Source organism: Protopterus annectens, chromosome 4.part0 (assembly GCF_019279795.1).
Source record: "Protopterus annectens isolate FY-2018-M chromosome 4.part0, PAN1.0, whole genome shotgun sequence".
NCBI lineage: Eukaryota > Metazoa > Chordata > Ceratodontiformes > Protopteridae > Protopterus > Protopterus annectens.
This window is the reverse complement of record NC_056733.1, coordinates 1,515,253,339-1,515,397,517: the sequence shown is the minus strand read 5'-3', so window position 1 is coordinate 1,515,397,517 and position 144,179 is coordinate 1,515,253,339.

The following is a 144,179-nucleotide window of genomic DNA, read 5'->3' as shown; positions in this document are numbered from 1 at the left end:
TCCATAAATGAAGATGAGGAGCTGCTCAGTCATCTTTGCCCAAAGGTCAGATAGCAACCATAGTAAAACATAGCAGGATGGTAGTATGGAATGTTAGCTGACAAGAATGTTTGTATGGAAATTACAGAAATGTAAATATTTATTAGGGAAATTTAAATATGATGTATTTTGTTGAAATGGAAGGAGTAATTCAAGTTGCTCCCTTCTAATGTTACTTATACAAAGAGTAAAAAGGTCACACAGATAACCAACTGGTTAAAAACACAAAAAGAAAAATCTAACAAAGCTAGACTTTTAACTGTGTAATACCTTAAACCTCTTATGTCAGAGGCATCTTGGGATATATGCAAATAACCCTTTAAGGATATCAGGTGTTTCAGCTAAATGGCAATTTTGAATGTCCATGAGTTTTTCTTTTACTTTCATTTTTAAGTCTATTTATGGACAATTTCAGGCCATTAAAGCCAAACCACTCTAGCTGTTTTAATTTGTTAGTTGGAATATTTTGTAGACACCCCAATGTTTATGGATATCAATTGGGTATGACAACCCTGTGTTTCCAACTGTCAAACATTCCTCTTATGCTGTGCTGATGATGTCATAAGAAGGCAGAAACATGCATGTCCACAGCTAGAGTGGTTTGGCTTTAATGACCTGAAATTATCCATAAATACACTTAAAAATTAAAGTAAAAGAAAAACTCATGGACATTCAAAATTGCCATTTAGCTGAAACACCTGATATCCTTAAAGGGTGATTTGCATATATCCCATGAGGCCTCTGATGCAAGAGGTTTAAGATATTACACAGTTAAAAGTCTAGCTTTGCTAGATTTTTCTTTTTGTGTTTTCTCCCTTCTAATCTTCAAACAGTTAATGGAGATTGATATATAAATAAAATAAATAAACATACTTTTTAAATTATTTATTAGGGACAAGAGGTCATCTTAAATTCTTACTGTGTGTTTGTGAATTGTAATTTTTAAACACAAACAAGAAAACAGAAATAATAGGAAATTTTAGGACTGATATACAGGAAACAAATGCTAATATCAAAATAGCAGAAAAACAAGAGAGATAAGTAGGTTTCATTTCATTTGATTATCATGCAGTTCACTGGAATTATATAAGGGATTGTATCTTTTGTTCTGGTGTCTTACCTTAGAGGTATTAATGGTACTCTAGGTGCCTTTTCTCTTTTAGTCCAACCAGAAGGCGATGCCAGCCATATTACCTTCCATAGAAAGCAAAAAATTCATCCAGCCACTCATGTTTGGTCCACTTCCCTCCTCTTCAGCACTGGCTAATATCTGTTAAATTATTCAGTCCAATCTCAGGACAAATTCAGTTCCAGCTTTGTCTCTCACTGCAGCTCCAAGCAGCAGACTTGCACTGCAGGTATCTCAAGCACATTCTGTTTCTGCTGAGGATGTGGCTGATGTTCCAGAGGATGATGAGGCTGGAAGTGCATCATTAGAAGTGGGCTCTGCTTTCTGAGTGGTAGTTTACTCACCTGTGATGATGTAGTGGCCATTAAAGCAAGTTGAAGCGTCTGTTGTTTAGTGAGAAATGGGCATATATGTGACCTGCATGGAGAATGTCTTGGAGCAAACAACAGATTCATAAAACCAGCCAGCTCCTACTATCAGGGCACCAGGGAATTTTATGACACATATCATCAACCACACTGATTGATTTGTCTAGAGATTGAAATGATCTGTGGTAACAGGTTAGTTTCTTATTCTAGAACATGAGGAAATTAGCGGCATTTTAGGTAGTTTCACAAATAATGGCAGATGTTACTTGAATCAAAGACAATGGGTGACTGACCTGAAGCCATTTCAAATTTCATTTCATTAAACAATGTTAGAAAATACAACTCAACTGCCCAGATTTTCACAGGATGTCCAGATATGTACCTCATGTTTTTGGCCTGTTTCATATAAAATGTATTTTTTATGGCAAATCATTGAAGATTGAAGTCACTAAATAATGACACAAATTTCAGTTTTAGGCTTTATATATTTCAGAAAATGCATGTGAATGCAAAACCGGTTATTCCAGTAACTTTCTAAGTTTATAAGAACTATATTTGAAATTTGTCCCTAATTTTGAGAATCATCTCCACCCCCCCCTCCCAATTATTTTTGCCTTTGTCCAGATTTCTTGTGCTTTGTGGTTAAAAGGTATTTAGCATGGTGACCAGATGCTTAACTTAAATTTTTTTTATAATTATTGAAGTCTTCCAAGAAAAGGAGGCTAAAGGTTAATGAACATGGTTAGTGGATACAGTTATAGATTAGAGAAGGAATGGGCAGTTATCTGTTGCTACAGTAAATAATCAAAATGGTGGGTGGTAGGATAAGAACAGTCCTAGACCTTTAAATATGTGTGAGATTCTATTCAACACAGTGCAGTACTTGTATGTTTATCAAACTACAGATGATTTAGAATGTTCAGTGAAAGTACCTTTGTGTGACTAGCTATTTCAGTGAAGGAACAATGGGGAGATAGGATGAAAATGCTACTGCTTTACACATATCAGGATTGCTATTACTTTATTTTTGAGGTGGGAGATGATTGTAGGAATAAAGCATGGGTTTAATTTGTTAGTTTTAAGATATAGCACAAGAGAACTTACCCAATATAGTTTCAAGATGACCATGCCCTACAGTTTAGAATTGAAGAAAGACACAACATTACCTTCGAGAAAGACTGCAGAATCATGCAGTAACCAAAGCAGTTTGTTATTATTTTCACAATGCTCTGTTATCCCATTAATGAACAGAGTAAGGAGTAAGTGGACAAGAACTGAGCCACACAGAATACATAGAAACACTAATTAAGATAAGAGAATTGCACCGTTACATGATCAATTCATCCCTGTCTTCATTTTGACTAATAACTCATCTACACACAGTAAGGAAGTATCTCTATGATGCTAGAAATTCTTAAATATATTAGAGGATATTCAATTAAAATGCTTTGCAGAGGTGCAAGAGGAATGATTTATATCCAGGCAGGCTAGATGCAGGCAGATTTATTAAATTGCATCAAGTGCAACTTCCTGAGTTCCAGAACAGAGAGAGAGAGAGATAAATACCTGACTACATCATAGATGACCATGTTTTAATACTACCCTGCAGATGAAGGAGCAGCTAGAGTGATTGCAGTGAAATTTCCAATGCCTATTCACTTCTTCAAGTGTGTGTGGGGGGGGGGGGGTTACAGCACAGCACAATAAAGAATCCAACCTGTCTGCTCAGGGTGAAGACCCTTGTGGAAAGCCTAGACATGCAGTCTTGCCAAGCAAAACATAACATTGTAGACAGAACAGCGTATGCATGGAAGCTTGCATGCATCAAAGGACCAGCACAGTAAGGCAAATATTAGGTGCCATGGGGACTGAAGGATGCAGGGTTTTAGTAGGAAAAATGGCTGCCCGAATTTCAGTCTCTTACAACTGGCTGTTGCCCTTGAGGAATGGGTGATCAATTCATACAGGAAGGCTGATGTTTGTCTGGCAGGGAAGAACAAAAAAAAGCTAGCTGTTTCTGCAATAACCAGATCTAAGGCCATATGGTGAACTAAGTATCAGATTCTTTAGTAGAGCAGTAGAGGAGCTGAGCCTTTATGTACTTCTCTAGAATATTTGAAAGGGAAGCAGCGCAGAAAGGTGAGGACTTTGCAGAAGAGTCGATGCCCCTTCATTATAAACAAGTACCACAGAGATCTGTTTCTGGCTCACAGGCAGTCTTCATTTTTGATACATCATTTTATTTCCATTACTACAGGGCTTAATAGGGTTCAACTGCAGCCTTCAGGAATTTGAGGAGCAACTTCTCAACAAATCTGATCCAAATTTGAATTTATAAAAGACAACTTTTATTCCTAGTAACCATCAAGGATTTGATAAGAATAATGAGGGAAGACCAGAGCTAACTAGTCTGTGGTCAACTCTTCACTATGACATGACAGCAACATAGTTACAGGACTTTAGTTTTAATAGAATGTAATAAAGCATTTCATTCAGTTGAATCAAGTTACATCTTTGAGAGAAGATGGGAGAGCTTGGATTTTATAAAAATGCAAGCTGATGTATGCTAACCCAGTGACACAAACTGACACTAAGTGACTGTTACCTAAGCAGCAGTCATCTGTCAATAAAGAAATTTCCACTGACAACGAGAACCGAGTATGTGCCATTTATTAATACAGGTCTGGAAGACTGAAGCAAGGAATTGGACATCAGCACCCCTAACTGAGTTGGAAAGAGAGAGCCACAGGACAACAGAAAAAAAGAAGCACCATCAAAAACAGGAATCCCCCCCCCCCACCATGAGTAACTCCCCACTGCAAAGATCTCTCCAAAGGACATCTGGACCACAAGGCAAGTTATTACTACTTTTTATGGTAATATTCTTACTAAGACCTTTACCACATGTGGTTCTGTCACAGATTGTATATACAATACAAAATAAATAAATAAATATATAAAGGAGATTATACATTTTAAGAACAAAAACCTAGGATAGCATAAGAAATATTACCCGACCTGCATATCATTCTGGAATTAGACTACCAAATGTAGTGAATTACGGGGCAGCAGCTATCAGTAAGCAGCCCATAAAGGCTAGGATCAAAGAGATAACTTGATGGTTTGAAATGGAAGTGCAGTTGATGAGTCACACAAGGAATCAGTAAGGACATAGCCTAAACACTATGATATGGGACCTGGGATGGTTGGAATTATGGAATGAGAATAAGTGTTTAATGTCCCAGTGAGAGGTGAACATATTACAATATGGTTAGGCTTGAGACTATGGGCTACCCCCAGATAACAATAAATGGAGAAAGTATTATATGACCAAACTGGATTAACCAGGGGATACATTGTGTCTCAGATATCTGAGGATCTGAAACCCAGTTTCTCTACAAATTACAGAGGGTACAGCTTAAATAAGCTACTATGATGGAAATAGTTTCTACTACTCTTCTGTATGAGTAATAAATCAAGGATGATTACTAATGATTGGACAAATTCTCTCACATATATTATACAAGGCAGATATGAATACTCCAAAGATCAGAATGATTTAGCAATCACAGCTTAATCTAGATAGGGAGGTAATACTACAGGTCACACTTAAGTGGCAAAACATGCTGCAATGTAGGCTTACTGATGCAGGCATATGGGGACACTAGAACCCCAATTTACTGCACAACATTCATTTATGAAATTATTTCATGTGTGACACCTCGTCCAGGATAGATACAGTTCAAGAAATAAATTAATTCCAGGCCAGCAGATTAAGACTTTCATGATAGGGTTGCTCATCTTTGGCTTATTAATTTATAAACTCCTGGATATATTATTCAGAGCACCAAGATGCTGAATAAGGAAAATGACTTGTATTACTTTGGCAAAAAGCTTTAAGTTCTGGAGGAACATAGAACTGGGTGGGACGAGTGCTTCACTGATTTATTAAACAACATTGATAAGTGGTCTTCTGCCAGCAGTGTTGTGGAGCTCAGCTTACTAGCAACTTTTGGGGGTTAGTTAGTGGAGAACAGGTCTCTGCAGCAAGTATGATGTTTCTTGCTTCTAGCTCACACTGCCATCACCCCAGATGGGCAAAAAGGCCACTGAAAATGTACCTATTTGGAAAAATTGAAGGAGTAGAGTTGACAGGCAGGTAAGGCTAGAGGTTCAGTGGGTGATCTGGGATAAAGGAAATTACATACAAATGAACATCATTTTATTATATCATGCCTCTTCACCCAAATGCATAATCTTCACCTATGAGTAATCAAGATAAGAGCATCTGCCTGACACTGAGCAATGAGAGACCAATACAGCAAAAATCCATGTGCAGTTATTGAACTGAGGATTTCTCCATGGAATTCAAGCTCTTCCTGTACTGTCTTGTTTATTTCACGTGCCCATGCACCTTAATATATGCATACTTACTCTCATGTCATGTAACAGCTGGGAAAGTAGAAACTCTATAAAACATCTCATAGCCATCTTGCACACAAAGAACAGTAGTTCCTAATTGTTTACAATGTGACCCATAATCAAAACTGAACTGTATCAGTTGTACTCATGCAGATAGAATTCAATCAACTCATTGTCAGTCATAAGCAGGGATGTTAATAGAAACGTCACTAGAGATAAGTGTCTTTGGATGTAATCTTAAGGACACCAGAGCACTTATTAGAGATCTTCTAAAGGGATTAAAGTTATCCTCATAATTTTTGAAAAGTTCTGCTTACAGCTTGAAGTTGGAAATACTATCAATTTTACACAGAAAGCTTGAAAGACAAACTCTAAAGTAACTTAATGACATTGCAAAGCCAGCCAGAGTGGCCATCTAATCCAGGTAGCAAAAAACAACTGAGAAAAGCAAGTACATTTTTCAGTTTTGCATATGGACTACCTAAATGGTCATTGGTCAAAACTGGAACCTTACATATTAAGGACTGATCCATTGTAAAAAAACATCTGGCTGAAAACTGACCTGCATGTGCAGTTTGATTCCAGTAAAGATGTATGTATCCTGAAGATGTGCTCCTCACTATGTTTATCTATATTTATTTTCTTGTATATATGATGATCAAATATGTTCTACTCTTCAGTATCCATTTTCAAAGCAAGTTTAATGAAAAATACATAGAGTCTAATACAAAAAGATCAGTCACAAGTAATCCCAATTTATTTGTGCCAGTACATGCTTTAAAACTACACTTGCAAAACTGGCCTTAAAAGCATACCATAAATGCACACTCCTGCCTCACCTAATTGTTAGCATCTGTCACAAGCAAATTTGCTTTACAGTGACAAGTCACAGAGCAGAGTTGCAGTCACTCACCTCACTGCCTTCTCACTGCTTTCCAGGGCTAGCGCTACCAACAATAATAGACCACACACACACACACACACACACACATTTACCAAGAAAACTTAGTAATAGCACTCCAGGACCAACTTGCTTTAAACATTCACTCTTCAAAAGGCATCTTCCAACTACTGAGATGTCACTAGATCTACCTGTATACTAATACCTACATAATATGCAAACCAACCAAGCTGTGAACTTCTGAATCTGAATAATATCAACTCTACTTAAGATAAAATAAAGTAGTTGCAAACTTTGCACATTATGACCATTCATTATGGTTTTTGAAGTCCTGAAGTACTCAGCAGTGTGACTTTTTGAATTTTATTTTTGTTCGAGTTTGCTAGAGAGTTTTTGGCACTGGCACTTCGCTCCATTTGTTTCTTCTGCCAGAGTAAACCTCTGCACTTTATGAAATTAAATAAGTAAGTATCTTTACAGTTACAAATTAAAATATAAAATAAATGGGTTTTAACATAGAGATGGCTTATATAAGAGCTCCAATTAACAGTCATCTGACCTGATCCTATTACTACCAGTAGCTAAACATTTATGGAATTCTATCTACATATAACAGTACAGGCAATGAATTCTAGGCCTGAGCATCTGTCCCAGGGCTGCAGTCTACTGTGCTTTAAAAGTGATACAAAAACTAAAACTAACCATTGTGCTGCCTAAGTAAAAGGATTACAGGTGATATACTCCTGTTTTGCTTTAATTAAAAAATGTAAAGTTTCCACAACCAAAAACCTCTGGAGGGGGTTAATGCATCCTATAACCTGGAGTAACATTTTCAGAAATATATGCACATTTGTGAAGTCATTGCCTCCTTTTTTAAATGCTCTTTTTTATATTTGCACTGAAAGCAATTATGTATTATGTACAGTACATATTCTATACTATGTGCATTTACATGCCACAAGATTTACTGAAAACAATGACCATTGTTTGCTTTGTGACAGATAATTGCAAGCTTCACTCAGCCTATTATTGTGAAATTGAAGACAGGTATATAGGATGACAATGTGAAAGGAAGCATCCAATAAAATATTTTCTGTTAATTATAATGCAACATAATACAATGTTTCAACTGATTTCCATATTGTGGTGTTCTGCTTACTGGTAAGAGAACTATATTTGACAGATATGACCTCAAAGATGCTTGACTTTAAAGAATTGGATTTGCTTGATGTAGATGGCAATGCATTTGTGTTCTTTTACACTCAGAAGATGTAGTAGGAATTTATATTCTTGCAGGATTCATATGTAGCAAGGAGATTTATACCACGTGATTTGAGCTGTCGCTGTATATTAAACTATTTCAAAAAAGGCACTTAAGAGTAAAAAAAATTCAATGCAACATAGCTTGCATGCAAATTCTAGCTGTGACAATGCTGCTTTGTGATTTATATCATGAGTTTCTAGATTCAGTAAAACAGCATGCAGATACGACCTTTATGGAAGGACAGAAACACACCTACCTATTATAATATAATCCAGTAAGTATATTTAAGGTGGGGTAAAGGAAGATGGGGTAAAGGAAGCAGCCATCTTAGGAGAAATGTGCTAGTGGAGTGTGATTTTAGATTCCGATCTATCTTAAGTGCATTAGCAGATATTGCATTTGTGGGAAGAAGTGCAGCGCTTGTCTGGCATGCAGTTTCCTACATTTTAAAATGAAACAGGAGATTTTTTTTTTTTACATATAACTTTGGCACTTTTGTGTTCAGTGTGCATAAACTGTAAGCAAATACAACTTCAAAAAAACAAAAAAATAAAATACCACCATTTGCTTACTTCTTGGATCTGTGGTCTTGGTGGTATTTTATTGCATAAACTGTAAGAGCTGCTTATTACATTTCAAGAAGTACTTCTACAAATTAAAGAAAGAGAAGAGCTTTTTAGAAAGGACCAGAATAACTAGTTACTGACCCATACAAGATAGAGGGAAACAGACAGCCTTCTTAGACACACTATATCCCCACAGCATTTTTGTTTGACCACATCTTTTTTCTATCACGCAAATTAACAATTTGCAAGTTAGATTGCTTTCTTAGAGTTGGAACATCAATATAGTATAACTGTACTGTTCTGAATCAGTCTAAAGGTTAACAATAATAGCTTTCAAACCTGCATGCTTGTTAGATAGTTGGTAACTAATGTCAAAAGAAGAGTGCACTCAGGAGGCAGACGATTAATTTTGAGTTTTAGAGGAATGTATTACAAGGATGTCAGACTGTAACAGGAGTTATAGTGCAAAAGGACATGAATATACATACAAACAATCTATATTACTAAAACAAGTAACAATCTACTATGACTTGTTTCGGAGTGAAAATATCATTAGTCTATTACTCATACCAGGTATTCAAAACCATCAGTAGAAAAAAAATAATTGAATCTTTCTTGCATAAATTAAAAAAGAAGCATTTTCTTCTTAGTATTATTATTATCTACGCTGATGTAAAAGCAGGCAGAATGAACTTTGGATGTAATCTTATTGTTGATATTATTATCCCGATGAGAGCTAAATGACATTTCTGCTTATTAAATGCCAGATTCACCTCCAGGGCATGATTAGTAGAACATAAATACAGATGATGTTATTCGTTATTGCTTAAACTCTCAGTGGGCAACAAAACATACTACAGATCTCTTCCTCCCACTTAAGTAAGGCAAAAGAAGTAGCATCTGCAAAAATGCTTCAGTCTTTCTGCTCTTGCTTCAGCACTGAATAATCTGTTATGCAAATCTGTAGGAGCATAATACACAATAACATAAGGGCACTTCTCCCTGGATATAAACAAGGATATTAGCTGCAAAGCAGTTCTCACAGGTATAGGATTATATCAAAGAGTATTGATAAATGTGTTAAGTAAGCAAAGCACAAACTGCAGTTTTGTTTATTAATGAAGGAATAATGAAAACAGATGTTCATTTGTATAAACTACAAAAACTGTAACATAATTTCGTAGACAAATATTGCTGTTTACTATGCTGACCATTCATAGAAATACCAATGTAAAGACAAATGGAAGCTCTGTCAGGAGACTTGTGATCTAACAGGATAATCTGGTTGCTGTAGCTGGTCCCAATATTGTCAACTTCCAATTTAAAATGAATCCATTCCTTTTGCATGTCTTCTAAATTGCCTTGTATAAACTTGTAAGCTGACATTCTACAATATGTTATAGCAGTGTTTTTTTTTCACCAAATAAAAGTTAAGTAAATTGTTCAAGCCTTAACGTCTTTCAAGGAAGACCATCTCAGTAATTGTTAGGCCAAACACCATAGCCCCAACCCTATCATCCACAGACCTTAACTTTTACTAAACTATTAGCTCATCTGATGTATTTTGGTCATGTATTCTCTAATTGTGCCATCATTTGCATTAAATAACAAGTTCTATTCTTATTATTAAATAACTCTAAACACAAAATAAATTATGATATCTATATGTTTTTGTGCTATTATATACTTCCAAATCAAATAAAGGCTGAAGAAATTAAAGACCTTATAGACAAATATGTCAACCCCTGATTTATCTATAATACAAGGTAAAAGACCATCTGAAAAACATATGTTGTTATAGCATAACTGCTTATTATCAGATTTTTCTTTTGTAAATTTACATTGTATTGAATCTATAAAATTAAGCTGTCAATTATTGACAGTACAAAACACCATCTGTATTCCAAAATTGATCTGATATATATCTTAAATAAACTTCCTAACAGCGTAACCTCTCTTGTTTTTGAGAATTAATACCATCTGTCTCAAGGCCTTATTACAGATAGCTGCACATCACTTTCAAAACAAAAAGAGGAATCAGTCCGTATGCCAAGATCCTTATATTCATTAACTTCTAGTAAATCAAATGATGACAATGTAATAAATGTCCATACTTTTTATTTGCCAAAATACATGGTAGTACACTTTCCTCACTAAATGAAAGACAAAATACTAGCCCCCTTACTTAAGCATAGTAAATACATATTAACATTGGTGAAATCATCTTCATTATTAGCAAAAAAAAAAGTTTGCAAATGTCAGTGTACTTAACCAGTCAACAACAGTCATTGCTGGGAACAGAGGCAAAAACAATATTAAATAACAAAAGCCCAAGTACAGATCCCTGATAAACACCTGATCTCATTAGCACTGGATTTGATTTTTTTTCCATGAATCAGTACTCATTGGGATCTGGCTCTGATTCAGAGCAATCTCATGCTATCTACCATCCATTTCATGCCTATGACTCCGTTATGATCCCTACATATCCTGTTTAACTACATTATACCCACTTGCACTATGACAGGGTAATGTGTCATTTCCATATTGCATCCTGTCATAACATATTGCATTATACCACATGCTGTAAAACATATATCATATCATACATCTCTCTCTCCTTCATTCTAATGTGTACATTCCTAGTCCTCAGAGTTTTTACTCAAAATTCACCTTTCCATCTATTTCCACCATTTTGTCTGCTCTTTTTTATACATTGCTTTCTATATTTCTCTGTCTCGGTAAGGACATCAATGATTGAAGCACATTTAGAGATGATGCCTTCCCAATAACTTGAAATGTATGAAGATAATCACAACCTCTCTCATGCCAGTTGTAGATTATGTATTCCACTTGGCCTTAGCAACTGGCCTTTCACATTGCTCTGAATAAATGCATTGTTGTAGTGATTACAATCTGTAGATTCTTCTACATTTTTAACTGAATTTTATTGAATTTCAGAAAATGTATGCCACCACGACAGGAACAGTAACCACAATCACTAACAGAAATTTAGTATAACCATTGAGCAAAAATGGGAAAAGACAAGATGAAAATAGAAAAGAAGGCAGTATCTGCAACAGATAAAAACATGAAAACACTTGCCTTTGGTTCAGAAGGCTGCAGGCTCTACTCCTGTATCAGGTAGATCAATAACTTACATTGCAGTGAAGCCTATAAGGGTACTGCTGTCCTGAGTGTGTCATCCTTCAGATTACACATTAAACCAAAGCTCTATCTGCTTGAGTTGGTGGTAGTTCATGTGGATGTGAAAGATCCCATGGCACCAATAGAAACAGTAGGTATCCTTTATTTTTATAAAAATAGCTATTTACAAAATATTTAGATATTTACAAATATTTACAAATGTACAAAGATAGATATACAAGTCTGTTTACATAATCATACTAAATTTTCATCCGTATTACACCCCCTCTCCTTTCCCCATAACCACTATCTGATTTTCCTTAATATAGATGTTAAAATCCATTTGCCATTAAACATAATTTCATTTAGTCTTTCATTCCATATAATCTATATCATATAAAATAAGGTTTAATCTATTCTTCACTTCTGTTCTTACAATATCCATAATTAATTATATCCATGGTTATCCCATCTTTTATGTCTTTGAAAAAATCTTCTTTACATAGTTTTCCCAATAACTTTTTTACAATTTTACATTTCAGAAACACATTTTGTAGTTCTTCTTGACAATGTAAACATATTCTATAACTTTTCTTCTTATATGGCATATTTCCTTTTACTGGTAATTTATCTATAACTAGTCTCCACAAAAAATCTTAACATTCTACTTTCTGATTATGCCATTTGTTTCTTATTTTTATAGCATTCATTTTTTTCATCTCTTAGACTCCCCATGGTTTTAAATAGTAATATTTTATTATTACATTCTTATACCATATTTTAAGTATTTTTCTATATTATTACATTTTATTTTCCACAAAAATATTTTTTCTTGGTGACATTTTTTCCTTTATTTATACACTGCTTTTCAGTTTTACTGTTTTACCATACCACCAAATTTATCATACTTGGAATTATGCAGTTCTACAACTAATCTCTCGTCTTTTTCATTTATCCACTTTAACACTTTGCACAAATTTAATGAAGCAATATATACCATTAGGTTAATTAACCCTAAGCCACCTACTTTATTTACATACAAAACCCTTTTACTGTGTTTAATCTAGAACCCCATATATGAAAAAAATATCTGCAACAATCTGCAACAATTCCTTTTCCAATACTGTTGGCAAAATACACAAACTTGCTAAGTATGCTGTTTTCCCATCAGTACCAAATTTATCAAATAAGCATTATTTTCTGAATATTAATTTATATGTTCTCCAGAAAAGACAGACTTGTTTAATTTTTTTTGTTGTTGTTGCCGTTGAATTCTACTTACATCTTTATTCTCAAAGTGTATAACTAACAAAGTGTATAACCAACACAGAAAATTCATTCATTGCACAATATATACCCCGTCTTTACTACTTCACCTAAACATTTACTTGTCTTTTCATTTAAAGCCATTCCTATCACCAGTAGACACTCATTTGTGCAAATTATTACTTTTTTATACACATTTTATTTTTTTTACAGTTATTATAATGTCATCTGCATATGTCAACAGAACTGAAATTCTTAACCCATAAAGTTTTATATCCCTGTCTTATACCACTCCTCATATGTACCTCCTGGTTAACCAGCCATTTACAAATATTTTGCTTTATTATTACTGTGAAGATTGGGGGAAAATGGATGAAGGCTGCCAGCCTAATCAAATAGAATTTGGTACATAATTCTATCATTTGTATATATAAATGTAAAATACAGGCTTGTGTTCTTAAATGAAAGAAAACACTGTAAAATGTGAACTTTAAGATTGTTGCAACATTGTCATCTGCTGTAAGGAAAACTAAGCCAAGCATTTCAAATGTCCTTTGAAGTTAGAATTATCTAAATAGTGGTGCAAAGCAGCTGACTCAACACATTCTTTCTATTGTCTTAACTTAAGGAATAATTGCTAGAGTGTACATGTGAAATGTCTTTTATTGTAGCTTCCTGAGCAGGTGTTAGATTGCTAAATAATGCAGTTTGTTGGCCTGGGAACGCCAGACTAAGTGTCAAAATGATGTAATTTGTATACTGGGAAAACCTAAGTGTCAAAATGATGTAATTTGGGAGGGCCTAACAAAGATGTTTGTTAGTGAGTTTAAAAACTATTGTTCAGAGAGAGACTGTGAGCATTTTGATCTTGATATCTAACTTATCAGCACTCTGCCTGTTGTCTTATGTAAGTAGTGTCTTAGAAATATGTTTTCTTGTAGTAATAGCTAGGAACTTAGAAGAAAATTAGACCAGTGTTTTTCTGTTATATCTGAACTTTCCTACTGTATTGTTTTAAGTTTCTGTGTGATCTCTGAACTCTTAGATATCACTGTGGTATAGTAGTATTGTCTTGTTTTAATTATTCATTATTAAATATTTTTAAAAAACTTTACCTGTGGCAGGTTTGTGTAGAGATAAGTATGCTCTAGAGTACTTTATTTTTTTCTTATCTCACATTTCTTCTATTTCTACTAGACATAAGATTTTTTTCCAGTTGTATCAAATGCCTTATTAAAGTCTCCTACTATGATTTTTGCTTCTTCTTTTCTATTCATAGCATCATTTCTTCTTGACATTTTGCCACTATCTTCCATAATACTTTGCATTTTAGTTCCAAATCTCTTTTGCATTATTTTCACAAAGATATTATAATCATTATTATTCAATTTTCTGTTAACTCTTTTACCTTCCATGCCTTCTCACTAACTTCTTTTTCACTTTAAATATTTATTTTTTTCATATTGTACAACACTGTTCATAATCTTTTTCTTAGTTCTTTCTATTTCTCCTTTTGCATTTTTATTTCTCTTTTACTAATCTGTTTAAGTAATTTGATGCTTCTCTTTTTTCTTATAACAATAGCTTTGCTTATATAGTAATTCATGCATTTTTTCTTGATTTAATTCATATAATATTTTTTGTCAAAGTACTTTCTATCATTACATTATAATCATCCAATGCATCAATATATGTTCTTTTATATTTTTCTTTCTCAACTTTTCTCACATCATATTGCCACTGCAAAAAATATATTTTTTCTTTAACTATCATTTCCTTGTTTTCCTTTATCCTGTTTTAACTACCTCCCATTCTCCTATTCTCCCATGCTCTTATAAGGAAACCTTCTGATTCTATAAAATAAATACCCCTTTTGTTAGTCCATGAATTTTTGTACCAAAGTTTTAACTTACCACATTTTAAAAACTCAAATGCCCTTCTTTTCCACAAAAAAAACATGTTTTAGGTTGCCCTCAGTAATGTTTTCTCTTTCTAATTTTAGCACAATATTACAATCCAGACACCAGTCATAACCCCCTTTTATCATAAATGTTTGCAATGTCCAGTACTTCTTTACATAAAGTTTTCAGATGTCATTTCAACATTTATCTTTCTACCTTTTTCAAAATTGTACATACATTTTCTTTTTTGTTTCTCTGTTAAAGGCTTTTATCACATAAGGATTCCATGGGTTACAGTCTTTCTTTTTTTTTCATATTCACCAAGAAAATGTTCCCTTGCAAAAACAGTCTCAGATATAATGTTACAAAATGTCTCTTTGTTAATAAGAGTAAATGATCTTACCTCATCTGCTTTTACACTCAAAGGAACTAATAAAATGTTCCACATTTCACGGCTGTCAATTTCTTTGTCTTCTTTGCTTTGAATCCTTACCATGTACTTCTGTTTTTCAATTTCTTCTGGCTTCTTTTCTACTATTCCACTTTTGCCTTATTTTACTTTTTCTGCATATTGTTTTCTTTCCCATCTCACCACTATTCCTCAAGATTATCTCTGCATCCTCCTTTTATATTTTCTCCATAATGGCCCTTAGTAAACATCTTCATTTTCTGACTCATTCTGTATTACCATTTCTTTAAGTAAATCATTCTACAACCCTGCTGATTGCAGCATTGTAATTATACATCCATAATTTTCAAACTCATCTTCATCAAACAGATTTTTAAATAATTTTCTCAGACTTCTACACACATTCTATGGTCTCAGTATTTGCTTTCTCTTCCATTTCTTTCACCACTCCATCATCTCCTTTTCTCTCAATCTACCTCTCTGTTTCTCTTGGCTTCCTCTGTGCCTGGAATGGAAAAGAGAAGTGATCCTCCAAAATGGGCCCCACTCACAACAATGACAAGTAAGAGGTCTCCCTTGAAAACAGGAGATAGTAAGACTAACCTATTTAATAAAGTATTATTAAATAAATAAAAAAGAAAAACATCAGAACAAAACTATATACACAATTTACAGTCTCAGCATTGCACATCTGGTTCATACCAATTCACATTAAAATGGTAAAATGGTGACAGCAACTTCAAGAAAATAGACTGTATGACATTTTAAGAACACGTGGTCTGCCTATAGTAAGTCAGCAGCTTTAGCTAATGCCTAGGAACCATGTGGTTTCAACTGGGGCCTTTACAAACATACAATATTTTTACTAAGTATTCCACCAGACTTCTAACGTGTTGCACAAAATAACTTATTAGTACTAGTGAATGCCTAATATAACTCTACAATATTAGAAAAATTAGATTGCCTCTTGTGAGGAATTCCAAACATACAGAATCTCCAATCCAAATGAATAACCACCCTAAAAGTCCTATCTAGTTTATGATTCAGATATTCCTTTTATTGTCCTTTTTCTTGTTTAACCTCCAATATTTATTTGGAGTGAGATGCCATCTGTATACTGTTCTCATATGTTGGTCCTGATACATTGGGCACCATCTAAGTTTATAAAATGCCTGCCAGTCAGTACAAGAGAAATGCATTTTCTCTTGTGTTCTCCACCTAAATGATAACAAGCACTTTGATACTGAGACCTTATGCTCTCATAGGGCTTTGGATACAAAACACACTCTGCATGTAAGGATTATGTCTCACTTCTGCCTATGTAACATTTGCCAATTTTGTTTGTTCCACACCTGACCTATTAGGTAAACCACTCTTGCTCTTATATCTGACATTATTGTTGTATAGCTGAGAAGCTTTGAATTGTAGCTCACAATTGATTCATCAAGACATGAGACCTTTGTCTAATCCCCTTGATTTTCCAAAAATTTACTTTGGGTTTAGATACTAGAAGTCCCATTAAGGGTAGTTACAAGATAAGAGTTCTTGAACACTTAACCCAGGCTAGTCCCAATAATTTAAAACATTCAGTAGATAGCTGCCATATCAAATCTATAAACCAGCATGCCCAATGGTTGGCCTCTACCTCTTCTTTATCATGTGTATCTGAATTATTCATTTCCTTTCCTCTCAAAAATCACATAAGCTGGCAAATTTGAAAATCTATCACATTATTCACCAAATGGGGAAAGCCCCAGCCTCATTAATATGAAGCTGGAGATGTTCTAGATCAGGGTCAGTTGTGGGAAACAGAACATTCCTGACTACAAATAATACATGAGATAAGATTGTGACCTGTAGCACCTTTATTCCATCAAAGATAGTATTAAATATAGACACCTTGGATGAATAATCTTGCCATTGAGCTCAGTAACATTACTTATCAATTGGGTTACACAATACATGTCTCACCGTGAGTCCCAAATAACTGGAAACCTGGATATATGGAAAACCTCTACAATCCATATCATATATGATATCACCACACTGGTCATTACTGATCTGAAGAGATAACAGACCATAGCTGAAAAGTAACCAAAGAGCTGAAACATATGCAACAGTTCATCTAAAATGCTAAGTAAATCAGAACACATCAGTACACAATCATCATCAAAGAGAAGGGATTTAGCAATTGCATCCCATTGAGATACATGCTGTTTTAATATAGCCCTAACTTTGAAAGATAATTCCTTCATAGGTAAAAGAAAAAGCTCAGGTGTCAGTGGACATCCCTGTCAAATTATTCAGTATATCATCCCTGGTTCAGAAAGACCAGTATTCACATTAATTATAAATGATGGGTTAGTGTTTAGATACTGTGTCCATCTCCTAAACTGGGCTCCAAGCTTCCTTTATTAAAGAACTTTAAAAAAAAGCAACAACTAAATGAATCAAAAGTCTTTTAATATTAAAAAGGAGTATGCCAGTTTTATTCTGATATTCACCAAAGCCATGAAAGAAGAGCGCCAGCTCCCATCAGTTATATGCTATATTTCTTTCCTTTATGAATAGATTCTGTCCCACCACAATCAAGTTTCGTAATAACAGATCAAGTGTGTTTGCCAGAGTTGTCTCCAGGATCATGAGACCAAGATCGTGGAGATCATGAGTAAAAAATGGAATTGTTTGAAAATCCTCCAAAGCTGGTTTTGCATCATTAGGTTTTGCAATAAGTGCCAGGATCATTTGGTTCAACCAAGTTCCAGTGAGTAATACATATTATTAAATACCTTTGTAAGAGCCTGCCGCAATATTCTCCCTCCCGATTTGTAAAATTCTGCTAGAAACCCATCTGTTCCTGGAGCTTTATGTGGCTTAAAGTGTCTATCACTTTCTCTATTTCCCTGGCAGTAGTGGAGCTACTTATTTCTCCTATCCACATATTCTCTCTTCTTTTTACTGTAGTACTGCTCCTTCTAATGTGCATGACTTCTGCCTGTTTCTCCTACCAATATGAGTCATCTTACACAATTTTAGATTAAATATATTTTGCTTATTTCAGTAGAGATTTTATGTGATAAACAAACTACTTTATCTTTCCACTGAACCACTTGCTATATTTAATATAAATATAGTAAGAAGAAATCACTTCCAGTTATAAGTCATGTGACATTGTTCTGGCACCTATCCTTTCTTCAGAAAACTTTCTTTTAGTTATCCAGCTTTATTGCTATTCAGCTGGCTAGGTTTCTATCTGTCTCATAAATCTGAACCCCTTTTTTCCTTAACAGACTCCTGTGTGTCTAGGAGTTAGTAGCCATGACAAAACCTGGATAAATTTCACCTGCCAGAGTCTGTCAACATTTCTATGTCATTCAGTGGTAGAACTGGACAAAGGTGAACTGACAAGATGTTTGTAACATGAACTGAGGTTATTCCCCAACATAGCATTAAGATAATCTACCAGTGTACCATGACAAATGTTTGGTATTACGATTTTGGAGAAAAATAAGACAGACCTGCATTTTGCTGGATGGCTCCTTCCTAGACCTATTTTAGTGCTGCTGCCTTTTTGTTCTCTGTTTGGGTCTATATCATATCCCGAAAGTCAGTTCAGTGAATGGCATTTACATCAAAAATGCCGTTCGTCAAACTCGTTTTTGTGGGGGCAGCCCCCCACACCCCCACTAATTATATATACCAACTCTGAGATCACACAAATGTGAGGAAAGGGCAATTTTTTGATCTTCACTGTACCGCAATCTCACTATCAACAGTTCACTGAATGGCATTTTTTATGTAAATGCTGATTGCTGAACTGACTTTTCGAAGATATGATATAGACCCTTCTGTATGAAGCCATTTGTAGTTTTTCCATTATCCAGGGATGGAATGTATCACTATTCACAGAAGTCTGTAAAGCACAACTAACAACTACAAATGTTCAAAAAGGAGATTTTGTTTGTTCCTAAACCTTATTTCCTCACATTCCAAACAACGGCCTCCCCTACTTCTCTCATGGCGATGATTCCATCTGCCCATAAAGCTCCTTGACTATTCTACAATGACAGATTCACATGCTTGCATTCTGTTACTTAGTAAATGCTAAGGCAAAGACACGAGTCACTCTTTGGATTTTGAGCACAAGAACAAAGAGCTCTATACGGAATCAAAACTAAGTGAAACCCTCTTATTGATGACTGCATACATGAAAAAAAACCTGTTCATCAAGTGACCACACATTTTGAGAAAAATGTCATTTAAAAGAAATAACCAGTACACTAAATATAAAAAAAGCAAATAATATCTGTTTGAAATTAAAGACCCCCAACACTTATTATGTATTTGTCTTTGTTTACCAGGAATGTCCAAGTGGGTATTATACATTTTTAGCAGAGGCCCATGGAGAAAAGCTCCATTTGTTTGTATTGCATTATACTTAGCTCTATTTAAACATAGAGTAGTTACTTGTCTGTTTACATTTATACACATATAATAGTTACATTTATACATTCTAAGATTTTACAGAGGTAGAAGTTGCTAAAGAGAAGGCCTACACGCAGCTTTGTGGGTTGCAGCAGTTATGTATAAAAAATATTTTGTCATTTCAGTAAGAGGTTGAGAGTACTCTTTTTAAGGACAGTATTTGGAGAGTATCGTACGGTGAGCACAAAGTCTTAACCTGATAATGAGCATGTGCAGGACCAGGACTGGTTAAGATGTTGTTTAAGCAGTGGTTTAAAACTATTGAGTTTCTCAGAAAGTTTTATTTGTATGGGGTTACTATTCCAGAGTTTAGCAATGTGTTGAGAATAGAGTGAGGGTCCAGCAACATTATTTGACTTATTTCAGATTACTAAGAATTTGTTAATAGAACAAATGTTCTTTGCTGGACAATAAAGTAGAAATAAGTTTTATAGTGCAGGCATTTTACTGGATGATGAATGAGTTTGTGCGCTCTAGTTAGTTGTGAATATATTAGGTAGTTGTGCAGTTCAAGCCAGTTTAATTGCTTTAAGCTATGACAGTGGTGGGTCCCATGAGGAAGACTGGTGGCAAATTTAGCAATTTTATTGTATCAGGAGGCAAATTTCTTTCTCTGAGTATTGTTTAAGTTTGTTAGGATAGGTGCAGCATATAAGAGTGTTGGCAATAAGAACGTAGTGGCTAAAGTTTTTCTTGCCACATCTGTAAAGAATGCATTGATCCTATAAAGGGAGCCTGGTTTCTGGTGTGTAGATTTAATGGTGTACAGTATATCCTGGCCATATCTAAGATAACACTGAGAACTTTACTGTGAGTTACATTTTAAATGACAGTATTATTGGCTGTCTTTATGGTGAAAGGTTGCTTTTGATTTTGGCAACTTTTTAGGGTAAAAATGATTAACTTCGTTTCCTTTGGGAATGAGTAGGAGGTTTTATTTGTTGAACCAAGTTTCTACAAATGAGAAAGATTACTGGTGATATGATACTTCCAATATGAGGGACTATCCTTCCATAATTCTCCTACATAGCAGACTCTAAATATGCTGTTACTTATAAAATTGCTATTTTTTTATTTTGAATTTATTAGGTTTCTGTTAACTAAGCCTGATTTTGCCTGCTTGAGATTTGCATTTTTAATTTTCACTTGTATATGCTAACCCAGAAAGCAGAAAATACGAGCAAGTGGAATAGTTTGGAACTATGTCAAACTGACTTTAAACTCTGCATTCATGCAATCTGCAGGTCTTCAATAGTTTTGTTCATTTAAAAGAAATAAAAGTACTGCCCAGTTTACTGGGAGAATTGATCACAATATTATACACAAACAATTGCATCATTGATGAGTTTGATTTAGTCAGTGTGAATTCTCTGTTCAGTCATATAGCATGGTACCCCCACATCCATTGCATTTGCCTGCTTGCTAGTTCATTATACTTTCCCTCTTATGTAATACCTCAATGTGAAGCTTTACCTTTGCACATTCTGCAGTGCATGTTTCTCAGGCTGATTCTTTCTGCTTTGCAATATATGAAACTTTTTCTTAATTTTCTCATAAGTAGTTTTCCAACTTTCTACTGGTTTTCTTCCTTCTATGTTGGTCTCTTCTTTTAATTTAGAGTTGTTCAGTCCTCACTTTTTTGAGCAGGTACCTTCTTTCTTCCATTACAACAGTTTTCTTTTGTTTTACAGGACATAATGTTTTATACCCTTGTTAATGCATCCCTGCAGTTACAGCACTACTATCACTAAATGTTACATTCCATTTTGCTTTTTGCTGAGATTCTCTGCAGATTGCAGCCTGTTTCTCTTTACTTCCAAGCGATTGTTTTACTGCTTTTCCTACTCCTACTTCAGGTTTCATGAATCACATCCTAGCATGATCATTAATGACAAGCTATTCTTTACACTTTTGTAGTTAAAAAACAATTCATCAAGAGTTCTTTGTTATAGTCTTTATCTTGAGCTTTTGTTCACTTTCTCCAAGACTTTTACACTCATCCAAATCCACCGTTATGTGGCACATTGCACTTTATCTCTGGAATATTAAGGTATAATGTAGCTATAACTCACTTTCTCTTTTCCTATCTTTTATCCATTTGGGAAAGTATCTCATCATCCTTTCTCCCTTCATCTAGTACCTGCATATACTATCTATCCAAAAGAAACCTTCTTCCTCACCTTTGAGCCTTCAAGTCAATATTTTAGGTATTTAGCCCCCACCCCATTCTTATTATTCCAAAATACACTTAAACCCTTCTCAAGCATATAAGGCCACTAGTTTGCTTTACATCCCAAATTCAAGAAGGACTAGATCAGTTACTATGTAAAATAGCCCACATTTCTGTTAAATCTGCAACAGATGCTTCCATGTGTAAGAACAGTATGCACCTGTGCATAAGGTGATGAACAGAAACATCTGTGCTTATGTAAAAAAGAAAATAAATGAAACTTTTCCATGGCAGAAAAACCTTATTAGCAATGGATTTCCCTGAGGTGCATACTCAATATATTAAACATACATATTCCTGTCCACAAAAGAGTGATGTTGGTAAGCTTCTGTCATTAGGAACTCCAGATGTTCTAGGATCCTTCATTAATATAGTATGGTAATGTACCTACCTCTGCTCTAATGCTTAATGAGTGGAAAACGTTTATGAATCACTGTGTGACATGTACGGAATGGAACAGCTACATAGTAAGGCATGTCAGACAAGAGTATATATTTTTCAGTACCCGTTCTTCACAGTGTGCTGTGCAATGATATCACACTGTGATTCTTGTTTTTGACATTGCAGAACACTGAGCACAGTGATGTACTATAAGCACTGGTGTGCAGTCCAGTGACATTACAAATCTTTGTGTATGATGCTCCTTAGTAACATAATCCATATCTATGAACTAGGGTACTGACAGCTGGTGTAACACAGACAGTGTGCAGAATGCATTTATGTGGCTGCATATTATGCTTATGAATAGCCTGGTAGCCTGGTCTGACACTAGCTCTTATATACTTTTTATGTGACCTGCTTATTGCTGCATACAATCTGCCTCAGCTCTTCTCTTTCCACATGTGTTTCCCTTTTGCAACTGACATTCAACTGCCTTTAAGAACTTTTTTCCCTCTCCATCCTCTAACCTCCAATTTATTCTTCTGCTTCTTCTGCTGTCAGTCATTCCTGGTATATTAGATGTTTAACCATATCAGTGCTAGTCTTCTCCCTGTTCTTCAATCTCTGTGTCATTTTTCCTTTTGTTACCTCTCTGAGTTTACTTGTTGTTAAGGATACAGTGAATCTGTGACTTTATGCACTGCACACATTTTAAGAACATAAGTATTTCTACTCCTACCAGGTTATTCCTATTTGCAGAACAAATAACTATTAATACATGAACAAATACTTTCACACTGAAAAAGTGTATGTGAATTCATAGCAACCCATAATTATTAATGGTAACTGATATCTGTGTCTCTGGTTTAATTTTGCATTCGTTTTCAAATTTTTATCCTGTCATTCACATGAATTATTTTAGCAATAACCCATGCCTGGGTGTGGGTAATGCTGGATTTACCCACAGTTGGTGTGGTTTGGTTATGAGGGCGAAGCCCGAGTGGCCAAACAATGACAACTGTGGGTAAATCCAGCATTACCCACACCCAGAAGTGGGTTATTGCTATTATACAATGACATTATTTAAGAAAAAAAATACTTAATTTTCTTAAATAATGGCATTGTATAATGCCTCCGTGCTGCCCTTCTACAGCTATCTGGTATTCTGCGGCAGTTCTGAGGTACTGCACATGCGTATGCTTACGCAGTACATCAGAGCTGTGGGTGGAAGCAACGGAGAAAGCAAGATCTCCGTTGCTTTTTACAAAGTGTCTAGCTATGTTAAAGGAGTTTAACATAGTGAGACAGCTTTAAAAAAAGCAACAGAGAAAGGATGATCTCCGTTACTTTTTTTAAAGCTGTCTCACTATGTTAAACTCCTTTAACATAGCGTGACAGTTTCTAAAAAGCAATGGAGATCTTGCGTTCTCCATTGCTGTAAAAAAAATAAAGACATACTAATGGAAAAGTCTGATTTACAACATGCATGCTGACCAATCAGCGTGCACATTTTGGAATATTAATGGGCGGGTTGTTGTATAATAGACTTTTCATCAGTACAGCTTTCTGAGTTGCTTTATTTCTTGACTGTATTCTGCTTGCTGTTATCCCTTTGGAGCCTTTCTTTTGAGATAATCAGACCACTTTTAATAAATATACTCTGGGCATCTAGAATTTCTGAGGTAGGAAATGCAAATAGGTTTATAGGTTCACAGGTACTTACTAGATTTGTGAGGACCTAGCTTTACATTCCTATGGTAGTTTTCAGCCCTTAGGTTTTGTGCATAAATAACCCAGAAAAGAACAAGATGATGATATATTGGGACTTCTTAATTTTTTGTCCCTATCCAGAAGGGGCATAAATGCTAAGTTGGGGTGAATTTGCATTTTCCTATCCATTCATCAAAATGACATTTAAAAAGAGAAAGAGAAGCTCTTTGCTTTGAATAGAGTAGAAGACAGTTCCATAGGAAAGTTTTTTTTTTCTGTGATACATGTCTGTCCCTCCACCATATTCTATTTATGTTGCAAAAGAGAATGACATTCCTTGAGTGAGTGTTGATGTCACAATTGGATTTATGAATGAGTAATAGGTCTGATAGGATAAGGTCTGTTGAGGCTCCATATACTAGGCCCAGGTTGACCCTAAGTTGCCTGTATGACACCAAAACAAGGTTAAGGGCTTTGAGGTGGTCTGTACAGTTTGTGTTATTTAGGCCCTTGACTCTTTGGGTCTATATTAATCAGCAAATGCTTAAAAAGGCGAACGCTGATTTTTTGACCCCATGTAAGTGAAAGCTTACAATCCCGAACACTTGGAACAGCGATTTTCTTCCCGGGAAAAAAAATTGCTGTTCCACAAAAAAAAAAAAACAAATAAAAACTTAAAAACATTACACAAAGTGTGGGGCTTTGCTCCCACACACCCCGATGTGGAGGGCTGTGTCCCCCACCCTCCCTACTTAAATATACCAACTCCAATATCACACTACAGTGAGGAAAACGGCATAGTAAAGGAGGCAGCCAAGCGATTTCTTTCCCAGGAAAAGAAATTGCTTATATGCCGTTTCACTATTTTGCTGTTTCATGCTTTCAAGTTTGATCAAGACACATTTGAAGCATTGCGTCTTTGATTATATAATAAGAACTTGATTATTTTAGAGGGAAAATGCTGTTATCTCTTTGATTGTGACAAATGCTTAGACAGGTACATACCATATGAGGCATTCTATTTAATAATCGACCTGATGACAGCTAGGTATAGTGGAATGATTTCATCCCCTGGACCTGGACAACATACCTTTAGATATAAGCTATGTAATTAAAAAGGCCTTCTTTTCAATAGTGGATATGTGATGATCAAATACCTGTTCTTTATTTACATAGTTCCCAGATCCCTCAGAAATTATCAGAAAAATGGGCAGTGGTTAGTTATTTGGCAATTTGTTTTATAAACAAACTCTTCCAGAAATGTATTTTTAGAATGCTGGTTGTAATAATTATTCTTTTCCAGACTGGCATGCTGGGCATGTCATTACTTAGACTTATGTACAATATTTAGTAGAAAATAGGTTGTCCAACTTTCCCGTACAGCAATCAAATACTTGGATTGCATTGTTAAAGAAAATTAAACTCAGCAATTAAAATACGTGACATACTCACTACTCAACCTACAGCTGAAATGAGATGGTCATTTTAGAAGTGTACAGAAGTGAAAAATCCACCTTTTGTAAGCTCTCTACAGAGGTCTTTAATTACAGTCAATCTGATACCTTTTGTGTGGATGAATCTTTAATACTTCAGTAGACCTTTGTGATGCAGAGGACCACTCATTCAGAGGTTCTTCTTAAACTAAAAAATCCATAGGCATTCCAACAACTGTGGAAAAAAAAACAAGTAATCAAAAAAAAAAAAAAAGAAAAGGATTGAATCCACAGGCACTCCAACAATTGTAAAGCCAAAGACTTCTTAAACCAAATTAAAGGATAATATTACATTTCAGTATACTGTTTAATTCATAAACGCAGTGCTTCCATCAGAAAAGATCTTTCACATATTAGACTCACATGTAAAATTTCAGGAGTTGCTTAATGTCTTTCTGATGTACTGCTGATGTGATTATATTGCAGTTATATTGAAGTTATGTTTCTAAATATGGTTATATTGCAACTATGGTGAATTTATGTTTCTATATATGGTCCTCCAAGGGCAATAATAATAATACCCCCTGCACTGTTTGCTGTTTTTGCCTGTTTCCTGTTGGGGATATTAAGCAGAGGCATAAAGAGCACTACAACATGAGAGTGTGTTAATTTTCTTTAAACATTACAGACATATGCTATAATCATGGTCCTGGGCTGTGCATCAAAGTGGTTTTAAAGTCTAAATGCTATTCATACTTGCCTTTTTCTTACAATGTGCATTGTATTTTACTTTAGATGGAGAGCAGTGCCTCAAATAAATGTGTGTAATGATTTCTAAAGATATGGTATGCTGTTTCATAACCACCCTTGCCTTTTTCTATTAGTTTGCAGTCACAAAATTTGAAATCTACAATCTTGTATTTGCTCGATTAATTTACTTACCAAAAACAAAAATCCCACTGCTAACTTATGAACCAATTTTGAATAACAAAGTTAAATCATAAGTTAAAGAGCATGGCAGTATGTCTGAATGGGATTCATATGCATCAGTACCTGTTTATAACTTTGCTGAGTAAATTTAAGAATGAATTGGATTACTGTTATTATTTAATTTTTTAACTCTGTATTTTGCTAAATGTTTATCCTGTAATGTCTATGGAGAGGGATTAGCATTTTCTCGAACAGACTTGTGTGAGACAGTGTCTTATATGCTTGTATTTTTGTTTCCAGTTACTGTTGTTGTATAATTTGTATGTTATCTTCTTGTCCACATGGATATTCATTGATTGTTCCAGTTTGCTCCTACCTCTCAGGACATGCTGATATGCCTGGTAACCAGATGGGCTGTTCTTTCTCTTTTTTCTCCCTTCCTAATCGATCTATCTATATATGAATACACAGATGTATTTATAATTGCCTAAGGTCAAACATACTTTAATAATTTAATAAAAGTGTTTTTATAGTTAGAAATACATACACAGCAACCATTCTATAATGCAATGACTATATCAGTTAGAACAAAAAGAGTTTCTGACCACAGTAAGGAAGACATTTACAGCACACATTTCAATGTTCTTCAACTAGAGTAAAATTGCATTGTATCATACACGAGACCAGGGTTGGTTGACAATGGTTTCAACACAAGATTTGGATTTTAGATATAACTTTGTTGAGGTATCTCATAGTAGCCACTATCACTGTGATGAAAGTACTAATGAACACTTATTTACTTTCAGCATTTTGATATCTATGACTTACAATGCAGCCGTTTCTTCCAACTAGCACATCAGTTGCATATTCTCTTAAGATTTGTGGGCATATATAATGAATATTTTGAACTTGGTATGCAAAATCTCCTTTCCAGCATCCTGTGTATAATACTCTTGTTACTGGCTGAAACTTAGATTATGACATGAACGTATCAATAAATCCTTGTGGGACCCTACTGCTGGTCAGCATCCAGTCGAGCGATATCATCAGTGTAAGGTCACTGATATATCGTAATGGCAGTTAGAGAAGAGTGAGAAAGTGAGTGTTCACTTTCATCAATTTTTTCACCTTCTCCATGTCTGAAAGATGTCGGCATTGGTATGCATGTTATTTGAATGAACTTTTTTCCTCATTGAAGATGCAGGGTAAGCTTGCCTCCTTACAAAAAAAGAAATGTTTCTGTGTGTTGTGACCTTGGAAATGTCACTTTTTAGATGGTGTGGAGTTGGACAATCATACACAATCTTGAAAAAGTGGATATACAACATCTATTTAACCAAACACAGTTTAACTTTGCTGCCCCCATTAGCTGTAATATCTTAATAACATTTCAACTACAAAATGCTGGACTTTGAATGAGGCAAGATTTATTTAAATTTGCCATCCCTGCAGACCCCTTACCTGTCTAATGTGTTTGCAACCTTTCTGTCTATCATTTGTCAGCAGGCTTGTTAATGCTTATGTAAGGCATGTCTACAGTCCCTTTCATTAATATTGTCCTGATTACTGAGTGAAGGAAATGTATAATTTCCTTTTCTGGCATGTCATTCCAAAGATGAAACCTTTATCATTTGGGTTCAGTCTCCCTCAGTCTTCCAAATAATCCATAAATCTTTCATTCTTCAATGAATATCTGTTTTCCCTTCACATGGATCAATGGTTAACCCCTGATCTGCTTTTGGGGTAAACCTTGGGATTATTTTATGATTTGTTAAAGAAACATCTTCTTAGTGGTTTCAACCAACCCCTCATTTGATAATCCTAGTTCATATTAGTTCTTAGTGTTTTTTTTTTTTTTTTTTTACTTTCAGCTATGGCCCTGCCTTTTGTAAGATTATCCCCTTTGGATCTGCTAAACAGCAATGGTAAAGCTTTCTGCTGTTTGTTAATTTCAAAAAGTAAAAATTTAGTGGCCCTGATTCCTCAACATCTGTGATATAAATTAATTTACTTATGCAAACTATTTAATGATTATAAGCAGGACAGCACACTGACATGCTATTTAACAATGAGTTATCCCAAAAAATAATATAATGACATTACATTTAGATTCATAAATCTAAAAAATATGTCTTGAATATCTTGGGCATCTAATGCCGGATATTAGTAAAATAATAGTATTCAGAATATTGTGCAGATAGATGCTTGTGGTGACATTTCATATCTAGTTTCTTATTTCAGTAATTCTATACAATCTATTATCAGAAACAACAGTAGTCCACCACATTCTGTTCAAAATCTACATGAGGAACATTTCAGCATTCTAAATACTCTTTGTGGCCTCTAAGTGCACGTCAAGTATGCAGTTTGCAAAGGTCAGGACTGATGATCAAGCCAAGAACCAAAAATGAGCTGTATCCCACAGGCAACAGTAGTGAAGAAATTACTTTGCAAAATCCACCAGAGACAAGATTCAAATTACAAAGCTTCCCAGGATAAAATAACTTATGCACTGAAATAATATCATAATGAAGTTGATGGCTATTTTTAATTTTTCAGTAGAACTGAGTCATAAATCATTTTCCAATAGCACCATCTACTCTGTTCTAACACTTAATAGCATGTCAGGCAGAAGTCACTTCTCACTAAAAGTAATTAAACTGTAAAGCTGTACTGCAAAGTTATATCTCTATTAAATGACACACAGAGAATCAGTTTCTCGCAGATGAAAAAGAATGTGAATTTGACAGGCCTCACAAGCAAATGACATGCCATGTTATGTTGCACTTCATTCATGTCTGCAGTTTCTGCGTATTCTCCTTGCCGACTTAATGCTTCTTGTCACTATTTTATTACTACAGAATCAATCTAGAGTCTAGCAAGAGGCATGGTTATAATACATATCATGTCTTTTTCTTCTTCCTTAAATAGTTGGATTTATCTAAATTATAGATCAACATTTTGAAATATTAAAATAGTTGACTTTGTCAGTAAATCTAGACAGTGGCAACACACTCTGTTTTAACAATAACAGTAGCTAGAATACTGAAAAATTAATTTTATTTCTGCTAAACCCTCAGGCCATAAATATATATGTGTGATTATGTTACTTAGCTTTTAAACCAGTGAAAATAGACTTGTTATGGCTATTATCTGAAGATTTTCTTTGGACTCTGTTAGACAATGCTCCTTGGTGTTAAAAAGCTATTGCATAAATATGTGTCAGCTGATTGCATCACACCATATATTTATATTACAATGAACTATTTATATAAAAGCATTTATGAACATCAAAGCCACCTAACATCTTAACTAATGTGAGGCTTTTGTGTTCACCTCATGATTCTTCATAAATACTGCAATGTCTCTATGTATGCAGGTAGGTAGCTATAGTCTTTTATTTTCATAACCATAAATCATGCTTTTTAAAAGACAAGCAGTGTTTTAGTGAAAGTGGTTTAATTAAGACATAAGACATGTGATGAAGTCATATATTTCGATGTATTCAGATTAATCACTGATAGTCTTTCTGAGTGCAATGACATTTTATATTTATTTTTTCTTTTTTTTTTTTTTTTTTTGCTCTTCTCATGGATTTCCCTCCTCCTGTGCACTTCTTCTGATGTAGTTGGCATTATCCTGTTCTCTACATTTATTACCTTGTAGTCCTAAGAGGGTTAACCACCTTTAATAACTTAATAAAGCATCTTCTATTCCTTCGTCTTATTGTCACCTCTTTTACTTATCACTTTGACTACTTAAGCTGGTATTTTCTACTTGATCATTCACTTCCCCCATTAATTATTGAAAAACTGAGATTATGGCTCCTAGCTTTATGGCATACAGGGATGAAGCCCTGACTACAACCCTGGAGACCTACATTTGATTAAATGCTTGTATTTGGGAAGAGTTAGGGCAGGGAGGAAGATTATGAAAGGCTAATACCAACTCAACCCTCCTGAGTAGAGGAAGATGTTACTGGTTAACTCCTTGTGTGGCACCAAGAGGGAGTAATAGGTATTATTCAGATGGAGCATGGATTACTGAGCACACACTGCAACTGTGCAAGTTCAGTAAATAGGGAAGTCACTGCATTGAGGTATGCCTTCTGCTGCTGGAAAGCAAAACCCATTTAAGCTCTAAGAGCTATGAGAGGGAGTGAGGAGCTCCAAGTTGCAGGTTCAGCCACTCCAGCAGAAATGGAAGCTGGCCTGCTCATTACTTCCCGACTCTCACCATAGGTGGAACACATGGAATAATTGTGCATGCTGAGAAGAAGGCATGGGAAATTGGATGGTGAGTTCTTAGGAATCTTCACCTAGCCCACAACTACCTGTTGCTCACACCTTATTGAACACATTGGAGAAGGATGTTTGCTATCTGATGAGCTGATATATATTTGAAAGGTACACAGCTGTTAAACCAGGAGGTAGTGGAGGTAGAAAGTTGTAGGTTGGAAAGTTTGTTTAGGAGGATGGGATGGGAAACAGTATCAAATACTTTGGATCGGTCAAGGTATAGAGCTGATATGAGTTTATTATTATATTTGGCTTGGGCAATATTGTGTGTGAAAGATAGGAGGGCAGTGGTAGTACTGTGCGAGGGTCAGAAACCATGCAGTGTGGGTGTAATTAAGTTTGCCTGTAAGAAGTGGTTTAGTATTTGTCTATGTATACATTTTTCCAGTATCTTGAATAACTATTTGAAAGTGTGTTTGTTTGTGTGTGTGTGTGTGTGTGTATGTTCCTGCAGATGCATGCATACATGAATTCCCCCCCTAGGTTTTTGGATATTTGTTAAAACTTTATCCACCCCCTTAGAGCCCTTTTTTTAGGCAATACCATAAAGACAAACAACCAACATAGCGAAAATTTCTACAAGAAATCTTAAAGTGTTACTTCTCAGTGCTTGGAGCCTAAACAAAAAAACTCCATACCCTTCAAGCCCTCCTCACTCTAGAGAATGTAAAAATCTGTGCTGTGACTGAGTCTTGGATTAAAGCTGTAGAAAGTAGACCAGAAGTAAAAGTCAGCAGTGCCTTCTGCTCATTTCGACCAACAGAAACATAGACTGTGGCCAAAGCTGAAGGTGTTTATATCTATGTTAGCTACAAACATACCTTCAGGTTGGTTAACCAAGATGATACCATGGAACTCATCTATGTGCAAGTCACCATAGGAAAGGTCCCTTAGTCACATGACTCTTAGCTAAATCTACTAGAGGTGCTCACCATCCAACTAAACACCCTATTCAAGGGTGACTTTAACTACTCTCTATAGACTGGGAAATGTACACTGCCTGAAACTCACAGACCAAACTCTTCTTGGAATTTATTAACAGAAACACTCCGGAACACATAGTACATGCTCCAACCAGAGGATCAAACATAGTGGATATGGTACTCACCAACATGGTAGAGCATTGCAGCCCCCTCCCCCATGTCTTATCCTCATTACGGAGGTCGTATCACAAAGCTGTCTCTAGAGAAGTTAAAATCAACTTAGGAAATTCAGCTAAACCATTAACAGAAACTATTGAAAGGCAAAATATATCCTATTAAGTGACAGTTTGTTCAAATTCAAGGCTCTCCCCAACTCATTGACCACAGCTAGGTATGCAGAATTATTCATAGAATCACTATAAAAAAATGTGAATGGCTGCACAAACACTGCTGTACCTACCAGAAATAAACTCAAAACAAACACTAAAAACAAACCCCACTGGTGGAATCCTCACCTAAACAGAGTATTTAATAAAAAAGAAAACTCATAGCCAAAATCAGAAAAAGCAGTTCCCTTAAAGTTAAGTGTTCTGTTACACAACTAAAAATAAATCTAAGATGTCTAATTAAGTCCAACAAGACCAACTGTAAGATCAGGATAGTCTCACAGGCTACGGAAAATCAGAATGCCTTCTTCAGCTACATCCATAACCATAGAGATAACACACAACAGTGTGTTGAACTGGTGGTGAATGATACCACTTATGGCAATCTGAGTAACATAGCAAATCAACTGGCTAATAAATTCAGCTCACCTTTCACCTCCCACTGCCCCCCCCCCCCCCAACTCCAGCTGGTAAAATCCCCTCCCACATTCTTCCACCATCTGTCACCTGGGACCAGGTGCTGGCAGCACTCACTAAAGTCAAGAACACCACCTCCATGGATCTCAGCAATAGTTGCCTCCTGAACATTCTAAAGCATGACCTATTAAGACCACTTGAGACACTCTTCAACTATGTCCTTAAACAGGCTACATACCACGTGAAAGGAGGCGTGCAACAGTCATTGCCCTTCACAAGGGTGGAACATTAACTGATCCAGGGAACTACAGACCATCAGTCTAACAAGCCTAATATGCAAAGCCACATAATGAATTCTAATGGAAATGATAACCAAGGACATTGGCAACCTACAGACTCTGGCTCCATCACAATTTCACTTTGTTAATGGAAGGTCATGCCTACTTAACCTGGTAGACTAATTTGAGAGGATCAACAAGGCAATGGTTGAGAGTAAAACCGTGCAGACTGTTTATCTTGACCTGGCTAAGGCATTTGATACAATAGCCCACTCAGGTATTGTTGACAAGTTCTCTGAGCTAGGTGTAAACCCTTACATAACTCATTGGATGCTGGCTGGCTGCCAGACTGGACCCAAGAAGTCAGGATCATTGGACCACCAACAACAAGAGACCAGTCACAAGTGGAGTACCTCAGGGCTCCACACTAGGCATACTCCTGTTTCCCATCTACTTTTCCAAAGTCAAGCCTAATGTTAAAGGCCTCTGGCTAACTAAGTTCACATATGACTATAAATTATGAGCTATTATAGATTTCCCCAAGACACAAGCATCTTACAAGTGGGGTTAATGCAGGCAATTGATTAGTCCCAAGGCCATGGCCTAGATCTTAAGCAGTTGCTACAGTTTATACTCTGCATGGAGTACTACAGCTCTCAGGATTTGCTTTAACAAAAAAGTGTTAAACTGTAACAAACTGCTTGCTCAGGTTTGAGCACAAATCCAATATCATTTTTTAAAAGCCAGTATGCATTAAAGAACAATGAGAATCAGCCGATGGAACCTCCCCAACACTGTGCACCTGGGACACTTGACCTACTTCACCCCACTCTATCTGTGCTACTGTTTCCAAGACTGATTCCTACATGAGTCTGGTATGTCCTGTCTAGTGTACACATGGAAGCAAGCATAGATGCTTGGTTTGCTACCATATTATGTATCAGTGGGATCATCATTCCTCTCCACTTGGAAACATCAAAAATCAGGACAAAGGCCCATGAAAAGTATGTATAATTGGCCAAAAACCGGGACAGTGATTAACATAGCATTTGCATACACAACCATAAAGCCCCACCCATTTGAATGGAATTGTGGGATACCAACATCAACACTGAAGTCACTAAATATTAATAAATAGCAGACATTTGAATTTCAGACTCCATATCCCTCAGAAAATACATAATAATCCAAAACCTTTTATTCTAGCAGCTACTTGAGTTTACAGTATGTATTATTTTTTATGAAATATGCTTAACCAACTACAGACCAGGGATTCACATTAAAAATTGTTAGAGTGGAAACATTTCTTTACAGAACTCAAAGATCATCTTGAAGTGGAAAACCATTGAAATACAGCAGTTACAGTCCCTGACTAAATCCTTCAATGTATGCGTAGAGATTGCTGTTAAAATCATTAAAATAACAGATAGTAACCCAGCCTTTCCAACATATTCTGAATTACTTAACAGTGTTTACACAAACCAAATGTTCCCCCAAGATTATGCATTTTTTTCCAATGGCAATAAAAAGGGAAGAAAGGCTGCATTAGCAGCAGTCTCATCTTTTTAACTACACCATGAACTATGTAGAAAAAAGCGCTCCAGTTGATAATCCTTCCACGGACACTTGACAACCCGAACACATCAAATCCATGCAATGTCATAACCATACTAGCATCAGTCAGTTGAAAAAGTCTTCATTGAAACATTTTACTATTCACTAACACAATGCAACTTCCTGGGATGAAAATATTATGTATAATAGAAGGTCAAGTCATGAAACTAAATATAGACCAGAAGACCGGCAACTTCTACATACATAAAGTCCTTGAAAATCAGAGACAGAAAAGCCAAAAGCAAAACAAATGCTTAATTAACATAACTCTGCATATCAGGATCTTTATGGTTCCAAATCCTCCCATTACCGCTAGGTATGGATACCTCCCACTACGACTATATAGTAACAACTGCAGTGGTACTGGTGCAAGACTAAAAGATGCAACATTGCACTAATTTGAAAATCCTGTCTGACTCCTTTATCATTAAATACCTCAGAAGCTGCTCACTCCTTGTCTGGAAAGTGATCATGCAGGAGCACAAGGTGCTGATTATGGAGGTACTCCAAAACATACCTGAAGAGGAAGCCATCTTGATCAATGAAAAAGAGGCAACAGTTATCTCCGGGCAAATCCTTGAGGCTAATCCTGGAAAACATGCCGTGCGAAGTGTTGTCCTGTTCAAATGTGTAATTGTAAATGAAAAGAAAATGATGCAAGGCAAGCAGCTGAATGAAAGCCATTGCAGAAGAAAATAACTAAGTCTTAGTAATAACCTCAAGGTCAAGTCACCACCATGATGGTTTGAACTTGAATCTCCCACCCCAGTAACCAAGTCTGACAGGCAGTCAGGCACTGCCTTATGAAGCCGATGTCATCATGCATGCCCCTTGTGAGATACATTGACAATGTGTGGTGACAACAGTCATAAGTTTAAAGTTGTAACAAAAAAAAAAATCTAGAAAAAAAATGGGAATTAAAGAGATCACACAGGAATTCATGGCACCCCATTATTTTGCCCTCAAAACTGATAAATACTGAAGAATTTGGTATGGTTGAGAGGTATGGTGATCATAGGATTATTCACACCCTGTGCCATTTTCATGTAGTGCTGGTAATCTTTACAAATGCTGTGGAAGACTCTGATAATTTCCAGCTGACCCTCTGTGGCAGTGCTCTGAGCCCTAACAATATCATGGCACTTTTGCTGCTTGACATCCAATTCTTTAGGGTCTATATTACATGAACAAGTGATCAAAATGTCAATTACAACATACTCGACACACTTTGATCGCTCATGTCATTGAAACCTAAAAACCCTGAGAAATACAAAACTGAAAGATTTTGTTTGTCCCACACCTAACATTCAACACACACACATACAACCAATTCATACAAACCCCTACACACTCACATCACTCAAACACCTACACAAACACACATACTTTTAAAACAAAGTGGGGGGCTTCACCCCCACACCCTCCTAACAAATATGCCAACTCCGAGTTCGCTGTACATTGGGGAAAGGGCAATTTCCCGATAATCGCAAAGCAATTTCGTACACAAGCGATTACCGGGAAATTGCCCTTTCCCCAATGTACAGTGATCTTGGAGTTGGTATATTAAATAAAGCAGCCTCTTATAAAGCCATTCCAAACAGTGTAGCATGTTTACATCACACGCTACACTCACTAGGAAGGCCGAGCAAAGCATTTTGGAATTCCAAATTTCAACATTTGGAGTCTCCGATTACATGAACATTGGATCAAAGTATGTAGAGTATCTTGTACTCGACATTTTGATTGCTCGTTCATGTAATATAGACCCAGTTCATTACATATTTCCTGGAGTAGCTGTCAGAGATTCCTGCACCTGACTCCCCTTTGTAAAGGTATCACTATATACACTGTTATCTCTGAATGTCTGCAATCATCATGAAGTGCCTGTCTGGATTTGGAGTTACTGATGTAGAAATGCATGGATTCTCTTCCTGTACAAGTGTAAGGACAGCATGTGCTTAACTTTGTGATGAACTGTCACTTCCTGCAGAGTTACTAACAAGTTGTTGGTAGGAGATCCTGCCATTAAACTTGGGAACTGCTGCATGTCACTTTCCTGAGGCTGCCTCATAAATATAACTAAGAAAAAAACAAACTTCCATGCATGTGAATGTGCAGCCAGAAGATAAAACTTGTAAAAATCAGCAAAAACTGCTCACATAGTATTTTTCCCCAAAACTTCTCCCAGACCATGAAGAAGAAAACCTAGTAGACCAATTCAAAAACCCAAACTTTATTGTTCAAAATATTCTAATAATAGTAAAAGACATTAGTTTAGCACTTTCATCCCTTGAATTTGAAAAGGGAATTCATTAGAACTAAATTGCAATTTAATAATTAGAGTCCCAATAAGATCCCATGATACACATCCACTCATAAAAAAAATTAATAATGATGAAATAACTGAAAAACATAAGTAGGAAATGTAAAAAATAGAAAATATATAAATTATGCATATATAAATGTGTCAAATTCCAAAGGTGACTGAACACAATTATCAGAATTGATTTGATCTAAGTTTTAGAATAGTGTCATTGGATAATTGATCATGGAAGCCAAGGCCCTGGGAGGCACCTAATCAAAGTTGCCACACCAGTTCCTGGTACTCCATTGATTACCTCTCAAACATCTATATTCTCAGAATGTCCGTATTTTTGCCTCATATCTTTGGTCTATTCCTCCTAAAAGTTGTGGTTTTCTGGTAAATAACTGAGGACCGAGGTCACTAAATAATGATATTCTTTTGAGTTTCAGACTTTATTTCCATTTGAAAATGCATGCTAACCCAAATCATGTGATTCTAGCAACTGTCTCAACTTTTAAGAGCAATATTTTAACTGTGTCCCTATTTTTTGTCCTTTGTCCTCCCATTATTTTAGGCTTTGTCCATATTTCTTGCTTTAAGAAGTTGAGAGGTAAGCCCTAGTGTGATTTTTCAGGGACCATCTGTTAAGTCAGCCACGGGGGATTAATTCAAGTAGTCCAAATAAAAACCTGGATTTTCCACCTTCTAATTTGTGTTTATAAATAGCATTATTTCCATTACATTTTGAAATCTTGTATAAATGCTCATATATTCTTTTTTCAAATTGCCTTTCAATTTTCCCAACATAAAACTTTTAACAACCTTTACAAATTGCTGTGTATACCACTCCCACACTGGCACAATTTCCGGACACTAAAACAACTTTGTATGGAAACTTATCAAAAGAAAATTGCACAAGATACATGATATCCGTGACTTAGGTGGTGCCTGGGAAACCATAGTGAAGTATTCGGAACTGGTGTGGCAACTTTGCTTGGGTGCTTCCCAGGGCCTTGGCCTTGGTGATCAATTATCTGTTGTCCCTGTGTTCCTGTTCTAAAACTTAGATCAAATCAAGTCTGATAACTGTGTCAGTCATCTTTGGGATTTGAGACATATTTATATATGCATAATTTTATATATTTTCTATTTCTCACATTTCCTACTTATATTTTGCAGTTAATATTTCATCATTATTAATGTTTTTATGATTAGATAAGTGTATCATGTTATCTTACTGAGACTATATTTAAACTAATGATTTTAATTGCAATTTAGTTCTGATGAAGTCCTGTTTTAAATTCATGCGACAAATGTATTTAACTGATGTCTTTTACTATTACTTTAATATTTTGAACAATAAACGTTGTGCTTTAGAATTTGTCTACTAGATTTTCTTCTTCACAGTCTGAGAGAAATTTTTGGGAAGAATACTACATGGGCTGTTTTTCTATTTTTCGTAAATATAACTGTTATTATCATCATCACCACCATCTTCAACAGCCATTCTGCTCCTTAATATCCTCCAAATTTATTGATATAGAGGAACTGTGTCTGTGGCTGATCCTGTAAAAATCACTGGAAAACAATGTCATATGCTGAGTGAGGAGGTGTGGTGGGGTCACTTACCATGCACATTGCCTTCATTGTTATACTCTGCAAATATGGAAGATGCACCTGTTAATAGTAATTATAATGTAATCATTCTATGTCATTGTTCAATCCTCCATATAAATATATGCTATTGTTTATAAAATAACTTTCCTGAGCAGATGTATGCTGCTGCTGAAGACATTGGTAATAGCTAGTGTCCATAACACCTATGATTATTCCATTACCATCATCTTCTGTGTCATATTAATCCCCACAAAAGGAGATGAGGTATTCCTCGTGTGGTGTTAAAGGGAAAAGTATTGTAAGTATAATATTTTTTTTTAATTTTTTAATCATATTTACATTGGTTTAACAAATAAACTATAAGAAGTTTGCATAACTGAACATATTTGCTAGGGAAAAAAATTGTGTAACGGCAAATATGTGTCAATAATGTTGTTATAATAAAGCAAGGGAAAGCATGAATATCTATACACAAAACTGCATCTGTATACTAATATATGGGATGTTTATCTAATGGCAGAACTGAATAAATACAAATGCATATGTATGAGTAAAGAAATATATACAAGTATGCATATAAATGTCTGTAAATTACTGACATACACCTGCATGAGTATATGTACACATATTTTTTCGATGTATATAAATGTAGGCATTCATATACAAACAAAAGAAAATCGCATTGTAACAACTTATTTTACAGTATTACATTTTCTTAGTAGTTATCATGTATGCAGACAGTTTTCATAAAGAATGGATTTTGTTTATGTAGGTCAAAACATATTTATTAGTATAGTAACTACATAAGACAGTCATTTCTTCTACAATATTAAAAACACTTACAAGATGGCTGATTTCAGTTAGGCATCACTACCTAGTCATGCAGGATTTTGGGGAGCAGTGGAGGATGCTGTGTCAACTGAATGACCAGCATAACCTTCAGTGAGAAATAACCAGTTGCACTGATTGTGCATGCAGTTTTAGATCATCTCTTTATATGCTTACAGTTATTAGGCAGAAAAATATCAAAGCACATATTACTGGCCCAAGTATATGCATTGCATCCATCTGTAACATTATTATTCTTATTCTTATTATTTAATTAAGAATAAATTGAAATGAACTTGAAATTTCCTTGAATTGTTACATTTCTGTATGTGTGTACAGCTTCTGCTTCTGCCTGAAAAAACTTCACAGACTGTTAAATGAAAGTGCAATTTAGGTATGCATTCCATAACAGTTTAAAGCAGAACATAGTCTGAAAGTGCATAAAAAGAATAAAGACAAGACCATTTGTCTAAACAGATAAACATATAAAAGTGTAACAATTTGAAGGAAGATGCAGTCCTATTTATTCCTTGTATTGTTGGAAATATTGGCATACTATGAGAATTTAGATATTAATAAACATTTACACATGCATATACTGTACTAAGCAAGTAGTGAATGAAATGGCATCATAGTATTAGTAGTTATATCAATAAAGTTAAGGAAAACAGGGTGAAATAGAGGCAAACAACAATTGTCTTATGAGTTCTCATTCTAAAGGATGAGGACATAGAATACAATAGTCACAACAGAGTAGGAGCATCACCAGATTAGTTGAAGCAACTGGTAAGCATGAATAAAGTAGCAAATGCAGCATGCTGTCTAACTGTTGTATTAGATATATAAGTACAAGTATTTATAAAGGGTGATTTCAGTACAGTATTGCATATCAGGAACAAATATCACATGTCACTATCATTATGTTAGTATAATAGGCTTAACAATGTAAACCCCAAGACTTCACAACAATGCATTAATTCTTCCAAAGTATGCATAAGCACTTACATTTTCATTGTTCCCAAGCATGCATAAGCACTTACCATATCATTGTTCCATTGCATGCATAAGGAAGGCTTACTGGTAAGCCCACTTGTCCATGAGCTGAGCAGGTGGTGGAGTGAATGGATCCCTGTTAAATAGGTGAGCGCTGTGAGCACTGGAGGTTTTTTGGTCACTTTCCTGGTAGTGACTTGCAGGATAAGTTCAGTTTTTGTTGGGAAGATGCAGCTGTGTGTCAGCAGCCCCTGGATTCTGTGTAGCTCTCAAATGTCTAGAATTTTACCTCATATTTTAATCTGTTCCTCATAAAATTTGCATTTTTCTTGTAAGCCGCCAAGAACTGAAGCAACTAAATAATGACAAACTTTAGAGTTTGGGATTTTGTTTCCTTCCAAAAAAATGTGTGCTAACACAAATCCTGTTATTCTAGTAGCCCTCAAAGTTTATAAGAAGATTATTTAAAATCTGTCCCTATTTTGGTAATGGAGCTATAGTTTCCTTTTAGTCGGTCCCATTTTCTGCCTGAGTGCTTCAGTTGTCCCCAGTGCCATGAAGAGTGGTCTTTGATAGCTTGTCGGTTATGATGGCAGTACTAGGGTGAGTGCCTGTGAGAAGTGATTCACAGTGGTCCAAAGATATGGATAGTGGTGTCCATTTCCTGCCACTTGGCTTCAGCTGCTCATGGGTGTTTCTACCATTTAGGATGAGGGCATTTGCAGCCTTTGTGAGTTATTTGAATGTGTCAGTCCTGTTGATGCTCTGGTGCTCAGTTCAGTTGGGTTTGGCCTATGGTGGACCTCTCGGCTGTCCAAATTTCGCAAATTATAGTTTGATCTGTTTCTCAAAAAAAATAAAAAATAAAAAAATAGAAAGTAATAAGATGTTTTGTGCTTTTCTATAAATAAGAGGGGACTGAAATCACAAATTAATGTCAGCCATTTCAGTTCAGGCCTCATATCCTTTAGAGAGTGTGTGTTAATCTTAGACCATTTTTGGTAACAACTTTCTAAGTTTATAAGAACAACATTAAGTTTTCTCCCTATTTTGGTCTATGTGGTTGTGAGAAATGGCTTGCAGAGGAGACGCTGGTGGATAGTTGAGTTTCCTACCTAGGATGTTGCAGCCTTTAGATGGTAGTCATGAATTAAGTGATGATATTTTTTCTGTGGTTTGTGTAAGTCTGGAGTATCACTCATATAAGGAAATGTTGGGTTTTGTTATAGAATTCCCACCTAGTTGTTGTTGTATAGAGTTTTGGGAACCTTACTTGCGAAAGACCCCCCCCCCCAGAAATTCCTTTGGTTCAGTATATTGTGACTAATCATAATTATTGACTATTTAAAATAAACGTTAGGTATCATTACAGAAAGGGGCTTAAGATTTTGATAACTTCAGATAGTTAACTTCAGTATTTAAACACGACAATCAAATAAACCAAGAAAACAACAGTAGCACCAGGTTCAGGATAGAGCTTCAATTCAACAACCACATCCAAAAAATAATTCCACTTTTTAATAGTATTAGCACTTTCATTTTACAACCCATAAAACTTCATCAGATACATGTACTATTCCACTCCCCCTTCTTAAATAATATACACAAGTCATATGATCCTCAAACAGTTATCATGATAGTTACTTTTTTAAAATGTGCACTAGAACAAATATGTTGAATTAAAAAAGAAAAAAAAAACAATCATATGATAACTGTTTGAGGGTCATATGACTTGTGTATATTATTTAAGAAGGGGGAGTGTAATAGTATAGGTATCTGATGAAGTTTTATGGATTGTAAAACACAATTGCTAATACTATTAAAAAGTGGAATTATTTTTGGAAGTGGTTGTTGAATTGAAGCTTTCTCCTGAACCTGGTATTACAGTTGTTTTCTCACTATTCATTATGTTAACAAGTTCATTTTGTGGCACAGTTTATTCCATTCATTTACTGTCTAGAGTTGGTTTATCATAGTTTATAAATTTGTCTTTAACATTTCAATCTCTTAATTTTATTTGCAGGTCTTCTGTCTCTGAAGGTATTCAAAGACTATTTGCACTGGATAGCCCAGGAAGTGCAGTATTTTTCTATGAGGTAGAGGCAGCCCAGATGCAGGAGCAAGTGTCTGCTGGGAGAAAGTAAACATTTCCAGTGTTGGAAGATGAGGATACACAAGAGTCCAACCCCCCAGAGAAATCAATGAAAAGAGTAAGAAAGGGCATCCTAGCTAAGAGGGAGAAAGTGCCCTCATTAGGACAAGGCTACGTTATCTCTGAAGATAATGGCAGAAGAGGGGATACTGATTTGAATTTAGGTAATGGAGGCAAGATTGTTGAGGAATACCTTGATGAGTTTATTGACTCACTTCTGGAAGAAGGTAGAGTAAGAGTATTTTACATTGCTTTGGAGAGGAATGTTGATGTTACATTTGCATTGACAGTTAGTCTCCTGGGTGGGGATTCCTTTTGGCCTGACTGTCCGCCCTTATGAACCTACCAGGTAGAAGCTACCCCCCCCTAGTTCTGTAACAAATCCTGTTTTGGCTAACCCCAGCCTCAGCATTACACAGTTTTTGTCACCTATGGCTGGTAATGCAACTGGTTTCACACATTACCACCCACATCCCAGTGAACATTAAAGAGATAATTCTTAGAGGTGACTTTATTGATATATTTGACTTATTTGATGTGGAGGGTATCCATTGTATAATTTACATGGATAATCTTAGGGCAAAGAATTTAAAGGCAGCTTTAGTAGCAATTGGTAAAAAATCTTCATTCAAGGTGTTGTCCAGAAACTGGGACACATGGGCCTTAGGTTTTGTTGTACTTATGGGCATTATTGTGGAAAAGGATCCCAGGCAGGCTCTACAACTGCTTGCCTATTTTCTGGCAATCAGGGAAGTGCACCACATTAGGGGATGTACATCATGATCATCTTATGATCAGAGGTTCAGGAAGCTGAAAGCTGTGAAGAAATCTATTGAATGGGAGTAAAGACATCCTGATATTTGGCTAAGTGTCTTGTTGGATCAACCTAATACAGTAGAGAATGATGGCAGCAGTAGAAGTACAGGCAAGGTTAAATATTGTTGGGCATTTAACTGAGGCAGATGTTTAACGCCTGCTTGTAGGTTTCCCATTTATGCTTTTCCTGTGGCAAAGGCCACCCATCAATTAGACATTGATCAAAGACAGGCCATTTGATCTATAGCAACTCGTCCAGCTATCAGGAGAATAACATAGCCTTCTCACAGAATAACCCATTTAGGGAACTTGGTTATTCTGCAGTTCAAGAGCCAACATGTAAAGGGGTCAGTTATGGAGGTGATCCTTTTCACGCCCATCAAATTAGATACATTGATTCTGTTGCTGTCAGCTTACCCAAATATTAAAGCTGTGGAATTTCTTATTGAAGGTTTTAGCTATTGTTTTAGGTTTTGTTCTTTGGTTACTCTAGATTCTAGACCAGTTAAGAATCTTTTATCAATCAACGGTTATGAGGATATTGCCTTCTATTTAATTGAGAAAGAGGTGCAAGTTGGTAGGGTTTTGGGCCCCTTTTTGCAATCCGCCAGTCTTCCTTTAAAATCTCCCTTATAGGCTTAGTCCTCCAAAAAGAGGGCAAATTTAGGTTGATCCACAACCTTTTTTATTCAGAAGGTGCATCTGTCAATTAATTAATTCACTGACAAGAAACTATCTAAAGTGCACTAGTCTTCTTTGGAACGAGCAGCTAAAGCTATCCTTAGATACTTGGCTCCATGACTCTGCAAGGTAGATATTAAGTCTGCCTTTCACTTAATCCCAGTCAGTCATGAAGACTGTCCTCTGCTGGGTTTTCAGATAAATGGAAAACTGTATCTTTTCATGGCTATGCCCATAGGATGCTCAGTAGCATGCACTATGTTAAAAACATTCAGCATGGCTATACATTGGTATTGGCAACAGAGATCACCCCAGCAATCAACAATTCACTACCTAGATGATTTTATGATAACCGGGGAGAATAAGGAACGGGCTGCAGAGAGGATGTCAGTTTTTAGGGATATTTGTGATACCTTGGGGTTACCCTTGGCAGACATCAAGGGTCAACACATGAACTGACTTTTCTGGGCTTAGCAGTTCATTCAAGGTTTTGAAGCTTCCAGAAAACAAGCTGGACCATCTGAAATGCATAATCTAGAAGTTCATTGGGGCTAGTAAGACTACAGTAGGGGAGATATTGCAACTTCACAGGTTATTAAACTTTGCTTGCAGGACTATTGCTCTGTTTAAAACATTAATTTGAGCCATTTATAATTCGATAAAAAGTAGAAAAGCTAAGCATTACAAGGTAAGAATAACATGCAGAGTCAAGGAGGACCTATGGCTGTGGCATACATTTATCAACCAGTACAATGGGGTGTCTTTTTGGCAATCAGCTTAGATTTCCTCCATCCAGCTTCAGCCATTCACTGATGCTGTGGCTGTTATTGGTATTGGTATAGGTGGCTATTTTTGAGGGGTAGGTTTGCCACCAAATGGACTAAATCTTTGAGCTTAGAAAGCCAGAAGGACCTTGCCTTCCTAGAGATCTTTCCAATATGGGTAGCCACTTTCATATGGAAAGATCATATGATGAATTGAAGGATTTTCTTCTATTCAGATAATATGGCTGTGGTTAGTTCTCTGAACAAATGCTCCTCAGAATCTAAATGAGTACATTCTTTTGTTAAGTTGCTGATCTTGTTGGGTTTGCATATCACCTTCACTTTTACTAGTATGCATGTTCTGAGATGTGCGAATGGTATTGCAGACAGTTTGTCCTGCTTTCAGTTTGTCAGGTTTCACTAGATAAAAACAGCAGCAACAAACTGACTAATGATCCACAAAAAGAATAAATCCACGAACTTGCAAGCTAGTAATCAAACTTTTTATTCCATAAAGCGCTTTTCGTCTGGCTGGATAGCTAGACTTCTTCAAATGCAATTAAATATTCAAAACACAGTATATAACATGAACATCAGTCAGCTGATCTGCCCTGCTAATTAGAAAAGCTGATCAACACCAACCAATGCATATACATACCCGCACAGCCTAAGCCAAGATGCCTTAAACACACATACCATTAATTATATCTACTTCTAAATAAATTAAAACCTGCTAACATATTTATTAATTTAACTCATAATTTATATATCTATAAATATTCTAAAAACATTCTAAAAACTTATAAAATACTTAATATACTATATGAAAGTATAAAAGTCAAAAACCATACCTATAAGTGAGTTTCTCACTTTATGTACATACTCCAAAAACCATGTAATTTAAACAAACTAAAACAGTTAAACTAATGATGCAAAACTCATATATCGCTCCTACTGGGGCAACTCTATTTAGTAAAATAATATAACATAATATGCATAACATGTAAAATTGATAAAATGTTTGCTATGTAGAATAATATACATTTCTGCCTTAAAAGGTTTTTAAAAAATTGCTTTAAAAATATATAGCTGTGATTATTTTAAAAGACTTTTCAGTTTTAAAATACATTTGATAGAATATATCTCATTAAAACCTGGAAAGAGATGTGCAAACATACGTAATTGCCAAAACAATTAAATTTTTTCAAGTAACAAATGTACTGGGCCACCTCTAGCATCTGAACTTACACATTCTATAGCTCTAAACATAAAACCATGATTAGGAAAAGAGTGAGGCCGGGATTCACTAATCCTCTGTGTAAGTCTTACTCAGAAACTGCAGTCTAAAAGTATGATGTCAGCGTGTCCTGCATATTCATGAGGGCATGCTGACTCAACTCTAAGGCTAACACGAAGCATGCACGAGTGCAGGGGGCATGTCAGACTGGCGAGCAGTTCAAATATCCACACCCCTGCAAGTGCCTAAACTGAAAATGTCAAGTGAAATGAGCGAGTCCGCTCAAATGTTTACATACCCAACACTACACTCCCCCACATTCTAAATCCCTGTACAAGTTTAAAATGTAAAACTTTCCATTTTTTTTTTTATTCCCGATATAGCTGCCCGTATTTGCACGTGTATGCGCGGGTTTGCCCATTGCTTACCTACAGTTAGCAGTGTAGACATCGAAGAGGATAATAAACTACTTATATGCAAATGAAGCCAAATAGCAATAGCGTAGCAGAGCCTTGCACAAAGAGGAGGTATTCCCGGTTTGAGTCCCACCATTCCCCTTCCCATTTTGTGTAGGAAATATGTGCATAAAAATAACTCCTGACATTTACCTTTTAAATTTTAGTAAAGTGCATTTAAATGGCTTATGTAGTAGTGAATGATATTATATATATATATATATATATATATATATATATATATATATATGTGTGTATATAAGAAGGTGGAATGGTCATGCATACTGATAAATGCATAAGTAACATATCTTAAGCAATGTGAAGCACTGCTAAGCAAAGTTTACTAGTATTAAGCACAGTTAAGCATAATTGTTCATAGCTTAGCATGCTTTAACTAGCGCAATGGCTTTGCGCAGAGCTGCGCATCGCGTCAACTAGCGCAAACAAAACATGTTCGGGTGGAGCTGCGCACCGTGCTAACTAGCACAACATTGGGCAACATCAGGCAGCATAGAGCAATGTCAAGCAACGTTGGGCAAAGTTGAGCAGAGTCGGCTAAACAAAGCCACACCTCCTAGCCGGTCTGGCCAGTAGTAAAATAAAAAGCAATGACAGGCCTCAAACCCAGGATACTGTGCACCATAATCACAGTACTAAGCCATGACAGCTTTACATATGGATGCATTTCCAACACACTCATATATATCAATGGAAGTTTACCCATTGCTAAGCAGGTTTGCTTTTAGCTGAGATCTTTCTAAACCAGCCAATCACAAATAAGTGCAGGAAATGAGGCATATTTAAGCTCCATAGGTGAGAATAATTGCTATAACTGGTTGTAGCTCCCATCTGCAGACAGTATGGCTGGTGTCGGAGTGGGCTCTAATTTTTGAGCGCAATGGTGGGGCATTGAGGAGTCAAAAGTAATGGTTTGGCTCCTCGTCCATCATCATGATGCAAGACTCCTGCAGGGCCAGTTTCAGGGCACTGAGTACAAAGCGGAAGCCTGGAACTGTCTAGCACATGATCTCACCAGTGCCACAGGCATCCCTCGGACTGGTGAGCAAGTCAGACACCATTACTCTGACCTGGAGAGACACAAGGAGGACCGACTGAACCAGTGGATACAGGAGGCCCGTGAAATGGAAAATACCCCACTACTGTGTATGTAGCCATGGAATGAAGTATGCAAGAATTGCTATTGTAGTCTATATTATGGATAGGTATGTCTCAATATCCCTTCATTTACTTTACAGCTGCAGGTGTCCGTGCTGCGAATCAGCAAGCCTATGCAGATAGGCTTCTAAGGCTGCACCACCAGGCAGGTTAGTAATTATTCTGCATGTGTTGTCATATAAAAGAAGTGAGAGAGCCTGAAAAAGAGTGTTGTAACCCATTAATAAAGGTATAATAAGTATTGAATAACTTCTCTGCATGTACTGCTATATAAAATAAGTGAGACAGCGTGAAAAGGTGGTGTAACCCATTAATAAAGGTATAATATGTCTTGAATAAAAGACCTCTGCATGCACTGATATATCAAATAAATGAGAGAGCCACTAGAAAAGTGTGTAATGTAATTAATAAAGGTATAATTCCTGGAGTGCGTCTGTGTCACTTTCTTCGATATGTTGTTGTACCCTTGCATTATAGAAATAGTACTGTTGTATTAAGCGCAGTCAACCCACACATGGGTAGGCCCATATAAAGTGGATGAAGGGAGTGCCAGTAGCTGTTAAGCATATATACAGTCCTCAACTGTCAGTTCATGGCCGGCATGTACAGGTTAATCTGGCACATGAGTAGCTTGTTATTGTGTTCCCCAGAAATGTCAGTGTGCTGCTAGAAATGTAGGGGCTGTCAACATATACCTGATAATGTCACCTGAACACATCCAGATATGTAGATATATAAATATAAATGAAATATATAAATATGTAGCAGTAACATCTGCATCCAGGACAGTTTGTATCTCAGATACAGGTCAGGTATATCAAGAACTAGCAAAACCCATTTCACATTTAACGGACATTGCCTAGTGTAATAATACATGTAGGGGATATATAACTGCAGTCAATAGGAATGTAGTGTAAACTTATAAGTATAAATAAGTTGTTAATGGAGGTATCTTTTTACACCCTACTGTATGTGCATAAACAATGCAAATCCATACCTCAATGGGTATGTCTAATCTCATAACATTTGTTGGGACACATGTCCTATTGGTTTATAAATATCTGCATTTACTATGATGCATGTGCCCTGTTCACATACTGCAATCTTGGTGGCCTGTTGCCACCAATCAATCCTGCATGCTGTTGGAATGTCCACTGTTGTTCTATATATGCATGTGTTATGCTTGCTGTTCAACTGTTGGAACTCTGGTGTGTTGGGTTAATGGGAATACTACTGTATGCTGTTACAACTAAATTGGAATGATGTTGGCTATTACTAAACCATATTGTCATTAAATCCTCCTAAATATAGAACGTATGGGAAGGCTGGTCCCAGCGGATCCACCTGTCCCACCTCAGCTGTCGATGGCACCTGGCACCAGCAGGTCCGGCGTCCAGCCTGGGACCTCTTCCTCCAATGGTCCTGTGCCACCTTTGAGTGGAAGCACTGCAGGGGATGGGGCTCATCCCCTCGTGCAAGCATGGCCAGAGGCCCCCTATCACACTCCGAATGGTCCGGGCTGTGGTGTGTAGGGAGATCAAGCGTTCAGTTGCTAATCCTCTACGCCAGCTCGAGGCAAGAGTGGCGTGACTCACGGGTGAGCCTGCCCCTCCTACACTGCCCCCAGCACAGCCACCCTCCAGGCTGTGAAGGTGCAGCGGTGACTGCCTATGGGTGGGGATCTCAGTTCCACTGTTGCCATCTGTGGGCTCATGGGCTTGCGATTTCCAAACATCCTTCACCGTCAATGGTGTTCACCCACCCCATGTGTCATATTCCACCCCTGTATGCATCTTGTTTGTCTTGTCTGTTTGCCTCCCCAGCCTACCTCCCAAAATATACCTACTTCCCCTACCCCACATTCCACTCTCATCTGAAAAAAAAATGGGCAATCTGCTCCCACAAAAAAATTATGCCCCATACATAGCTGCCCATTTCGCTCACATGTCCGCTGGACACATAAACTGAAATTTAATTGGCACTACAACATACTTTGTTGTCCTCACCTCTCTCTCAGGGGTGGAAGGTTTCAAATTTCCCTCCAAATTACTAGTATATGCACAGCTGTTGCTGTTAAAGAAATGGGCAGCTATGGACCTTCCCTACATCCGTCCTGTACATCCTGAGATGTTTTCCCTACTGTCTTTCCCTCTTTGTACCCCTTTTTCACCACTTTCCTATCTCCCCATTTTCTTTCCTTTCAAAGAAATGAGCGCGGGGGTTAGCGGGAGTAAGCACTTTTAAGCAGTAGTTAGTGGGTTTGCACGAGTATGTGCTTAGCTAAGTATTGTTAAGCGTCGCACAAACCATGCAAACCTGCTTACAACTGCTTAAAAGTGCCTTAGTCACCCTGCATATTAGGGGCCTTGTTCAGCTCAGCAGCAAAATAAAACACCACTGTCAGTCTCGAACCTCGGACCTTGGACACACTAGACTGCATGAAATACCACTAAGCAACAGTATATATACAGCAGGTTGTTGCTGAAATATTTGCTGTCCACACATGCAATCATTTCTATGCAAGTACGTAGGGAGAGAGAGCGAGAGAGACAGACACGGACGCAGACAACAGCAGCAGAAAAAAAAAAAAAGATCAACAAAAAATATATTGAAAGAAAAAGTAATATATTGAAAAAAAAGAGAAAAACTAAAATAATATATTGAAAAATAAGTAATATATTGAAAAAATATATTGAAAAAAATGATATTGAAAAATAAATAATATATTGAAAAAATATTGAAAAAAAATATATTGAAAAATAAATAATATATTGAAAAGAAAAAAATAATTATATTGAAAAAATATATATATCTCAAAAAATAATAAGCTATAAAAAGAAAAGTTATTACAAAACACACAGAATCGACAAGTACGAACACATACAAAGGAAAGATATCTAACAGCTATGTATTTACTGGCATGTAGTAGATGTTTATGAAGAGTACTCTACATAGTTGGAATCATCCATATATGGCAGCAGTACGTATCTATGCACAGATGCCCTGCATAACTACAGGTATGGAGAAATCAGTGTGTAGCTGTGTGCAGTGGGATATGACTGTGACATTTGTAATTCAGCATTAAATGTCGAACATCTGATCCATGTTATCTGTGTTCTGTACAGTAGTGTGTACAATGTCTGTTTGAGGTAGTATCGCATATGGTTATATAAACATGGATGTGACAGAGTAACAAATGCATGATAGTCATTAATGTGTAGCTTAGCATTGGCAAAAGCTGTACCAGGCTAGTATGCTAATCTAGCATTTGCAGCTATATATACACCCTCTAATATTACTGTGTGCTCACATGTGACACCTGTTCATGTTGCAGCAAGGCCCAACAGGTCAGCCATGAGGTACACAAACTTACAATAGTGTGGACCTTGTGTGTGTATGGCACAAACATACAGAGAGATCTGTCTGTGTCAGATATATTAGCATCTGTACATGTGCATAGAGCAAGGGACATACTGCAACTGTTTGTGAAGGGTGGGCATATATATGTTGTTGAAGGTTGTTATGTGCATATTTCTATGTAGGTTGTAGTGTGTGGCAAACAAGACAGCATACAGTGCTGGTAAATGACATGTGGTGGTTAAACGCCATGGGTATGATTCGTCAGGTTTGCAGTGTTGCAGCCAGTAAGGCCTGCTAAAGCTACATGGGCTGAGAACACCTTCAGTGCATTCCGCACAACACTGTGCAATATTATGACATAACTGTATACCTCACAACTTTTGTATAATTGATATCCCCACCATGAAAGGTGGACTGTATATGTGCCTATATGTATATCTACATGTACACCAATGGATGTTTATATGTATGTGTGTGTGTGTGTGTGTGTGTGTGTATATATATATATATATATATATATATAGATATATATATATATATATATATATATATATGTATATATATATATATATATATATATATATATATATATATATATATATATATATATATGTATATATATATATATATATATATATATATATATATATATATATGTATATATATATATATATATATATATATATATATATATATATATATATATATATATATGTATATATATATATATATATATATATATATATATATATATATATATATATATATATGTATGTATATATATATATATATATATATATATATATATATATATATATATATATATATATATATATATATATATATATATATATATATATATATATACATAGAGTGAGAGAGAGGGTCATATTTATTGCAACAGATGCCTGGTGACAAAGCCATGGACTCAAGCTTAATGTTGACACTGCATTGACATACCTTCTTGCAAAAACTCTGTACCTATGAACTACCACATAGGTGGTAGTCTACTTAAGACCAAAGGTGTGATAAGAGAGCATGGGACACAGGTGGACAGTAGTCACCCCTTTGATAATCACAGTGCCACACTAGTCATGTAATCTGTCTACGTGGCGCATGTCATCACAAAAGGTGTGTCATCCAGGGAAATATAGGTCAGTGTTCCCCTCTACTAATCACACATAAAGCCCATTATAGAGTACAATGTCCCATGTAGTATGTACCTCACAAGACATCTACAGCAACTGGAAATGACACAGACATACCTCACAAAGAGTAATACCAGCCTCAAACAGATGCCCTATGCAGACCGTCTCACAAACCCACAGCTAGACTGTGTTGCATACCGCCTGCACAGAGATGACCTCTGCCTAACATACTAAGCTATGTCAAACTCAGAGCTGTTGGGACATGCTCCACATAAACAGATCACAATCCTTATGACCTACACGCTCTAGGGACCTAAACCTTGTGATCTCAATAAACAGCGCATGCTGGAAGGATAGATTCCTATCTTAGAGACATCCCATACTCTGGAACAAACCACCTATCAATAGCAAACAAAGCTCTTAATTAGCAATCATCATAAATAATCCTGATGATTGTATGGGAGATAGGAAATACACCCCGGGAATCACCTTTGTGGCTCTGCTTGACAGGGCCACATGAAACGTACTTACCTGTGTGTGAAAGGCCAGGGTAGCATATGGCTAGACTTCTATAGGCCCTAGAGCCAATAGCCTATCACCTACCTATGAAGCGATACATACCCACATGTACTTGTTGCAATAATTGCTATGTGAGGTTGACTGAGTGTGATTGTGAATGCATTGGTGAATGTGTCAGAGTTCTGTATATGTGTGATAGCTTAGTGGGAAACTGTTTCTGTCATTGTATTATGTGTCCTAGCTGTGATCCCAGCAAAAGATGTATATGTAATTGCTAAGCAGAAAAAACAGTATGCCATATGGTCTGACATAGTCCCTTGGTGTCGACTGGGGTGTCCCATTGTAGGTACATGTATGCTTATTGAGTGTTACTGCTGGTGAATCCAACTCCTGTATGAACTGTAGTACTACCTGAAGCTGTATGCCTAAACACCACAGTATGGTGTATGTCCACATTTCTTGAAACCACTGGTTTGTGTGTTCCCTGTAGTCCTCGCAGTTTACATATCTCAGGCATAAGGCTTTGTAACTACTGACACACAGTACTGTAAGGTACACAGGTAAAGGTCATCTGGGTTGCCATACCTTTGTGTCTGGTATGTATGTCTGATGTGTGTGTGTGGGTATGCCTGTACCATGGCCTCAGTCATATGTGTGTTACAGGATATAAGTGCGTATCTAGCAACATTTATAGTCTAGTACAGCAGTATGCCACCTATATTAATGAATGTGCACATATGTTAGGCAGGGGTTTGCTATCAATGACTAGTGTGGTATACTGGTAATACTGTAACTGGACTTTACAATCATTGCAATGGATTACATATTTTTTGATGCATTAGCTTGATATATACATCCTGTGGCTAGGTGGTGTATTGTGTCACATACAGTGTGCTATGTACTGTTGTATAGTCTTACATACTGGTGTATCTTTGTTGCTGTGCAAAACATGGTTTGATATATAGAGTGTGCCAGGCACTGTCAGGCAGTTGTGGGCTGAGCACTGATATGTGGTATTGAAAGTGTGTATCCTCTGACAGCCAATAGGTTGCTATATATGGCAGTTAATTGATATCTGTACTTTAGAATGTTAAGTGTGCCACATGACTTGCTCACACATATTGTTTCATTGTCTTCCAGGGTAATGGCTCACCATCATAACCCCAACTACAGCCCGGCAAAGGAGGAACAGATAATGACAAGCCTGGTGCAGCACTATGCCCTGCTGTTCTCCAGATCCAGCCAGGACCAGCATGAGCGGACTGCACTGTGGAAAGATCTTGTCCGTAGGGTAAATTACATAGGCATGCATAAGCAGACATATGAGCAGGTACGCCATCACTGCATTGATTTAATTAGACATGTCCAGCAGCGTGCATCAGATATCCGTAGACAACAACCTGCCACAGGTGGTGGGGTACCCATCCATCCCCCCCTGACCAGAGTGGAGGAGCTGCTCCTGAGCCAGATGGTTCCTGGCCAACAACAACAACAACAACAACAAGTAACATGTATCATCATGGAGGCCAGAGCCACCCAGCAAGTTTACAAGGAGTGAGCAGGTAACATGGCATAGCTGTAGACTACCGTTACCTCTATTGGTAGAGCATGCTCATGTGAGATGTGTACAGTGTAGTTAGAGGATGTGGTGCCTAGTGTTGTGCAATACTAATAATTAGGAATGTAATCTGTAGGCCTGTGACTGTCAACCATTGAACTACTGTAAGATTGCAAACACGCAGTAGCAATGCCACAGTTGTTGCCACTGACAAACTGTCTCATATCCTTGTAGGTCCCTCTGGTGTGACAGCAAGACAGCAGACCCATGCTGGTGAGTGTGTTCTACATTTAATATTGCTAATTAAATGTGTATGTCATATGTGAGCTGTAGGCCATGTACACGTAACACACCTACGCATAATGCATGCTGTGCATGTTTGCTGTGAAACTATGCACATCCCAGTAACGTGAGTAGCTGCCTAAAACACATACAATACACAGAGCATCCCACACAATTGTGGCAACACTGTAGTGGACATTGGATAGGCAGAGGTGATACACATGCACACAACATACACAACTTTGTCATATGCAGTACACGTTCACATGCTACACATGGCGTATTCAGACACCCGCTGTAAGGTCACACTCCAGTATCCCAAATTTCATCCGCACAGCACACATAATATACCTGAGGGAATAGATGCCTCTCATGTGGCTGTGCAACACTCTTCAACACATAACACATTCATGTTAGGCAATGCCCCCTATTGGGCACCATACAAACCCATGTAACAACTGGCTGTGAAATGGTGAATGTAGCCATGGTACAGCAGTTCTGGTACATCATGGTATGTGCCAGTCTGGAACACATTAGTAGCCTTGAGTGACCACATGATGCTGCATGATGATGGCTCATGGTACTACACCCCATCCAGTTACAGTGACCACAGTACTACACACAGCATTAACTGCTATGCACCTGAATGTTGTGTGTGTGCAAACATATGCAATGATACACAATATGCATAGCAATCACCATTTGTACAAAGTGACACATATATGTCTTGTAATACTATTGAGTGTATAGGTCACATGACACACACTGTGTATGCGTGATGTTTAATGTTGCAGCTGTGTTGTAGCATGCCATGTCATGGCTGGCACTAGCATGTCCACAATATGTCCTACACTCAACATAACCACTGTACAATGGCTATGTTGAGCAATGTTATTCCATCAGGTATACATGCACCACTCATCCTGTGTGTATACATAGCATGCATGTGCTAAACCTGTGTCCACATTTATCTGCTAAAGACACAAATGCTCTAATCACAAATGGATATCTATGTGACAAACAGATACACATCCAGCTATGGTATGTATACCTGTGAGTGATGGTGCACAGGACATTGCAGAGCTTTTAATACTTACACAGCAATATTGTGTCCATGTAAATATTGCGTTCCAGGGTGAGGCCAATCACTGAACAACAACACACATGCATCAAAGCCATGTATACTTTTATTAGCAAGGGCTGTCTACACCTGCACTGCATGCTGTTGAGCAACACACGTCCTGCATGCTGACATGTGTGATATAACTGTTTGCCTTGTGATACTGTACCTCACCATCACCCGCTATTGAGTATGCCCTGGATTGCTGGTGGTGTGTGTGTGTGTGTGTGTGTGTGTGTGTGTGTGTGTGTGTGTGTCTGTGTCTGTTTTAGTGAGGAGTGCATTCGTGTGCATGTATTCATGTGTGCATGTGTGCATGTGTTCATGTGCGCAAGTGTGGATGTGTTCATGTGTGCTGACATCATGTACAGATCGTAAAGTGTGTTTCCTGTCTTCCTCTCACAGGTGCTGACTTTGGGCTGGTTCACTGCAGCAGGGAAACTAATGTCATTGAGCAAAATAGTGATAATGATGATAGGTGTGTTGAGGCACAGGCATGTTTGCCAGGGTCTGTCGTTGGGCCACCAATCGACAGTACACAAGTGTCCACCCCATCCATGCACACAGTCATACTGCCAATACATTCATCACCAATGCCCTTAGCTGAGGGACAGCATACATTTGGCATTGGCCAGGACAGTGTGGTATCCATGGCACATGCATCCTGACACAGCAGCCATACCCAGATGTTTGGAAGGGTACCACATAGGCAGATGTCCAGGGGTTCTTGTCAGAGCACTGCTGCTCATCATGCCACTGGCAGATGTGCCACAGGTCTTACAACCTCACGCATGTTCCAGGCTGTCATGGAGGCACAGGCACATATGGAATGGTACACCAGACAGGGACTAAGGGCACAAGAGGGCACATACCTCCATAATTGACAGTATCTGTGACCTAGCTGGTGCCATCCGTAATTACTCTGAGGTCACTGATAAACGTTGGGGAGAGACATTAGATGTCCTCTGCAATGTCATGTCCATGTGTCAGGACAGTGCGGGACGGTTGTGTCATCGATCTGGACATATGCCAGCAGCATCAGCAGCTGGCATTCGCCGTGGACATCCCTCAAGCCACATCCACTCCCGTAGTGCCAGTACCAGCCCCAGCAATTTTGGGGGGTGGGCTGTCCATAGAACATCCTAGAAGACCATGTGCACATGGCTCTGGACAGTCCCAGCAGGGACCTGGGTCCAGTGTACATCCATCTACCTCTGGGGATAGTACCCAGTCTGGCTTAGTACCTGATAGTGTCAGTAGCACCCCTGCCAGGCACAGGTACTGTATCCATGGCCAGAGATGGTGATCTGTAAAGCCTCGCAGGTACAGTCTGTGGCTGTCCTACAAATACCCATATATGGCAGCCACATGGTGGAACTGTGTGGATGCAGACACACACACACACACATAATCCAGACACCTAGGACTAACACATTCCCACATACATTACATCAACATTGGCCCATAGCAGTATTCTTGCCCCTCACACACACACACACACACACACACACACACACACACACACACACACACACACACACATGTCAATTGCATGGCTCACTGTAGGCCTCTGGCAAACCAACAACACACCCTGTGCATATGATGAAATCTGTGCCACCTCCTGTCATCTGTAACATCAATGCAGGAACAGGCTACCATGGTACTGATGCACAGGATGTCTTTATAGCAGTATAGCAGTGTTAGCATGTTGTCAGCAGTAGAGTGTAATGATATGCCTGAAGGTGTAGCTGAGCAGGCATGATGCATTAAAGCTATGATTGTCAATGTAGTGTTGTTTACACCAGTGTTAGTTCCAATAGTGTATTGTCCGCCCACGTGCCACTTGGCTGATGTGTGCAGTATTGGCAGCATGTGTTAGAGAGTGGACAGTATGTGTGGGATGTGTGTAGCACAGATTTGCAGGTGTACAGTTGTGAACATGGTGGAGGTGCACTGTCTGCATGTACGTGCATAGTGGACACATGGGCAGGGTAACATGCTCTGTATTACACAGTAACACTCCATAGTTTCTATTGGTGGCCAGTATGCATTTTACTACACACATTTCGGAACGTGACTACACATGTATGTATGACATGGTTTGACACTGTGCTGTGTGTGATACTGTTACTATCTGTCATTGTTTTGCATTCTGGTAGTATACATAACTTCAACAGCCTGACCATAACCAATCGTTAGATGATGCCTTGACAACTGACACACAGATGTAGAACACACAGCAACATTTTGATCCTTCAGGTACTATACTATGCCAGTAACCAGTGGTATTCACCTGTACCCATTACTGAGACCACTCCTGTTTAGCATATAGCTCTCTTAGGTACAAGCAATCACAGTAGGGATATGTCCATCCACGTCTGGTAATGCATACTGTGGCCTATAATGCATTCTCCAGGTAACACACACATCCTCCACAAGGGTATCATACAGACAGATACCTGTTCTCAAACCCATGCTGTAAAGCTATAAGCCAAACTAAGCATAGTCATCCACCTTTACGGAACATAGTATCCCCACAGTACCACATAAGTAGTAGCCACCAACATGATGAACAGGTACCGATGTGTACATGCAACCTAGTGTCACGTCATCTCTCCTTTGATAATCAAATTTCCTAAGGTATTTTGAAATCCCTCGGTGGATCACATAAGCAATAAGGGGTCTGCATGCATATCCACAAAGGTTGTTGTACACCTCTAATGAATAGTCATCATTGACTGACTTTGCTGCATTTGAACATGTCTGACATATACCTCGGCCATAAACCCTCACTCACACAATTCAGTAAAAACCCTGATGAGTGTGTGTGTGACACGGATGACCTAGGCCAGGGATCACTGCAGTGGCTGGCCTTGTCACAAGCATACAGATGTGACCTAAGGTCTGGGAAGCAGCAGCACAGTCTGGCAAAGATGACAGCTGTGTTCTTGGAGAAAGCAGGGTTCCTACACATGCAATAATTGAGGTAACATGTACGTATATGTATTTGCCACACAGCTACCTCACATGTGCAATGCATACTGATATGTCATACAGTAGTAAAAGCAAAACCCACAACATGTTGACCAACAGTGTCACACACATAGAGCACACACACTCACCAAGTGCAGGATTCCAACCCCTACTTAACTACTTCATGATACTAGAGGAATACGAATTTACACAATGCACTATATACATTACTGAAAGGTCTCTTTTCCACAGGTATATTTGTAGGATGGAGACATCATCAGACTTGACAAAGATAAGTATACCACTTGTAAGGTGTTCTACTACTCTACAAAAAAGTTGCTCCTCTCCAAGGCAATTACACACACAGTTGGCACGTGCAGGATTCAACCCCCTACCTAACTACTTCATGATACTACAGGAGTACGCAGTAATATGACACGCTATACACATTACTGGGAGGTTCCTTTTCAACAGGTATATTTGTAGGATGGTGATATCATCAGACTTGACAAAGATAAGTATACCACTTGTAAGGTGTTCTACTACTCTACAAAAATGTTGCTCCTCTCCAGGGTAATTATACACAAACACACAGTTGTCAAGTGTAGGATTCAACCCCCTACCTAACTACTTCATGATACTAGAGGAGTACACATTAACAGGACATGCTATAAACATTACTGGGAGTTCTCTTTTCCACGGTTATATTTGTAGGATAGTGACATCATCACACTTGACATAGATATGTATGCCTCTTTTAAGGTGTTCTAGTTCTCTCTAAAAAGGTTGCTCTTCTCCAAGGTGATTACACACAAACACACACACAGTTGCCAAGTTCAGGATTCAAACCCCTACCTAACTACTTCATGATACTAGAAGAGTACACATTAACACATGCTATACACAATACTGGGAAGTCTCTTTTCCACAGGTGTAGTTGTAAGATGGTGACATCATCAGACTTGACAATGTGGGTTACATTAGGTGGGCTACATAGAAGGAATGTCTAAACACTTTGGCCATGTGACCATCAAAGGGGAGTTTACTGTCTACCTGTGTCCCCAGGGCCATAATGACTTTATCCATACATACTGGATTACCACCTATGTGGTAATTTGTATGCACATTGTTTTACCCAAAGGGGATAACTATGCATTCATTAGCATTCTGCTTGAGGGCATTGTTTTGACACCAGGTATCAGTCTCTGTAAGACACTTCTGGAGGATGTCTGTGTCAGCCGTAGAGTCGATTATGGACCACAGTTAGCAGTCATCTGCAAACCTGTTCAGCCATACAACTCCCATGCTTGCCTGTACCTCTGAGCAGTATCTATTGAACAGGTGGGGTCCCAGGACCAAGACCTGTGGGATGTCATTTGTGACTGGATTAGAGTCGGACATAGCACCCGCAACTCTGAACATGTGTGTTTGATCTGTGAGCCACCTGGCCACCCATCTTGTGACATAGCTGTTAATGTTCAAGCTGGTATGCTTGTCCATGATGACAGAGTGGGGAATGGTGTAGAAAGTCCTTGCTGAGGTCCAGGTGGGCTGTGTGGACTACTTTCACCTCCATCTATGTCCTTGGTAACTGTTTGAAATAAGTCAACTAGGTTTAGGAGCCAGGATCTGCCTTTAACAAGGTGAAGTTGTGTGGAGTCCAGTGCCTGGAGGTCTCCAATGTGTCTGTTTATGGGTTCCATGACAATTTGCTCAATAGCTTTGTAGACCAGGCTGAGTAGACATATAGGGAAATGGTTTCCAGGTTCTCTTCTGGCACCCCCTTTGTGTAGCTGGATGACTGTTAGTGTATGCCATTCTTTGGGTACATAGCCTGTGGTACGCTTGAGTCTGGACAGTGGATGTAGGTGAGGGTGTAGTTCATTTTGGGCCTAGTGTAAGACGCAGCCTGGGACACCATCCAGTCCCATTGATGCTGTGTTCTTAGTTTTGGAGAGGGTTGATTTTACCTGCATGTCCATGATGTGTGGGGCTCTGCATCCTTCTGTGATGGACACAGGGCCATTTGGGGTTGATGGGGGGAGTTTACACTGAACCTGTCCCCCTGGATGTGGGCAATGAAAGTTGGTTCCGCGTATTTCTTTCCATTTTTCAGTAGCTGACAGTATATTTGGAAGTTGACACCTACATGTCTGGTAGAGCTACCAAAGGCTTTGTGGTTGTTATTCTTACATTCCTTGGCTATTTGTCTTTAGAAACTGTCCTTGGATTATTTTATGAGCGATCATTGTTTCTTCCTAATAATGATCAGTGATGCCTTTCCTTTAGTGATGTTGGCTTTATCATGTGTTCGTTTCCTCCTTCTGTTGTCTAGCTTATTTATGGGCAATGACCACCTGATTGTTGTCTTATTTTTGAAGGAGTGCATCTTGGATTTATTTGTGATGTCTCGTTGCATGCATCCCTGTAGATGCTCATAAGATGCACTTGTAAATGAATCGGCAGATTGTATACCATTATCCTATAGCAAGAGGTCTTTGGAACATTCCACTTTGATCTTGGGAAATGTGCAGTTTGCTTTTGAATATCTCTTCACAGTGGTTTCATTGACTGGGTGGGGGGTGGGATGTGGATGTCCAGTGTGATTACTTTATGATCTGATATTACCAGCGAGGGGTTTATCTCTGTTGTGGAACACTGGTACCCCATGTTGGTGATGATCATGTCCAGTATGTTGTCACCTCTAGTGGGTGTGGTGACCAGCTGTTCCAGGGTGTTAGAGTTTTTAAACTCTAGGAAACATTGGGCAAAGGACGTTGTACATGAGTAATTCTCCCACTCAATGTTTGGGTAGTTGTAATCACCTCATATAATGGTGTTTGATAGGACCTTTGTATTTTCCACTGTTCTCAGGGATACTGAGTGAGGTTCCTGAGAAAAGGTGAGTGATCTGTAGCAGGCTACAATCTGATGAGCAGCTTTGCCCAATGTTAGTTGCACTTGCCTGATCTCCAAGGCCTCATGCAGTGCCACTAACCTGAAGGTGTGGGTATCCACAAGGTAAATGGGTACACCCCTTCCTTTTGTATTTCACTCATGGTTTTGGGTCTGAAGGTCAGAGGGATTTGAGTGTTTTACGTGGAGTATGTCCAACAGATCTGTGTTTGACATAGCTTTGTATGTTAGGCAGTGAACACCTCTGAGAAGGCAATATGCAAGGGAGTACGGATGGAGCATTTTGAGATGGTCTGTGTATGGCATGTATTTCAGGACACTAATGCTCTTTGTGAGGTATTGCTGCAGGCTTTCCAGTTGTTGTGGTTGTCTTGTGAGGTACATAGCAAAAGTGGTGTTGTACTCTGATATAGTTCTAGTGAGTGATGAGTAGAGGGGAACAATGTCCTCTTCTATTCTGCAGGAGACACATTTTCTGATGAGGCGTGCCACATAGGAGGGTTTCCTGACTACTGTGGGAATGTGATTGTCTCAGTTGTGTCCACTGTCCAACTGTGACCCAAGATCTCTTGTCACACTTTCAGTGTGAAGTATACTACCACCTATGTTGTAGTACTTGGCTACAGAGTTTTTAACAAAAGGGATGACAATACACCTTTTGGCATTGAGCTAGAGCGCATGGCTTTGACAACAGCCACCTGTCTCAGTGAGGTCTTTTTGTAGGATGTCCACATCTTTAGTGTTTACAATTATGTCTCCTAGTTTGCAGTAATCTGGAAACTTCAGTAGCCACAGACCTTCTATGTTAAAGTTTACTTCAGGGAAGTAGATACTACACAGCCTGGAAGTTATCTGGTCCCATGGCTGCTGTGATAATGGCTTTGGAGAGTGTTATTTACCTGTGCAGCCTTGATGACAGCAACTTTGCAGTCTTCCATTACAGAGATGTGCTCTTTCATGGGTGAGAGGGAGGTAAAGTTAACACTGATCCTATCTGCCAGGATGTTGGCAATATCAGTTGGGTCTGTATATTTAGTGCCATTGAGCTGTAAATCAGAACAGATCTGAGTTTAGAAATGACATGGACCTGTCAGTTGGGCAGAGATCTCCTGAGTAGACAGTATGCAACAGAGTACAGATTGGGTTACATTCAGTCTTGTTGCATGGGGCAACTATTTGAGGCCAGTAATCCTCTTGTTAAGGTACTTCAGTGGTCTTTCTGGCTGCTGAACATGCCTAGTCAGATCCATCACAAGTGTGTTGTGGTACTCTCTGATGAGTCTGATGACTGCTGAGTAGTGGGAACCAGTTTGACCTACATGCACAGACCTTGGCAGTTTATGTGAACACATAGCATGATTTTCTGACCACTTTGTGAATGTGTTTCTGGAAGTAGAGATGACTATCCACATTTGTCCATAGATCCCTTATTATCACATCCGTATTTAGCCTGTGTGTGAGCATGCCCAGTATGAACTTTCAGTATGTTGCTACCTGACATTTGCTTCGTTTATTAAAGTGTGTGGGCATGCCCAGTATGACCTTTCAGTGTGATGCTGAACGAAATCCATTACATTTGTTGGAGTGTGTGAGCACGCCCAGTATAGACCTTTATACTATATGTGTATGGCAAATCAAGTTGTATTTTTACAGCAGGGCTCACCTTTGTATCATAGATCAACAGGGATCATGCTGTGCCGCAGGGCTTCCATGAGACACTTTGCATAGACTTATCAACATATCTACGCACAGGGGAGACAGCTATTCTTTGTATATTTCTACCCGGGGCACACCTGATTGTTACTGTGGGTGTACATAGGATGAAGGTTTCACCTGACACTTATACACATTTGCTATGCCTGCACTGCTATGTATGGTACACTATTTCAGTCTGTACTGTTGCCTATTGTACTGACTTGAGGCATACTTCTGTGCTACAGATCCTAGCATCCAATGCCATGTATGTTAGATTGTGACTTCATAGCCTACACAACCCACATCACACCACCTGGCCTGATGCTCTCTGTCTGCATAGGCCTGTGGGGGAGGTTACCCATATGCCTCTTTAGGGGCATGATACAGCATTTCTTTGTGTTTGCATTAGTGTACAATTGTCCTGCTTTGTCTGTCCCACTGAAATACTATCATGGCTTAGTGGTTCAGTACTGTGACCATAGTGCACTGTATCCTGGGTTACTGCTTTTTATTTTCATGCTGGGCAGACCAGACTGTTTAAGGAACAGTAAAGCAAATATGAGCATGTTTACCTGACTTTGCTCAACTTTGCACGACTTTGCCCGACCTTGCCCAACATTGCTCAACATTGCCCAACATTGCGCTAGTTAACACAGGCAAATTTGTTTACATATACTAAATATTGGTAAATGCTGCTTAGCACTGCTTTATATTGCTTAAAACATGGCAGTCATGCCTCAGGTGGTGCTGCAGGGCTGCCTATGTCGGATGCACATACTACACTCCCTGTACATGTTTGGAAACAGGTAGTGTCAAGTTAGGCATCCCTTTTATTTTATGTGCAAGTCAGAGAGAGGTATCATTTCCAGGGTTCCTACTGAGCCAGTGTATGTGCTATGCGTTGCCTCTTTGCCAAGGCCAAGGCATACTGGGCATGCCTCCTTCTGCCTACTGGGGCAGGCTCAGGCTGTTCCTCCTCCAAGTCACGCTGTGCCTGTGCAGGCCTTGGCAATGGTGGGTGGCTGTTTGGCTCTGCCTCATGCTGTTCCTGCTGCAGCTGTTTTTACAGGATCATATTATGTAACATGGCACATACCATGACAATTTGGGTACATGTAGTTGGTGAGTACTGCAAGGCTCCACCAGATGTGTCCAGGCACAAGAACCATGACTTGAGCATCCCAAACACACACACAATTACATTTTGTGTTTGTGTGTGCCTCATTATGGAGTTCTTGTTCAGGTGTGTGTGCATTTCTGATGGGTGCCATCAGCCACACCTCCAGTGCATATCCAGCATCCCCCACTAGGTGACCGTTAAGGATGTCCCCATTGGCAAATGTCTGGTAAAGCTGCGTCAGATGCCAGATATGGGAATCGTGGTAGCTTCCAGGGCAGCCAGCACACACATTCAGTATTATGCCCTGGGCATCGCACACAACCTGGCAGTTGATGGAGTGGAAGCCCTTGCGGTTGATGTAGGCCCTACCCCACTCTCCGGCTGGTGCTTTGATGTGTATGTGCGTGCAGTCAATTGCACCCACTACCTCAGGGTATTCTGCTATTTGCTGGAAGAGACACATATTGCTGGCCAATATCTCACGGGAATTGGGAAAATATACATGATCACCAACATGTGCTGACATGGCATTCAGGAACTGGTGCAGTTCCCTGGATGCTGATGCCTGTGAAATCCCCATCATATCACCAGTTGGTCTCTGAAAGGTACCTGTTGCTAGTATTCTTAAGCCAACGCATACCTTGGTTTCCACTAGGATGGGTTCCCCTCTGTTGGTTCTGTATGTGAGGTGTGGCCTGCACAGCTCAACAATTTGCTGCAGGAGGTCTCTGTCCACTCCATAGCACTCCACTATCTCCAGCTCATGTAGCCCCTGGTAGGTTAACCTGGGTCTGTACACTCTTCTCCGTCTCCTCACTGTGGGTTGCTCAGCAGCATTTGCAATGGCACCACCATTAGCATCGTGCACATGTTGCCTTATAATAGCAATGGCAGCCCCTAACATTTTTTTGTCTCAGTTAAGCTTTTTAAGTTTTCACTTCTCTTTGTATACTGCAGTGTTGCAGTGTTTCTGAGTAAAACATGGGGGAATGTTGTTTGCAGAGTTTTAAGTGCTGGGCTGGGCTGGGCTAGTGTACTGCCTGTGTAATTGGCTGATTCTGATTGATTTCACTTGGCAGCTCTGCTAGTTCTCCTTGGTTAACTTCCTACTACTTCTTTTCCTTCCTTTTCCCTTTCTGTTTCCACAGGGAGCAGCATCGCGCAAACAAGCGCAAACACACGCACACAAGCGCACATGTGCACACACAGGCTTACACAGGCTTAGGCGGCTGCACATGTGGTCACACAGGCTTAGGCAGGTTTACAGGCGTGCACACGCATGCACACAGTGTAAGCATCTTTGCAAGAAACTTTAGTGATAGCCACTGCATACACCTTCTTTTTCTGGGTTTCAGTTCAGACAACTGTAGACACGCCTCTTCCAGTCATGAGTAACTCACAGCAAACACATGCCACTCTGCTCCAATAAGATTACAGTCTTTGATACATACCCCCTCATGATGTCACCTATCTTCTACTCTGTTACTCCCCTAATCCTACTTTTACACTCTAGGGACATGGTTCACATGGCAGGGAAAATTGGGATTCACTATCCTTATACTCATTTGCATAGGATTGCCTACAAATGCTTGGTTACATCTCTCAGACTGAGCTTCCCCCCTTAGCAACCACTACTCAGTAGCCATGTTGTCTTCAGCCTGCCATTCACCTGCATGGCAGATGAATATATTTCATAAAATGCCTATTTTTGGATTTTATTTAATTTTTTCTGGTTTTTAGAGCACCACATGTTTGCGCAGCTCTGTACTACGCATAAACATCGGAGATGGAGGGAATCTATTTTTTATTATTTTGCAACACATAACAATGCCAAAGGCCTTATATTTGGCCATTGGCATGCTTCCTCAACTGGATGCATCCTTTATTTGGAGCTGTCATAGCTCCGTTTTGCTGTTTGCAGAACGGTGCTCAGTTACCAACGGAGTACATTTCTGCAAATAACACTACTCTTACTGGGACAGGTTAGTGTTTCCTGGATCGCAAATTTACCTAATTTGCATAGCTTTCAGCAGCAAATGAGATAATTTGCATAACCTAAGACTGTCCGTGCAAGTGTCATTTTAGGAGCTCTCATGCACACCCCTGCCGGCTGTTCCTGGATTGCTCAGCAGACATATTGGCTGTCTGGAGTCTTACTCTATTCTTAGACTCCATGCAAGCCTTCGTGAATCTGGCCCTGAGTGTGTCTAGCTAAGGCATTGTCTAGTTTGTTATTTCTAATGCTATACAAATGTTCATATACTCTGTCCCTCAACCTTCTATCAGTCTTTCCGATATAGAAGGCAGGGCACCTCTTCTAAATTTAACTATCTATGCTACACCTTTGGAGAATTTTAATGATATTCACCGTGATAACATTTTAGTACAAGAACCGTTGCGACTTATGGAATCCCCACCCACTAGTTTGAACTCCTGGTTAGAATGGTTACCATCATTACAGCAAACTTCTACTAGTGTAACTTTGGGTGATTCAGCTGCAGAAAACATGCGAACAGAGAATATCACTGACAAACTAAAGCAGTTGGATCCAAAATTGCTTAAATATAAAAACCTTCAGTTAGAACTTGCATATTTTAAAGAATGTGTCAGTGAGGGTATAGTACCTAAAGGTCTTCCTGTTTGGCAATACCCCACTGGCCTTATAGGCAGTTCAGACTTTCACAAAGACTTGATTAAAATGTTTAATAACCATGGAATTGAACTTTTAGGGTTAATTAGTAAACATTACCAAATCATGGTGGATGGTTTACTACATGAAGCTTCTGTTATAGATGAAGAAATTAAGAAGGATGGTGACTTTTATAGATACAAAAATGACTATGAAAGGTCATTTACGAGTATTGACCAGCATATAGAGAAGCTAAAAAGCACAAAGCTTAAAAAATTAAACCAGGACAGAGACGCATATGCAAAAGGTTTTGCCTACCCTGCACCACCATTGTCACAATCTGGTATACAGAAAAATTTGGGCATTCAAGAAGTTACTGCAGCAGTAGGTGTGAACCAAACAGCTCTGCCTGTTCAGGGATTGGATCGGAGTGAAGAAGGTTGGACATATGTATCCACTAAAAAGAAGAGCAATGCTTCTCATAATAACACTAGCAATAATAACATGAACAACAGAGGAGCTTATAGAAGGAGGACTAACTTTGTGGGCCAACAGTATGGTCCAAACAATGGAGAAAATTTTCAGCATCCTGCCTCAGACTACAACCTGAGGCAGGGAGTCCCAAAGGTTTACTACAGTTCACATCAGAAACAATAGAACGCGAAGGACTGGAAAGTGACTTCAGATCTAAATGGATTAAAACACACAGTAGTGTGTAATACGCAAGGTGACTTTAATATTTTTAATTATTCTGAATTTAAAGTGGATTTGGTGCTGGCTGATTTGCTAGTAAAAGGACTTACATTTGTCCCCACAGTAAAAACTAACATAGCAGAATTAATTACAGATTTTAAACTGTTTACAAGAAAACTTAATTTTAAAGTTTTGTTTGGGGAGGGGCAACACACAGTAACACCATTCTATGTATCTAGCATGTTCTGCCCTCAAGTTACAACCTACTATAGCTTTGTTTGAAAAAGTGTGTATATTAGATTTTTTTTACCAAGTAACTTCAAACAAAAATAACAATAAAAAAAGTTGTACTTTGAAATTCAACATAACTAGAGAAGAAAAGGAAGCTTTATCTGTGCTTCAGCAAGCCCGAGTGAGAACAATGAAACCGGACAAAGGGGGTGGGTTAGTGATAGTAGACTTGGATGAATATATTAAGAAAATGGAAGAAATTTTAGCAAGTGAAACATACACCGAAGTATCTAAAAATGAGCTAAATATAGCTTATGCAAGAATTCATTCTATTTTTGATGAGTTGTTTATTGAAGCAAGGATAGATGTAGGAATTGCTAATTTTCTTGACACACCAGCACCAAGATACCTACTATCTTTGGAGTTCCAAAGATTCACAAGTCTATCACTAACCCCCCTATGAGACCATTAGTGGATGCTAGAGCCAGCATTACTCATGTTTGCTCAAAATTTATTGACCATATGCTTTAAAAATATGTAATCCAACAAAGTCAAATTTGTAAGGATTCCTAGACCTTTTTGGCCAACTTGAACAACTTAGAATACAGGGATGATTTTAATTTCCTTACAATTGATTTAAGGGACTTGTATTCTTCCATCCCACACAATGAAGGTATAGAATGGGTAGGCTTACTGCTACACAGGATGGAGGCCTCCCCCAAAGTGAAGTAAAACTAATAGAAGAGTTGTTGGACATTGTTTTGTCCAACAACTTTATTACTTTCAACAATAGATACTTTTTATAAAAGATAGGGGTTGCTATGGGCTCCCCCGTGGTAGCAGTTTTGCCAACCTAGTTATGGCATTTTGGGAACAGGAACACATTTTTGGAGTGACCCACATTATGGAACAGATTAGTTTTTATACTCGCTTCCTGGATGATATATTTATTTTATTTAAAGGAAATGAAAATGAAGCCTTGTCCTTGGTTAATCAGTTGAATAACACGACTGACTTTTTAAAATTTACACACTGTTTTAACGGTGATAGAATATCTTGCCTTGATATAGATTTAAGAAAGGGCAGGATAAACAAATGTTGGAAAGCAAGTATATTTAAAAAGGAAACTTATTCCAACACATTCCTTCATTATAGTAGTTGCCACCCATCATTTCAAAAGCGTTCCGTATAAAAGGAGAGTTAGTAAGGGCAGCCCGAATGGTTTCAGATGAACAGGACTTTTTGGAGCAATGTAGCAAACTAGTAGAAATGTTTAAAAAGAGGGGCTCTCTGGATGTATTATTGGATGAAATAAGTCAAGAGGTAATAAAAAAGAGAATTTTAGGTACTTATAGACCTATTTTAGTCCCTAAACCTTCTAACATAGGTTTAGATAGTGTTATTGCCCAGAGGGCACTTTATTGGATGAGCTACCTACAAAACCTGTGGACCCATGTAGTCTTACCCTCGCATTTTATATGGATAGCTACGATTTTGTAAACATAATACAAAAGAATTGGGAATTTATAAAAACAGACCTACCTACTGTTAAAGAACTACATGATTTTCCTAAGGTAGTCTCATAAACCTATTAATTTTAGTACAAAACATGGGGGCATGTATAAATGTCATATGTGCCCATATTGTAGATACATAGAGGTAGGGACAAACTTATCTATCAGAGGGGTTAGATATACTACTAAACATAGTTTTGATTGTAATACAAAAGGAGTGGTCTATCTTGGTAAGTGTCACAGCTGCCCTGCCTTCTTTATTGGAAAGACTGATAGAAGGTTGAGGGACAGAGTACATGAACATTTATTTATTTATGTATTTGTTTATTTATTTATTTATTTATTTATTTATTTATTTATTTGTATTTATTTGTATAGCATTAGAAATAACAAACTAGACAATGCCTTAGCTAGACACACTCACTCTTTTCCTAATCATGGTTTTATGTTTAGAGCTATAGAATATGTAACCTCAGATGCTAGAGGCGGCCCAGTACATTTGTTACTTGAAAAAAATTAATTGCTTTGGCAACTACGTACGTTTGCATGTCTCTATCCAGGTCTTGAGATGTATTCTATCAAATGTATTTTAAAACTGAAAAGTCTTTTAAGATAATCACAGCTATATATATTTAAAGCAGTTTTTTAAAAACCTTTTAGGCAGAAATGTATATTATTCTACATAGCAAACATTTTATGAATTTTACATGTTATGCATATTATATTATATTATTTTACTAAATAGAGTTGTCCCAGTAGGAGCGATGTATGGATTTTGCATCATTAGTTTAACTGTTTTAGTTTGTTTAAATTACATGGTTTTTGGATTATGTACATAATTAAAGTCAGAAACTCATTTATAGGTATGGTTTCTGCCTTTTATACTTTTCATATAGTACATTAAGTATTTTATAAGTTTTCAGAATGTTTTTTGAATATTTATAGATATATAAATTATGATTTAAGTTAATAAATATGTTAGTAGGTTTTAATTAATTTATTTAGAAGTAGATAGAATTCATGGTATGTGTGTTTAAGGCATTTTGGCTTAGGCTGTGAGGGTATGTATATGCATTGGTTGATGTTGATTAGATGTTCTAATTAGTAGGGCGGATCAGCACTGATGTTCATGTTATATACTGTGTTTTGAATATTTAATTGCATCTGAAGACATCTAGCTATCCAGCCAGATGAAAAGCGCTTTATGGAATAAAAAGTTTGCATTACTAGCTTGCAAGTTCATGGATTCATTCTTTTTGTGGAGGTTTCGCTAGATGGCCTGGGATGTGCAGCCATCTGGAACCTCCATTTTTCCAGAAGTCTGGTTTATTAGAGGAAAAATATTTGTATTTCTAGTGTCAAATTTCTAGCCTAAGAATGCAAAAAACGGCATATTCATTGTTCAATCATTTAATGTTTTGTATTTGTCATTATCCATAAGTCAGAGGAAGTGGGGTTTGTCCTTATTTATGCAATTTATGGAGCACAGATTTTGCAAGGGCAATTATCATAATATAATCCAGATACACTTGACAGCCTTGGGATCCTTATCACACTTGCTGGGGTTGAAGGGCTATTCAGGACATTGATTATTGTCCAAGATGCTGAAAAGCTGGGAAATTACAAATGAACCTCAAAAGACACTAGAAAACCAATAGGGGGCACCTCCTAGTCATCACTGTGAAAGGTTTATTTACCTCAGCTTTTGACTTTTACTCATTTACCATGTGGGCAACTTTGTTTTCCTGCCTTTATACTGGGGCTTTCAGTGTTAATGAAATGTTGAACTCATTATGCTGGTAGGATGTAGTGATACATGATGAATTCTTTTTGATTTGTCTGGGTAAGTCTAATACCAATCAGGCCGGTAAGGGAAACAAAGCCTGTCTGGATAAAAACAGTATCTTGGTCATTTGCCCTGTGCACTGGTTTAACTTACAGTGTAAGTTGGTCCCTAGGACAGCTAGAATTGGCCTAGATTTTACTTCAATATCTGGCAGGACTATTAAGTTAGTAGAGGCCAACTTGGCTATAGCAAAAACAGTCACTTTCCAAGGAATAGATTCACATGGATACTCATCCCATTCCTTTTGGTTTGGGTACACATCTGATTTAGCAATGGAGTGGCATTCTGCCAAAGTTTTGAAAAGAGTGGGGAATTGGTTGTCTAAGGCCTATTTGTCACACATTAGTCATTAACAGTGAGTATGTGTTACAGGAAATGAAGTTATGTGGATTTTGGGACACTTATTCATCAGAATAGCAGTTGTCTAAGCCTTGTCCCATCTGACAGGACACAGTGGGTCTCTAGAACATAAACATTGACCAGTCCAACATCTTGGTTTCTCAGGGCTTTCATGGTTTCAGTTTTAGGAGATGTGGTGCTAAATATCAACTCATAGAAGTTTAGCCCAAGTTTTGGTTAATCACTTAGGGGGAAATTACTTAGTATTGGCCTAAAAGGATCTTGCTGGCCAGAATTGTATCTTATCTTCAAAGCCTTTGTTGTTTGTGTCATCAGACGGTGTTGTTTTGCTCGTCAGTCTTACCTAGAATTCATTGGCATGGAGCTAGGTGGGAGGCAGCTACAGACAAATGCAGATGTTTTATAAACCATAGAGTGACTTTCTCAGTCAGTCAAGCCAGATTTCAAGTAATTGAACACAAGGACTTGGATAAACCAAATAAAGCCTTTTATGACCGAGATGGAGTTCATCTAAATAGCCTAGGATTTCACATATTTAATGTGGGCATTATGCCAGCAGCTGAAAATGTTTTCAGTACTTCATCTTGGCTGGTTACTGAGTTTGGCCAGTTAATTTATTTGGGCTACTGTGAGAGGAACGGCATGGTAATGCTGTCTGGTGGATGTCTTGTGTCATTTTCCCCTTTTTTCCACCGTCCAGTTGTTAATCAGTGGCCTCTGTGCCTAGAAAGTGGTTTTTTTTTTCAGATTTTAATCTTGGACAAGGCAAGCAGTATTTGGGCTGACATTCAAGCCCTTGATAACTAGGTCTAAGGCAGCTTGGGTTACACACCTGGACCCTTTACATTCATTTTTTTACAGATCCAAATTCCCAAATTCTTCAGGAGAAGCCTAACTGTGAATCTCCCAGGTTAGGGAACATTCACCCTCTGCTAATCCAGGAACATCCTTACTGGATTGAGGCAGTTGTACTGGTCCTGTACATACCCTGACATTTGGCAACCTGCCAAGCCTGACTGTACAGGGGTTTTGTAACTTGATTTATGTTGTGGAGGAACAGGTCATGGACTGATGATATCAACCTATCAAAGCAACCTGCCAAGCCTCACTGAACAGAGACTTTGTGACTTGGTTTTGGGTGTGGTGGAGCAGGTCATGGACAGATGACTTCAACTTATCAAGGTTTCTATTCAGCAGGTGGAAGACTTGCTGCCCCAGTCAGAATCAATCACCATGCCACCACAGGCTCCTGCCTCCTCAACACCATGGCCTTGTGCTGTAACACCATCTGCCAGTGGAATCATTTAAGGACTTGTGGACTGGAGAATCTTGTTGGGGAACACTCTTCATCACCCATTCCTTCCATTATCCTCTTTCCTACACCCTCTTGCCTACATCCAACCCACTACACTCTCTTATTTCTGTTGAGCCAGAAATGTGTAATGATGACCGTTAACAGTTGATGTAGCCATTGCAACAGCATTTCTCAGATGATAATAAAAACTTAGAATGAAACACTAGAAAAATACAAAAAGTCTGTGTTGACCATTTTGAGATATTACATGCTTAAAAAGAATGCAGAGTTTTACTAATGCAGCAGAAAGGAATAATAGTGTTTCATGAAGTAATGGGCAATGATTATATGAGAATTGTAAATCCCGTTGAGTTAAGTCTTTGAGAGTGGTGGGAATGGAAGCAAAATGGGAGGAGAAATGAGAGAAACATAAAAAGATAATTGTTTCTATGTAATGTAGCTGTGTAAGGTGATACAAGAAGACCCATGTCTTTGCTTATGCTGGAGTTATTATGAAGAAAAGTGTTCACAAAATCTTGAGTACTATAATAAGACAGGAAATTAATCATGGAGGTATGACCTCTGTTTGCTGAAGGACAGCTTGAAAATTCAACTACTGAAGCAAGACGTGGGCTGTCTATTATAACATTTGTGTTTGCAATAAACAGTAATTATTTTTCTTAAGCTGGTATTCAGTTTAAAAGGATAGTTAAAGTCATACCTGGACATGAAGTGGTGTCATAAATGTTGGTCATCATTGTTCTTCCTTATAGACATTGATATATAACTTGCATTAATGTTAGCTGACTGTAGGTTTTTGTTTTGTATAAGGTTTTCCACTTTATGTAAGGAATTCTATGCATTGCCTTCTTACTACTGACACTAAACTTTTACAATGTTAAACATATTAATACTGTCATTAATAATAATAATAATAATAATATACAGTAATTATTGGGGAAACCTCAGTCCTGCTTTGATCTTAATCTCAAGAGTGTTAACAGATGTTATGAATATATTTTACTATTTGCTAGGTACTGGGGTAGCCCATGAAGCAAAATAAATCCAAAATTATACAATACCTAGCCATTAATATTACAAAACGAACACATTGACTGGTCAGCCCAATGAGCGTGCCTGTTGTAAATCTGACCATATACCAATGGAAAAAGGTCCAGTCGCCCGGACTTTTCTCCAGTGGTATACACTAACTTTTAACTTTAGTTTTACAAAAATTAAACAAATAAAAACTCAAATCTGGACTCTGGACATAGAGAGACAGGACAGAGAAAATACCAGGAAAATCAGGTACATTATTCAAAATTAAAGACATGTACCAGATTCTCCTTGTATTTTCTCCATTCTCTCTATCTCCTACCCCTAAACTATCCAAAACTTTTTTTTTATTATTTAAAAAAAAAAAAGAAAAGAAAAACAGAGCAACAGAGACCTTATTTTCTCCATTGCTTCCTTTCCAAAGCACTGATGTACTGGGTATGCATGGGAATGCAAGTCCCATACGTATGCACAGTACATCACAAAAGGTAACAGGATATATACCAGCTGTGGAAGGACAGCACAATGCCATTATACAAAGGCATTATTTAAAAAAAACAAAGTATTTTTTTCTTAAATAATGTCATTATATAACAGCAATAACTGACCCCATGGTGTGGTGTATTAAGACTTACCCACGGTTGGCTTTATTTAATCACTGGGGCTTCACCCTCCTGATTAAACCACAAAAAAAAAAAAAAAAAAAAAAAAAAAAATCTCTTGTTTTCCCACCTTACTGAACTAGAGTAGTCCAGTTTCAGAGTTGCTGATCCCTGGGCTTTGTTTTTAGTTCCTGTTACTGATCCATTGCCTTATTAGGAAGGAGGGAAGTTTCTTTGCTTACCAGTGGGAGTGAGAAGCACTGAGCAGCCTTTTTGTCCGAATTGGTGAAGTTTCAGCCAGAAACTAGTAGTCCATTGGTCGTTTTGGGCCAATTCCTAGCTCCTTTCAGCCCCCTGCTATAAAACACGCTAAACACGCGTTTTCCAGCTTGTACCAACTCAGCACAGATCCTCGTGGTGGCCTGCAGAGTGATCCAAGCAGCAGAGAGCTAAAAGAGTGACTTTCTACCAGATATAAGTATTTTTTGTGGCTTTCCCACTGTTATTAAGCTAGCGACTGCATTTCGCCTGTTTTACTGCTACTTTAAGTGATTTCTGCATTTTACACTGTTTATTGCACTTTAAGTTACTAATTGTTGCAAATTATTTCTGTCGGCTACACACTAAAGTGCGCTAGCCGATTTACAGCATTTATAGCATTTACTGTCTGTTTTTTTCCTTATCTCTGTAATAAAACAAAAAATCTCTTGTTTTCCCGCCTTACTGAACTAGAGTAGTCCAGTTTCAGAGTTGCTGATCCCTGGGCTTTGTTTTTAGTTCCTGTTACTGATCCATTGCCTTATTAGGAAGGAGGGAAGTTTCTTTGCTTACCAGTGGGAGTGGGAAGCACTGAGCAGCCTTTTTGTCCGATTTGGTGAAGTTTCAGCCAGAAACTAGTAGTCCATTGGTCGTTTTGGGCCAATTCCTAGCTCCCTTCAGCCCCCTGCTATAAAACACGCTAAACGCGCGTTAGCGTGAGTTGCCACTGTTGCACACAAGAGCAGCGGTGGTTAAACTATTCGGGACATCTAAATTCCACTCTTCAAATTTTCCCTTAGAACTACCTTCCTTGAGCTGTACTGCTGATCTAACCAGCATATCTTATAACTGAAAATTTCATCTCTACTTGATTCCCAAGTAGACTATTCTCTTTCTGTAAAGCCTAGCACTTACTCCTACAGTACTTGCACCTTGATAAAGCACTCTTATTATAGATAGTACCCCACCAGCCTAAAACCCACTTCCCCCGGAGTCCTTTGAAAGTCTCTTTATCTACTACTTCTAGTATGTCGAGGGATCAGTTGCTAGTGTCCTCTCCAGCTCAACTGGTGAACCTGGGAATATTGAGGCAATGTTACAATTGCCTCATGTACACTGAACAATCCTCTCCTTCTCCCACAAAACACAAATACATGCGAGAGATGCAACTATACGGCCAAACTGGAGGCTGAGCTCTCTCAACATAGGACTGGCAAGACCAGACAGGAGGAGAAGGTAACCACACACAATACATACCCAGTCACACATGGTACCATCACAACTTCAAATCATACACATACTCACACAAAGACATACTCGGAGGCTCTGATCAAAATTTACCAAAACAGCAGAGGCCACCAAAGCAGACACCCAAACAACTACCACCTCACGACCCAACACATGCAACACATAGACCACACAGTCAGAGTGTCAAACAGTCACAGCCCTTAAGGCCAAACAAAATGCCAGACACACTTGTCATTGGTGATTCCATAGTCAGACACACTGATGTCCCGCTCACCAGACTGAGTAAGGAGAAGGTCACAGTAAGCTGCCTGTCGGGTGCTAGAATCCGCCACATAACGCAAGCACTCAGGTCTCTCAACAGCAGGTACAAGTATGACTCAGTCATTGTCCACGCTGGTGTCAACGACCTGAGATGTACCTCCTTGGACTACATGAAAAGGGACATCGAGGAGCTCTCTGATTATGTAGCCCAGGCAGGTATGACCCTGACCTTGAGCAGTATCCTACCTTCACCTAGAATGATGCCAAAATACAGTGATAAGATGATCAGCTTTAATAATTGGCTTAAATTCTGGTGTCATTCAAAGGGGATCCAATGTCTGTCTGCCTGGGATGACATGCTGGACAAGCCACGCTGCTTAAGGGACGGCTTGCACCTGTCAACCCTGGGCTTCGGATATTGGCAAAGGCTCTTGCCACCCCATAGTGCCTTTTTAGGCAAGGCTCAAATTCTAAACCTACCACCCTAGAACACCAAAAGGAAAAAAACTAAGGGTAATGCTGCTCAATGCCAGAAGTCTCAATCTCAAGATGCACGCACTCAAGGCCCTTCTCAATATGGAGAACATCGATGTCTGTGCTGTGACAGAAACCTGGTTCAAGGCTCCTGAGAGCACCCCAGCACTAACAGGTTTCACCTCATATCATGCGTTCCGGCCCCAAAATCCGGACAACACCAAGAAAGGAGGGGGGGTGTCCATATTCATAAAGGACACCCACACCTCAAGGTTGGTGGCAACGCATGATGCATCGGAGACCATCCAGGTGCAATTAACCATAGGCAAGACTGCTCTGCAATTTGTACAGGCCACCCTCTCAAACTCAGGAACCTCACATGGCCTTCCTGAAAACATTGGAGTGGATAAATGTATCTCCAAACACCATCATACTAGGTGACTTCAACTACCCTAATATAGACTGGGAACACTACTCAAGCCTGAACACTCTAACCCAAAGATTCCTGGAGTTCATAAACTCAAATGCCATGGAACAACTAGTCACCATCCCCACAAGAGGAGAAAACATACTTGATCTCATCATCACGAACATGGGATCAAAATGTTCAACACCGGAAGTATACCCCTCACTGGTGAGATCAGATCATAAACTAATCTCGCTGGAGGTCCTCATCCCGCCCCCACCTGAAACAAAAAAGACCACAGTGAAAAACTTCTCAAAAGCCGATTTCACACTTCTAAAAACTAGTGTGGTCTCCTTTAAGGCCCCTGAGCCAGTGGTAAACATTACTCAAACCGCTGAATCACTTACAAATGCCTTCTACCAGCACCTACAGGACTGCATGGATCAGGCAATCCCAAACAAAACTAAGACTCTCTGTACCAAAGGCAAGCATCCAGTCTGGTGGACCCCAGCCATAAACAAGCTCTACAACAAAAGGAGGATGCTTCTACAAGATATAGCAAAATCCTTGAAAGGTAAGACACCTTTGATCATTATAAGTAAAAAACTAAGAGCTCTCATAAAATCATCCAAGGCAAATTTTGAGAGAAAAATCGCCAAGGACTCTAAAGACAATCATAAGGCCTTCTTTAGCTATGTTAGAAACCTAGGAGGAAACTCCCAGATATGCTCAGAATTAGTTCAAAATGATGTGAAAATTACTGAACCTACACACATTGCTAACATACTGGCTGACAGGTTCAGTGCAAACTTCTCCCCCCTCCCCAAAAGGAGAGATATCTATTCCAGAGGATTGTAGCCCCCCAAACATCTCCAACGCCCAGGTGTGAACTGCCCTCACTAAGACAAAAAACACAGCATCCATGGGACCGGATGGTGTCCCCGGCTGTATGCTTCATGAACTCAATGAGGAATTAAACCCACAGTTAGGACAGCTGTTTAATCTTAGCCTCACCTCAGGATACGTACCCAAGGAGTGGCGCACAGCGACTGTGGTCCCACTTCATAAGGGCGGTGCCTCCACAGACCCTGGAAATTACCACCCCATTAGCTTGACAAGCCTTATCTGCAAAGCCATGGAGAGGATCATAATGGAACTCATAAATAAAGACATAGGGAACTTGCAGACTTTGGATCCAACCCAGTTTGGCTTTGTCAAAAGCAGATCCTGCCTCTTAAACGTGGTTGACTTTTTCGAGACAGTCACCAAGGCCATTGATGAGGGAAAGGCAGTCCATACAGCCTACCTCGACCTGGCAAAGGCCTTCACACAATACCCCACTCAGGTATCATCGAAAAACTCATCAGCTTGAATGTAAACCCATACATCACAAGATGGGTTGCAAACTGGCTAAGTGAGAGAACCCACAGGGACAGAGTTGCTGGAGCCATGTCAGACTCAAAGCCTGTCACAAGTGGTGTCCCACAGGGCTCAGTCCTGGGTCCACTCTTGTTCAGCATCTACTTTTCTGAAGTACAAGCAAACACAGGAGGGTTATGGCTGACAAAGTTTGCAGATGACTGCAAACTGGGCGCCATAGTCGAAAACACATCTGACACAGATATCCTCCAGAAGGGCCTCACAGAAACGGATAACTGGTGCCAGAGCCATGGCCTGAAGTTAAATGCCAAAAATGCATAGTCATACCCTTTGGGAAAAACAAGGTTACCCCTAGCTACCATATAGGTGGCAATCCACTGAGCACAGAAAAGTCATCAGGGATCTGGGGACCCAAGTTGACAGTAGCCTTTCATTTGACACTCATGTTGCTAAAGTAGTTAGGAAAACCTTCTATATCGCCCACCTGATCATGAAGGGATTCACATCTAGATCAAGGGAGGTCATTGTCCCCTGTACTCATCACTCATTAGACCTATGATTGAGTACAATGCCCGTTCGACTGTATCTGACCAGACACCTGCTGCAGCTTGAAAGGCCCCAAAAGTTCCTCACCAAAAGGATAAAGGGTCTCAAAAATATGTCTTTTGCTGCCCGACTGAAAGAACTCCAGCTCTATTCAGTCTCATACCGCTTGCTCAGAGGTGACCTGTGCCTGACATATAAGGCCATGTCAAACCCAGATTTGATGAATATGCTTCACCTCAAAAATCTAGATCCCTCAGAACCACAAGGGCGGGAGACTTAAACCTTGACACGGTTATAAATAGAAGGTGCTGGAGGGACAGATTCATCACCCAGAGACTCCCTATGCTGTGGAACAAAATCCCGGTACATGTGAGGCAGAGCACCTCGCTGGCCTTGTTAAAGAGGAATCTTGACCAATGGATGGGAGATCGCAGATATACCCCAGGGATTACTTCAGTGTCACTGCTTGACAGAGGCACAGAAAAATGATAGACATAGTTTTTATTCAAACTAAAGGGGTGTCGAAAGCCACATAACTATGGGCTAGGCTTATAAATGCCCTTGGGCAGATAGCCTAGTATGAACCTATGAACCTATGAACCTATAAACCATGGGTAAATCTTAATATACAAAACACAAGTCCTCGCACGTACGGCATGCACGGCCAACCAAACTTCAGAAAAAACACCAAAAGGCCAGCATGATAGTTCCACAGTTTAATGTGAGGTAAAAAATGGACAAAAATGTCCAACTCAAAGTGACTCTCAGTAACTCAAACTAGTTTCGGCACACGCCTTCTTCAGTGAGTGTAAAAATGCAGACATGTGGACCACAACCAGACATCAATATATATTACTACTAACCAATAGGAAAAGAGTCAATTTGATTCAGGCTCATAATACAAAAGTAAATCAACACAGTAGAATTAAAGAATATACATCCATGACACATGGATGTATATATATACATTTAAACAGAATAATAATTCCAATAAAATGTACAAGATGATAAAAATGGCAAAAATGTATAGAAATATATGACAATATAAATTGTATCTACATCTTACAATAATCTGGAATCAATATTCCTAATAAGATTATATATCCATAGCCACCAAAAATAAATATTAAAGGTGTATTTATAACAAGATCAATCTAAGTATGTTATACTATATGTCCAAACCATGATACAATGACTGTCATATATTGATAGATCATAAATGGTCATTCAGACCAGGTGGAAATAATGCACCAAGATGTGTAATCCAGTATTTTTCTTTGTGACTTAATATTCCTTGCCAACCTGTTTGGTTGTATCTATTTCCAGTGATTTTATCTATAATGGTAAACATAAATTTGGCACTTGGATGTTTAATGGTATGTAAATATAGAGCATTGGACAGTTTGTGATTACGAATATCACTCCAATGTTCCCCAATTCTGATTCTCAATGAACATGATGTTTTGCCAACATAGAATGATTTACATTGGCATGTTGCCAAGTAAATAACCCAACTAGTGGAACAATTACCAAAGACTCTAACATCATATACTTTGCTAGTATTAGAACTTGTAAATTGTTTTAACTGGTTAACTTGAGCACATGAAATACAGTGTCCACATCGAAATGTTCCTAATAATTCATCCCCCGTAATGGTAAGATGTTTATATTTCGCTCCACCACTTTCCCTCTGCTTATAATGGGAAAACAATGTCCCCAGTGTTTTACCTCGCCTAAATGAAAACGAGCACTGGTTGTCCAGGATACCCCTCATTGGCTAACAGGATATTCCAATTATTATTCACTGCTTGCCTAACTGTTTTATGATTTTTGCCCAAAGTGGTGATGAGTCTGATGTTTTCACAATTAGTATGTTTACTTTTCTCCCTATATTCCAACAATGTATTCCTTTTCTGCCTGTCCGACCAAATTCTGGCAGATTCAATATCAAAAATGGAGTAACCTCTATCCAAAAATCTGGATTGTAAATCAGCCTACGCATATGTGTAATCCTCATGAGAAGAATTGATTCTCCATATTCTCAAGTATTGAGATTTAGGAATGTTGCGGATTGTGTGACGTGGATGCATGCTGATTGCATGTAACAAAGTGTTGAACTGGGGATATTTCCGATGGATTTTGGTGTTAAGTGTATGGTCACTGTTGCGATATACAGTGACATCCAAAAAGTCAATTTTGTCCCTATGTGATGTAATAGAGAATTCGATCCCCCAAATATTGTTGTTAAGATATTCCAAAAATTCTTGGAGATAATCTGCATCAGCATGCCACACCATCCAGCAATCATCTAAGTATCTTCTCCATATGTCCATTTCTACCAGGTATATGTTGTGTAGGGGATTGTATATAAGGCATTCCTCTAGGTAGGCCATAAAAAGATCTGCGTAAATTGGGGCAAAAGAAGCCCTCATGGCCGTACTCTGCAGTTGCCAATAACAATCCCCTTGGAAATAGAACACATTTTTGGTAAGGACATGTTCAGTCAAGCAGATAAGTAGAGTGTTAAAGCCTGGAGGATATAATTCAGCCTTGGTGAGTCAATGTTCCAAAGCTTGAAGCCCTGCCCAATGTGGTATGCTGGTATAAAGAGATTTTACATCCAATGTACACATCAACCATTCGGGCTCAAGCTGAGTATCCTCGATGATTTTCAAGAATTGTGTTGTATCCTAGATTCTAACCCTGACTAATGGTAGTAAAGGTTTGAGGAATTGAGTTAAGAATGCAGAGAGTGGTTCAGTAAGTGAGCCATGGCCAGGAACAATTGGCCTTCCTGGGGGATGTGTAATAGATTTATGTATTTTAGGAAGCAAATATAAAATTTGTTTGTCTGGGTCTTTGACCTGAAGATGTTGTACAGTTTTTTGAGTGATGATACCCTCATCCAATGCAGTTTGTAAGAATGAATCAATCTCTTGTTTAAATTTACTAGTGGGATCAATACCCATGTACATACAACAATGACCATCCGACAGTTGTCGTAAACCCTCATTAACATAGTAGTCCATGTTCAAATTGACCACTGCTCCACCCTTGTCCGCTTGAAGAATAGCTATATTGTGATTGGCTCTAAGTTCTGATAGTGCCACCCTTTCCGCAGTGGTGATGTTATCTACACTAATTTGACCTTCAAAAAGGGGGAAGTGTAAATCTTTCAACACAGCCTGTTGAAAAATGGCTACATTTTTATTCATAGGGGGCTGAAAGGTGGATTTATGAAATGTAAAGTCAGTAGATCTTTGAGTACTAGAACTATCCTGTTCAGAAAAAAACAGTTTAAGATTAAGTCTATGACAAAAGTCAGTAACATCTAATGAGATTTGATATTCATCAGAGAAAAAATTGGGAACAAAGTTTAATCCTTTATTCAAAACTTGCTGCTGATCATCTGTAAGAACATGATCAGATAGATTCAGGACATTTTTAAGATCAGTAGTTGTTACTTCAGCAGAGCTTGTATTAATCCTGTCATGGAATCTGTGGATATATTTGTTTCTATGTTTCCTCCCCCCTCTGGGTTGCCTCCCATACCTAAAGGGTGTTGGGTATTAGTTTTCTTTTTGAGTGGTGAGTTGGCTGTTGTTCCACATTCACTGTCAGTGTAAGATGACTCCTCCCCTGAGGTACTGGTGTGAAATTGGTCTCTGTTTTTTAATATAGACCTGGGTCTTTTTCTGGTCCTACCTTTATTCACATTAGGGACATTATCTTGAAATCTCACAGTTCTCTGTGTTTGGAAAGGATGTCCCTTATCATAATCATTAATATCTCTATTGAATTTCTTAACTTTTCTATCTTTAATAGTCTTATCATACATAGTCAGTTCCTTGGACAACCTGTCCAAAGATTCCAAATACTTAGGGCTGGATTGATATTTCTTACATTCATTACCAAGATCTTTCACTTCAGATAGGCAAAGGTCTATTGTTCTTTCGTAGTAGGAGGCTAAAATTTTTACAAAAACCATTGAGCCCTCTCTGAGTGCTGCATCCCATTCATCTGTAAGCCTCTGTTCAGATCTGCCTACAAGGGGATGACGTTTTATACGTAGTCCTCTTGGTGCCATATTTTTGTAAAGGTAGGCTTTAAATAGCCTTAAATGCCAAATATTAGCCCTGAGGCCCTTCAATCCCTTCTCCAAATTTCAAAAGGAAACTTCACAGTCATCTGTTAGATTGGGGGCCAGTTGGTTAGAGTTGCTGCTTGGGGTATTGTCAATACCAAAAATGCCCAAATCTTCCCTATCAGCACACAACCCATCCAAAATTTTATCTAAATCCATAATAATGGGGATCATGTTGTCCAAGAGACTTCCTACAAAAGTGTCAAATGTATAATTCAAAAAGAGAAATGTGATAAAGGCAGGACCAGAAACTCTTAAGTGAATATTAAACCCAAAAGTCAATAAGTGGTAAAAAATCAAAATGGTATCAGGACCAGCTTCAAACCAATAGCCACACTAGTCACAATATGGAGGATCATCAGATAGCTTCACATATGATAGAAACAGCTGTCACAAGGTACCCTATGTAAAGGGTATTTTGTTCTAAAACATATATAATGAAGATGGATGTTAACCCTTTCTACATCCACAGGTGTTGTATAACATATGGTTCAATCAAGACTATCTGCTTGGAAAAATATACAATAAGTATATGTGTCTATATATAATATACCCAAAAATTCGGGTATATATGGATCAGTATCAAAAAAGACAATAGGTCATTCAAACTACAAAAGGGAAAAATAATATTGTCAATATAAGAAAAATGCCACGTCTGGATCCAAAAACAAATGAACCAACTTAGTATAGTTAAAAATGACACAAATATGGTGTCAAAAAGGCAAATATCAGTTAAAGTTAGAAAAAATTCACAAATATTGCTGAATCAGCTTACATGTATAGTCTAATCTAATATCTTTTGTATACAAACAAGTGTACATGACTCTAGGTCAGTAAACACCATATTGGGGGGGAAATCTAAATCATATGTAGTGTAATTATCCCTTTTGTAAATATGTGTCAAAACACAAAAACATGGGATAAAAAATGGTCTAACCTCAAATCTTAGTGTATATATTTTTGTCCTACTTTAGAAACAATTCCATGGGGAAATTACCCCAATCTATCCATACAAAGTGTGACCTCAAATAGTGATAACACAAGCACAATAGTCATGACACCAAACCATGTGTAGAATAGTTGTAACCAGCAATAATCATGCAAAAATGCAAAGTTCAAATACTATATGATCACAGATGGTATATATAAAAATATACACAATATAGCAAGAACTGACATGTATAACAATCTAAAAAGCTGGAAATTCAAAAAAAGACCCTTATTAAAGTGTATAACATGCCTATAGCAATTTCCCTTTACCAATGAGTCTGAGCCAAAATTCTATATATATATAGACATAATTCCAAGACCGGTGCTGAGGTATTGATTCCCAAAACACCTAAGTCAATGTATATGTCCCATATAACCAACAGGGTTTGTAGTCCAAGCTGGATAAAAATACAATGATAACATATAGTTAAAGTCCAATGCTTATAAACATGTCATGCAATATTTAGCCTCATGTAAAAATAATTACATACAAAACAAATCAACACATATAGAAATAATCCTGAGTTAAACAGAAATACTAAATTTCAATAAGGACTTGCTAGCGAGCAAAATATCACTGACCTAAAAGTCAATGTAATCTAAACGCACTTGTAAAGATACGTAAATAAGCTCAACCATATGTTATATACCCATATGTTAACAGATAAATTCCATAACTTATGTCCAAAAAATATATAGAAAAGTTATAAATTCCCCTCATAAACCAGAAGAGGGAAAATATCCTTTAAAGTTCCAGGTATGTGTCGATAATCATCCAAAGTCCAAAAACAGTTGTTCAATGACTCCGCGACCATCCAAAAGATGTAGTTTGTTCAAAAATTCGGTGCCATATAATCCACTCCTGTCTATAGTGCCAGCGTATATATCATATGTGACGAAAACCCTCGATACGCTATGTAGATAAAACAACCACTGTTGTATTGCAAATCGTAAGACCAAAAATCAAAGTCACAAATCACATAGCCCAATCTCTAAATAAGCCCCGTGAAATATGCGGCATTACTTATAGCTCCCAATTAGCAATGCTAAACCGACTAGAAAAACCGGGGCCAATGTCATAAAAATGGCAGTACCTTGTAAGCGTTATATCAAATGCATAGGCCATAAAAAAGTGATGTCCTGAATATAACACGATGCACAATGGATCTTGACTGCCAAATGGTAACTTGTCACAATAGTTTCAAATCTTCAAACAAACCGTGTTAGTATGAGCAGTCCTGAATCCAAAATGATGCTGGTAAGAGTCCAATAAACTACCTCAGGGAAGGAGCCCTCTCCTGCCAACAGTGGAATAAGAATGCCAACAGCGAAGTGGAAACAGTACAACGAAACACAAGTCCTCACACGTACGGCATGCACGGCCAACCAAACTTCAGAAAAAACACCAAAAGGCCAGCATGATAGTTCCACAGTTTAATGTGAGGTAAAAAACAGACAAAAATGTCCAACTCAAAGTGACTCTCAGTAACTCAAACTAGTTTCAGCACACGCCTTCGTCAGTGAGTGTAAAAATGCAGACATGTGGACCACAACCAGACGTCAATATATATTACTACTAACCAATAGGAAAAGAGTCAATTTGATTCAGGCTCATAATACAAAAGTAAATCAACACAGTAGAATTAAAGAATATACATCCATGACACATGGATGTATATATATACAGTTAAACAGAATAATAATTCCAATAAAATGTACAAGATGATAAAAATGGCAAAAATGTATAGAAATATATGACAATATAAATTGTATCTACATCTTACAATAATCTGGAATCAATATTCCTAATAAGATTATATATCCATAGCCACCAAAAAATAAATATTAAAGGTGTATTAATAACAAGATCAATCTAAGTATGTTATACTTTATGTCCAAACCATGATACAATGACTGTCATATATTGATAGATCATAAATGGTCATTCAGACCAGGTGGAAATAATGCACCAAGATGTGTAATCCAGTATTTTTCTTAGTGACTTAATATTTCTTGCCAACCTATTTGGTTGTGTCTATTTCCAGTGATTTTATCTATAATGGTAAACATAAATTTGGCACTTGGATGTTTAATGGTATGTAAATATAGAGCATTGGACAGTTTGTGATTATGAATATCACTCCGATGTTCCCCAATTCTGATTCTCAATGAACGTGATGTTTTGCCAACATAGAATGATTTACATTGGCATGTTGCCAAGTAAATAACCCAACTAGTGGAACAATTACCAAAGACTCTAACATCATATACTTTGCTAGTATTAGAACTTGTAAATTGTTTTAACTGGTTAACTTGAGCACATGAAATACAGTGTCCACATTGAAAAGTTCCTAATAATTCATCCCCCGTAATGGTAAGTTGTTTATATTTCGCTCCACCACTTTCCCTCTGCTTATAATGGGAAAACAATGTCCCCAGTGTTTTACCTCGCCTAAATGAAAACGAGCACTGGTTGTCCAGGATACCCCTCAAAAATTCATTGGCTAACAGGATATTCCAATTATTATTCACTGCTTGCCTAACTGTTTTATGATTTTTGCCCAAAGTGGTGATGAGTCTGATGTTTTCACAATTAGTATGTTTACTTTTCTCCCTATATTCCAACAATGTATTCCTTTCCTGCCTGTCCGACCAAATTCTGGCAGATTCAATATCAAAAATGGAGTAACCTCTATCCAAAAATCTGGATTGTAAATCAGCCTTCGCATATGTGTAATCCTCATGAGAAGAATTGATTCTCCGTATTCTCAAGTATTGAGATTTAGGAATGTTGCGGATGGTGTGACGTGGATGCATGCTGGTTGCATGTAACAAAGTGTTGAACTGGGGATATTTCCGATGGATTTTGGTGTTAAGTGTATGGTCACAGTTGCGATATACAGTGACATCCAAAAAGTCAATTTTGTCCCTATGTGATGTAATAGAGAATTCGAATGGGATGCAGCACTCAGAGAGGGCTCAATGGTTTTTGTAAAACTTTTAGCCTCCTACTATGAAAGAACAATAGACCTTTGCCTATCTGAAGTGAAAGATCTTGGTAATGAATGTAAGAAATATCAATCCAGCCCTAAGTATTTGGAATCTTTGGACAGGTTGTCCAAGGAACTGACTATGTATGATAAGACTATTAAAGATAGAAAAATTAAGAAATTCAATAGAGATATTAATGATTATGATAAGGGACATCCTTTCCAAACACAGAGAACTGTGAGATTTCAAGATAATGTCCCTAATGTGAATAAAGGTAGGACCAGAAAAAGACCCAGGTCTATATTAAAAAACAGAGACCAATTTCACACCAGTACCTCAGGGGAGGAGTCAACTTACACTGACAGTGAATGTGGAACAACAGCCAACTCACCACTCAAAAAGAAAACTAATACCCAACACCCTTTAGGTATGGGAGGCAACCCAGAGGGGGGAGGAAACATAGAAACAAATATATCCACAGATTCCATGACAGGATTAATACAAGCTCTGCTGAAGTAACAACTACTGATTTTAAAAATGTCCTGAATCTATCTGATCATGTTGTTACAGATGATCAGCAGCAAGTTTTGAATAAAGGATTAAACTTTGTTCCCAGTTTTTTCTCTGATGAATATCAAATCTCATTAGATGTTATTGACTTTTGTCGTAGACTTAATCTTAAACTGTTTTTTTCTGAACAGGATAGTTCTAGTACTCAAAGATCTACTGACTTTACATTTCATAAATCCACCTTTCAGCCCCCTATGAATAAAAATGTAGCCATTTTTCAACAGGCTGTGTTGAAAGATTTACACTTCCACCTTTTGGAAGGTCAAATTAGTGTAGATAACATCACCACTGCGGAAAGGGTGGCACTATCAGAACTTAGAGCCAATCACAATATAGCTATTCTTCAAGCAGACAAGGGTGGAGCAATGGTCATTTTGAACATGGACTACTATGTTAATGAGGGTTTACGACAACTGTCGGATGGTTATTGTTATATGTACATGGGTATTGATCCCACTAGTAAATTTAAACAAGAGATTGATTCATTCTTACAAACTGCATTGGATGAGGGTATCATTACTCAAAAAACTGTACAACATCTTCGGGTCAAAGACCCAGACAAACAAATTTTATATTTGCTTCCTAAAATACATAAATCTATTACACATCCCCCAGGAAGGCCAATTGTTTCTGGCCATGGCTCACTTACTGATCCACTCTCTGCATTCTTAACTCAATTCCACAAACCTTTACTACCATTAGTCAGGGTTAGAATCCAGGATACAACACAATTCTTGAAAATCATTGAGGATACTCAGCTTGAGCCCGAATGGTTGATGTGTACATTGGATGTAAAATCTCTTTATACCAGCATACCACATTGGGCAGGGCTTCAAGCTTTGGAACATTGGCTCACCAAGGCTGAATTATATCCTCCAGGCTTTAACACTCTGCTTATCTGCTTGACTGAACATGTCCTTACCAAAAATGTGTTCTATTTCCAAGGGGATTGTTATTGGCAACTGCAGGGTACGGCCATGGGGGCTTCTTTTGCCCCAATTTACGCAGATCTTTTTATGGCCTACCTAGAGGAATGCCTTATATACAATCCCCTACACAACATATACCTGGTAGAAATGGACATATGGAGAAGATACTTAGATGATTGCTGGATGGTGTGGCGTGCTGATGCAGATTATCTCCAAGAATTTTTGGAATATCTTAACAACAATATTTGGGGGATCGAATTCTCTATTACATCACATAGGGACAAAATTGACTTTTTGGATGTCACTGTATATCGCAACAGTGACCATACACTTAACACCAAAATCCATTGGAAATATCCCCAGTTCAACACTTTGTTACATGCAACCAGCATGCATCCACGTCACACCATCCGCAACATTCCTAAATCTCAATACTTGAGAATACGGAGAATCAATTCTTCTCATGAGTATTACACATATGTGATGGCTGATTTACAATCCAGATTTTTGGATAGAGGTTACTCCATTTTTGATATTGAATCTGCCAGAATTTGGTCGGACAGGCAGGAAAGGAATGCATTGTTGGAATATAGGGAGAAAAGTAAACATACTAATTGTGAAAACATCAGACTCATCACCACTTTGGGCAAAAATCATAAAACAGTTAGGCAAGCAGTGAATAATAATTGGAATATCCTGTTAGCCAATGAATTTTTGAGGGGTATCCTGGACAACCAGTGCTCGTTTTCATTTAGGCGAGGTAAAACACTGGGGACATTATTTTCCCATTATAAGCAGGGGGAAAGTGGTGGAGAGAAATATAAACAACTTACCATTACGGGGGATGAATTATTAGGAACATTTCGATGTGGACACTGTATTTCATGTGCTCAAGTTAACCAGTTAAAACAATTTACAAGTTCTAATACTAGCAAAGTATATGATGTTAGAGTCTTTGGTAATTGTTCCACTAGTTGGGTTATTTACTTGGCAACATGCCAATGTAAATCATTCTATGTTGGCAAAACATCACGTTCATTGAGAATCAGAATTGGGGAACATCGGAGTGATATTCGTAATCACAAACTGTCCAATGCTCTATATTTACATACCATTAAACATCCAAGTGCCAAATTTATGTTTACCATTATAGATAAAATCACTGGAAATAGACACAACCAAACAGGTTGACAAGGAATATTAAGTCACAAAGAAAAATACTGGATTACACATCTTGGTGCATTATTTCCACCTGGTCTGAATGACCATTTATGATCTATCAATATATGACAGTCATTGTATCATGGTTTGGACATATAGTATAACATACTTAGATTGATCTTGTTATAAATACACCATTAATATTTATTTTTTGGTGGCTATGGATATATAATCTTATTAGGAATATTGATTCCAGATTATTGTAAGATGTAGATACAATTTATATTGTCATATATTTCTATACATTTTTGCCATTTTTATCATCTTGTACATTTTATTGGAATTATTATTCTGTTTAAATGTATATATATACAACCATGTGTCATGGATGTATATTCTTTAATTCTACTGTGTTGATTTACTTTTGTATTATGAGCCTGAATCAAATTGATTCTTTTCCTATTGGTTAGTAGTAATATATATTGACGTCTGGTTGTGGTCCACATGTCTGCATTTTTACACTCACTGAAGAAGGCGTGTGCCGAAACTAGTTTGAGTTACTGAGAGTCACTTTGAGTTGGACATTTTTTCTGTTTTTTACCTCACATTAAACTGTGGAACTATCATGCTGGCCTTTTGGTGTTTTTTTTAAATCTTAATATACCACACCAACATAATTGGTTATTGCTTAAATATTCTCTTCATTAGTGAAGTACAGGAATAGTTAGCATAGTTAGCTAGCATAGGCTAGGGGCTGTAACATGGGACAATCCCATTAGTACTATGGAAATAGTAATGAAGAGTAGACTGGTGGAAGAATGTACAGTCCTTTTACATGTTACATTTTATTGTTTATATTTCTGTTTTATGTTCCTCTTTAAATACGCACATATCCTATGGCACAGCAGTGTTATTTCATTATATATGTCATACTTATATCAAGTTCACATGGATAGTAATGCTTAATTAGTGTGATTCAACTGTCAGTGCATTAACAGTTAACAAATTCTTAGACAAATACTGTTTTAATCAATGAGTTTTAGGTCTAAATGTTTAATAGAGCAATGGTAAGTATTACTAATACCCACCTGTTAGTTGAACACCAACTACTGAGTCAACATTATAGTAGAAAGAAGAATAAAACTGTTTATTGCATAAGCCAATAGATTTGTTTCAAAAAAGTGTGTATATGCAAGCATTACAAATAGAATGTTTGTAACCTTTGTGGAAACTGTTACAATCAATACATATGGTGAGGGCATCAGAATGGATGCATTTTATGCAATGAAAGCCATTGTGAAAGAAACTGAGGGGGTTTAGATAATGGCATATTATTAGAATGTAACTGGTCGTAGGTTATTATAATAATTAAGCAAGTTTTGGCAAGAGAAATGATGAATGGGAGATGACAGCTGGCATGACAGGGGACACAGAGTATAATCCCATCAATGATGGTAATTGAAACATTTTTACAGTTGTGCTAAATCTGGTTTAATTGTCAAGATTAATAAAGGGAAGTAAACATGGTAATTGAAAATTTGTTTTGGTCATTTGGATGTATGAAACAGGAAGAAAAGCACAGAAGGTGCATGCCTCTTGCTGCACTGATAATAACAGCGGAATGATGGACATGCAGAGTAAGCATTTTGGCATAATCTGAAAGTGAAAGATAACTTAAAACAAGTATGATATACATCTGTTACATCCTGTAGTCCTTCCTTGATGTGAGCCACCGACACTGGTCACTGTGGCAAAAGCAACCCTGCTCATGCCTGCAAAGCAGATGGATCTTGGATGAGGTGATTAAGTGTAATGGAAGGGTACAACAATAGAGAGAGAAAAGTGTTTGCAGTGCAGCATTGTCTAAGAAGGTCAGACACATAACATAGGCCAGTATGTTGAGAGAGAGCTATGAGGACATTAAAAAGAAACATATTTTTATAGATGGGCTGTATCTATAAGAGAAAAAACAAAATGATATTTAATATCATTGAAGTGACGTTACTGACTCCAATGTATGTATGATGTAATAAATGGAGACAATAAATGGCTGATACAAATAGTTATTATATCTCTTTTAAGATGCATCAAATTTATTTGTGCAGTAGCCAGAAAATTAAAGATATGAATGTTATGAGTCTATATTCTATATAAAATGCAGGTGCCCTGTTAAAGAGATATAACAAAGATGTAATGGGCTGTACTTTAATGACATTGAAATAAGGAATATGTGGTATCAGAGTGAAAGTGTATAATTAAAACTGAAATAAAATGTTTAACTGAAGAATGGAAGAACAGTTAAAGTAATCTGTAAGAGATGTGGGTTATATAAAGTCATACAAATACATTTTTTCATTATGAGCAAAAAAGAACACACAAACACATAGTATTATATATATGTATGTGTGTGTGTGTGTGTGTGTGTGTGTGTGTGTATATATATATATATTCACAACTCCTTCTTCCCCATTTTACACATGAGGCCAGGGTGTCACTTCAACACTGACAATCATCTGTGCAAAAGCAGACAGAACTAAAGGTGTTCTGATAAAATGGAAGATAAACATCACAGGCTAACATCAGATAGCATTACACTGCAGAGCAGCTTCTGTCCTGCATGCTGCCTTTAAATCTTAGAAACAATATAATGTAGAAGAGATTAAATAAAAATGGGAGAATAAAAGAAGTCAGAAAAAGCCCTAAAGGGCATCCTTTCTTAGTAGAATGCTAGAAAACAATTATAAAAGACTGAAATCAATAACACCTCTATACCCTTTTATAATTGGAGATAAATTAATCTGCTCAGTGCAAATAAAACAGCATGACTGTAATTTTCTCTGAGATCAAAAACTATGCCCATGCTGAAGCATGGCTTAAAGTATGCAAGAAGACCAACCTGACAAACTGTGGAAGACAGTTGTAAGTCATGATTCCAAAGGATACAGACACTATAGCACTGGGTATTAATTTGTTAACTTTTGCCATATTTACACCCCCTGCAGTCTTATTATTCTTAACAGCTATCTAACATATTTAATGCAGTTTAAAGTTTATCCAGTTGAAATAAAAGGAAACTAAATAATAGAAAGCAAGAAAATGTAGTCATAGGTTTGTGCTTGTTTAAAGATCAATCTGTTTAAAAGAAAGACGTACTTTAATCTTTTTTGATACAAAACATTTCTTATATCTTCATGAAGCTGGAACCATATTTTATTGTCAGTATGTTGAAATCAATTCTTTGTACCAATAATATGCAGGTGAGATTAGAGTATGTTGGCATATATTATTGCAATTAATGCAGAAAACTTCACAACATGATGTGTTTTCCTACTAGCAAGGCAAGATGACACCATCATAAATAAAGATGAGTTTCAATTTGTAGCATAGAATAACTGTGTGAATGTGATAACAATCATTATTTTAGGTAAGAAACAATATGGTTGACTTACACTTATCATTCTGTATGTAATCATTAAAATGCAGGATTGTATAATGCAACATCCTTAAGACAGTTGTAAGACAAGGTCTCTGAAGAGCTAATGGTTAACAGTCCTGTGAGGTAATTTAGTCTGGTTTGGCAGTTTAGCTCAGAGTATCGAGAATATAAACAAGCTTCAGTCTATCATCATGGATTTGATTCCTTCAGTTTCTGGGTGCAAGCTGTGTGACTGAGCAAGTCACTTAACCAGGCAGTGTTCCTCGATAACGTCTTTAAAAGAGATACTTGTGGACTTACCTGGTTAACAAAGGAATGAATTAAAAAAATAGCAAGTTGTTTGCTATGGATAAGCTCTGAAACCATATTCGCATTAGAAAAAAAAATAATAATAAATGCCACAGTATATGTATCATAGGATCCAGGCTATTTTAAGCAATAAAACAGCAGCTTTACTCCAATGTTTTAATGAATAATAAACTTTATATAAGCTTTGTATTCTAATAGAATTGAACTAGGCATTAGCAATGCACTTGAGTTGTAACTTAATGATTTAAGTTTTTTTTTTAAGTGAGCCTGAATAATAGAAACAGTTTTCTCAGAGTTCTAGTTTCAAAAACAATAACTTTTTTATGTGGCGACCACAGTCATCCAGAAACCTCATTCAAGAGAAAATGGACACGGTACATTATATAACCATCATTCTCATCTCGGCATCTTGTCAACAAGACAATTAAACAGTACTTATCAACATTAGTAAAACAATAACACATAGCTAACTAAAATGTAGGTAATAATCTTAAACAAATGCAGTTGATAAGCTCTAGGTGCCAAGTAAATACAAACAAACAAAAAAAACTAATCTAAATCTGTTTTAATTCAGCTTCAGTTATGCAAACTACTAGATAGCTAAGAGTCTTAGAATGCTCTTGGAAAGCTTAAAGCAATCACCTCTTTGATAAAAAGTGAGATATCACAGATACTGAATTTCTAAGAAGTATAGCCACAAATAAACAGACTATTTAATCCTGATATCCGTACATTCCTTAATACAGACATCAAAACTTGTTTCCTTTCACTAAAAATAGTGATTTGCAAGTGATGAATCACCAGTTATATTGCCAGCTATACTATTAAATATTAATAATCCCAAATGTCTACTGCATGATCCATTCTACTTCAATAAAATTACCATTGTATGTGTTGTACAGAACCAACAACAGGCTAGAATACAATTACTTTTGCATATAGTTCAAAATCAGGGATTCTCTTAAGTGCTATATGAGTGGATATAGCAATAACCCATGCCTGGGTGTGGGTAATGCTGGATTTACCCATGGTTGGTGTGGTTTGGTCACGAGGGCGAAGCCCAAGTGGCCAAACAAAGCCAAGCGTGGGTAAATCCAGCATTACCCACACCCAGAAGTAGGTTATTGCTATTATACAATGACATTATTTAAGAAAATAAATAATTACATTTCTTAAATAATGGCATTGTATAAGGCCTCCTTGCTGCCCTTCCGCAGCTGTCTGGTATTCTGCGACAGTTCTGATGTACTGCGCATGCGTATGCCTATGCAGTACATCAGAGCTGTGGGCAAAAGCAATGGAGAAAGCAAGATCTCCATTGCTTTTTACAAACCATTTTGCTATGTTAAATGGGTTTAACATAGCGAGACAGCTTTAAAAAAAGCAACAGAGAATCTCCATTGCTTTTTTTAAAGCTATCTCGCTATGTTAAACCCATTTAACATAACGAGACATTTTTGAAAAAAGCAACAGAGAAAGCAAGATCTCCGTTGCTTTTTATAAACTGTCTTGCTATGTTAAAGGAGTTTAACATAGCGAGACAGTGTGAAGCAATGGAGATCTTGCGTTCTCCATTGCTGTAAAAAAAGAGTTATAGTAATGCAAAAAGTCCGGGCGACCGGACCTTTTTCCATTACTATAACTCTGATTTACAACGTGCATGCTGACCAATCAGCGTGCGCGTTTTTGAATATTAATGGAGGGTCATTGTATAATATTAATTTTAGCTACATTAGAATATCAAAAAGGGAGTAATAACATCCTCACCTAGTTGCAAACTAGGATTTTCTAAGAAGATTTATATCATGTGCCTTATTTGTTTATTAGCCTCTTTGTTGCATGTATACAGTCACCCGGCTTTTCCCGGTTAGGGGTCGCCACAGCAGAACTCTGGTCCGCTTATGATTGGCAGTAGATTTTTACGTGCTGGCTTGCCGGGCCTAATGCACAACCTTCAATGAAAGAACGCCCATTCACGCATGTCGACTCACAGAAGACGCTCTAACTGAGAATCGAACGTGCAACGTCTAACTGTGAGGCGACAATGCTACCGCAGCACCACCATCACTTTATTAAACATGCCTTAAATAAAGTTGTCTTGAATGCAGTATTAAATTTAAATCTGTATCACTTATAATTACTATAAGCAGCTGTCTTTTAGGTATATATTTAGACAAGTTGTCAATGGCAGCTGTTAAAATATAAAACATTAACTTTAAGATGTCTGTCATAAATTTTGTGACCCAAAACTAAACCCTTTGTTTGAACTTTAAAATAAATACCAATTTAGATATGATAGACTTCATGTGAAATTTTAAAACAGTGCAACTCTTTTTAAGATAAATGAAGTAATAACATATATTTGGTATGCAAAATAAATCAGATATCTATGCAAACATTGTAATTAATAATCACATTTCAAAGTTGTTTACCTTTACAAATATATTGCTTCTTTTATATGCCACAAAAGTATACATATATATATATATATATATATATATATATATATATATATATATATATATATATATATATATATAAACTAGATACCATATTTGAAATCTATTGATGTGTTTTATCTGTCAGAAAATAATCCCTTCTAAATTAAACAACTTTAATTGTAAGATAATAGAATAAAAGACTCTGGGAGCTCCAATTAAAAACTTATGAACCAATACATTGTAGTGATTGCATCTCCATATTGGAAACTAGTGTAGAATAATTGACACATATAGTGGCAAAAGACACATCTCTAACAATGTTGCCTTAAAAACTTTATTAAACATGCCTTAAATAAAGTTGTCTTTCTAGTAATTACTGCTTATCAATGACAAAAGTGGCATACACTTCTATAATGTATCCATGGCATAAAGCTATTGAATGCAGTAGAGGTATATGCAGATGATTATGCATTTTATAATGTCAAACAAACTTGAACCCTTAGAAGTCTTAACCTGCAAATAGTAAAGAAAAAAATTAGAGGCAAATGTGTCAACTTTTCATCATATTCTAATATACCATTAAAAGTACTAACATTTCCAAAGTCATTAATTATATTATTAAACCAATATTGCAGGTTTACAATGATACGGTAGCACCAGAATATTAATGTTTGCATCTTTTAAATGTATGGATTTGTCTGCTTTTTCTTAAATATATCATTTTCTTTACTTATATACAAATGAACAATCAGAGGACATCTGTATAGCCCATAAAGTATCTAACAAGTCCAGAAGGGTTAGGATTTTTGTTATAAAGTGTTCATACTGGTATTTTATACCCCAAACAGAATTCATATAAATTTTCAAGTAAATAGCAAATTATAAAGATGTGCAAGAAAAGTGAGAGGTAACAGAAAACATTTTTTTGGGAGTGTAATGAGTTAGTAAATAAAACAAAATTCCTGCAGAGTATGCTGTTAGAAATGCAGAGTGAACAAATGGCTGCACTAGTAGAATGATTCTTTTAAGCTGGAAGACAAGATGTGAATTATCTATACATAGTAAGAAATTATTAAGTGCAACATACTGGCTGCCAAAAAAACAATTACTAGAAAATGGACATTAAAGTCTAAGTAAACTGTAAGTGAATTGCTAAATATTGTAAAGGAGATAAAAGAACTATAAGTGGAATCCTTAGAAAAATGAATGAGCAAATTGTACAGAAGTAACTGGAATTTTAGGGAACAATGCATGCAGAATAATATTCAGTAGGAGGAGTCATGTTTAATGGAAGGTAGGACTTATGCCATTTTTGACTGTGTTTGTGTTGTGCTATGACATGCTTATGGCCGTGGCAAAATCTGAATTCAGTATGTGCTGTGTAGAGGCACATGCCCCCGTGGACACCAGTTAAACACCATTGCATGCTAATCGGCTGCATAAGGAGCTGAATAACATGCAAATCAACCAGGGAAACAGGCTGGACAATTCAACAACAGAAAAAGCAACCATGGAGACTCCATGTTGGTGTTCCATCTGTATACACAAACTTTTCAAATACAGTCATGGAACTACTCTACATGGCATAGCTCTCACCCACTTAGAGCAAGAATTCTGGAGAAAGCCATCAATAATGTGGGGACAAAGGGCCAGAAATAGGGTCACTTTTTAAATATTGCTCTTGCAAACTTAGAAAATTGATAGAACAAGAGGTTTGCAGCAGCAGCAGTTAACAGCTTTGTGTACCGCTTGATCTCTTACACAATACCTCTCACCTCTCAGCACAAGAAATCTGGACACGTTTTAAATATTGCTCTATTAACTTAAAAGTTGCTAGAATAACAGGATTTGTGTTAGAATTAATTTTATGAAGGTTATGAAGTCTGAAACTCAAATACCATGTCATTATTTAGGGACTTTAATCCTTAGATCATCCTAGTGATCTCTCCAAAAAAAAAAACATGTTTATGAGGAATAGACCAAACATATGAGTCAAAAACTAGACATCCTGCAAAAATCTGTACAGTGCAGAGGTATGTTAGATCAATGGCTCAGAATAGAAACAAATGTAATACCCTCCATTCTGTGTTCAACATTCAGCTCCTCTTCAGTATCTGTGGCTACATGGTTGTCTTTTCATGTAGATTCAAGGCTGTCAGCATGGTGAAGATGCACATGAGGTCTGAACCCATTATAATTGCTGAATCCCAAAACGTCGGATGCATGTAGGGATGTTCACATCATGTAGGTACTCCCTCAGTGTTTGTGTTTATGGAATGGAAACTGTGATTGCTTACATCATCAGGTGGGTATGTCAGGTTACACTTGCAAAGTGTTACGTGTAGGTCAGTCAAGGTTGGAAATGCAAGTAAGCAGTCCACAATTCACAGGTTCTGTTTCATTAATATCCAACCTCATCTTCATTTGTTTGCAAAATGTGTTTTCTCTGTCATGTTTTAGTATTATTCAGTATAAAAGAAAAAAAAAGAAAAACTGGAGTAATAGTTGAAATGAGGAAAAGCAATCTATGACATACACAGAAGAAAATGTTAGTACATATATCATATGTCAACATAGGACTGGATTTCAACTCTGACTCCAATGCACCTTCAGAAAACATGGGAGCTTTATGGCTTTATCCCCCTTTGCCACACAAACAGCTTTGCAGCAAAGAACTGAAGTCATTCATTACACAACCAACTGCAACAAAATGTACACTAATATCAAACCATAAACCACCAGATGGAAGTTGGCAAAATGGTTAAAATATCTGTCTTACAGACACAAGGTGCAGCATTTAATTCTCACATGTGTTAATTGGCTAGACTTAAATCTATGAACCTATGTATTATTGTATTTGGATGTAATGCACATAGTGATCACACAACCTATTATGATTATTGCATACAAATATACAGCTCTAGCTTACCTTTCTGTGTTTCCAGGTCATTCATCAGTTATCTAACCAGTAGTCTGGGACATGCAGTTTGTAAGCCATGCTATATCATTACTCCTAAAATGTGTGAGGATATTAACTGGTAAACAACTGAATGGCAGGTTGCATGGTGAAATCAAACGTAGACTGTGCTTTTAGTGGGGGGGGGGGCAAAGGTGAGTTACTGTTATGGCACAAACATATGTTGCTGTTATTACTCTCCTTGTTTTGCATCCTGCCTATTGTTGGTATTTCACAACTCTAGCCTGTTTTATGCTTTTCCAGTGGGTAATACTGACTGGCTACCCTTTCTGTTTTATCTTGAATCAGTGATTTTGTAGTGATGTGATGCGTATGTGTATTATACTTCTATTGTCTTTTAGGACACCTACAAGTATGTCACTCAGATGTGTCAATACATGGAGACCCCCCCTTCACTAATGCAGAAAATCAAGTCATAGTTGATGGGTTTTGGCAACATGGTGCTTTTCTCCTGGAAAGGGGACAGAGAAATATGGTCCATAGGATGTGAATATGGCAGCAGATTACTCATTATGTCAATTCCATGGGTGGCCATGGCAGAGTATAAGGACATGTGGTCCACAGGCCACTGACATGATAACATCTACAAGGAGATGAGCAATTGAAGTCGTCCTTGACCAAATGGTTACCTGGAGAAATCCTGCTAGGGAACCATCACTAACCTCCAATTAAAAGTTCCTGGCCAATCTTAGAGATCCAGACATCTCCAAGGAGAGTGCAGTAAAGCATGTCCTTGCTGTCTCGCAAGGTGTTGCATCCCAAGAAGAGCTTCCAGGTAAGCTTTGACATCTCGAATATTACAACAGGTGCAGTGTGTTTTAGTCAACAAAAAAACAAAAATAGAAATAATGCAGCTAAAGGAAACAAATAGGGTCTCAACAGTTAAAACCACTCCTTCAATAAAATGAAATAAAAATACAAATTAAAAAATTGAGCTCCTTCATCTAAGATCAACTGGGGAATTCATCAGAATACAAAATGCTGGTGCCCATAAATCTGTTAAATACATACTGCCATTCATATAAGACAATTTACCTTACGAATCGAGCAATTAAACAGAAAAACATTATTAAGTAATTAAACTCAATATTACAAGAAAAATATGTTCCACATATTGAATACATTAACCCTATGCCTTCCATGAATTGCTAAATTAAATCTACTTAAACTCTCCAGCTATTAAGTATTAAAATCTTATATTTTTATGTTAAAGAAAAAAATACTTTTATTTTTTAAAAATATACAAACACATTGATAACAAAACACCTTCAAGTACTAGTGCCTATAATTTACTAGCCCTTGCTCTTAATACTGACACAATAAATATATACCCCCGGTTTCAGCAAGCTCTGTACGAAGTGGAGGAATAGTGCAAGAGCTGCTGCATGCAGTATAGCTGCTGAGCGATCCAGGAACAAGCAACCGGGATGTGCACAAGCACTCCTACATTATTCCTGCACGAACACCACTGGTATATGCTAATTACCTCATTTTCTGGTGAAAACCATGCAAATGAGGTGAATTGGAATCCAGGAACCAGGCAGGCATCTGCGCAAGAATAGTGTAACCTGCAGAAATGTATTCGGTTACTAACCGAATGCATTTCTGCAAATTACAAAACGGAGCCATGACAGCTCAAAAGAAAGCATGTATTCAATGTAGTAGGCAGGCCAATTGCCAAATATATGGCCATTGGCATGAAAAATAGTTGAAATTTTATAAAAGACAAGTTTTTTTTTTTTGGCCGATCTCAGCCATTTAAGCATAGGGCAGCGGTGAGCAAATGGGATCACCATGAAAATAAGAAAAAAAAGGGGGAAATAAGCTTTTATACCCAAATCAGCATTTTGCCATAATTGTCAATGGCATGCATAAGATAGCAATACCAGGAAATAGTGGTTGCTAAGGGAGAAGGCTCAGTGTGAGTGTGGTAACTATGAATTAGCATTCTGGTTTATGTAAATGAAGGGATTGATACTGAATTACAGATTTGCTCTCAGTGTTAGCTTGCACCCAACCATGTAGGTGCAGCAACACAACTTTATAAGAGGTGGATGACCTCATAAGGGGGTGTGTCATGCATAAACAAAGAAAGTGGAAAAAAGTGCCAAAAGCAAACTGATAACCAAAAGTAAGGCACTGGAAGATTCACCAGAATAAAATCCACTGTTTTATTGATCACACACAATAATAAAAAAAGCATAAAGCACACCCAGAATGCATTAACTGTATCACCGCATTTTCATCACAAAAACGTCTTCAGATGAGCATACCAACTTCTGAAACCCCTTTATATACAGAAACACCCCCAAATAATCAATTAGCAAAGTGTTATACTTTTAAAAACACAGTGCAAAAATACTATGTACACAAACAAGCACAATAAGTAAAGAATTGCATAGAAAATCATTTGTTGGTCAAGCAGAAATCTTGTAAAACACACATTATTTACAATTTGTAAAAACTTGTAAACAGAAAATAAATATTTAAAAGTTTAAAACCCTTATAAAACCACATTTAAAACACTATTGTATAAGTCATACAAATTGTTAAACAATACCATCTGCTGGACAGTCACTTAATTTAAAGTTTAGCTGACCTAAGCTTTAAGGGTCTGTATTACATGAGCGAGTGATCAAAATGCTGAGTACAACATAATCGACATACTTTGATCGCTCAATCATGTCACCAAAACCCAAAAACACTGAAAAAAAACAAAATTGAAAGATTTTGTTTGTCCCACTCCAACATACAACACACGCAAATACAACCAATTCATACAATCCCCTACACACACACATCACTCAAACACTCAAACACCTACACAAACACACATACTTTTAAAACAAAGTGGAAGGCTTCACTCCCCACACCCCCAGATGTGGGAGGCTTTGCCCCCCACACCTCTCCTAACTAAATATACCAACTCTGAGATCACTGTACATTGGGGAAAGGGCAATTTCCAAGTAATCATGCAAGCGATTACCGGGAAATTGCCCTTCCCCCAGTGTACTGCGATCTTGGAGTTGGTATATTAAATAAAGCAGCCTCTTACGAAGCCATTCCTGACAGTGTAGCATGTTTATGTCACATGCTTCACTCACCAGGAAGGCCGACCAAAACATTTCAGAACTCCAAATTTCAACATTTGGATGTTCCGATTACATGAGCAGTCGATCAAAGTATATTGAGTATCTTGTACTCGACATTTTGATTGCTCGTTCATGTAATATAGACCCAACTAAAAGAAGAGCTTCCAGGTAAGCTTTGAAACCATTTCATTTAAACCAGGATACCTAGTAGCTTCAAGAACTAGTTGCCAGTACAGTTCCCTGTATTCTAAGCGTGTTTCTTTCCCAAGGGCCACCCCTAGGATCAATGGGCAATGTTTCAATTACATAAAAATGAAAATCAGCTCCTGCACAATTCAAAGTATGTTTATATAGGGAATTATTACTGTTCATCTTTCTTATATCGCACCTGTGTTCATACGTTCTAGACTTTAATTTTCTCTTAGTTTTGCCTATATAGAATGCTTCACATTTGTCACACAAGGCTAAATAAATAAATAATGCCATTAGTATTGCAATTAGCAAAACCTCTTGCCTTAATAAGTCTGTCTCTACTTTTCAGATGAACCATCTCTCCAACTTTGACATAAGGGCATTGGACACAACAACCATATTTGTATGTGCCCATTTTATTAGAAAGGTGAACCCCTGTCCTAGGGGTACCATTCTCCAAAATGTTCTTAATATAGCATCCTCTTCTGTAAATATACTGCAGGTCTGCTGTACTAGCAAATCTGTTCCATACTCTTTCTATAATATTTCTGGCCAATCCAGCATCCCCGTCATAGGTAATAACCAGAGCACTGTTGTACCCATCATCACCTGACCTCTCCGATGTTTGAATATTTTCAAGGTCCTGCTTGTCACTCCCGAAAATGGGGGCAAACCTAGATTTTCTTCCTTTCAAACCTTCATTGTATACTTCCACTAGGAGCTTTTCTGGGTACCCCCTAGCCCTGAACAAATCCATAAGGTAAGCGATTTCATTAATAAAATCAGTGTAATCTGAGTTCATTTTAGATATTCGAACAAATTCACACTTTACTATCCTTTCTTCTGGTGATGTGGGTGCACACTGGTACAATATAGGTAAGAGTTTGAAAATGTTACTTTTCTATAAACTCTAGTTTTGAAATTCCCTCCAACCTTACTGATATGGAGGTCCAAGTATCTCATCTCATCAGAATTGATTTCATAGTTAAATCTTAAACATTCTGTGGTGCTAGATAAATATCACCAGAAGAAAGGGTAGTAAAGGGTCAATTTGTTCGAATATCTAGAATGACCTCAGATGACAATGATTTTATTAATGAAATCACTTACTTTATGGATTTGTTCAGGGCTAGGGGCTACCCAGAAAAGCTCTTAGTGGAATTTTACAAAGATGTTTTGGAAGCAAGAAAATTGAGGTTTGCCCCCATTTCCGGGAGTGACAAGCAGGACCTTGAAAATATTCAAACATCGGAGAGGTCAGGTGATGATGGGTACAACAGTGCTTTGGTTATTACCTATAACAGGGATGCTGGGTTGGCCAGAAATATTATAGAAAGAGAATGGAACAGATTTGCTAGTACATCAGACCTGCAGTATCTATTTGATAAGCCTTTTAAGTGTATTTACAGAAGGGGACACTGTATTAAGAACATTTTGGAGAATGGTACCCTAGGACAGGTGTTCACCTTTCTAATGAAAGGGGCACATGCAAATGTGGTTGTTGTGTCCAATGCCCTTATGTCAAGGTTGGAGAGATGGTTCATCTGGAAAGTAGAGACAGACTTATTAAGACAAAAGGTTTCGCTAATTGTAATACTAATGGTTTTATTTATTTAGCCTTGTGTGACAAATGTGAAGCATTCTATATAGGCAAAACTAAGATAAAATTAAAGTCTTGAATGTATGAACACAGGTACGATATAAGAAAGATGAACAGTAATAATTGTCTATATAAACATACTCTGAATTATGCAGGAACTGATTTTCAACTTTATGTAATTGAAACATTGCCCATTGATCCTACGGGTGGCCCTTGAGAAAGAAACATGCTTAGAATACAGGGAACTATACTGGCAACTAGTTCTTGAAGCTACTAGGTATCCTGATTTAAATGAAATGGTTTCATTGAAGCCAGTCTTAAAGCTTAGGTCAGCTAAACTTTAAATTAAGTGACTGTCCAGTAGATGGTGGTGTTCAACAATTTGTATGACTTATACAATGGTGTTTTAAATGTGGTTTTATAAGGGTTTTAAACTTTTAAATATTTATTTTCTGTTTACAAGTTTTTACAAATTGTAAATAATGTAATGTGTTTTACAAGATTTCTGCTTGACCAACAAATCATTTTCTATGCACTTCTTTACTTATTGTGTTTCATTGTGTATATAGTATTTTTGCACTGTGTTTTTAAAAGTATAACAGGTTTCTAATTGATTAATTGGGGATGTTTCTGCATATAAAAGCGTTTCAGAAGTTGGTATGCTCATCTGAAAAAGTTTTTGTGATGAAAACGTGGTGATACAGTTAATGCGTTCTGGATGTGCTTTACACTTTTTATTATTATGCTCACTCAATAAAACAGTGAATTTTATTCTGGTGAACATTCCAGTGCCTTACCTTTGGAGTGTTAAGCTTATTGGAGCTGTGTGGCCTGTGTTTTCCCTTAACTATGCAAAGCTAAGGAAGGGTGTGTGTCTAAGGCTGCCTAGCAGTGTTTATAGTGCCTAAACAGGTGTGCGCACCACGCACCGGATGTTAAACAAAAAAAAAAAAACATGAAATAGCAGCTCTGTTCACATCTGACCACTGGGTATGTGCAGCATGCCTCAGGGCTTAAACAGGAAGGCAATGGGAAGGGAAAACAGCAGTAGGAAGGCAAACAAGGAGGACTAGCATAGCTGTCAGGTCAAATGTATCAGAATCAGCCAATTACACAGGCAGCAGCCCAGCACACTACTATAAAGTATGCAAACACATTTCAATCTGTTTTTTCCCACAAACTCTGCAACACTGGTATACACAGATGGAGAAATTTTACCTGACAAAGCTAACAAAATGTTAGGGCCTGCTGTCACTGTCATACATCAATATGTGCAAGAGGCTGAGGGTGGTGAGGATGTGAATGCTGACGACAATCCCAAAGTGAGGAGGAGGAGAACAGTTTACAGACCCAGGGTAACCTACCATGGGCTACATGAGCTGGAGATAGTGGAGTGTTATAGGGTGGACAGGGACATTCTACAGCAAACTGTTGAGCAGTGCCAGCCCCACCTCACACATAGAACCAGCAAAGTGGAACCCATCCCAGTGGATACCAAGGTATGTGCAGGCTTAAAAATACTAGAGATAGGTACCTTCCAAAGAGCAACTGGGGATATCATGGGGATCTCACAGGCATCAGCATCCAGGGTACTCCACCAGTTCCTGGATGCCATGTCAGCACATGCCGGTGAGCACATATATTTCCTCAACACCTGTGAGGCATTGACCAGCAATATGCATCTCTTCCACCAAATAGCAGAATACCCTGAGGTAGTGGGCACTATAGACTGCATGCCCATAAACATCAAAGAACCACCCGGCAAGTGGGGTAGGGTCTACATAAAGCACAAGGGCTTCCCCTCCATCAACTGCCAGGTCATGTGCGATGCCTAGGGCATAATCTTGAATGTGTGTGCTGACAGCCCTGGAAGCTATCTCGACTCCCACATCTGGCATATGACACAGCTGTACCAGTCATTTATCAGTGGGGACATCCCATATTGCCACCTAGTGGGGGATGCTGGCTACACACTGGAACCATGGTGGACGACACCCCTAAGAAATGCACACACACCTGAACAAGAACTCCATAATGAGGCACACGCACAAACCAGAACCATAATAGAGAGTGTGTTTGGGATGCTCAAGTCACAGTTTGGCTGCCTGGACATATCCGGTGAAACCTTGCAGTACTCTCTAGCTACATGTACACAAATGCTAATAGTAAGTGCCATGCTGCACAATATGATCCTGCGGAAACAGCTGCAGGAGGAACAGCACGGGGCAAGGCCACACAGCCCCCCACCATTGCCAAGGCCATCACAGGCACAGAGTGACTCTGAGGAGGAACTACCTGAGCCTGCCCATGTAGACAGAAGAAGGTGTGCCCCGCATGGCCAGGCCTTGGCAAAGATGCAATGTATAGCACATACACTGACATGGTAGAGACCCAGGGAATGACACCTCTCTCTGACTCGCACATACAGTAAAAGGAATGCCAAACATGATACTACCTGTGCTTTACCATGTATAGGGAGTGTTCTATGTGCATCCGACATAGTTAGCCCTCCAGCACCATCCTCAATACTGGCCCAGCCACAAGGTAAGTCACTCTTCCTATCAATTACTGAATGGAGTAATATGTTCTGATAGTTGTATCTATGGTATGGACGCGAATATGCAAGGGAATCGGATGGCTGAATGGGCTGGCAGCAGATACTAGACACCTATATGAGCAGCATCCATAACAAATACTGGTGTCAACATACTAGGCAGGACTAGAGAAGGTGACAAATCCCACTTCAGTACATGTGGTGGCCCAAGCGTGTGTCCATAGGACACACACATACATGTCAGTGAGGCTCACATATCCACCACCAGCCTCAGCCAGCAGGACAGGTGTAGATGACCATAAAGAAAGGCTGGGCTAAGGCCTCCAATTGATGGCAATGGTTAACAGCCCCCCTCCAGACCTATACAGTCAGACTACAACAGGTCTGGCAGTTGTATGTTAGTTCTGAATGGTAAGAAGTTTGAAACTGAAATGTTAGGTCAATAAAAACCTAAGATCTGTACTCTACAGATTTGCATCCAGTCTGCATGATATGTCAGAATACAATATGAAATGGAAGCCAACAGACTACTTGAAATATCAGTACAGTCATAGCAAATATTTAAAGTTGTCAGGTGTGCCCCCCCCCCACAATCCTATGTAGAAATGCAGTAACATGTAAGTGTGAGGAGTAATATCAGTGGAGCACAGATTACCCAAGCTGGCCCAATCTACAGGATATATTGTTGCATGTGTACAATATGCAGGGGTCTGTGTGTTATGTTGCTGTGTGTTTAATATTGTCTGGAAGTGGTCAGAATGTAGGCATAGAGGGTTGTGTCTTGGTGGCCTATGGGCAGTACTGTAGTTGACAGGGCCATGTTCTGACAACTGCAGTGCCAATCACAATGCTTTTCAGCAATACCCATGTCAGCAGTCATCCATACTCACTGGTCATATGTCAATATCTGTCACTGTCTGAAAGATGGACATGCAAAGAATCTTGGCCCATACATACACACAGTACACAGGTGGAAGTACACTAGACAGAGTGCATAAAATGTAACTATCAACTGCACACAACTTTGGAATTGTACATACAGGTTAGCAGCACATTAGTTCTCCATGTAGTATGGAAAGTCTGGCCAATCACTGGCAGACCACAAAAGGCACAGTTATGAAGTAATGAGAGACTGCCTATGTCCCCGCACAAAGCAGCATAAGGGGAATGTCCCAGCTATATCTGTGAGTCAGCTGCAAGTAGCTTCCATATCACACATCCACTAAACTCAACCCACCATCAGCCACAGGTTTATCACAGGTCACATCCTTTCTGTTGGAAATGAGTACAGTATGACCCCACTTCTGTATGGGAATACCCACAGAAAGCAGCATGCTGGAGAGGTGTCCTACACAGGTGTGTCCCTAGCTGTAAGTAGCAACCTACCTGCATCCAGACCAATGAATCAATATGGACAGGAACTATTGCCATTAATACCTCGCACACTTACCCTGTCACCCCAGGGGAATCCACTGGTGCACAACCTGGGAATGTAGGAGTGACAGAATGCACTGGCTTTCTACAGATGGCCTGCACCACTACCAAATAGCCTACAGTCCTCTGTCAAAGGCCTGTACCTCACCCCTAGTGCCAATGTATGGTATCTCTTGGGGTCCCAACTAATAACCTAACACAGTCAACAGAACAGAAATGCAAGGCCATGTTGACAAATCCCAGTAGCATGCCCCCCATGTCCTACTGCATGAACTGTGGACCAATCCATAAATACCACTGGGATGAAGGGCCAACTATAGGGATATTTCTCAGATATCGCTCTCATAATGTTAGGAAGAGGATAGAATAACAGAGTGGGGGGTGTAGAAGCATGAACGTCATGGAGTATGTGAAGTCTGAAACCCTGATGTGTGCCCATACTACCCCTGCCTGCAAACCCAGTAATGGGTGGCTACAAACCTGCTCATAAAGCACAATGTGAAGAGGAACTGACCAGATTTATGAGCCCTGTCTCTGGGTAACCTGGGTGAATCTGTACATCTGAGAGGTATGGCCACGGCAGGATATAGCCATTCTGTTAAGTCGATATATGTACAAGAAGGGGATATTCAGCCACCATAGTATCATAGTGCTGGACCATTTACACAGACCCATCACCAAATGTCTGCAGCTATCCCTCCAGAATGACAGGTGTATGCAAGAATGGGCTGTAGACCACAATACTCAACTTCGTTCATCTTTATTTCCCAGGAAATAACTGTGAGCAAATAATTATATCTGTCAGTAGTTGATGACATAATACATCACAGTTTAAAACAGTACACGTCTGAATATCTCTGCTAACACCAACCATGTAACACAAGCAGCACATACTGCAATAGTTACAGTATCGCCTATCTGTCGCACATTGTGACTCCATATTGTCAACCTATCTACAGATATCCTGCAGAAACAGGTTGCTAGCTGTAGGTGTAGAACACCAAACCCTGGACTGGAATACAACCCTACCTGGAATGGCTTCACACACTCAATACTGAAGGTCATACTGGGCATGCTATTACACTTAGAGAAATGAAGCCCATGTCTGACAACACAGTGGACTATGCATATCTGTCATTCGCAGATATCTGTGCGCACACACAAATTCTGCACCATTTATGTTTCACACACACATTGGATAGGAATACTCACACATATCAAAGGCCAACAGACTATTGTATGTCAAACATACACACACACAGATGTGGGGAAGAGAGAGACAGACAGTGACAGAAAGAATTCCATTATGAGGTCTGTACCAACCACTACATATCCAATTGGCTGATATCACATGATGTGCTGATGTCAATCACTGTAAACATTCCTTTTGGTTGCCCTCAGCCCTATAGTGTCTGTGGTGCTTGTGATAACTGTGTAACACAATAGTACAAAATCAGTATTCATGTAGCATTTGTATACTCAGTCCTGTCAAATGTAAAGTGTGTTACTGAGTGTGTGGGTGTTTCCAGAGGAATGATTTATGGCCCATTCACACACACTGCACATCCCATTGCCCATGTTAGCAATCCTGCTAATGTCAGTCACCTTGCAATAAACCATTGTCGACATCTCATCCCCTCATCCCTATAAGCTTTGTGGTGCTTGCGATAACTGTGTAATACTGTAGTGTAGCAAACTATTTAGGGGTGTGTGTGTGTGTGTGTGTGTGTGTGTGTGTGTGTGTGTGTGTGTGTGTGTGTGTGTGTGTGTGTGTGTGTGTGTGTGTGTGTGTGTGTGATTGTATGTTTGGCCAAGTCTCAGGCTTATAAGCTACGTGGCTCTCGTGATACTTCCGTAATACTGTAGTGTAGCAAACTCATTAGGTAGGAGTTCTAAACCTGGTTCTGGCAACTGTGGTAATGTGTGTGATTGTATGTGTGTGTCTTTGTTGACACCTGATTTTGTGGGCATTCACACTTACTACACTTCCCTTACGCTTCCTTTAGCACTGCTGCTGATGTCACTCACCTTCAACGATACCTTTGGACAACACTTCAGCATATAAATTCAGTGGCACTTGCAATAACTGTTTAATACCATAGTGTAACATGCTAGTTGAGTAGAAGTTATAATCCCAGATATGGCAACACTGAAACTGTGTGTGTTTGTGTGAGAGTGTGTGTGTGTCTTTGATGATACCTGATTTGGTGGACATTCACACTTACTACTCTCTCCTTACCCCTCTTTTAGCGCTGCTGCTGATGTGACTCACCTTCAAAGATACCTTTGGGCAGTTCTCCAACATCTAAGCTCTGTGGCACATGTGATAACTGCATAATACTATAGGGTAGCAAACTAGTTAGGTAGGAGTTCTAATCTTCATTTTTTGCAGTTGTGTAAATGTGAGAGTGTGTGTATCCTTGTAAAAACCTGATTTTGTGGTCATTCACATTTAAACACTTCCCGGACTCCTCCTTTAGCACTGCTGCTTATGTGACTCACCTTCAAAGATACCTTTCAACAGCTCTCTAACATATAAGCTTCATGCTGCCTGCAATAACTGTGTAATACTATAATGTAGCAAACTAGTTAGGTAGGAGTTCCGATCCTGGCAACTGTGAAAATGTGAGTGTGTGAGAGAGTGTCTGTATCCTTGTAGAAACCTGAATTTGTGGGCATTCACACTTAAAACACTTCACATAGCCCTCCTTAGTCATTGCTGCCGATGTGACTCACCTTCAAAGATACCTTTGGACAGCTTTCCAACATGTAAGCTCCATGGTGCATGCAGTAACTGTGTAATACTGTAGTGTAATCAACTAGCTAGGTAAGAGTTCTAATCTTGGTCCTGGAAACTGTGTAAATGTGTGTTTGCATGAGAGAGTGTGTGTATCCTTGTAGAAAACCGATTTTGTGGTCATTTGCACTTAAAACACTTCCTGGACCCTTACTTTAGCTCTGCTGATGTGACTCACCTTCAAAGATACCTTTGGACAGCTCTCAGACATGTAAGCTCTGTGGTGCATGCAATAACTGCATAATACTATAGTGTAGCAAACTAGTTAGGTAGGAATTCCAATCCTGATCCTGGCAACTGTGTGAATGCACATGTTTGTGTGAGAGACTGTGTGCACCCTTTTAAAGACTTGATTTTGTGGTCATTCACACTTAAAATGCTTCCTGTACCCCCTCCTTTAGTAATGCTGCTGATGTGACTTACATTCAAAGATACCTTTATAGGTTCATAGGTTCATAGGTTCATACTAGGCTATCTGCCCTAGGGCATATATAAGCCTAGCCAGAATGTGTTTGGCTTTCGCCACCCATTTTAAATTTATTTTGCTATGCCCTTTTTCGAGGTTAGTATACTGTGCCTCTGTCTAACAGTGACACAGAAGTGATACCCGGGGTAAACCTACCATCTCCCATCCACTCATCAAGATTCCTCTTGAAGAGAGTCAATGAGGGACTCTGCCTAACCTGGACTGGGATTTTATTCCAGAGTGAAGGGAGCCTCTGGGTTATGAATCTGTCCCTCCAGCATGTCCTATTTATTTCAGTGCTGAGGTTCAAGTCTCTCAAGCGCGTAGCTCAATGGGATTTGGATTTTCTGAGGTGCAGCATGTCCATTAATTCCGGGTTGGACACGGCTTTATATGTCAGGCACAGATCGCCTGTGAACAGGCGGTATGCCACTGAGTAGAGCTGGAGTTTCTTTAACCGGGCAGCATATGGCATCTGTTTGAGCCCTTTGATCCTCTTGGTGAGGTACTTTTGGGGTCTTTCCAGTTGCTGCAGGTGTCTGGTAAGGTACATCCCAAAAGGGGCATTGTACTGAATTATGGGCCTGATGAGGGATGAGTAAAGAGGCACAATGACCTCCCCTGATCTAGATGTGAATCCCTTCATGATTAGGTGGGCTATATAAAATATTTTCTAACCACTTTGGCCACGTGGTTGTCAAATGAGAGATTGCTATCAACTTGGGTCCCCAGGTCCCTAATTACTTCTTCTGTACTTAATGGATTACCACCTATGTGGTAATTTGTGGGCACTTTGTTTTTGCCAAAGGGGATGACTATACACTTTTTGGCATTTAGCTTGAGGCCATGGCTCTGGCACCAGTTGTCTGTTTCTATGAGGCCCTTTGGAGGATGCTTGTGTCGGCTGGAGAGTCGATTATGGCGCCCAGTTTGCAGTCATCTGCAAACTTGGTCAGCCACAGTCCTTCCGTGTTGGCCTGTACCTCCGAGAAATATATACCGAACAAGAGAGGTCCCAGGACTGAGTCTTGTGGGACACCACTTGTAACTGGTTTGGAGTCTGACATGGCTCCAGCAATTCTAACCATGTGGGTTCTGTCCCTGAGCCAGTTTGCAATCCATCTAGTGACACAGGGGTTTATATTTAAGCTGGTGAGCTTATCTATAATGCTCGAGTGGGGTATTGTATCGAAGGCTTTTGCGAGGTCCAGGTAGGCTGTGTGGATCACCTTCCCCTCGTCAATGGCCTTGGTGACCGTTTCAAAGAAATCAACCAGGTTTAAGAGGCAGGATCTGCCCTTAACAAAGCCAAACTGGGTAGGATCCAGTGTCTGTAGGTCCCCAATATCTTTATTTATGAGGTCCATGATGATCCTTTCCATAGCTTTGCAGACCAAGCTAGTCAGGCTTATGGGGCGATAGTTTCCAGGATCCGTTGAGGCACCACCTTTATGGAGAGGGACCACTGTTGCTGTACGCCACTCTTTGGGGACCTATCCTGTAGTAAGGCTGAGGCTGAACAGTAGTTTTATGTTTGGGTTTAGCTCTTCTTGGAGTTCACGTAGGACGCAGCCTGGGACACCGTCTGGTCCCATTGATGCTGTGTTTTTCAGTTCCACATTTCACAGTGTTCTTTTACACTCAAGAAAACATGCCTGTATTTTACATTTATTTACAAATGCCAGAATTATATATCAAAATCTATTTGACTAGGCTGGCAACCCAATTGTCACAATCACATTTTGGGTGCGTTTCTCATAACATTTGTGGTTTTCTGGCAAATCAGGGAGAATTGAAATCGGTACATAATGACACACATTTGAGTTTCAGACTTCATTGCCTTCGTTAAATGCACACCAACACAAACTGTATAATTCTAGCAACTTTCTAGTTTATATTAGCAATACTTAAAATATGTCCCTATGTTTGCCTTTATCTCCCCATTATTGTTGGTTTTGTCTGGATTTCTTGTGCCAGGACGTTAAAAATATATATTCATTTGAGCTGTATTTTCTTTATCATCAGCTACTAGCTGTACAGGTTATACTGCATTTTGCTGCTGTACATCTCTGGGTTTATTACACTATAATAAACTATTGGGATAAAATGGGGTGGATTGTACTTTAATGATTAACAGATACAATTACGGACTTTTTACTTCTGAAAAATGCACTTTAAATAAATCTCTTGTTTCGTCAACTTTTAATGCTAAAAGTACTAACGTTGTATGAAAATAAAGTGTCCCCACGTATATAGATAAGACGTTCAAAGGAATCCTTCACTATGGCTATGAAGATCTGAATTTCCAACCGAAATCAGCAAGCTTAAGGCACACTATAACTCCTAAAATTAGAGTTGACAATTTTACGTAATCAAAGAAGAAAAACATTATGTAAACTATGCACTCATGTCCCATCCCAGAATACTACACCTCATGTTAAATAAGTAAAAAGGCCCTCAACGTTAACAAGAAAGGATATTTATCCCCTCCCGGGGTGCAACTACATTATCAATACTAGTTTATATAATGACACCCCCTAACTGTAAAAAGGCACACATTGTATTTATCTTCTTACCTTACTCTTCCAACCCATAACAATGCAATTTACAGCACTGCCAACACAATCAACAGCAAAATCTTTTCACCATACTACCTGACAGCTTTCCAGCATATAAGCTCCGTGGCACATGTAATAACTGTATAATGCTATAGTGTAGCAAGCTAGTTAGGTAGACATTCTGAAGAACAAAAGCACTAATGCACTTTACAAACACAGTATTATATGCCCAAATGCAAAAAGTAGTTTTTTTTGTGTTGGACCAAATAATACCACCAGACAAGGTGGTCCATGGAGAGGACATCCTAAAAAAAGGCAGGTATAGATTAATGATTATTTAACTATAACTCCATTACTTAAATTTATGTTCTATCACAAAATTCATGAAAAACAACAATCTGAGGATTTTATAATATGCAATGTATATATTCATTTTATATGGAATTAAATTTATATATAAATAGTTTTTTATAGTATTTTATATATTATTATAAGTGCATTTTTTTTAATTATATTTTTTTTTTTTTTTAACATATAAAAAGTTTTTTTTTAGTGGAATAAAAAGTATATATTTAATGAATAATAATAAATATAATGACTAAACTTGATTGGTGTGTGTTTGAATTAATTTAATTGTTTAGTATTTAAACAAGTGTATCATGAAGGTAGAGTGTCTGATGAAAGTCATATACGAAAAAAAAACGCAGCATTTGGTGGATTTAGAAGAGCATGTTATTTTTTTTTTTCTATCATTATTTTTTGTTATTTTGTTTTTTTTGGTGTCAATAAATTCCTCCGCTTCCTCCGCTTTAGCAGCAGCCTTTTTTTTTTTTTTTTTTGGTTGGTTGGTTAGCAGCAAGCAGCATCTGTTGTTTGCTTCCTAGTTAGGTAGGAGTTCCAATCCTGCTCTTGGCAACTGTGTAAATGTGAGAGTGTGTGTATCCTTGTAGAAGCCTGAGTTTGTGGTCATTCACACTTAAAAGACTTAACATACCCCTCGTTTAGCACTGCTGCTGATGTGACTCACTTTCAAAGATACCTTTGGACAGCTTTCCAACATATAAGCTCCATGGTGCATGCAATAACTGTGTAATACTGTAGTGTAATCAACTAGCTAGGTAAGAGTTCTAATCCTGATCCTGGCAACTGTAAGTGTTTGTGTGAGAGAGTGTGTGTATCCTTGTTGAAACTTGATTTTGTGGTCATTCACTCTTAAAACACTTCCTGTGCCCCTCCTTTTGCACTGCTACTGATGTGACTTACCTTCAAAGATACCTTTGGACAGCTTTCCAGCATATAAGCTCTGTGGTGCATGTGATAACTGCATAATGCTATAGTGTAGCATACTAGTTAGGTAGGAGTTCCAATCCTGCTCCTGGCAACTGTGTTAATGTGAGTGCTTCTGTGAGAGAGTGTGTGTATCCTTGTAGACACATGATTTTGTGGTAATTCACACTTACAACACTTCTCTTACCCCTCATTTGCCACTGCTGCTGATGTCACTCACCTTCAAAGATATCTTGGCACAACTCTCCAACATGTAAGCTCCATGGCATGTGTGATAAATGCAGAACAATGTAGTAGCAATAACTACATAGGTATGGGTTTGAATCTCACCACTGGCAAGTGTTTGTGTGTATACATATGTATGTCTGTACCTCAAAGATTATGGCCCCAGTACACATCTCAGTGTCTGACTTTATTAATCCTACAGATATCATCCATCTTAGAAGTACCTGTTGCCAACCCTAAACCATATAAGGTCAGTGGTGCATGTGGTTAATGGTTAACATAATGGTCCAAAAAGATTGTTAGATAGAGGTTTGTACCTCACCCCTGCCAAATGTAAATGTGTGTGTAAGGTAAAATATTTCTTGGAATCTCTCACCCACTACATCTCCAAATGCCAGTATTTACAAGGGCTGGTGATGTTCTTCACCTTAGAAGTACCTTGGGACAACATCCATTCTATAAGCTCCATGTTGCACAATAAATGTGGTACACTGTAGTAGCAATACATAGCTAGGTAGGGGTTTGAATCTCAGTACTGGCAAGCATGTGTGTGTCTGTCAATAGTATCCTCTATGGGGGTTGGTGTGATTTTGTACTAACAGGATCCATTGAGGGGTGGGTTTTGCTAAATTACTATGTTGAAGACCTAGTATATTTCACAATATCCACATTACAAGGCAACATATGTCAAACACTGGAGAGGTTGGTGTAGACAATTCACAGCCCTAAATGTGATGGTATGGATTAGTGATCAATATAGGCAACTCTTCTATTACTAAGAGACCACTCTCCACCCCCGTATCATACACAAACACACTTGGCTAGGCAACAACCACTATATTGGTAGTTCCCATGCATACTGCCTCACAGATAGTACCCACAGTGTGATAGCAGTGGACTACATGTCTGTTGACCACAACAGTGTCACTGACATCAGAAAGTACTTTGATGTGTTAACATTTCCTGACTGAGTGTGTGTTATCCAACAAGAAAAAGGACATGGCACCCTGTTCTATCCCCTCAGTAGCCAAATAAATGTGTACAGTGGCCCTTTTCACATGTTCCCCACTGGACACCTGCGACAACTGTAGAGTCTGCAAATGTACTCTACAAAGGGAATACCATGCCTTATACACATTACCTGTATGGACAGATGCCACTAACTTCACTTAATACCCATATCATACTGTCAGTGTAGGTGCAATCACAACCTCAGTTACATAGTCAGGTCTCACCAAATGAGGTCAGGAATGCTACATCAGAAGATACCAATCTGTCAACAGAACATGCCCCAGAGACCTCAAGTACACTTCCACACATCAAAGAATATGCATGTTTGACATGTGCATAATCCATACACTGTCCATGTTATGGAATATAGATCACATACATGTGAAGCAGTGCACATCACTGGCTACCCACAATAGAAACCTGAATGAGTGGATGGGGAATACAGTACACACCCCTGGGGACACCTCCAGTGACTACACCCCTAAGCCACACTGGGGACAATTGTCATGTGGCCTGATGCCAAGGTATTCCCTTGGGCTAGCCTTGTAGAGCCTTCAGGCCCATTCACCTATTACACACCTAAGAAGAAATGAATCTATGGATCTCAGTACTGGAAAAATGTGTGTGTGTATGTGTGTGTGTGTGTGTGTGTGTGTGTGTGTGTGTGTGTGTGTGTGTGTGTGTGTGTGTGTGTGTGTGTGTGTGTGTGTGTGTGACTAGTAATCCTCGTGTGTTTGGTTGATAAATATCCCCTGTGGCTATGGTTATTAGCAACCGGAGGTGTGTCCAAACCAGAACATGTACCATTCTCCATTCTACAACAGACATACATCAACATGTACCTATGTACAACCCGCAACCCTATAATCTAAGGCATATGCAATCACTGTGTTACAGACTGAGAATTACCGTGCACATACTGTACCCTGCCTATGACATGCTGGCTGTGTCACCACATTGTCATACCCTGTGGCCTTGATGTAGGGCCACATCCTAGTGGCACACGGACACCTAGAACAGACATGGGATATAGCATGTGAGAGCACATTCACTCAGCACTTCACTTGTGGGGGGAGAAAGGGGTAAAGCTGGCAGTGAATGTGTTGCCAAGACTGTGGCCAATATCTGTTGTCTCAGGATAGGTATTAGCTTTGTGCAGTAACTCGAAGCACTTGTGTTTAATGCTGTGGAGTTTGTTGATGTAACTATCATGGCTGTTGTGACTATCATCAGTGTCTGCTGCACCTCTCCTTCCATAGATGCCTGTCAGGGATTCCATGAGGGATCCAAAGTTGTGTTTGAGGGTAATAAGGAAGTTCAACAGTTATGGGACACCACCTTTCCCTGCAACAGTGACCTCCTTCTGATGTACATTTCAGTAATGCAGGGGACCATCACATTGTCTCCCAGTGTTTGAAGTACAGTGCCTGGGTTCTGGTGGCTCTGGCTAGTACCATGCATTCATGCACCTGTTTGTACAGTGCCTAGGTGTATGATCCACACTGATGCAGCTACATCCCATTTCCATGGGTGCAGTGAAGACATCCACCCCTGTTTTCCTGGCTGCAAATTCAGCTTTGGAGAGTTTTTGCTAGGTGGTTATCTTTGTTGGGTGCGTGGCTGACATGTTGAGTTCCATGTTGATTACAGCCTGTGTGAATCTCACCATGCAGGAATTCACATCTGGGGATGAGCAATTGTCCGATATTTAAGTGGTCAACACAGGCCATGGCTATTGCATCCTCTACCATGGGTCACTATGAGCTGGTCTAGGGCAATGGAAATGATGAATCCCAGAAGTTTTGGGGCACTGTACTGGTGATTGGCTACATTCCCTAGGGGATGGAGGGGTAGTTGAAGACTCTTACTATGTCAGTGTTGTATTGGACCATCAGAGATGGCAGGGTGTTGAGGACTGTGCATTGACAATCTAGGGGACATAGATGTGAACCCATAGCAGGCTATGGTCTAGATAGCACCATTACCCCAAGGTAGTTGTATTGGAAGTATCTCCAATGCATTATGATGGGATACTAGTCTGGAGGTGTTCATATCCATAATAAATATGGAGACAACACCACCTGTGGAGGTGTGGTGTGGTCCATGTTTGGGGGCTGACAACTGTGGAAAGCATCATAGCCTGATTCTGCAGGTCTGCTGTCTGCTGCTGTGAACCACCTCTCCACTACAGCAGACATGTGTCCTCCACTCCAACAACTGCTATGAGTGACTGCATCCTGAGAGATGTCCACTGTTGAGCAGCATGACCCACAGACGGCATACATGTGTAGCTGTTATGATAATAATAACATTAGGAACACCGTCCAATAAGGCACCATAGGGGTGGCAAGACACATAGCCATTACCTGGCAACCCAGCAGTGACAGATGTAGGACATCCATGGCAAGTCATTGGGTTCTGGCAAGTATGCCATCCCAGACAAAGAGGCCCTGGATCACCTGAGAAAGACACATAACTCCTAAGCCAATGTTGCAGTCAACCATCTGTTGATAGTACTGCAGCATCATTCTGGGTGACAGCGGTACACTGCCCAGGGTAACTGTCACACCTGCCTGAACCACATAGTCAGAGTGTTCAACCATGTATCCTGTCATGTAGTCCAGGGAGGTTTGTCCCAATTCATTCACACCACATAGATATGGAGTGATACATGTAGTTGTGGAGTGACATGACTGGCTGTGTCATGTGTTAGATGCTGGCATGTGATTGATATTTGGCTGTTACATGCTCCATATTCATCCTAGTGAGTGGGATGTGTGTGTCTTCGTATTGAGTTATCCATGATCACAGTATTGTGCAAGATGGTTAGCCTTAGGGGCTTAGGTTGGGGGCACACTGTAGGTTAAATATGTGTCCCTTGGGATGTGCATGTCACAGTGTCTGAGTGGCTGTTTGCCTTGCTGGTCTGTGATGTTTGGGTAGATGTCCATTGAGTGCCTCTAGGAAGGCAGGTGTGTGGCTTTTCACTGTATGTCATGGCAGTCAAAGTGGATGGCATGGTGAGCTACGTGTTCCACATGGTGTGGTGCAGGTGTTGATCTTATCCGGTTTACAGTCAAAGGTCAACGCTGACATTTCGGAAAGCCACCTCCTCGACCATGGTAGGAGCGACAGTCAGAATGTCCATTTAGAAGGACGTACACAGGGCAGGGATTCACAGCATTGCTGTGAATGGGGGATTTAGAAACTATGGTCGACAGAATTTGTTGACTTCATTGCATCGACCATACAAACTACTTAATATGTATGAGTCGACGTTATTTGTTGCGGAAATCACCATTCTCATAAGTGATTTTCGTGCTTTTGATAGTAAACCATCTTATCCTCTGGACCTGCTAGTCCATTATTTGCTGGAGAGTGCATATGTCCACATTGGATGATATATGGGTAACCCTCACAGGTGTTTGTGTTTGGAGTGTAGAGGGGAGGGTTGTCTGTGTACATGTGGTAGTTGCAACAGTGCCCTGAAATGGACATGTGCACCAGGTCAATGGGTGAAAGCACAGATAACTGCCCTTCAAACATACCAGGAGGGATGGACATAACTACTAAGTACTGAGGTGACATCTGTGATGAACAAGTACTGCTGATGGCTCACAGGTGTGCCACACTTCATGATACAATAACCTGGTGAAGTGCCAAGCCATAATGCTAGTTGAAGTGGAAGACAGAAAGAACTAGCATGATTTACTGGTGGAAGAGAAGGCAGACTGCCACCTGCAATACTTTACCACAGCTGTGCAGTTATCAGTAACTTTGGCCATGTGAAAGTCTAGTAAGCTTGGTAATGCATGCAGTAAGTCTGTAACAATGTAGTAGAAATACCTAGATAGGCAGGAGTTCTAATCCCAGTACTGGCAAGTGTGTGTTTGTGTGTGTGAATCATGTACTGTCTGGAATATACCATTGTTGACCTGTTAACTACCCTTTACACTTCTTTTCACTCCACTTTAGTAGACCTGTTGATGCCATCCACCTCAGAAGTACCTTTGTTTGAGTTGGAAATGTATAAGCTCTGTGATGCATCTCATAACTGTGTAATACTAAAGTCAAAATATGTAGATAGTCAGGAGTTCTAATCTCAATGCTGGCAAGTATGTGTGAATCATGTACTATCTGTCTCATGCCATTTTTGACCTGTGTGCTACCCTTCATGCTTCCCTTCACTCTCATGTAGTAGACCTATTGATGTCATCCACCTTAGAAGTACCATGTGTTTATGAATTATGTACTGTCTGGCTTATACCATTTTTAACCTGTGTACTACCCTTTACAATTCCCTTCATTCCAATTTAGTAGACCTGTTGATGTCATCCACCTCAGAAGTACCTTTGGTTGAGTTGGAAATGTATAAGCTCTGTGGCACATCTCAAAACTGTGTAGCACTAAAGTAGGAAAATCTAGATAGTCAGGAGTTCTAATCCCAATATTGGCAACTGTGTATATGTATGAATCATGTACTATCTCGCTCATACCATTTTTGACCTGTGCAATACCCTTTACACTTTACTTCAGTCTAATGTAGTAGACCTGTTGATGTCATCCACCTTAGAAGTACCTTTGGAAGAGGTGGAAATGTATAAGCACTGCGGCGTGTCTGATAACTGCATAGCACTGTGGAAGGACTATCGAGATAGGCAGGGATTCTAATCATAATGCTGGGAACTGTGTGTGTGAGGATCATATCATGTATGGCTTCTGCCTTTTTGATGTGTATACCATACACGGCTGGTGACCACCTCCTGCTGCCATTACTTTATACAGTGTGGTGACAGCATCTGCCTCACATGCAGCAGGTTAAACCATTGTACAGTCCTCTGTAAAGATATGTCTGGAATATCCATATGTTTGAAACCTGTACTTAGTCAGAAGTGGTCTGTGTGCCAATGCCCATGTATGTGATATTATAGCCACATAGGCCACAGTGAGTGTACAGACACATATGACAGCATGAGGTATCATACCTGACTGAAACATCATGTCAATAGGACGTATGCTGCCCTCACAGGTGGCCTGCCTTGTAGGTGCAATACATGAGTACAGATGCTTGGTTTTACAAGTGACTGTACCTGTTATGGTTCACATTAAAGGCTGGATGAGGTGTGGACTGTCATATTGTGGTCCTAATTAGTGTGTAACAGGAACACCTTTCATCTTAAGAGGGGTGTATACACAATTTATATCCAATGTATATCAGTAATGTGTCATGCATGACTTTACATTAGGAAGTTTGTCCAATACAATTTGGTGCCTCTGTCCAGACATCTTGGCACTGAAAAGTTGTGAGGTATGCTACAGGAATGTTGAATTCACATCAGATAGGACCCAGTGGTGACCACTGTGATGCAATACAGTTAACCCCAGCAGAAGTGAACATGCACAATAAGCAATATAGCTATTTCATAAAGCAATATAGCTATTACTGATGGTAATGTGCATGGTAAATTACATGTGCTTCACAGGCCTGGAGTATTGCCAGGCAACAACAGAAGAATTTAATAACCAACAGTTACAGGCTGCTGTCCCATATGAAGACCAGAGGGTCCTTGGTAGTTGTGAGAGGGGGTTATTGTGAGCAGATGCACATGTGGCCTTGGTATAGGATGGATGCAGCATGTCTGCACATCTACAGTACTATCCACAATAATACACAATGTCCTGTCCTCACCATAGATGTGCACCTCTATGCATTAGAAAAACCCATCCACAACTGCAATTGGACCTGACACATGCATGTAGATACAATAAAGATACATGTATGTCTGATATATTAGTGTACTAATTCCCACTGGGACCTTACCTGCATGCTCTTCATCCAGTGTGTATGTGCAACCCACCTCCACAATGCTTCTCTCAGTGCCATGGCCTGTGAGTTTGGCATGTGGGCCAAGTGTGGTGAGGAGCTCCTCGGTGAGTGCCAGTGAGGGCTGGATGGTTGGGCCCCCACCTGTGTCTAGCCAGGCCCTTGCTACAGCAGCAGCCCATTGATGGACATGGCATTTGAGGTTGGGTGCCAGATGCTGCTCATGCACATAAGTTCTGCTGTGTAGTCAAGCATCATTTACTCTGTGGACAACACTGTTCCATGGGGCAGTCCTCTCCCCCACATATTCTGCACTCCATCCACATGACAGGGCATAATGTCCAATCACATATTGGGTGATGATGTCTGTTTCCCCAACAGAGAATGCTGGTAGGTGAGCACACTGCATGTTACCTAGAATACATGAACAGAAAAGGGTCACAGGACCTCATATTGTTGTCAAAATGGACAAGACAATGGATATTGCTTGCAAATAATCCAGACTACCCCAGAAACCTAAGAAACCTCCAAGCTATCATGGCTATAGCAGCTTGCATTGCACGCTTGTTCCTGAACTATCTTATTCCCCCCAGTGTTGGACACTTAATTGTATAATCATCTATCCTCCATTAATTTTTGTGTAGAGGGTTGACAGTGGTCATCTTTCATATGGATGGTGTGTGTATGGTAGCAGGTCTGTGTTTGACTGTGGTGTGTGATGGAGCTCCAAGCACATGCCTGAATTCATAGGTTCATAGGTATGTACTAGGCTATCTGCCCAAAGGCATTTATAAGCCTAGCCAGAAAGTGTTGGCTTTCGATGCCCCTTAGATTAGTTCCCTGTGCCTCTGTCCAGCAGAGCCACTGAAGTGATCCCTGGGGTAAACTTTCTGTTTCCCATCCACTCGTCAAGGTTCCTTTTGAAGAGTGTTAGCGGGAGCTCTGCTAATGTAGATTAGAATCTTGTTCCAAAGCATGGGAAGTCTCTGGGACAGGAATCTATCCCTCCAGCACATCCTATTTATTGTTATGGTGAGGTTTAGATCCCTAGAGCATGTGGCTCAAGGGGATAAGGTTTTCTTTAGGTGGAGCATGTCCATCAATTCTGGGTTGGACATGGCCTTGTATGTCAGGCAGAGAGCACCTCTGAGTAGGCAGTATGTAACCAAGTACAGCTGGAGTTTCTTCAGTCGAGCTGCATAGGGCATCTGTTTGAGGCCAGTGATCCTTGGTGAGGTACTTCTGTGGTCTTTCCAGCTGTTGCAGGTGTCTTGTAAAGTACATCCCAAATTGGGTGTTGTACTCTATGATGGGTAGAGAGGCACAATGACCTCTTTTTATCTGGATGTGAACCCTTTTGTGATTAGGTGGACCACATAGAAGTATTTTCTAACCACTTTGGCAATGTGATTATCAAAAGTGAGATTACTGTCTACTTGGGTCCCCAGATCCCTTATTACATCTTCTGTATTTAGGGGACTACCACCTATGTGGTAGTTTGTGGGTGGTTTGTTTTTTCCAAAGGGGATGACTATGCATTTTTTGGCATTTAGCTTGAGGCCATGATTTTGACAACAGGTATCCTTCTCAGTGAGACCCTTTTGGAGGATGTCGGTGTCAGCCAGAGAGTCAATTATAGCTCCTAGTTTGCAGTCGTCTGTGAACGTGGTCAGCCATAGTCCTCCTGTGCTTGCCTGTATGTCTGAGAAGTATATGCCAAACAGGAGGGGTCCTATGACTGAGCCCTGGGGAACGTCACTTGTAACCAGTTTAGAGTTGGACCTAGCTCCCACAACTCTCATCATGTGGGTTCTGTCCATGAGCCAGTTGGCAACCCATCTTGTGACATAGAGGTTTATGTTCAGGCTGGTGAGTTTGTCTCTAATACCAGAATGGGAAATGGTGTTGAAGGCCTTTGTGAGGTCTAGGTAGGCTGTGTGTACCACCTTTCCCAAACTGGGTCGGCTTTGTTAAGGGCAGATCATGCCTCCTAAACCTAGGAGGCTGTGTGTACCACCTTTCCCTCATCTATAGCCTTGGTAACTGTCTCAAAGACGTCCAACAGGTTTAGGAAGCGTGATCTGCCCTTAACAAAGCCGACCCATTTCGACTTTGTTAAGGGCAGATCATGCCCTTAACAAAGCCGAACTGTGTCGGCTTTGTTAAGGGCATGATCTTCCCTTAACAAAGCTGAACTGGGTCGGCTATGTTAAGAGCATGATCTGCTCTTAAAAAAGCCAAACTGGGTCCAGTGTTTGGAGGTTCCCAATGTCTCTGTTAATGAGTTCTGTGATGATGCGCTCCATAGCCTTGCAGACCAAGCTAGGCAGGCTTATAGGGCGATAGTTCCCGTGGTCTTCTGTGGCTCCACCTTTGTGGTGTGGAATAACCATTGCTGTGCACCACTCTATGGGTACATAACCTGTGGAGAGTTTGAACAGTGTGTTTAGGTGAGAGATTAGTTCATCTTTGAGCTCGTGTAGGATGCAGCCTGGGACACCATCTTGTCCCATTGATGATGTGTTTTTGGCTTTGGAGAGGGCTGTTTTAACCTGAGTGTCTGTGATTTCAGGGACTCTACATTCTTCTGGTATGGTTATGGGCCCTTTTGGGGGTGAGAGGAGGGTGAAGTTTGCACTGAACCTGTCTGCCAGGATGTTGGCAATATCAGTCAGTTCAGTGCATCTTGTGCCATTCTGCATTAACTTCAAGCAGATCTGAGCATTTCCACTTAGATTCTTGACATAGCTAAAGAATGCCTTGTGGTTATCTTTGGAGTCCTTGGCAATATTTCTTTCAAAGCTCGCCTTGGATGATTTTACGAGGGATCGTAGTTTCTTGCTGATACTCATCAGGGATGTCTTCCCTTCTTGGAATTTTAGTGTTTTCTGTAATAGTTTCCTCCTTCTATTGTATAGCTTGTTTATGGCAGGAGTCCACCAGACTGGTTTTCTTTTCTTGGAGAAGTGAGTCTTGGTTTTGCTTGGGATGGCATGATCCATGCATTCTTGTAAGTGCCCATAGAATGCATTAGTAAAGGATTTTGCAGCTTGGATAGCGTTATCCTTCAGCATGGGGGCTTTGAAACTTTCCACATCGGTTTTAAGTAATGTGAAGTTGTCTTTTGAAAAGTTTTTCACTGTGGTTTCTTTGTCTGGGGGTGGGGGTGGAATGTGGATATCCAAAGTGATTTGTTTATGGTCAGATCTAACCAGCGAGGGGTTGACCTCTGGTGTGGAACACCAGTCATCCATGTTGGTGGTGACCAGGACCAAAATGTTGTCACCTCTGGTGGGAGTGTTGACCAGTTGAACCAGGGCATTTGAGTTTATAAATTATAGGAAATGTTGGGCAAGGGAGTTAGTACGTGAGTAGTTCTCCCAGTTAATGTTTGGGTAATTGAAATCATCCAATATTAGGGTGTTTGGTAGGACCTTTATGTTTCCCAGTGTTTCCAGAAATGTGGAATGGGGGTCCTGGGACATGGGTGATCTGTAGCAAGCTACAATTTGAATTGCAGTTTTGCCCATTGTTAGTTGCACGTGGATGATCTCTGAAGCATCGTGCTGTGCCACTAACCTGGAGGTGTAGGTATCCTTGATGAATATGGATACACCCCCGCCTTTTGTATTTTGGTTTGGGTTCTGTGGCCGAAATGTATGGCATAAGTTGTAGTCTGGTAGGGCTGGAGTGCTCTCTGGAGCCTTAAACCAGGTTGTTGTTACTGCACATATGTCAATTTTCTCCATATTGAGGAGTGCCTTGAGTGCATGCATTTTGAGGTTTAGACTTCTGGCATTGAGTAGCATTACCCTCAGTTTTTTGTTACTTGTGCTATTTATGGTGGTGGGTTTGTCTTTTGAGCCTTGCCTAAAAAAGGCACTATGGGGGTGGCAAGAGCCTTGGCCAGTATTCAAAAGCCTAAGGGTGACAGGTGCAAGCCATCTCTAGCAAAGCAGCATGGCTTGTCGAGCATGTCATCCCAGGCGGACAGACACTGGATCCCCTTTGAATGAAACCAGAAACTTAGCCAGTTGTTGAAATCGAGAATTCTTTCTTTATACTGTGGTATCAATCTTGGTGAGAGCAGGATGCTACTCAGGGTCAGGGTCATACCGGCCTGGGATACATGATCAGAGAGCTCTTCTATGTCTCTTTTCATGTAGTCCCGGGAGGTACAACTCAGGTCATTCACACCAACATGAACAATGACAGAGTCATATTTTTACTTGTTCTGGTGTGACCTAAGTGCTTGTGTTATGTGGCTGATCCTGGCAACCAACAGGCAGCTAACAGTAACCTTCTCCTTATTCAGCCTAATGAGTGGGACATCAGTGTGCCAGACTATAGAGTTACCTATTACTAGTATGTTGAGTATGTAATTTTACCTTAAGGGTTGCGATTGCATGGCATACTGGTTTTGTGAAGTATGTGTTTCATGGCTTGTGTTGGGAGGGGTGGAGGTTGCTTGGATGTTTGCTTTGAAGGTCTCTGTTGGTTTTGCAGATTTTAATTTATAGCCGCTGAGTATGTTTTCATGTATTTATGTGTGTTTTTTGCTGGTGCTGGTTTAATGGGTCTATGTGAGACTGGTGGTGTGATACAAGTATTTCCCTTCTCCTCTTGACTGTCTGATCCAGTCTTGAGTTGAGAGAGATTAGCCTCCAGTTTGGCTGTATAATTGCATCTCTTGCATGTATTAGTGTTTGGTGGTAGTAGGAGAGGGTTGTCTGTGTACATGAGGCAGTTGTAACATTGCCTCAAAATGACCAGATTCACCAGTTGGACTGGAGAATACACCCAAAACTGCCCTTTGGACATGGCTGGATAGGTACAGTGAACTGTTTTACTGGATGGTTTGTAAGGTCGAATAGAGAGCCTTGTCCTTCTGTACAGTACAGGAGTGTCTAGTGCTTGGGTTTATAAGTGCTTGCTATAAGTTTTGAGCAAGTGCTGGGCTGAAAAATGAATGGCTTGAGTGCTTAAGTTGAAAGTTTGTCTAGTTCCAAGTGAAAAATTGAAGAGGAGACTTTGTGGAGCCAGGAATAGTTTTACGCTAGCTAACCGGTGCTGCCCAGTGCGCAAAACTGAGCAAATGTAGTTTTTATAGCTGGGAAATGAAAGAGATAGAAATTAGCCCAAATGGCCAGTAAACTATTAATTGTTGGGATGAAACCACACCTCCAGGGAAAGATAAGCTGCTCAAAGCCCCCCTCTCTCTCACAGGTGAACAGAGAAACTTCCTTCTATCCAAGTAAGGTATGGGCAAACACAGAGATTTGTAACACAGCTCTGAATTCAGCACTAACCTGAAAACTGGGCTATACTAGCTTAGAAAGGTGGGAAACAAGTATATATATATATGCACAGAAAAGGATACTTATAGTTATATATCGCAGATCAGAGTTGTACTCAATGCCCCTAGTAATAAAGTAGGAAGAAAGACAAATACAGTAAAAGCAAATGAATAAAATGCATTTTTTATATATATAAAACAATAGAAAACAAACTAACTGATTTAAACAAGTTACCCAATTAACCAGAAAAAAAGCTCCAAACTGAGCCCTGTTCCAGCAGTCTTTAATCAGACAAGTTATAACTGCACACTCCTGCTACTAGGGTGCAGGGGAACCTTCTCCAAAAAGTGATGGCCTAGATCAGTGCTCAAGTTATACAAACAAAGCTAGATTCAGCAGACCTGAATCTGGTCTATGCTACAGCAACAAGGTGCACCAGTTTCAGAAAGAAACAGTTCAAATAGGCAGGCGCAATAAGCCTGTGACCAGAAATTCCCAGCTCAGAAGGGCAGAATCCAGCCTCTCCTCCCACAAGAGTGCAGACCACAAACCCTCTTAATGTAGAATAACTGGCCTGAAGCCCAAATGCTTACGCCAGAACTAATACACTTTTAGAATAGCAGACACTGGGACTTCAGTCAGCAATTCCCAGCTTAGAAGGATGTAAGTTACCTGTCCTGCCACAACAGAGCAGACCACAAACCTTCTTAATGTAAAACTGCCTGTATGAAGCCCAAGTGCTTAAACCAAAAGACTTAGAATAACAGTTACAATTTAATCAGGCTACTATCAAACAGTAATAAATGCAGCAGAATAAATAAAAATTAGTTCTTTTAAGAAAAGCTAAATAAAATAGGAGGAAACACAAATACAGTAAAAGCAGATGAATAATATGCACATTTTTTAAAGTGCAAGGAGAGTAGAAGGAAGAACCTAAATGGGTTGGCATTCTCAAATCTTCTCTCTGTATTAAGTAGAGTGAACACTAGACTCAGAATATGATCTCACTGTACTTGGTTAAGTGAGCAAATGAGATGGACCCAGGAGGAGTGTTCTAATACAGACTTACAGGAGGGATGGGCAATTCCAGAGCCACCAGCACTAATACCAACACAGTAACAGGAAGAGTGGGTGGGGAACTAACTGCAGAGAGACACACAGTACACTGTTCAATGAAACACACAATTAGGAAACAGACACAATGAAAATACAGTACTTTTAAAACTGCAAGTGTGTACTTAACAGAAGACTAAAATACACTATTGCAAGTTTCACTTAACTTCAGCTTCTAATGCAGATGTTTGTAGCCAAGCAAGTCTCTTAGAAGTTGAGCATAAAACGATTTCTCAAACTTTGTGGCTAGCACTTAAAGTACAGAGGAATCACTCTAGGCTATTAAATATCAGATGACAAAGAAGTGATAAGACCACCACCCCCTCATATATTAGAGACACACACAGCACACTGTTCAATGAAACAATTAGGAAACAGAAAAAAATGAAAATACGGTACTTTTAAAACTTCAAGTTTGTACTTAACAGAAGACTAAAATACACTACTGCAAGTTTCACTTAACTTCAGCTTCTAATGCAGATGTTTATAGCCGAGCAAGTCTTCGGAAGTTGAGCATAAAATAATTTCTCAAACTTTGTGGCTATCAAAGTACAGAGGAATCCCTCTAGGCTATTAAATATCAGATAACAAAGAAGTGATAAGACCACCACCCCCTCTTATAGCAGAGACACACACAGCACACTGTTCAATGAAACACACAATTAGGAAACAGAAAACATCAAGATAAAGTACTTTTTAAACTGCAAGTTTGTACTTAACATAAGACTAAAATACACTACTGCAAGTTTCACTTAACTTCAGCTTCTAATGCATATCTTTGTAGGAGGCAGTCATTTGTCATGTAGGAAGCAGACATTTGTCATGTAGGAGGGAGACACTGATGTTAATATGCCCCATGGAGATATGCTGTTGTTGCCATCAGTAGGCAATATGTACATGCTCACCATTGCTGTGGGGAGGAGTGTGGTTGATGTGCATATTTCCATGTATGACTGGGGTGGACAGGGCGGTGATGTTCCCACCTAACCTGTGTGATGCAGGTTGCCTATATCCACAGTATGTGTTTATGAGGTGTTCTTTACCCTCAGCACAGGGTGAATTGTGTTGTTTCATCTGAGACTTACAACATATGTGGAGACATCGTTGCAACTGTCCTTGGCAGTGTGGATATATCTGATTCTTAGTCAGCTTTACAGGATGTCACCTGTGAACTTACCTGCTTGCTCTGATATAGGTGGACTTGCTTAAAAGTTGTTGCCTGCACCTATGTGTCCCTGTACAGCCAATGTAGCAACCTATTATGTGGTTTGTGTATTGCTGTTGTCCACCAAGGGGGATTACTCTACCTTGGTGGAGGCTGGATATACAGGTCAGGTACTACTGTGTCCATAGAGCTACAGTAGATATAAAGGCTACACACCCCTGATACACTGCCTGGTATTTGTGCAATTGGAACATGACACCACAATAACTCATTTCATAATAATTCCCACCTGTAGTGTGACCTAGAGCCTGTACAATTCAGTTGAAAACATAACAATCTGGTTTGTGAAAACTTATGGAAATAATACTCAGTACAGTAACCCAGTTGAATGAGTGTGCACTCCCTTAAACTTGTGTATGCACCTCTTGAGATGGTTACAGCATTCATCTGTCTTGGTCTGGACTAACATCATGGCACATCTTCACTTGGCAATAGTTGCTCACCTTCTTAGAAACACCTTTGATTGCATTGCAATGGAATTGGACAGGTTAAGGGTCACATTCAAGATGAGAAACATTATGAAATGATCTTCTGTGGTCTGATTGTATTACCGCACACAAACCCAGCATTCCAACAGGGGTGTGTGCACTTGTGATATCCATTGTATATAGGTGTTGAGATAGCTGGTAGTGGTATGCATGGACAGAGGCTCATAACACAGGTGGACATTTCTCTGATTAATACCTGATAATCATGCCTACTCCAGTACCCACATAACTGTCAGTGCAATGCAACCACCAGTAGCTGTACGCATATATGTCTGTGTATGCACTGACACTGATATAACACACATCTGCAACATACAAAACCTACGGAACAAGCACAAAACCGCGGAAACCTTGCTCCAGCAAGTGAAACGATACCAAAATGGAAATGTTCTTAACGCAGTTTATTAATATCCACAAGCGTTTTCGCCACTAACTCTGCAGTGGCTTCTTCAGAGAAAATAGTTACACGAAATGCACCTGCATACACTTTTTTTAAAAACAAAAAGCAAAGGAAGTGATGTAACAATGCAACAACCTCAGTTAAATTGCAGACTTACAAATCTACTACCACATGTTAAATGTCTTTACAGAAAGGACAATAAAATAAAATAAATAACTGCACAGCTACTAAACATATAAAAAGGTAGTTAAAAAACTAACCTAAATATAATATATTGATTGTCAAAAATAAAAAGTGTATTCAAACAATAAAAATACACTCAATCATCAAAGTCATATATAAAGGTTAATATTACAAATGTGTAAATATACTCGTATAAATAATACTAAGTAACTCTAATATCAAAGTGCTGAACTCAATGCACAATGTATACCAGGGTAACAAAGACCTTTAGTAAAAGTTAAAAATTTTGTTGGTTTTTTTGTATCTAAACCACTAAATCTTCACTCGTGAAATGTAACAAGTCCTGCATCAAAATTAGTATGTACCTCTTATGTTTAGGTATAAGATGGAAACAACTATCTCAAATAGCTCCTCAATCTCAACACTGCTGATATATTGCAGTTTTCATTGAGGCCTGGTTGCCGAAAGGCATCCGTCCTCAATTGCCACTCCAACTCACGGGTCTCAAGTATCAATGAAAATGGACCCCCCCGAATATTAGTTTGCACCTGGTCAATGGCCATGAAAGAAAAACTGTGGCCTGGATAACTATCAATATGTTTAGCTAATGCATTAATGTCCTTCCTCTTCTTGATGGCATACATGTGTTCGTAAATACGATCACGAATCTTACGGTCGGTTTTACCAATGTAAAAGAAAGGACAACAATCGCAAAAAGCCACATAAATGATAGATCTACTCTCACAGTTTAAAGGGAATTGAATAGTATATTTCTTATCCCTTATAGTGTAAGTTTCACCTGTTTTGACCTTATGACACCAATTACAAAATCCACAAGGGTACATGCCAGTACGTTTATTAAAAACCTGACTAGAAAAATCTCTTTGTAAGAGTTCTTAAAGGTTACTACCTCTTTTGAAAACAAAGTTAGGAGCATGACCTAATTTCTCAGTAAGCCCTGGATTACTAAATATAAAGTGCCAGTTCTTCCGTATTATGGACACAATAGCCTTAGAATTCAAGCTATAGGTGGTAACATAACTTAATGAAAAGTCACGTACGGTGTCAGTTCTTGGACCAGCTGAAAAGGAGTCCAAGTCGTGATCAAGTACAAGAGATGTTTCGGAGATTGGTGGGAAGTCAGTCAGAAGTTGGACTTGGGATAAAATAGGTTTATAAAAACCGTTCAACCTCTTAGCGTCCACCTCTGATATCAATTCGTTCACAAGATATTTCGGGTAACCTCGGTTTAGAAACATGTTCTTCAATAGGTTACACTCAATACGAAAGTCTACCAATGTACTGCACATTCTCCCCGCTCTAACCAGTTGGCCCTTTACAATGGACCGTTTTTTTTGAAAGGATGGTGGCTAGAGTAATGGAGGAAAGAATTGCAGTACGTTGGTTTTCTGTATACTCTTGAAATAAAGACATTGTTAGTAACGTCTTTCAACAACTTCACGTCTAAATAATCAATATCAGATGAAGAAAAATTAGACGTGAATTTTAAAAAACTTGTTGTATTGTTCAATGAGTCAACAAATTAGACAGCCTCGGATCTGTACCCTTTAAAAAGAAGGAACATATCATCGAGGAATCTCGTATAGTATTTGACAAAACGCATCAAATCCGGTGAAGCATAAAGAAAATGCTTCTCCCAATATCCCATGAAAAAATTAGCCACAGTAGCTCCACACGGGGAGCCCATTGCAACCCCATGTTTCTGTAAAAAATACTTCCTATCAAAGGTAAAAAAGTTGGATGTCAATACTATGTCCAGAAGCTCAGTGACGAGGTCAACTTCAATCTTTGGAGCCCCAACATCAATGAGCAAGAGTCCTATCCATTCCAAAGCTTCCTGGTGTGGAATGGAGGTATACAAATCTACCACATCAATGGTAAGAAAATTACTCTCATTGTCATATGGTAGATTGTTAATACTCTCCAAAAACGACCAGGAATCTTTACATACACTAGGAATAAACCTAGTGTATTTTGACAAAATGTTGTCAATAAGTTTGGCACTAGGATACGTCATTGATGACCTTCCGTCTATGAGGGCTCTCATTGGTGGATTATTGATGTCCTTGTGGACCTTAGGTATGCCAACCATCACAGGAATTTTTGGCAAAGTGATATCTATATAATTATAGGTATCGATGTCAATCTTACCTTCCAAAAATAAATCATGGAAGTAGCCCCTAATCCTTTTATGAGCGCCGTGTATCTCATTAATAGACGCTTCAGAATAGGCAGAGGACATCAAAACAGATAACATTTTTTCTTTATAAACCTGATTATCCAAGATTACTAAACCTCCACCTTTGTCAGGTTTAATAAGCCTGACAGAAGAATGGCAAAGTTCATCTAAAAGGGAAAGCTGCTCTTTAGTGGTGTTAAAACCAGTATAAGCAACTTTTCTCTGCCCATCAGTGAACAATTGCCTAAAGTCAACCTCACATACATTCTCAAACAAATGGAGAGAGGCATGAAGAGGTGGATTAAAAACGCTAGGAAGTTTCAAAGTAGACTGGAATGGCGGTGCCTCATTGTTGAAAAAAAGTTTTAAATTGTGCTTCCGAACAAAACACTTTAAGTCAATGATTTCCTTTGATATACTACCAAATCTACTAGGTACAAAAGTATTACCATAGGCAAGAAGCTCGACTAGTTCTTCATATAAAGGAAATTTGGAAAAATTATAAATCTTAAAATCACCCTTTTTGTTTAAAGTTACTGTTGGATAGCTTGAACCAACTAGGGTTTGAGTAGTACCAAATACATTATCAACATCACCATTAATTACCTCTGTGGGACACCGGTTTATCAATTCCGGTTCCTCCTCCTGTTGGTGTATTGGCGATTGTTGCGCTGACCTAAAAAATTATTACCATTACCTTTTTTCTGATTTGTATTAATTTGGCCTGCATTGTTACTCTTAAGACCCTTAATTCTGTTACTACGTCTGGGCCCTATCTCCTCATCATCCAACATTTCGGCTTCTAAGTTAGCGTCATCCCTAAATGTATTCTCAATAGAATCAAATTGACCCAGATTGTCCCTAGTAGTAGACCTCCTGGTGTCCATATGTTGGAGTCTGGGGTATGCACTTTCATTCTGGTAGGCTAATCTGTCCCTAATCAGTTTTTTATTTTTGTTTACTTTCAGTTTAACTAAAAGTGCATCAATACTGGTTAAGGTACGATTATAATCATACCTATACCTAGAAAAATTTAAGTCAGCCTTGATCTCTTTATCTAAAGTATCAATTTCATTCACCAATACACCAATATGGTTAGTATAATGTTTAATAATGAGTTCAAGTAGCTGCACCCCTTGTTGTTGAAAAAGAACTCTCAAGTCCGTGTAAAAAACAGAATCATTAAGCAGCCCTGACGGAGAAAAGTTACTCCATAAACCCTTAGGTATCAGATTTTCTTGGATACACTGCTTAAAGTATACTGTCTCGAGTTGCAACTTCTTCAACTTAAGAACCTTGTTGTCAAAGAGTTTGAGCTTGTCAGCTATAAGCTCGTTGTTTGAATCATTAACATCGTTCCTACTGTTAGAGGAACCCTGCTGTGAAAACAAAAAGGAGTCAGTGTTGGTCATCCATTCGGATAAATTAAATGCTGTACTTGAGCCACCAGTGTGGTTGGAATTAGATATAGAGTTACCAGCAATTGTGGCTCCTTGAATGGTGTTTGCAGCAGGAGATCGTTTTCCTGAATTGCTGGCTAAATGGCAGGCACTAAATATTGACACCAGTTATAAGTATATGGAACTACTAATCAGCTTTTTTGCACCAGAAATGGTAAGGTTAAATGAGGAGGTGCAGCTCCTCCTGTGCAAATTAGAGAATGATTTTTCTGACAACAGAAGTAAGCAACGCCTACAACAAGTATGCGGAGCACTTCATGATAATGCCGAGAAACTACGCCTCGACAAGATGAGCAAAATCAAGAGGGACCATGAGGATTTCTCTAAAGGAAACATCTTTGTTTGGCCCAGAAACCCACGGTATCAGAGGGATTCCAGAATACATGATGAACGGCTGACAGAGGCGCGCACCTCCACAGGTTTTACTGGGCATCGAAGGGTTTCCAGTGAGCGTGTTGGGTTGCCGATGGAAGCACGCACCGCAGTAGGACGTATGGAGCCTGCTTGAGTCGTCAATGGACGACGCAACACTACTGTTGACACAGCCGATCTGCCTTCACCTTCCACTCGCCATACACAGGAAGGCGATACTGACACAGGGAACATTGAACCACCAGTGCCGGTTTGCGTTGTTCTGGGGAGCAGCGCAGGATTGAAGCAGATGCTTCCTCCTTACCGGCTGGGAATGATATCATGTCGACTGCCCCACAGGACATGGAAGAGATGAACACAGGGACTGGAGCACGGCCCAAGGCACCACAGGGACGAAAGCGTTTTTTGGAACTTTTACCGGCCCCTGTCAAGAAGAGAGGGGTCGGGAGAAGAACACAGAGCGACGACAGAGAGGCTGGGAAGAGGAGAAGGACTCTCCAATGACTCCTGGCTTCCATCATAACATTGTTTATAATCTATCTTCACACAATTTAACCACGGACGAATTGTTCGTCTTGAACAAGGGACTAACCTTTGTGCCTAGTAATCCTTGCATGCACAATGAGGTAATTACTGACATTATGTTATTTTGTAGAAACTTGATGTTGAAGAGTATGTTTGGAAATGATATATCTAAATGCAACGTACCTAAGAAAGCAAGTGGTTTTATACCACAGCTTTCACCTACTTTACACCTCTTTTTGAGTGCTTGTGAGAAAGACATGGCTAAATATTATACTGAAGGTCTTTTTTCTAAATATTATAATTTAACCACAGAGCAGGCTAGAGCTCTGAAGGATTTAGCTAATAATGAGTCCATAACAATAAAAAAGGCGGACAAGGGGGGAGTCATTGTTTTAATGGATGCCATATGGTATAATGACAAGATAAAACATTTGTTACATGATGATGTGGCTTACATGGAGATTAATCCAGTATCTGTAAAACACATTGTTGACAAAGTGCATATGAAGTTAACTACCCTGAGGAACAATTTAAGTATTACAGAGGAGACATATCAGTTTCTATTGATTGAGAAACCAATAATTCCTATATTTAAGGCCCTACCCAAACTGCATAACAGCGAATTTAAACAGCTCAGAAGGGCAGAATCCAGCCTCTCCTCCCACAAGAGTGCAGACCACAAACCCTCTTAATGTAGAATAACTGGCCTGAAGCCCAAATGCTTACGCCAGAACTAATACACTTTTAGAATAGCAGACACTGGGACTTCAGTCAGCAATTCCCAGCTTAGAAGGATGTAAGTTACCTGTCCTGCCACAACAGAGCAGACCACAAACCTTCTTAATGTAAAACCGCCTGTATGAAGCCCAAGTGCTTAAACCAAAAGACTTAGAATAACAGTTACAATTTAATCAGGCTACTATCAAGCAGTAATAAATGCAGCGGAATAAATAAAAATTAGTTCTTTTAAGAAAAGCAAAATAAAATAGGAGGAAACACAAATACAGTAAAAGCAGATGAATAATATGCACATTTTTTAAAGTGCAAGGAGAGTAGAAGGAAGAACCTAAATGGGTTGGCATTCTCAAATCTTCTCTCTGTATTAAGTAGAGTGAACACTAGACTCAGAATAGGATCTCACTGTACTTGGTTAAGTGAGCAAATGAGATGGACCCAGGAGGAGTGTTCTAATACAGACTTACAGGAGGGATGGCAATTCCAGAGCCACCAGCACTAATGCCAACACAGTAACAGGAAGAGTGGGTGGGGAACTAACTGCAGAGAGGCACACAGTACACTGTTCAATGAAACACACAATTAGGAAACAGACACAATGAAAATACAGTACAGTGTGTACTTAACTGAAGACTAAAATACACTACTGCAAGTTTCACTTAACTTCAGCTTCTAATGCAGATGTTTGTAGCCAAGCAAGTCTCTTAGAAGTTGAGCATAAAATGATTTCTCAAACTTTGTGGCTAGCACTTAAAGTAGAGATGAATCACTCTAGGCTATTAAATATCAGATAAAAAAGAACTGAAAAGACCACCAACCCCTCATATATCAGAGACATACACAGAACACTGTTCAATAAAACAATTAGGAACCAGAATTGATAAACCAGTGTCCCACAGAGGTAATTAATGGTGATGTTGATAATGTATTTGGTACTACTCAAACCCTAGTTGGTTCAAGCTATCCAACAGTAACTTTAAACAAAAAGGGTGATTTTAAGATTTACAATTTTTCCAAATTTCCTTTATATGAAGAACTAGTCGAGCTTCTTGCCTATGGTAATACTTTTGTACCTAGTAGATTTGGTAGTATATCAAAGGAAATCATTGACTTAAAGTGTTTTGTTCGGAAGCTCAATTTAAAACTTTTTTTCAACAATGAGGCACCGCCACTCCAGTCTACTTTGAAACTTCCTAGCGTTTTTAATCCACCTCTTCATGCCTCTCTCCATTTGTTTGAGAATGTATGTGAGGTTGACTTTAGGCAATTGTTCACTGATGGGCAGAGAAAAGTTGCTTATACTGGTTTTAACACCACTAAAGAGCAACTTTCCCTTTTAGATGAACTTTGCCATTCTTCTGTCAGGCTTATTAAACCTGACAAAGGTGGAGGTTTAGTAATCTTGGATAATCAGGTTTATAAAGAAAAAATGTTATCTGTTTTGATGTCCTCTGCCTATTCTGAAGCGTCTATTAATGAGATACACGGTGCTCATAAAAGGATTAGGGGCTACTTCCGTGATTTATTTTTGGAAGGTAAGATTGACATCGATACCTATAATTATATAGATATCACTTTGTCAAAAATTCCTGTGATGTTTGGCATACCTAAGGTCCACAAGGACATCAATAATCCACCAATGAGAGCCCTCATAGACAGAAGGTCATCAATGACGTATCCTAGTGCCAAACTTATTGACAACATTTTGTCAAAATACACTAGGTTTATTCCTAGTGTATGTAAAGATTCCTGATCGTTTTTGGAGAGTATTAACAATCTACCATATGACAATGAGAGTAATTTTCTTACCATTGATGTGGTAGATTTGTATACCTCCATTCCACACCAGGAAGCTTTGGAATGGATAGGACTCTTGCTCATTGATGTTGGGGCTCCAAAGATTGAAGTTGACCTCGTCACTGAGCTTCTGGACATAGTATTGATATCCAACTTTTTTACCTTTGATAGGAAGTATTTTTTACAGAAACATGGGGTTGCAATGGGCTCCCCGTGTGGAGCTACTGTGGCTAATTTTTTCATGGGATATTGGGAGAAGCATTTTCTTTATGCTTCACCAGATTTGATGCGTTTTGTCAAATACTATACGAGATTCCTCGATGATATGTTCCTTCTTTTTAAAGGGTACAGATCCGAGGCTGTCTATTTTGTTGACTCATTGAACAATGCAACAAGTTTTTTAAAATTCACGTCTAATTTTTCTTCATCTGATATTGATTATTTAGACGTGAAGTTGTTGAAAGACGTTACTAACAATGTCTTTATTTCAAGAGTATACAGAAAACCAACGTACTGCAATTCTTTCCTCCATTACTCTAGCCACCATCCTTTCAAACAAAAACGGTCCATTGTAAAGGGCCAACTGGTTAGAGCGGGGAGAATGTGCAGTACGTTGGTAGACTTTCGTATTGAGTGTAACCTATTGAAGAACATGTTTCTAAACCGAGGTTACCCGAAATATCTTGTGAACGAATTGATATCAGAGGTGGACGCTAAGAGGTTGAACGTTTTTTATAAACCTATTTTATCCCAAGTCCAACTTCTGACTGACTTCCCACCAATCTCCGAAACATCTCCTGTACTTGATCACGACTTGGACTCCTTTTCAGCTGGTCCAAGAACTGACACCGTACGTGACTTTTCATTAAGTTATGTTCCCACCTATAGCTTGAATTCTAAGGCTATTGTGTCCATAATACAGAAGAACTGGCACTTTATATTTAGTAATCCAGGGCTTACTGAGAAATTAGGTCATGCTCCTAACTTTGTTTTCAAAAGAGGTAGTAACCTTAAAGAACTCTTACAAAGAGATTTTTCTAGTCAGATTTTTAATAAACGTACTGGCATGTACCCTTGTGGATTTTGTAATTGGTGTCATAACAGGTGAAACTTACACTATAAGGGATAAGAAATATACTATTCAATTCCCTTTAAACTGTGAGAGTAGATCTATCATTTATGTGGCTTTTTGCGATTGTTGTCCTTCCTTTTACATTGGTAAAACCGACCGTAGGATTCGTGATCGTATTTACGAACACATGTATGCCATCAAGAAGAGGAAGGACATTAATGCATTAGCTAAACATATTGATAGTTATCCAGGCCACAGTTTTTCTTTCATGGCCATTAACCAGGTGCAAACTAATATTCGGGGGGGGGTCCATTTTCATTGATACTTGAGACCCATGAGTTGGAGTGGCAATTGAGGACGGATGCCTTTCGGCAACCAGGCCTCAATGAAAACTGCAATATATCAGCAGTATTGAGATTGAGGAGCTATTTGAGATAGTTGTTTCCATCTTATACCTAAACATAAGAGGTACATACTAATTTTGATGCAGGACTTGTTACATTTCACGAGTGAAGATTTAGTGGTTTAGATACAAAAAAACCAACGAAATTTTTAACTTTTACTAAAGGTCTTTGTTACCCTGGTATACATTGTGCATTGAGTTCAGCACTTTGATATTAGAGTTACTTAGTATTATTTATACGAGTATATTTACACATTTTTAATATTAACCTTTATATATGACTTTGATGATTGAGTGTATTTTTATTGTTTGAATACACTTTTTATTTTTGACAATCAATATATTATATTTAGGTTAGTTTTTAACTACCTTTTTATATGTTTAGTAGCTGTGCAGTTATGTATTTTATTTTATTGTCCTTTCTGTAAAGACATTTAACATGTGGTAGGTGATTTGTAAGTCTGCAATTTAACTGAAGTTGTTGCATTGTTACATCACTTCCTTTGCTTTTTGTTTTTAAAAAAAGTGTATGCAGGTGCATTTTGTGTAACTATTTTCTCTGAAGAAGCCACTGCAGAGTTAGTGGCGAAAACGCTTGTGGATATTAATAAACTGCGTTAAGAACATTTCCATTTTGGTATCGTTTCACTTGCTGGAGCAAGGTTTCCGTGGTTTTGTGCTTGTTCCGTTGGTTTAACATACAAAACCTGTTTACCTGGCTGCTTGAAACCCATTTGATTAGGTTTGTGCCTTCCAGCTGAACATATGCATACATACATACATGTGCTCAGGGGATACCTGGTATAAATTTATATTGAATGTAAGTATGGCACACTGTATTTACAGTCTTGCTGCTCGATCATACTTCTCAACGTGTTACAGCAGTATGTCTGGACAATGGCACACATAAATAGGTGTCAAAGGGGACATCAGTACTGGTACTGTATTAAAATAGCTGCACCACACATTAGTATGTTGATTGCACAGTAGTGTTTGACATCACTGTGATAACCTGGAAGATATCCAACAGTCATAAGTAAGCTATTATGTTACAATGCCATTGCTCACAGACCTGCCAATGTTTTGGGTGACATAACACAGGTATATGTGCATGTGACTACAGATATCCGTCACAAATGTGCTTATTGTCCAGCAGAACACTGTACAGTTGAATGTTATTAAGTCAATATATCACATGCAGTTCAACATACATCTACAACAGTACTCTACTATGCACACACCCTCTATAGGTGTCTTAGCTTTGCAAGGCAAACATGTGTCATACTCATAATCACAGGTAACATGGATACGGAAAACATCCCATTAACTGGCCTAGCAGTGGCAGAGTCAAAACTGCTTGACAGGCACCCCTGCAGTTGTCATATATGAGCTTTCCTTTCACAGGTGAGTCAGGCTCATGAGCTGTGTTCCCACCTCATAACCTCTCAGAGCATCACATCTGGACAATGCCTAAAATGATGGGGGGGGGGTAAATATGGACAGACTTTAAATATATCTGCTACAAACATAGGAAGTTCATAGAATGATACATTTAGCATTATAGTGAATATTCTTAAGGATGTGGAGTCTCAAACTCAATTGTTTGTCATTACCTGATGACTTCAATCATCAGCTATTTGCCAGTAAAGTACAGATCTCAGGAGGAACAGACACAAATACATGATGGTAATATGTGGACATTCTTTGACAATATGTACAGTTGAGAGGTATGTCTGTAATATCTCCCACTGTAGAGAAGGCCAGATGCTATGGCCATAGCAGCTGTTTAGCAGGACATTAGTACAGCATGTCTTGTTGGGACATATATTCCTCCAAATCATATTTCTCATTATTACAGACCAAGTACTAGATTCAGTTACTTACTTACATGTTCCATTTACCTCTTTCTTTCTTCTTTTTTCCACTTTATGTCTCGTTAATTTCTCTCTCTGTCCCTGTGCACTTTAGGGATAGAGCTAGTTTGAATAGGTGGCAGCATGGCTTTTGTAGATGATGCTCATGACCAGGTGATGGCCTGTGTACCTAGTGGGGTTCCCCACTTGCTAATTGCATGCAAAACAGTTGTATTGCTCTTCCAATAGCCAATGTCATGGCAATACAGTCCTATAAATGAGTATTCCATGTGAGCATTGGCCCTTTCCCTTACTTGTGAGGAATACATGCTGGAGTTCTGTGGGCGACTACCTCTTACAACAAGACTTGTGGAGACAAGCCAACTAAATGGAGGGGAAGGTTCAGGACTTAGGAGCAGAATGTGAGTATTGCTGTTATATGTTTGGAATACTGATAGTTTAACAGGGTTTGTCTGCACATGCTATTTCTGCAAGGCTTTCAGTCTGACAAAGTTATGTCTCTCCATTGCTCTCAACATTAGGGCCATCCACATAGCCTAAGTATGGGCTGTTCCCCAGACAGGTTTTGTCCTTGGCAAATCAGTAGCATACTCTGGTGATTGCATTATGTAGATGGTAAAATCCATTTTTTCTGACTTTATATCCCTCAGAAAAGATATATTACAACAAACCCTGTAACACCAGCAACATTCTCACTGTATAACAGCAATATTTCAATTATGGCCATGTATTTGGGCCTCTGTCCATCTATTATGTCAGGCGTTGTCCAGATGTCATACAGTAGGAGATTGATAGATATAATAGTCTATCATTATTTACTGCTGTAATTCCTGCTGAGGGGAATGACTGGGAAGCATGTTGAGGTCTGTACATTAAAGAGGTAGGTGTATAGGGAATGCTCTTGGATGGCCTGCAACGTATTTTATGTGGGGGACAGTAACACATGTTTTAAAACTAGGCTGTTAGAATATGTCAGCCATATTACTGATGAGAAATATGTCAGCTCTATAGCTGTACATTTGAATAAATCACACCATGGGGACAGTAGTGGGTCTCAAGGTACTGTTTCTGAAAATGTCGGTTCCTCAGTCTGATGAAACATTCATAAAAGGGCAATTGTTATGTACAGAATTCAATGCATTAATGTTAACTGTGATAATTTATCCCATAGGGGGTTAAAAGATGAGTGTAATTGGATGGTGTTTATTCAATTATGTAATTAGGTGTTAATTGCTTCTTTGGATTAAGGCATGTATTTCTGGTGATGTTTACTCCTTGAAGGCTTTTGGCCAAGACGTCAGAGTATAATACAAATGTGGGAATTACTGGCTGGTTGTATTTTTCTTTGATATGTTCAGACATTTTATTTGTTTTGCTAAGAGATTGTTGTATATCTGGCCATTATGTATAGCCTATCATGATTTTGTAGCAGTGTACTGTTCACTCATTTATTTGGACTGTGGAGGGGCAGATGTGAGTGTCATGGCTGCTTTTACATCCAACTGTGAATGCTGCCCCAGTTGTAGGTGGTCTATCAGCAGCATATGTTTGTATGGGCATTTTGGGACACGTATGCATATAGGTTCATAGGTAGGTACTAGGCTATCAACCCTAGGGTCTATGTAAGCCTAGCCATATCTATATCTATATATATATATATATATATATATATATATATATATATATATATATATATGTGTGTGTGTGTGTGTGTGTGTGTGTGTATGTGTGTATATATATATATATATATATATATATATATATATATATATGTGTGTGTGTGTGTGTGTGTGTGTGTGTGTGTGTGTGTGTGTGTGTGTGTGCACCTCAGTATGTATTGTTAACATATCTATATATTGTTGTACACATATATGGATCTACCTACATCTCTCTCTCTCTCTCTCTGTGTATGTTTCTATTCAGATATATATATATATATATATATATATATATATATATATATATATATATATATATATATATATATATATAATATATTTATAGATACCAATCCTTCCTAATTGCACACTTGTCTCTTCCCTATTGTAAACTGGCTGTAAAGAAGGGTATGTTTGAGAAAACATCTGCGAGCAATACACCTGAGGTGGCTTACTGGTAAATTACATAGGCTATGGGGTGCAAGGTTCTTGGTTCAAGACCTGCAAGGGCAGTTTGTTTTGTTGCTAGGCAGAACAAGGACTGTTGGATAGAGAGTGATTAAAGCAGTTTTGAGCAGCTTTAAGCAGGTTTGCATGGGTTTGCCCGATGATAAGCGATGCTAACATACAGTTACATGTATAGGCACTTACACTCTGTAGGCTTCGCTTACCAGTGCGCTAATCTGCTTAGCATTTATATTTAAGCAATGCTTACACCTACTAAGCATAGCCTAGCATTGGTAACCAATGATCACATTACAGATTGATAAAATTTAATTAATTTTAATTTTAATTAAATGTAATTCCCTGTAAATAAAATGCTACTATGTGCTGTCATTACAGTAGCAAGGGGTGTGAGTATACTGTATGGGACACCTGAATATACATGGGTAGTACCACTATGTGTTCTCTTTAGATTTGTTTCATACATGGGTAGTATCCCAAGTTATATGCAGTCACACTTGCATGTTACACCAGCTACAATGCACTGGTTGACATAAATAGTTTAACACATATGGTATCATTACATTAGTACTTTTAACGGTGCTTTTTTTAAGTAAGAGTAGATTGCAGATTATAGTACTGGAACCATACACCCCAGCAGGAAAAGCTGGATTCTGAGTACTGAGTGTCTTGTTCTACATGTCTGAGCTGTATGTTTATATGTATCTTTTATTGGATATTGATCTGATATGTTGATATTAACTGTAAACTACTATGTTCTTTGGACATGTCATTGGGCCATGCTGTCATGTATTAATAGCATACCTTTCAGTTTCAGATGTGTATCTTTCAATACATTCATCCTAATGCATAAACTGTTGGCTATCTACTTTCTGTCTGCCCTCTGTACAGATGTGCAGATGTCAGGTATTGCT